We start from the raw sequence: 138300 nt of genomic DNA on the forward strand, positions 1-138300 counted from the left end.
CCAATTTTAAAATGGGCAAAAGATCTCAACTGACAATATACACACAGATGACCAATAAGCACATGGAAAGATGCTTAACTGATATGTCTTTAAGGAAATTGCAAATTAAAACAATCATGAGATACATATCTACTAGATGGGCTAACATTTAAAAAACTGACAGTACCAAATGCTGGCAAGAATGCAAAGCAATGAGGACTCTTGCTCCTTGCTGGTGGGAATGCAAATGGTACAGCTGCTATGCAATATAGTATAGTTTTTTTTTAAAATGCATTTTTATTTATTTTAGAGAGAGAGAAAGGGAGAGGGATAGAGAAATAGAAACATTGATAGGCTGCCTCCTGCACACCCCCTACCAGGGATGGAACCTGCAACCCAGGCATGTGCCCTGACTGGGAATCAAACCGGTGACCTCTTGGTTCATGGGCCAATGTTCAACCACTGAGCAACCTGGCCAGGCCAGTTTGGGTTTCTTGCGAAACTAAACATATTTCTACCATCAGATCCTGCAATCAAGCCACTAAAGACATGGAGGAACCCGAAAAGCTACCACTAAGTGAAAGAAGCCAGTCTTAAGAAGCTGTACTGTCTGATTTCAACTGTATGACATTCTAGAAAAAGCAAAACTCCAGAGACAATAAAAAGACCAGTGGTGTCCAGGATTCAGGGGGAGGAGGATGAGTAGGTGAAACCATGCTGACACTCTGACCACTTAGCCACACGGTCAGGGCTAAAATTAATTCTATTACTTCTTTAAAACCTGAAGGATAGGCTTAAAAACGAGTGAGTGTGTTGTGATGTAGTCTGAGCTGAGCTTGTACTGAGGCAACACTGGAAAGTCCCTGGATTGCAGGCCTGAGGTTTTATTATTTTGAGGCCTCCAGGCCTGACGCAGAGCAGCCCCTGATACAGTGTGGACAGCTTGGGCAGGGACTGTGTGTGAGATGACAGACTTCAGGATAATGCCCTGTTTTCTTTAACTCTTTGTTTTGACATAATTTCAGACTCACAGAAAAATTGCAAGGAAAGTACAAAGAATTCGTGTATCCCCTTACCCCAGCTTTCCCAAATGCCTTCACACCCGACCACACCGGCTCGATCCTTTCCTGTCTCTTCACAGCCCAGCAAACAGGCTGACAGGCAAGCTCTGACCTGGCTTCCTTCTCATCGTCAATCTGATGAGAACAACAGTGAACACTGATTGAGCGCCTCATTCGTGCCAGGCACTGTCCCGGCACTTTTCACATAGGTCATCCCTCCACCCCACACAGCCCTCTGAGTGGGCCCATCCCCACCCCACCCTGCAGATGTGAAAGCTGGGCTCGGGGACTGATGTGCTTGGCCCAAAGTCTCATAGTCAGCAAGAAGAGGAGCTGGCGTGCAGATGCAGGCCTGGGGCAAGGGAGGAAAGAGCAAAGAATGACTTAAAGATGCAGAAAACGGGCTGGGAGCCCAGTTTGGGGCAGTCAGCCCAGACCACACATTCCCAAAATGAGCCTTCTGCTGTCGTGTGCAGATGAGATTGGCGCAACTCAGAGACAGCAGGACTGGAGGAAAGAAGGTCTCTTCCTCGCAGAGGGAAGCCCGTGGCGTTCATTCTGAACGGCCTGGGCTCAAACACTGACTACGTGGGCACACGAGTATCAATGTGCGTGAGTGCGACTGTGGTGTGTGAGGGAGCATGAGTGTGTCAGGGATGGGGGTGTGGGTGAGTGTATGATTTTGAGTTCGTGTGTGGGTGTGAATGTGTGTGGATGTGTGAGTGTAAGTGTGAACATGTGGGATGTGTGGAAAAATGTGAGTGGCTATGAACATGTGTGGTATGTAAGGACCTGAGTGTGATAAATGTGAACATAGGGGTGAATAAGTGGAATGTGTAAGAGTGTGAATGTGTGTGGATATATGAGAATATGAGTGAAGTGTGTGTGATGTATGACTATGTGAGTGACTGTGCGAGTGTGAAGGTGTTTGGGCAGTGAGTCTGTGGGTGGGAGTGAGTGTATATGAGGGTGAGTGTGATTGTGTATGAGTGTGAGTATATGAGTGAATGTGTGAGTGTGACTGTGTGTGAATGTGAGTGTAAGAGTGAATGTGTGAGTGTGAAGGTGTGAGCATATTAGTGAATTTGTGAGTGTGAAGGTGTTTGGGCAGTGAGTCTGTAGGTGTGAGTGCGTGTATATGAGGGTGAGTGTGATTGTGTGTGTGTGAGCATATGAGTGAATGTGTGAGTGTGATTGTGTGTGAGCAGGAACAAACCCTTCTCAGGGAAGCAAACCACTGGAGCTGCCCAGGTGTGGCCTTGGTGAAAGTCATGTCCAATGTGGAATTCCCATCTGACCTGGTCTGGCCAGTTCACACCTGGTCTGGCCAGTTCCTACTCCCTCTGGAAGCCCAAGCTCTCTGGTCCTTCCTAAGGTCCCTCCTGTGCCCTCTGCTGCCCTATCACAGAGCTCATTACACTCGATTGCTTATGTCTGTTTACTTGTCAGGGCCCCAACCAGACCCCCAGGGCTCCGAAAGCAGGGGCTGGGTCTATTTCCCACTCTCCCCACCCCCAGCTCAGGACCCGGCACATGGAGGTGTCAACAAATAGATGGGAATAATCGTCATCCCGTCACTCCCCTTCATGCCACCGCTGACCTCCAAGTGTTGGCTCCTGCAGTCCCCTCTACCTGAATGCCTATCTCCTTTTCCTTCCCTTTTCTCCACTGACCCTTGGAGACATCTATCAGAGGCCACCTTCTCCAGGAAGCCACCCCTGACTACTCCTCGAGACTGGGTCCACTGTACTGTCACATACTTGGGAGTTGTCAGCTGTCTTGTCCACATGGTTGTAAGGTGTCAGAGGGCAGGAGCCGTGTCTCTTTCATATCTTTATATCTGAGTCCTCAGCATTTGTCACAGGTTAGGCATACCGTAGGGCCAAGAGAGAATGAGTGTGTGAATAATGAGGAAGGAGAACTGAAGTACTGCCCCCCCGCCCCCCCCCCCCCCCCCAGCAAGCCAGCCCTTCCTCACCAGAGGCTGTGCTGCTTCCCTGGCTCACCCTCCACCACAGAGCCCCTTGGGCTGCCCTTGGCTCCCAGGAGTTTGCCTCCACTCTCAGACCAGGAGCCACTTGAGGGCACGGTGGGGTCAGCATTCTCTCTGGGTTCCCAGCGCTGCTGGGCCTGAGTCTGCACATCTCCTACCTCGCCTCCTTCTGCGCTCCCCTCCTCAAGGCTCTCCAGCCAACCTGGCCTTCAGTCATCCCTACAACATGCTAAGTTGGTTCCCACCCCAGGGCCTTTGCACTTGCTGTTCTCTCTCCCTAACTAGTCTTCCCCCCTATCCTCTTCAGGTTCTCAGCTCAAATGCCTCCCCTTAAGGATACGTTCAAGCCACCAGCCCCACTGGCCTGATAGGACCCTCTTTTTGCTTTCTTCTTGGGGCCGCTTGTTACCTGAAATACTTTATCCATTTAGTGGTTTTCCTACCTTCTGGCTGCATCAGGGCTCTTATGTGGCCCAGTGGTTAGTGGTCTATAGAGCCTGGGTTCGAATGCCACACTTGCTGCGACTTTGAGCAAGCTTCCCTCAGAGGTTCTGTGCCTCCGTTTCCCCGTCTATAAAATGGGTGGAGTAACCCAGTTCCTCACAGGGCAGCTGTGAGCATTAAATGAGCACAGGGTGTCAGGGGTACCAGCTGTTGAGAGAACAGTGTTTTACTGTCTGAATTTTCCCGGAGCCTGACCTACAGTAGGGCTCAGTCAACATGTGGGAGGGATGAACACACACCGGCACTTAGCAGTCCTTGGGCTGCTGGGGAGGGGAGAAGATTAAAGCTGCCCAACCCTCGGCCCCAAACGCACTGCCCGGCAGGGTGAGGGGGTGGGGGGGCCGGGCAGGAAGGACAGCGGGAGGGGCGCAGGGACCGGCCGCAGCGAATGGGCCTGGTGGGAGACGGGGTTTCATTCTGAGAGCTCCGGGAACTACTGCGGGTTCCCCGAGGGCGCGACCTCGCTGCTGCGGGGGAGACCGCGAGCAGGGGCGCCCCCAGGAAAGGTCAGCCGCCCGGCTCGGCTCGAAGCTCGCGGGGGCGGAGGACAGCGACTCATAAACTGACTCGGCGCCCTGGATGGGCAGGGAGGTGCATGCAAATCTGGGGGCGGGCGCGGGGCGGTGGAGCGGTCGGTCCCGCCCCAGGAAAGCCCCGCACCGCGCCGCCATCCCGACCGCCGAGAAGTGGCACTTCCCGCTCGGGCGCCGGCTGGGGAATGGACCGGAGCGCGCAGGTAGGACTCGGGGCGCAGGCAGGGGTTCGCCGGGGCGTCGGGGAAGTGCGGGGCCAGGCGCGGGGACCCGGGCCCGACTCGCGCGAGGAGGAGCCAGCGCAGTGCACGATGCCCAGGGCCAGCCGCGGCGGGGAGCTGGGCAGGAAGGCTGGCCCGGGTGCTCGGAAGCCCAGTGCATCCGAACTTGTGCTGAGACATCGTTGGGGACGGCCTCTAGGGGGCTCGGGAATGTGGAGAGCGTGGGGTGACACGGGTCTTGGGCCACTCAGGCCCCTTCTCGGGCAGTCACCCCCTGGCCCGCGCACCGGGAGTTGGTGAGGATTGTGGGAGAGGAAAGTGGGGCAGTTCTGAAAGTGTATAGTTGGAGACGAGCTCGAAGAATCTGGGGACACACGGCCTTCCACCTTTGGCCTCCTTATTTGAATATTGTTGGGTGGACCCAGCACTAGGGACACCTTTGTGCAGGCTGTTCTGGGCGCTGACAGTATTCGGAGTTAAGTCAGAATACTTTCTCCTCGTGCTATGCATCACGGCCATTTTCCAGGTTAGGGCATGTTTGGCACAGGCAGCATAAATAACCCACTGGAAAGCGTGGGTCAGGATGGGAACCCGGGCAGTCTGCCGCCAGAGCCCGCTGCCTCCACCTGACCATGGCATTTGTCAAACTTCCCCATAAACGAATTCTCCAGGGATCTGATTAATTGCAGGCTCCCAGGCCCCTTCTGGGAGATAGGTTCAGTAAACTCAGGAATCTGGACTTTAAAAACAAAACCCCAAATCTATATTTTCCATAATTAGGAGGGAACCCCAGTGGCCGATGCTGGGGTTCACAGCTCGCCCTCAGACCAGCTCTAACCTGCTTGAGCCCCAGTCCTCTGTGAGCTGTGACCCTGCAGCTCCACCCCTATGGGTGGCCTCTTAGGAGCTGGAGCATTTGCTGGGACATCAGCGCCTTTATTAAAACCTTAAAGTCTGTTGGGGAAACTGAGGCTTGGGTGTCCATATGGCCAGGGTGTCCCCCACAGTCAGGGGGTTCCAGAGCCGTGCAGAGGGCCCTGAACTCGGCTAGTCCAACCTGTGATTAGAGGAGGATGCTGAGGATGGACGGGAGGGGCCAGCCCAGCCGTTCCCTCACTCACCAGTACTCACAGGGCTCCTGCTGGGCACTGCTCCAGGGCTGCCCTGGGCACTGGTGTTTGCCCTGAGGAGGCCTCCCTCTGGGGAGTGGGGAGCACAGGGCGGGTGATCAGCTCTTCACGGGGCATGAGACAGGCTTCACGGACCCTGAGCAGCCGCGGGAGAGGAGGAGAGGAGCTGGGCAGGGGAGCATGGGGGGAGGGTATGCTGGCAGTGGGAACAGCGTGGGAAAAGGTTGGGAAGTGTGAAAGGCGTGGCGTGGGGTGCTAGGGAGCAGGGAGAAGCCAGAGGGGATGGAAAGGCGGGCTTGGCCACGTTGTAGAAGGTCTCAAGTGCCCTGCTGAGGAGGGGGCCAGTGTGTCCTGCTTTGCCTGAGCCCTAAGAGCCGCCATGCAGATTCCTGGGCCCCACCCGGCCTTTGGAGTTGAATCTGGAGGGAGGCCCAGGGAAGGCAGCAGGGGGAACCCACTAGCGAGTTGCCCTGGTTACAACACACCCATTTCCCAGCATGTGTGGTGACCTCAGGATTTCCACATCAGAGCAGTGACTGAGTGCTGGTGCTTGTACAGCGGAGCCCGGGGCTGCAGAAAGCCCAGCAGGCAGGGAGGTTGTCCCCCAAGCGTTCCGTTTCCTGATGCTCAGATTCAGAAAGGAGCTGAAGTGAGGTGTCAGAGAAGTGGGAAGGGGACCTTTCCTGGACCCTCTCTCCTACCCCTACCCCCTGACCTGCCCCAGGATGGAGGCGTTTGGGATCAAACAGCTCACTGCCCTCAGCTGCTTCCCATGCACCTGGGAGGGGGCAGGGACCGAAGGCCCCTCGATGCTTCGTTTCCTCACATTTGTAAAATCGGGATCATGTTTTATAAGATACTGATCACAATTTCCAACACACAGTCCATCCATAATAAGGTTTTTGTCTATTGTTACTGTTGAGAATTACAGCCCAGAGGTTCAGAGCATGGGCTCTGGATCCCCATTGCCTGGTGCTGAGAGTGGCTTTGCTACTTACTACGTAGCTGACTTCTCAGGACCTCAGTTTCCCCATTTGTGAAAGTACAGTGACTATGCCATTGTAGTGATGATGAAGTTAATTAGTAAGTGTCAGGCATACAGAACAACGCCCGGTACAGAGTAAGCACCATGTATTTGTTAAATATTAAGAAATTAATCCCATTGGATGGGAGTCCACCCATTTTGCAGGTAAGGAAACTGGGAATCAGCGATGTGCAAGGTGGCCTTGCCTAAGGTCCCACGTGTAGGACTGACAGGGAGGGATTCGAACCTACTTCCCTCCCCAGCTTGTGTACTTCACTGTCCCGGTTTGCTGGGGTGACCAAGAGGGACATCTTTCCCAGCATTCCTCATGGCCGGCACTGTGGAGACATACCTGGCCATGTTAGACCAGACTTCCCTTGGCTGGTCTAGAAGACAGGCCGATGGCTTGCGAGGATGTTGTATGAACTTGCCCTTGCCAGAGTGGATGGGAGAACCCAGCGGTGGCTGCAGGGTCCTGCAGGAGCCAGCGTCAGATGGGCCGTATTCCCGTTGCTTGTTGTGTGACTTCCAGCAAGTCTTTCTGCTCCTCTGAGCTGGAGGCACAGAGATGGGCTTGAAGGCAGGGCCCCAGGTTCAGATGTGAGCTTGCTGCTTCCCATCTGTGATCTGGAGGCAGCTGCCTAACCTCTCTGAGCCTCGGTTTGCTTGCCAGTAAAATGAGTATGGGCCGGGGGATGTTCACAAGCTAATTTTTATAGGCACCTTGCCCTTGGCTCAGTGATTGCAGTTTCTGTCCCCATTTAGGACAGAGTCACCTCTCCATATCCAACACCTGGCTTCCTCGTTCATTTCTTCTTCGAATGTGTATTGGGCACGTACCTGTGCAGGCAGGTGCCAGGTGCTGCTGAAAAAGTCCCTGCCCTCCTGAGCTTAAATTCCACTTGAGAAGACAGGCCATACCAACAAACATGCTCACAGACCCCACCCTTATCTATAATTCCTAAAGCCATGGGCTCAGAAAACCGCATTTTTTTTCACAAAAACTTCAGTCGGGTGCACCACCTGACCCGAGCTCAGCTTGAGGCCACTGGGGCCTTTATTTCTCCTCCTCGCTGAGCGCGTCTGTCCTGCAGGGATGTCCCTGTGATGGGTCCTGGGTGCTGCTCTGGACGCGTGGAGGGGAGGGGGTGCTTCCGTCGGCTGGTATTTGTTCACGGTGACCTTTGTATAATCGGAGGGATTCTGGCCCCAGGATTTCGCTGAGGAAACGTGGACCTGCGATGTCCCGTTGCAGTGACAGCTCCTGAAGGGGAAGGGGAGCAGGGTGACGCGGGCCATGGCCTCCCTGAGGAGGACACTAAAGACGGGCAGAGGCTGGGAGTAGAGAAGGTCTCGTCCATCGCCCACCTGCTTCTGCCGCTGCTCGCCTGCTCCGCGTGGGCCGCTCGTCTCATGCGCGTCTGTGCCTTTCCAGGAAGCACTGATGCCTCAGGTGCAGCCTTGGCTCCGCAGACTCATCCTCACTCTGGGCCCCGGGGCCCCCACTCCTCCAGGTTGCTTAAGAAAGCCAGGGTCTCGGCTGAAGCGGCGTGGGTGCTGGGACTGCTGGGCCGGTCACCAGCCGGGTTTGTGGAGCAGGTTTCCTGAGGGGAGGCTGCGCAGTTCTGAGCAGAGGACGTATCGAGGGACTAGCAGCCTCCAGCCCGCAGAGCAGCTCACAAGCTAAGAGCGATGGGTCCTGAGTGCCAGCACCGGGCTCACGGCTCGCGTGCACTCAGCGAACATGCCAGGGGCTGGGGACACAGCAGCCAAGCGAGGGCCCTTGTGGAGCTGAGTCTAGTCGGGGAGGGGACTCCGAGGGAGTGACTTTTGGCCTGAGACTTGAAGTAAAGACATGCGGCTATCCGGGAAAGAGTGTTCCGGGCAGAGAACAGCAAGTGCAAAGGCCCCGAGGTGGGGACGGGCTCAGTGTGTTGGACCCACAACAAGGAAGCTGATGCGGTTGGCTGGAACTGAGCAAGGCGGAGAGGGGCGGGGACATAGGGAGTCAACAGCAGCCAGGTGCCTGCATGATCTCACTGGACTTGTAGAATAGCCCTTCAAAGCAGGATCCGCTCTTCTCCAGACGTCACAGACGAGGAAACAGGCACCGAACGGTCTAGTAACTCGTCCAGGGGCACAGCTGCAAGGTGGTGAGCAGGGCTGTGACCCGCCGCTCCAGGGTCCGCAGTCTTCACCACTGAGTTTAAACACATAATGGAAACGGGGCTCAAATGCCGAGGGCCGCCTGCTGCTGCTGCAATCATTGCTGGTGTGCCCGCCTGCTGTGGGTCAGCCAGCAGCCCCGTGGACGTGGTCAGGCCAGGAGTGGCATTACAGACGATCACTTACCAGTGGGCACCTTCCCCAGGGCCAGACAGTGAGGACACACCCAGGCAGAGGGGACGCGGGGGGAGGAGGCACACCAGTGGAGGCCTGACTTCACATCAGGCACTGTGCTGGTGGGAGGCAGGTAGACGTCTGGGTGCCCCCCTTCATTTCTCTGAGGAGAAAGCTGAGGCTCAGGGTAGAGACTTACCTGATGACACAACTCGGAAGGGGCAGAGTCTGGATCAAGCCCAGGGCCGCTGACCAGGAAGTCGTTCACTTGCTCGTAGCCGCTGTGCTGAGCCATTCCCACGAGGCGTGGAGGCAGAGACCAGGTTTCTTGGTGGGAGATAAGGGAGCGCAGGCACTGAGAGCATCTGGAGAGGGGAGGAAGGCCGCGGCTCCCGAGCAGCCAGGATGTGTGGTGCCTTTTCAGAAGGGGACAGGCCCTTCTCGGGAGGAGAGACACCAGGTCTCCGGCCGGCAGCCCTCCGAGCCCACGGAGCCGCAGCTCCGGCCAGCCTGCCTGCAGGGATGGAGCAGAGGCCTCCCGCGGTCCCGCCGCTGGGCAGCTCCGGCAGAAGATCTTTCCTGAGATGGAGCCAATTAGCTTTCCAGGAGCTTTCACGTTCTGGCTCCGGTTCTGCCCCTTGGAGGGATGACCATCGCCCTCCAACAACTACCCTATATTTCTCTTTCTCCGACGACACAGCCAGAGTTCTTTAATCATTCTTCTTGATGCAGGGAATGGCCAAGAGATCAGTCTGGCCTTGGACATGATCCAATTGGTCAAAGTCCCATATAAAACTTCCCAGTCAGAGAGGAAAGAGACTTTTTTTCATCCTGCAGAGCTTTATTTGAGGAATTCACATAGGGAACATCCACCTCACTTCCATAGCTTCTTGTTTCACCTCCTTGGATCTGGAGCCCATGCCTCTGTTGATGCAACCTGCACTTATACTTTGCAGCAGTCATGTTCCACTTGGGGCTCATATTGGGCTTGTCAGTTAAAACCTCCAGATTTCTCTTCTACATATGCTGCTATCAAAGTTTCTTCCATTCTGAGAGTCCTTGTTTGAGGCTAACAATCATTATCAGTCTTTCTTAATTTCTAATAAATGTACTTCAGGCTAAATGGCTATATTTTTTCCTCTTAGTACTGTTTTGGCTTTATTCCAAAGGTCTTGTTATACAATGTCATAGACTGCTAAAATAGTTTACAATTTCTCTTTTGTCTAAAAGTTTATGTGCTTTTAAAATGTTTTAAGGTAGATGGAATTTTTGAAAGTTTTCTTACTGCTGATTTCTAAATGTATTACATTACTAAGGGCCCAGTGCACGAATTCATGCACCTTGAAAGGAACTGTGGGCCATGAGACTGCGGTGGGCACAGGGGCGGGTCTCAACCCATCCTCCGTGGCCCCTCCTGCCATGGCCCTGGTCCCCTGTCTGCTGGCAGCCTCGCTCCTGCTGCTGCTGCTCCCATGCACTGACGGCACCAGCCCCACTCGCACCCACTGATGGCACAGAGCAATTGGGGCCGGCGCCAGCAGGGGTTGCAAGCAGCGGCTGCTGCCCTGATCACCCCTCAGGAGCAGGGGGAGGTGGAGAAGCCCTGAGGGGCGATCTGGGCCGGCAGCCACCACTCGCACCCACTGACAGTGCTGAGTGATTGGGGCCAGCACTGGGTGCAGGCAGCAGGTGCTACTGGGGTCGGCACTGGCAGCAGGTGCGAGTGCTGGGAGGGACCGCGGCATGTGGGAGCAAAGAATTTTCATTAACCAACAGAGGCTCGCCCTGATGATGCCCTGGCGCCCCACCTTGGTCTGGCGCTCCTGCTCATCTGCTCCACTATCCCGTCACGGCCGATGCCCGCCGTGTAGTGCGTGCACCCCCTGGTGGTCAGCGCACATCACAGCAACCAGTGGTTCAATTGTTCTGCCGTTTGATCTATTTGCATATTAGGGTTTTATATATATAAATGGTTAATATTTGTGGCTTTTATTATATAAAAATGAAGATTTTCTTTGTAAGATTTTCTGGTTAACTTTTCTGTATGATCCTCTTGCATTTGAAAGGAGGTATATTTTCTATTGGATAGAAAGTTCTAAAAATATATCTGTTAGCTCTCAAGCTTGCTAACTATAGCATTTATATTGTTTATGTTTTTGTGTGTTTTTGTCTACCTGGTTTATCTCCCCTTGTGATAGAGGGTCTGTTCTCCTGGCCTTCTCTTGGTTTTTTATTTTGTTTGTTTTTTTGTTTTTGCTTTCTTTTCAAGGTTGTTATCAGGTTCAATGAATAGAAGAAGGGTTCATGTGTTATACCTTCTTGGCCAATTGTTCCTATGTCAGTATAAAACAGCCACCTTTCTCTCATTTAATACTTGAATTCTGTTTTATTTGGTATTAATATCCCTATACCTCTTATCTTTATTTCCATTTTTCTTGGCTCATTTTCTGATTCTTTATTTTCTTTTCAACTCTAAAGCTGTAGGCTTTTTATTTGACGCCAGTCTGGTGGCCTGATGAATTTAAAAGAAAACAAAACTTGCATCTCGGTCTCAACTCCGCAACCCACTTGCTTAGTAATCTCAGACAAGTCATTTCCCTGTTGGACCTCAATTTCCTCGTCCATAGAATGGGGAAGGGCCTTCTGTGCCCTTCTGTCTGGGTTTTTGTGGAAATAACTACGATAGTGAATGTGAAAGGCATGGCACACACCCCTGTGCACATGCTGGTCATTGGGTGTAAGTATGGGCCGGTGTTCCAAGCAGCAAGAACACAAGTGCAAAGGCCTGGAGGTGGGAAAGCCCCACATGAGGTGGCCGATGACCTCACTTTGGCCACCTTCGGTTGGCCGCTGCCTCTGTTCACAAAGGCACATGAGTAAGACCCAGTCCCGGGCTGGCCTGGAGGGACTTTTTCTGCAGATGGAGAGAAGTGGTGGGCGCAGCTCACCGTTAGAGAATGGGAAGGATGTTGGGACAGGGACAGGCAGAGTGCGGAGGTGGCTGAGGAAGCGCAGGGTTTGACCAGGAAATCGAGAGGTGGAGGATGGGCCCCTGTGAAGTGCAAGTGAGGGAGTCTGGCACGTTTTGGGAGGGTGAGAGAGTGCAGATGGGTAAGGACTGCTCTGGGGCCCCTTGCCCTCCCCTACTGAGGAGGAAGGCAGTGGGGCTTGCAGAATTTTTGGAATCCTCACTGACACAAGTGCCCCCTTCTTTCTCATTACCATAGCAACCAGCATCCCATAATGGGCAAGAGGTAATAGGGACAAAAGGCAGGGAACATTTGAAAAGCAGCCTTTCACCTTTGGGCGTGCTGGAGCTTAGGGAAGGTGTGGGGGTCTCAACTGTTGTTCCTTTCCACTTGTTGGGGTCTCCTGGCATCTCAGGACACCCCCACCCTCCAGGAGGACACCAGCTGGTGATAGTAAGACAACAAGGGACCACAAACATGGGTGTGGTTTTTAAAACTTGAGCTCTTTCGACACTTAAACATTAGGATAACATTCCTAAAATCTGGATTTCTGGCTGCTTTTGTGAAAAATAAAAAGCCTTCACTCTCACAGGGCAGAAAGTGCTGAGGCAGTGTGCAGTGCCCTTTGGGACCGGGCGTGTGCTCCCCGCTTGGCCCCTCTCTACTCACTGAGGTCATGCGTCTGAGTTCTCTTAGGTGTTTGCGTTTCCTCTGGAGGAGTGACTCTATGGCCGTGAAGCGGGTGGCTGAGGGCTGGGAGCTGCCCCAGAGGCAGTGAGTGCCCTGTACCTGAGGCAGGTGCCAGAGGGTAGATGGCCCCTTGTAAAAGGCCGCCCTGCAGGCACTTGAAGTGGCATCGGGAGTGGACTCGGGGTCTTTGGGGATCCTTCCAGCCCTGAGGAAGGATGCTTCTGAGATCTTTGTTGACACACCCCAGTACTCTAGACTGCTCACTCCAGTCTCTTCCCTCGCATCCACCTTTTCTCTTTTCCTTTTTATTGCAACACAGAGGCCCAGTGCACAACATTCATGCACTGGGGCGAGGGAGGGGTCCCTCAGCCCAGCCTGTGCCCTTTAGCTGTCTGGGAGCCCTTGGGAATGTCCAACTGACATCCTTAGCTCTGCCGCAGAGGCGGGAGAGGCTCTTGCCACCACTGCTGTGCTCGCCAGCCGTCAGCCCAGCTTCTGGCTGAGCAGCACTCCCCTTGTGGGAGCGCACTGACCACCAGGGGGCAGCTCCTGCGTTGAGCGTCTGCCACCTGGTGGTCAGTGCGCATCACAGCAACTGGTTGTTCTGCAGTTCGGTCAATTTGCATATTAGCCTTTTATTATATAGGATGCGTGCAGAGTGTGTGCAGCTTCATTCGTTTTCTCAGTGAACATGTGCATGTGTAGCCCATTCAGGAAACAAAGTATGACCAGCCCCCGGAAGGCTTTCTCCTGCCCCCACCTGCAAGGACACTATCCTGATTTCTAACCCTGGGATCGCTTTGTGTCCTTTTGAACTTTTTATCAATAGAATCAGTGTTGCCCTTCGTTCACTCAGCTTGTACCCGTGAGACCTGTCTGTGTTGCCACACAGTCGTCATTTCCTTGGGGTCTCAGAGAGTTTACTTGGTGCTTAGAGATGAGCTTTGGCCACCTGCTCCATCAACACGGTCCGAGGCCTCTGCCACCAGCCATGGTCTCTTTGCCTCCCTGCAACCACCCCGTGAGCAAGTGGTTTTGCCCGCACTTCACAGATGATGAGACTGTGGCTCTGAGAGGACCCCAGCTTGCCAAGCTCTCCCAGGCAGTCAGGGTAGGGCCCCCACACTTAGGCCAGAATTATGCTCCGTGTCTTAGATGCCCTGGAGTCCTGCCAACATGAGTGACCCCACACGTCGGTGCATCCCTGACTGCCCGGAATGATCTGGGGTGAGACAACAGGAAGAACTTGAGGGAGAAGGCCTTCCCCTCCACCCCCACAGCCTATCTACAGACAGAAAATGAACAGGGAGTTCTTATCTGTACCCACGCATTACCAGCTTTGGGTTTGCCCAGGGGCAAAGTCCTGGTCACTGTGGAGACACGTTCACTGGTGAGGGCTGGGCAGACAGGATGAAGGCCAAGTTCTAGCCCGGTCACCTTCTACCTCATCACCTTGGGACTCTTTCTGAGCCCCTCTGAGCCTTGGTTTCCCCCTGTGTGCAGGGCGTGTGCGGCTGCATCTTTCACAGGGGGCTTGCCAGAGGAGCACACAGAGAAGTGTGGAACGGGACCAAGTTTATAGCTGCTTCCTCCGTGCCAGGCGCTGTGCTGTGGACTCCAGACCCAGAAGGTCTAGGATCAAATCACAGCCCCACTGCTTACAGCTGTGCATCCTTAGGCAGGTTTCTGAGCCTTCCTGGGCCCCAGGCTCCCCGTGTCTACCTTTAAAAGGGGATGAGAATAACAGCCAGCACCTGTCATGTTCCTTGGGTTAGGGAGGTGGAACCCACAGTCTAATGCAGCCTTGGGCAAACTACGGCCCGCGGGCCGGATCCGGCTGTTCTATCCGGTTCCCTTGCTCTCCCCTCCGCTCCTTTACTTTGAATTTATATTAGTTCACACAAACACTCCATCCATGCTTTTGTTCCGGCCCTCCGGTCCAGTTTAAGAACCCATTGTGGCCCTCGAGTCAAAAAGTTTGCCCCCCCCTGGTCTAATGGCTGGAGGGACTGGGGACAGGCTGGGCAGTTGTGGTGACATCTGCGGACCTCAGGGAGGAAGCCCACCAGGAGCCGTGGCTGTCGTGAGTGACTGTTGTGACTGTCGCTAACACAGCCAAAATCTAATCAGTGCCCCAAGGCCTGACATCATGTGTCTTGTCTCCAAGGAAATGAGTAATAACTGTGGTAATGCCCCAATTATCGGCTCCCCGGAGGTCAGCTCTCCGGGGTGGCCCATCGTGCCTGCATTAGGGTGTTAAGGGGACTCCGAGCCAGGAGTGGTCAGTGTTTATCCAGCAGTAAGAGGTGGAAAATGCCAGCTGACCAGGCGCCCTGCGCACGGCCAGAGGGGGTTTGTTCAATCATTATTCCATTCACAAGGATCTGTGGGCCCGCCCTGTGCTGGGCACTGGCCTGGGCTCTGGGGCCACAGCAGGAAGGTGGCAGGCACAGGCTCTGGCCCTGTGGGAGCTGGCATCTGGGGGGCATCTGCACAGTGACCGGGAAGGGTGCACGTGTGATGTGCTGCAGGAGTAAGTGCTGTGCGGAGAAATGAAACAGGAAGAGGGCTTGTAGGGCCGCTGGCTCAGCCTCCTTCCCGGCCTCCGGGGCCTCCTGTCGATGGCGTGGCTTCCAGAATCCTAGATGGAGTCTCCTGTGCCTCCCCAGGGGCCCCACTGGCTGCTTGGACTCCGCGTGTCCACAGCCGGCACAAGGGTACACACTGCCATAAAGTGGCCGTTGGCACAAGATACCAGCCTGTCCCTGAGATGGCGCCTCCCTCCAGGGCTCCGGCCCGCCCGTCCATGGGGGAGGCCCCAGCTCCAGCCTCTCCTGCTCCTCTCAGAGTCTGGCTCACTGCATAGCCGCCAGCCTTCAGCCACAGCTGGTGGCCTCACATCTGTCTCCAGCCCAAACTTCCTCCTGAGTCCAGCCACCAGGACCTGGGCCTCCCGGCCACTGGGACCTGGGCCTCCCGGCCACCAGGACCTGGGCCTCCAGTCACCAGGACATGGGCCTCCAGTCACCGGGACCTGGGCCTCCCAGCCCCTGGGACGTGTGGCCTCCCAGTCCGGGACCTGGGCCTCCCAGCCCCCGGGACGTGTGGCCTCCCAGTCACCGGGACCTGGGCCTCCCAGCCACCGGGACGTGTGGCCTCCCAGTCACCGGGACCTGGGCCTCCCGGCCACCGGGACCTGGGCCTCCCGGCCACCAGGACCTGGGCCTCCCAGCCACCGGCACATGGGCCTCCCGGCCACCAGGACCTGGGCCTCCCAGCCACCGGCACATGGGCCTCCCGGCCACCAGGACCTGGGCCTCCCGGCCACCAGGACATGGGCCTCCCAGATGGCTCCAGGGCCACCGCCCGTGTGAAGTCACACGTCTGCAGTGTGGCGGAGTGTGTGGTCTCCCCCAGCAAGCCGGCTCCCTTCCTAGCGCCACTGCCTGCCCAGGCCACCTCCACCCCCAGCTGCCGCCTGCAGCCACTGCCTCTGCCACGCCCACTCCCAGACAGGGTGGAGCCTGCCCCCTCCTCCAGCTCCAGCGCCGATCCTCCTGCCCATGGTTGTGTTCGGTCCTCCTGCCCATGGTTGTGTTCGGCACAGGTGGATGGGATTTCCGGACAGCAGCCTCTCCTGCTGAACCTCCCTCAGGGCCCCCGCTGCCTGGGGGCGCCTGCAGACAGGCTGTCTCTGGCCTTGCCAACCCCCTGCTCCATGCCGACCTCTCCTACCCAGTGCCTCAGCCAACGGGGCCGGCTTGTGTGGCAAGAACTGGCTGTGCCTCCTCCTGGCCCTTCGCTCCCTCTTCACTTGTCCCTCCCCTCCTTCTTGTCTCCCAGGAGCCTTCAGAATCTGTAAAATGGGTTTAATAATTGTACTCACCTCAGGGGGCGGGGGGCCTTAGAGCATCTGAACAGCGCACGGCATGGAGGGAGGCTGTGCACGGCCTCAGCAAGGACAGTGACGTGCACGTGGCCATGTACCGAGTGCCGCTGTGTGCCAGCCCCGGGCTTGGGTTCAGGTTCTGACTAGGAACGTTCCCTGCCCTCAGGGAGCCATGGTGCCCTCTGGGACATTCTCCTCCCTCTCCACACTCCCCGCCTCCCCTGGAGAATTCTGTTCGTCCTCCCCGGGTCACCTCCTAGAGGAGCAGCGTGCCCCTCACCCACGGCGCCTCCTGCTGCCTCTTACATTTTCCTAGGGTGCTGCCCCTACTCTCTGCAGCCTGCTTCTCACGCAGTTCCTCCAGGGTCCACGCCACCGGGTAAATGGCCACTCCACCCGCTCAGGGCTCCGGCCTCGTTCATCCCCTTTTCCTCTCACCCACCCCAAGTTCTACTCTGTCAGCAAAAGCTGTGGGCTCCACCTTCAGCCAGATCCGGGCCCCAGCCCCTCTCCCCAGTCCTTCCCCACAACCCAGTGCGAGCCCCGCACCTGCTGCCCGGACCAGTGCCGCGGCCTCCTCACTGGGCCCTGCGTCGCCCTGGGCCGCAGGCCTTTCACACCACACAGCCCGGGGGATGGTTTGAAAAGTCCCACGGTGTCACGTCCCTGCTCAGACCTTCCAGTAACTTCTCTTCTCACCCAAATATTTGTCAAAAGGAAGAAGGAAGAAAGGAATGAATGAGTGAATGGCCTTGTTTGCATCTCTAGTACCTGGCACATAGTAGGTGCTCAGAAAACACCTGCAACAAGGACACACAAGGACATGGGTGAATGGGTGAAGACCTGGAGCACACAGTAGGTACGCAGGAGCCTGGTGGGCTCTGTTGGCTGAGTTCCTGATTCTTGCTCCTGGTTCTTGCGCCAGCAGAGCCAGCATGCCGCCAGCCCTCCCGTCACTGGCTGGGCTGGAGGAGGGGCAGGCAGGCTGAGCCCACTGGCTGGGCTGGAGGAGGGGCAGGCAGGCTGCAGGCCTGGGCTGTCTCACTGTCCTGGGTGGGGCTGTTGACGTGCTGCTGGTTCTGGGAACCCTGGCCAGGCAGCAGTTCCGGGAAGGCTGCTGCCTCAGGGAGAAGTGTGTCCCTGGCCCCCTGCCATACCGCCCCGCTGTCCCCGAGGCCGGAGGAAGCTCCCGGCTGGCTAAGACTGTGGAGTTTTAGGGACCAGTGGCTCCCAAGGGAGGCCACCGCAGCCCCCGAGTGTCGCTGGCTTCCTCCACAGGCCTCTTGTCATGGGGCTGGCTGCCTCCTGTCTGCTGATCCAGCCCCTTCTCGCTGGTTTGTGGTCAGGAGGGAGGAGAGGAGCAAGAGGCCTGCACACCCTCTGGGCTCAGGACGAGCCTCCTCCGTCACTTCCGGATGGTGCTGGCCGCTGACATTTCAAGACTCGCCACTCACCTGTCCCAGATAAAGTGTGAGCTAGATGGGTTTCTCTGCCAGGGGCGCTTCCCTCTGAGCTGCTGTCTTCCCGGCTCAGGCTGGCGTTCAAACCCTAGCTCTGTGACCACAAGCCGGTGCTCTCACCTCTCTGTGCCTCAGTCTCCTCATCTGTAAAGTGGGGTTTTAATGGCACCAACTTCATAGAATTGTGAGAACCAAACTGAGTAATACATTGTAAGCACTGAGAACAATGCCGGGCACGTGATAAGCATTACGAATGCATAGCAATTATTATGCACAAAAGCTTGGTACATACCCATGTTTAAAGGTAGATGACTGAATTTGTTATTGCTGAAGTTTAGCCAACCACTCATTTCATAGCTGTTTATTGAGCACACACTGGGCACGGATCAGGCACTGTTTAGGCACCGGGGACAAGGCAATGCCCACGGCAGACCACAGCTCGGCCCTCCTGGGCTTGCACTCTCCTCTACATGTGAAGATAACGAAATCACTTAAACGTCACAGGCCATCTTTCACACCGCCACTTCAGGACCTTGCAGCAGAACGAGAGGGGCTGTTTCATATTGTGGCAACACAGGATACTTCTTTGGTGACCCATTTATGTCCTTTGCCTCTGTTTCTTTTTTCTTTTTTTTTTTAAATATATTTTTATTGGTTTCAGAGAGGAAGGAAGAGGGAGAGAGAGATAGAAACATCAATGATGAGAGAGAATCACTGATCAGCTGCCTCCTGCACGCCCCCCACTGGGGATCGAGCCCGCAACCCGGGTATGTGCCCTTGACCAGAATCAAACCCGGGACCCTTCAGTCTGCAGGCTGATGCTCTATCCACTGAGCCAAACCAGCTAGGGCTGCCTCTGTTTCTTAAAGGCTGTTTGTCTTGTTGATTTTGTAAGACCTTTTTATATATAATAGGCCATCAACCCTCCATTATGTAGATTACTACTTTTCACTCGTCTTTTGCTTGCTTTCTGTTTCTTTGGCGTGTTTTGATCTGAGGAAATTGAAAAATTTTTGCAGTCAGATCTTTCTATCTTTGCCATCTACCTCCTGAAATAAAACCAGCATTCACACGTGTAACCTCAGTGATATGATTAGAGACGGTGATAAGTACATGGCAGCTATAAGCAGGGTGCTGTGATGAGTACCAGGGGCAGCCCTGGTTAGGGGATGGGTTTCGGGGTGCAAAGGCTGCATGGGACAGAAGGGCTGGGAGTGTCAGAGGCCAGTGGGACGCAAGACTTGTGGGGAAGGGGGAGGGGGCAGTGGATGGGTGGCAGGGGCTTGAGGTTTCTTATTGCCTGAAACCTTTAATTTTAAGGCAGCTGTGGGCTCACATGCAGGGGTAAGAAATGATACGGAGACCCCCTGTACGCTCAGCTTCGCGCAGGTGACACCTTCCAGAACTGAGGTGCTTGGCCACAGCCAGGACCTGGTGCAGCTCACCCCACTTTCCTGCACTCCCTCGCGTGCAGGCCTTCAGTTCTGTGCAGTTCTATCACACGCACAGCTTGTGTCTCCTCCCCACAGGCAAGACGCAGAGCGGTCTGTCCTCACAGGGATCCCTCCCTGTGTTGCCTTTTATAGCCACACCGCCCTCCTCTCCTCCCCTCCTGCCTGCCCCACTTACCCCGCAGTAACCTGCTCTCCCTCTCCAGTGCTGCCATTCAGGAGTGTTACACATTGAAATGTTACACACATGGAATCAGGCAGAGCGTCTCTTTGGATTGGCCGCCTTCGCTCCCGGGCCTGGACTGTGTTCTGTGTTGGGGATGCTCCTCCTGGGTGGGCCGTGACCCCTGGGGAGCTGTGCCTCCGGGTGAAGACACCTTCAGAGCCGGAGGCCAGTGAAGGCCTGAGGGGCAGTTCGTGGCCTGGGTGCCAGCAGCATGGAGAAGGCTGGGGTGACCCAGGTCTGCAGCAACTGCTGACCGCCCTGTGGTCCCGTCCCATTTTCTCAGCCCCACTCTGGGCTGAGGAAAATCCTGCCACAACTCTGTTCAGACTCTCAAAATTGACCAGAGGAGGGGCCTCTGACCTGGAGTCCTCACTTGGGCTCAGGGGATCTGTGGACCCCTGAGGTGGAATGCAAAGTTAAATGTCTGCACTTGTCTAGAACGAGGGATTGGAGTTTGCACCCATGTTCAGATGGGCCTGTGGTTCCCAGGACATTAAGGACTCTGCTGGCAGACGGAGGGAGAGGCTGAGCACTGAGGCTCTGGGGCCTGAGCTCCCTGCTCACAGCCGAGCCTGCCACACTGCAGCCAGGGCCATCGCTAACACCGCTCTGTGCCTGGGTTTCCTCATCTGAAAATGGGGGAATAATAGCACCTACTTCATGGGGCTGTTTTGAGTATTCAGTGAATTAATATGATAAAATTATAGAGGGATGTGGTAAATATCGTATGTTAAGTGAATGATGAGGGTGCAGGATTTAGGAGGGCAGAGCCTTTAGGCACAGACCTGCCCTCTGGACTTGGGGCCTCTCTGTGCCCGTTGTCATCCTCTCAACAAGCTGCAAGTCAGCAGTTCTTCCCGAGGGAAGCACGGGTGCGTGTGGGCACCGTCACCTCCCTTGTCCTGGATCTCATATCTCTGTTAATATGGCGTTAGTTAGTGTGTGTGTTTGTTTAAGTTGCTGCTTCACCTCTGGCTCATGGGGGTTTGTAGACAACACAAATCTGCGGCTTTTTCTGCTGCTCAGTCAGCCTTTCTGGTCCTATGCGCAGGCAACCGATGTTTGAAATTGACAAGCAGGATGGCCAGCTCTTTCTGGCTCGTTTCATTCGTCTTGTTGGGTTCATTCGTCTGTGTTTCTGGGAGGAGAAGTTGAAGGCGTTGATACATTGGAAGGTGCTTTGGGCCCAGAAGCCAACAGACCTGGGTCCTGGCTCTAGCTCTGCCCTCTCATTAGCTGTGGGACCTGATGGGCAAGTTATTTGACCTCTGGCCTCGGTTCCCTTGGGTGGAAAGTGGGGATAACAACCCATCTTGCAGGGTCTTTGGCAGATTCCATAGGGTAATGCTTCTACTGCACTTAGCAAAGTGTCAAGCACAGTGCGAGGATTTTATTTGCACAGGTTCTTGGCCCCACGTAAGGCAGCTGTTTCCAATGGTCAGGCTCTGCTCAACCATGGCCTGTGGGTGAGTGCCCCATCCATTGAGGAGTGCAAGCAGACACTGGACTGCAGCATGTCGAAGATGGGATGTCTGCAGGGCTCCCCTGTCCAATTGGCAGTTGAGCTAGGCAGGCCACCCCTGAGACTCCACCCAACTCCCACAGGTCAGGGATCCCTGACGGAGGGTGCGAACTGGAAATCGTTTCCTCTTGCCACATGCTTGACTGGGATCACTTGGTGATTATTGTTTTAATTCCTTATTTATCTGCACCTGTGCCATGGTTTCCCTGAAATGCAACTCCCGCATCCAGTGAAGCCCGCTGGTGAGTGCCGCATGCATGTGTGCATGTGTGTGTGTGTGTGTGTGTGTGTGTGTGTGCGCGCGCGCACACAAGTCTAGAAGTGCCCTCCGAGTTGGATCGAAGATGACACCCTGACAGCCGTCAGTGTGCTGTTTTAGTCCACCCTTTTGGAGGACTTTCCCACGATAGCCCTTCTGCTGTGTGACCTTGGCCAGGCATCTTAGCCTCCCTGTTTCTCTTTATTCAAAGGCGGGGCTGGCTAGAGTGACACCCTTGCCATCTCTGCCACAGGATGCTGTGGGCATCTGTGAACTTGCGAGAGGGAAGTTACGGGACTTTGCAGAGGAAGCTGCGTCACAGACCCACCACCGCACGCCCTCCCCTGCTTCCTGATCTTCGCTGTGACTCTGCAAGGAAGGGGTATCCAGTCTCCCCCGAGGGAGAGCTTTCCAGCCCCATGCGGAGCCCGTTAGGGGCACCTGTCTCTCCAAAGTGACTTGATTCGACCGACCTTTACTGAACACATGCTACATGCCTGACACCGATGCTGGCCCTGGGACTCGGCAGTGAACGAGGCAACCGCGGCCCTCAGGGTGGACGGCAGACACTGGAGAGACAGTCTCTCCCCCACACGCTCCTTGCCCTTTGCCCCCAGGGGTGCAGGCCAGTTCCTTCCCAGGCCGCCCTCAGCACGGTCTGTCTGACCCTCTGCAGGATTGTGCATTCGGGCAGGAACACTGAGAGCACTGTCCTTTCCTCTGGGCGGAGCTTCAGAAAGCTCATGGCCTTGCTCGGTCTGTTCCTAGCGATGCTAACTCTGACCACGTGGTGAAGGTGGTGTCTTCCAGGCTTCTGTATGTAAAGTTATGCACAATTATAGATATAAATTATATAAAATTATAATGTTAGTTATTCTGACTCATTAATTAGTAAATAACTAACACGAGGCTGCGTGGCGACGAGAGCTGTCCCTGCTCCCCCCTTGTGACCTGTCCCTGCAGACTCCTGCATCCCTGCTCTAACTCCCAGGGTTACAGTGGTTTCTATAACGTCTGTTGTGATGCTTCAGTTGTGCCCATGTGGGCCAGTGGGCATCGTTTGAGCTGACTCCTGTCCTTTACCATGTCCCCAGCATTCCTGAGCACTTCCTTCCTTTCTGGCACAGCGACAATCCAGGCTGGCACCTCCCTGCTCCTGGAGCCAGAATTTCCCCAAGGGGCGCTGGTTCCTGTCAAAGCAGAAAAGGATTTAGAAGCCATGGCCTGGGCGCCAGGACGCATGGTGACCCGATGCCTGGCTGGGTCCTGGGCGGACAAAGGGCGCTGTGGAGGCCGTTAGCAAAATGGAAGTAGTGTCAATGGTTTAGATTGCGTCATGCATCCGTGTAATTTCCTGATTTTGCTGGTTGCACTGGGGCTATGCAGAGAATGTCCTTGTTTCCCTGAAATCTACACTGGAGTATTGAGGGGTAATTTATTCCTGTGAATAAATAAGTAAGAGAGAGAGGCTGAGGGAGGAAAATGAATGGAAAGGATGGGAGAGGAAAGGGTGGGGTGGGCATGAGTGGGGAGGAGCAGCAGGAGTGGAGGCGAGCAGGTGGCAGGAGCCAGGTGCACAGCTTCTGGGCTGGGGAGGGAGGCGGCCGCTGGCAGAGCCTTCACGTGGGATGAAGCCCCTGGAGAGCTTCCTGCAGGGGCTGGGGCTTCTGCTGTGGCTTCAGCCCCCACCGTGCTGTGCGTTAGGGCCGGCGCCTCCTCTGTGCAGGGCACCTGTGAGCTTCATGCCTGTCACTCTCTGTGCAGGCAGAGCCCAGAGACAGTGACTGTCTGAACAGCACATGGCTACTAAGCAGCAGGAGGAGGCCTGGCAGCTGCCTTTCTGAATATGACCCCAAGATAGAGACCCAAGTGGGAACGTGGGTGGGCGCTGTCAGCATTGCCCGGAACACACCCCAGGACAGTGCTTTGTAGGGGGCATTTGGCATGAGGTGCCAGGAGTGTGGGGAGTGACACTCCGTGGCACAATGGGATCTGCTTCTGAGCATCTTCCTAATGAGAACCACTGGCGACCTTCCCCCATCCCTTCCTGTGCCAGGTGGCTTGAGGCCTCCCGTGTGTCAGCTCATGTGATCCTCACAGCGCCCGGTGCGATGGAGACTGAGGTTGGAGGGCGAGCTGCTTGCTCAGGGGTCACAGGAGTGCGTGGCAGAGCAGGTGTGGACTTAAGGAGATAACAGGAGAAATGTGTGGTGGGGTCCCCCAGGGACGGGCAGACACCACCCTGTGCAGAACAAAGAAACAGAGTAAACAAGGCTCAACCAGTGCCAGACCCACCACACAGTGGGCACCACTGGCCCGAGGCTGTGGGTCTCAGTTTTGTTGTGTGGAGTGATGTTAATGATGCAGTGAGTTTAAAACCTAAGTTTTCATATGTAGAAGGTGCTGCTATTTTGGTAAATAGATTTCATATTTACCTCCCTATAATCATAGCAGCAGAGAAGGAATAGAGACTAACATGTGAGGGGTATTGCTGGCCTTGTGATTTGGGGGATTTGAATTGTGTTTTCTCTCTGGGTGTCTGTACCTTCCAATCTTTATTCCCAGTTACGTCTTGTGGGATGTCGTTAACACAACGAGGCTGGTACATGATTTCACTGATATAAACCACAGAACAGAAGGCCCTCTGTGGGGTCAGAAGTCGGGGAGGGGGTAATGTGCTCTGTCAGGAACAAGCACAAAGGCGCAGGGACTCTTAGCTCGAGCGTGTGGGCGCAGCCATCTGGGCTTGCCTGACCTCGTGGGTTCGCCCATGCACTGAGGTCAGCAAGGTCAGCTGCCAGCCCTGCGGAGGTGTGCGCTCACCACAGGACTGGAAAGCCGCCCCTTGCCAATGCGGAAGGAGACTTCTGGGACTTGCCTGTCACCATCCTCCAACAGGCGAGGCCAGGCACGTCCTCCAGGCAGTGGCTGTGCCAGAGCAGGCCTGCGCATGCCTCACTCTGGCTAATATTCTGCTGGCCAAAGCTAGTCACATGGCGAGCCCAGAGTCCAAATGCAGGGGATCGCCCTGCCCAGAGCGGTGGGTGGGGGGATTCAAGGCAAGATTACATGGACACAGGAGTGAAGAATTGAGGCCATTAATGTAGTCAGACTAACACATTCGACAGCATCATTTTTAGTGGCTGCCTAATACTTCATTGCATGGGTATACCATCATTTATTTAACCAGCTCTGTAAGGTTGGACAGTCAGGTTAGAATTTCCAAACTATTTAAAAGAATTGTAAGTCCTTCAGAGTATTAATTGGGGGTTTGACACACACACAAAAATGAAGGTTGGGTAAATAAATTTGGTGTTAAGTGAAAAAAAAATAAGTTTCCTTATTGCAGGACTTATGAGAACCTTTACATGCAGATGTGCATTATGGACTTCCAAAAACCTGAGGATGCTCAAACTTAGGGATTTTTTCCAAGAAGCATCTCTTGGGTGTTCCTGGCTCTCACTCAGGGCTTTGTGCATCTGGGTTGGGTTTTATGATATGAACAGATCTCTGATGAACATGGAGGGCTCACTGTTGCCAGAGACACAAATGGCCAGGGTGGGGGACGGTTGTGTCTGGAGTAAGGTGAGTTCTGAAGGCTGCACTCGGGATGACTGGGGTGGCAGGGACCACGAGTCAGCACTAACCGGGCTCACTTTCTCTCCGCAGGTGCCTTAGGACCTCCCGATGGGGCAGCTTGGCTCTGGGCTCACGTTCCCTGTGAGCTGCCTGATCCTGGTGTGGGTGGCAGGCTCTGGTAAGTCACCACCTCTCATTCATTCATTCATTCATTCATTCATTCAGTAAACATGTATTGACTGTCTACCTGCCAGGCTCAATCAGTGAACAAAACAAAGATCCCTGGCCTTAGAGATTACACTGTAGTGGGAGGAGACAGCCAGTGACAGATGGCCCTAATTATAAGTTAATTCTAGGGTTGTTAGAAGGTGATGGAAAAAGACGATACAGAGCAGAGCAGGGAGGACTGGGAAAGCGGGGTCAAGGGGAGGAGTGCAATTTAAAACACGTGCTCAGGGAAGTCCTCATGAGTGACAGGCACTCAAGCAAAGACTTGAAGGAGGGGGAGCATACAGATATCTGGGGGAGGACCTCAGTGGAGGCCGGAGCCGAGAGCCTGCCTAGAAAGTTGGAGGAACCAGAGGAGGCTGGGGTGGGGCCGGGAGGCAGGTGACCAAGTCAGGAAGGACCTTGAGGGTTTGAGCAGAGGATCGACATGACCTGTTACACTAAAAGGGATCCCTTTGTCTGTAAGCACAAGGGTGGAAGCGGGGAGGCCAGGGAGGAGGCGCTGCAGTAAGCCAGGACATCCTGCCAGTTCAAAGCCAGCTCTGCCACTGAGTGGCTGGACGAAGCACCCCAACCTCTCATCCCGCCCTTTGATATTGACCAAACCCAACATGGAGCCAGAGGCCACGGGCACCTGGGTGACAAGATGGTGGGGATCAGCCTCCTGAGCTCAGAGTGGGGAGGGGGAGGGGCAGGATTGGCAAGGGGATAACCGCCTCCCGCACGCCACTGTGGGGCAGGTGCCTGTTGGCGGGTCGCCCTCCTCACACTGCCACATATTTTCCCTTTAATTTGGCCAAAGGCAAGTAGGTGAGCTGCAGCACACAAAGGTCATTGGGGTGTCCCCTCAACGGGCCCTGCACCCCAGGGAACTTCTTCAGCTTCAGGAGCCACCTCAGTGCAGCTGGAGGCTCTGTGAAGACTGGCACATGGCGGTCCGGGGCGGTGGTTCCCTTGCTTCGTGATGGGCCCCTTGGTCCTGTTCGGGCTGGTTTCCGACCTGTCCCGGTGGCCCATGGCCCTCTTGCTTATTGAGCTGCGGCTGCTCAGGGTGCTCCTGTATCTCCCCAGGGAGTGTTCAGGTCCAGCATCGGCCCACCTGCTTCTCCGACTACCTCAGCACCTCCACCTGTGAGTGGAGGATGGGTGGCCCCATCAACTGCAGCTCGGAGCTCCGCCTGACCTACCAGCTAGTTTTTCTGAACGAGGAGTAAGCCTGTGCCGGGGGAGGTATGGGGGGAGGGGCAAGGGGAGGCCGGGAGCTTGACCTGAGTTCGCCTGGGCCCGGTGGTGCCTGGAGTGCCAGGTGCTGAATGCGATTCCCTGCGGTTGCGGTTCTTACTGGGCCCGGGGTGTCATGATGCTCCGAGCGCACTCACCCAGGCCTGTGGCATGTGGATGTGGGCAGAATATTGGACCAGGCAGTTCTCAAGCACTTAGTCTTAAGACTCTAAGCATGCTTAAAATTAGCGAGGACCCCAAAAGCGTTTGTGCAGGTAGCCTGTAGCGATCGCTCTGGACCCTGTTAGGAATTAAACCAGGACATTTAAATCACAACAGCACACAAGCCATCAGAGCAATGATACCATAACACACCACATGATCTCTAGAAAACTCCCTGGTACTCATGAGAGAGAAAGAGTTAAGTGGCAGATAGTTTGACTGCAGGCATGACCATTGTTAGGGCGCAGTGTCAGTGTGAAGTTCAGCATGGAACGTGGGGTGCATGTTCCTGTGATTTACTGGGACAGTCCATGTACATGACAGTCCGTGTACACGGGGTGCTGTCACGGGTGCCCAGGACACGATCAGGTACACAGGCACGCAGTCAGGCCCCATGGCGTAGCAGAATGTGGGTGCACGACAGAGGTGGTGTTCCACAATGCGCTAAGGTGGGCGCACTATGCTCCCGTGTGCGGTACACGGGCCTAGACCGGAGATAGAACACTGGCCCCTGAGCCACATTGGGCCACCACCTGTGTTGGCACATGGCCATGCCCATTCGTTCATGTGTTGTCTATGGCTACTTCTGTGCTTGATCAGCAGGGTGTGTAGTGGGGACAGAAATGGTCTGGCTCTCAGAGTCTGGCCCTTGACGGAAAACGTTTGCCACCCTCTGGATGAGACGCGGGTTGGCTGTTTGGGGCGGCACATTAGGATGACGTGTGGTGGCAGTGCGTGTGCCGCAGTGCCCCGCACAGGAGAGGCTGCGCCCTGAGGTATGCTAGCACACACACGTGCTGTTACAGATTCTTCAGTGCCATGGTTCTTCCCTTTCTCTGGCCTTCAGGGATGAGCTGAGCCCTGAGACCAAGACCGAAGCCAGGGGTGTGGTGTGGTGAGGGGCTGTGGCAGCAGGGAAGGCGGTCCTAGCCCACTGTCCCACCACACAGGCTGGCTGCTCTGCTTCCCAGTCCCCTGACCTGGTCCTTGAGGCAGGTGACCAGGAACTAGAAGAGCATGTGGTTCCTTAAGGCATGTACGGGGGACACCCATATGTGCATGACAGCCTAAAGCAGCCCATGTCCACAGAAACCGCACGTGTGTCCCTGCGAACAGAGAAAGCGCCGTGTGCCTGTGTGACATGCTGATGGACGTGGTCAGTGCGGACACCTTCCAGCTGGACCTGTGGGCTGGGAAGCAGCGGCTGTGGAGTGACTTCTTCAGGCCCAGCGAGCATGGTGAGCAGGGTGGGTACTCTAAGCCTTGGCCCTGGGGTGGGCCAGACAGGCTCTATCTGGGGGAGAGGCCCAAGCAGCCTTTCCTTAAACTCGATGGGGTTCTTGCCCTGCCTGGGCCTTAGACCTCCCATCTTTGAAATGGGGTTGGGCTCAGCAGCACCAGGCCCCTTCAGCTCAGACATCTCAACCCCCTGAATGTGAGCGCCCTGACTGGGTGTTGAGCAGGCTGCGTGGTGGAAGGCGTTCTTGCTGAAGAAACTGAGCTGGGAACCATCCTCCACCTCCCTCAACTGCTCAGCTGCTGCTGCTTCAGACAGTCCGGATCAAGCATGTCAAACTCACAGCCCGGGGGCTGCATGCCTCGTTTATTTGACCCGTGTTAGCCTTTGAGTTTGACATGCTTAGTCTAGACCAGTGGTCGGCAAACCGCAGCTCACGAGCCACATGCGGTTCTTTGGCCCCTTGAGTGTTCTAACGCCACTTCTTCAAAATAGACTCGCCCAGGCCAAAAACCGGCTTCTGCGCATGGGCCACGAAGTTTCAATCGCACTGTACGTGCGCACCCGCATGTGGTATTTTGTGGAAGAGCCACACTCAAGGGGCCAAAGAGCCGCATGTGGCTCGTGAGCCGCCGTTTGCCGACCACTGGTCTAGACCATGGAAGGCTGACCTTATCCTGCTGCCCGGAGTCCCTGCAGGCATTCCCCAGGAGCTGGCTGAGGGGTAGTGACAGGAGTTTCAAACACCATCTATTGCTGTGTGACCTTAGGCAAGTCACATTACCTCTCTGAGCCTCAGTTTCCAAAAGAGAGTTCCTATCCCCATTTTGCAATTGAATAAACTGTAGTACTGAGAAGGCAAGTAACCTGCCTAAGGTCACACAGTACAGAGAAGGCAAGTTACCTGCCTAAGGTCACACAGTACAGAAAAGGCAAGTTACCTGCCTAAGGTCACACAGTACAGAGAAGGCAAGTTACCTGCCTAAGGTCACACAGTACTGAGCAGGAGAGGCAGTCTCTCGCAGCCTCCACCACTCCATCAGCACTTCCTGAAGGGCCTGCTCACCCGCTGGTGGTAAATTGACCCATGAACAAACCTGTGAGTTAACATAATTCTCACACAGGTATGGTGACTTCAATGCATATTATATACTTACGATCTCACTGATACGATTGCTTAAAAAGAGCCTAAGTTTAAACACGTGAATCAAAATAAAGAAAAATACACAGTACATAATATAGCTCACAGATGTCTAAAGTGTGAAGGACGAAAGTGCAAACGCCCAAGTTTGGGTTATTTGGCGTACACGTGTTGGGTTCCCTGTGGCTCCAGGTAGAAGTGGAGCAACGCTAGAGTGAGTGCTAGGATTGTAACTGTTATGACTGTGAATCTACGTGGTGCCTACAAATGTGTGTGGAGGTGGTGTTGACTGAAAACCTCAATGGCCCGGGTTCCGAGGGCCCACAAGCCCTCACCAGGCCTCCCTTCTCCCCAGTGAAACCCAGGGCCCCCGGAAACCTCACGGTTAACGCCATGGACTCCCACATGTGGCAGCTGACCTGGAGCAACCCGTACCCACCTGAGAGTCTCCTGGACTCTGAACTCTACTACCTGGTCAACATTTCAAATGAAGACGACCCCACGGAGGTGAGTGGGCATGTGGGGGTTCTGCACCACCTCCTGGGACTCAGGGAGCGGAGACCCCACCCCAGGGTGGGAGACAGAGAGGAGCCTGGTCGCTCAGCAGCCCTGGGACCTAGAGTCCCGGCTTCTGTCCGTCCACCCCTCGCCTGGCGCCAGGTGTGCAGAGAAGGGACGTGATTTGTGGGCCCTGCTCCTCCCTGTAAAGGAGGCTCTGGGCACAGCTGTGTGTCCCAGGGGCCGGGAGGGACACTGAGATTTCGGGAACACTCTCAAATGACCGAGTCCCACCGCGAGACCCTCACTCAGCATCATCTCCCTCCTGATGCTGACTGGTCAAGGCAGGCGTTGCCAGGACTGCAGTCTGGCCTGAGGCTCACAGGGAAGGATGGCTCCCGGGCTCCTGTGAGGTTGGCAGCATCCGTGTGCCATGTGCCGTGGCTGTTGGGCCGAGAGCTTCAGGTCCTTGCGGGCCCTTGGCAGGAGGCCACCCTCCATTCTTCCCTCGTGGCCTTCTCCCAGCCAGCCAGGGGAAGAGAGGGCGTCCCGGGGAGTCGGAATGACGGTCTCACATGATGTAATCACACGCATGTGGTCCCACACACCCATCACCTTTGTACATCCTGTTGGTGAGAAACAAGTCACAGTCCTACCCACACTCGAGGAGGGACCGCACAAGGGCAAGATACAGGGGGGATCCTGGGCCCTCAGTCTGTCTGACACCATTTTTTTAACACTATAGGCAGCAGACAACACCTACTCATCATCATCTTACCTTGTCCACTCAGCTACAGTCCTGGAAGTCTTCCCAGTGGGGGCTGGGTGGGCGGGGCTGAGATTCGGTGCCATGTGACTGGGCTGGGTGGGCGGGGCTGAGATTGGGGCCATGTGCCTGAGCTGGGTGGGTGGGGCTGAGATTGGGGCCATGTGACTGGGCTGGATGTGAGGCTCTAGAGCAGTGGTTCTCAACCTTTCTAATGCCTTGACCCTTTAACACAGTTCCTCATGTTGTGGTGACCCCCAACCATAAGATTATTTTCGTTGCTATTTCATAACTGTGATTTTGCTACTGTCATGAATCGTAATGTAAATATCTGTGTTTTCCGATGGTCTTAGGCTCTACAGCAGCGGTTGATAACTGCTAGCAGAGTCGCCTAAGACCATCAGAAAACACAGATATTTACATTACGATTCATAACAGTAGCAAAATCACAGTTATGAAATAGCAACGAAAATAATTTTATGGTTGGGGGTCACCACAACATGAGGAACTGTATTAAAGGGTCAAGGCATTAGAAAGGTTGAGAACCACTGCTCTAGAGAGCCCATGAGGGAGCAAGGGGCATGGTGCCTCTGTGCTTCGGAAAGATCATCACGCTCCCTGCGTGCCAGGCCCTGTCCTGAGCACTTCCCTGCATCAGCCCATTTAATCCTCATAGCCACCCTGGGAGGCAGACACTTTTACCCTCATTGCAGAAGAGGACATTGAGGTCCAGAGAGGTTCTGTCACTAACCTAAGGTCGCACAGCCTGAACGTGACAGTAGGGACCCTTCCCCTCAACTTCAGATGAGGAAACTAAAGCTCAGAAAGGTTCCGACTCGCCCCAGTCATGTCATAGGGCTGGTCAGTGGGGGTAGGGTGGGGCGGGTTTCCTGACCCATCTCACTCGAGTCCGGTCACAGCTATGGAGGTGCCAAACAATGCCTGAGTTGGAGGAATGACCAAATACCAGACTGGTGGCTCTTACACACTGTGGGGTCAGCCAAGGACAGCAGCCCGAGTGGGAGTGGTACCCCCCGCCCCCAGCTGTGCAGTAATGTCTTCCTTTCCTCCCCCAGTTCCTAGTCCGTAATGTGACCTACATGGAGCCCACCCTCCGCTTCCCAGCCAGCACCCTGAAGCCTGGAGCCCGCTACAGCGCGCGGGTGCGGGCCTGGGCTCCGAGCTACAACAGCATGTGGAGCGAGTGGAGCCCCCGTGTCAAGTGGCTTCACGGTGAGTATCCGTGGTGAGTGCTGAGCAGTTAGAATCCTCCCCCCACTTCACGCTGTGCCCAGACACTGGCCCTGGCCGAGCATCCGGGTTTCCGTCCTAGGACACCTCCACAGGCAGGTAACAGAGGAACGACTGACATGGCGCACTGGCCCAGGCGGGCAGGCGAGGCTGCAGTAACAGGTGCCCACGAGGTCCGAGCTTTCACATGTGGAAATGTGCTTCTTGCTTGTGTAACAGTCCAACGTGAACTGTGCTGGTCTGTGGGTGGTCTTCCTCCCGTGGCTCCATCTCTCTCTAGGACAGAGATGATTAACCTTGTGTGTCATGGACCCTTTGGCAGTCAGGGAGGCCTGAGGACGCATTCAGAATAATGTTTTTAAATGTATAAATAAAGTACTAGGATTAATTTTATACAATTTTATACAATTATAAAAAATATCTTAAATATGTTTGTGATCTAGGAATATATGCTTCTCTATTAACACATTAGAAACAGGAGCGAGGGCAGTTCTCATAAATACTGTCATTGGAAAGCAGATGAGATAAGTGACGTTTTGTGGTCTGGCAGCTGCAATGTGGTAGGAGAACAGCTGTGATGTCTGTTGGCAGCTGAGTGACTGCTGATGCTCTCGCTGTGGTTTGCTCCCTCCATTCCTAATGGGAGGAAATGCGAGGTGTCAGAAGTGAGTGAAAATAAAGATGTCATTTCTTTCCCACCCAAGTCCCAGACCTCTGAATTCTGTCTGCAACCTGTTGGAGGTCTGTGGACCCCAAGTTAAGGATCTCTAAGGGCCCTGCCATTGTCTGCATCCAGCTAGCAGAAGGGGAAGGAGAACAGGGAGACCACACCTGCTTCTTAAAAGCCTTAGCCTGGAAGTGACACATCACTCCCTCTCAAGTTTATTGGTGAAACTGGCCACTTGGCCACACATAGCTGCAAGGGATTCTGGGAAATGTAGTCCTTCACTTGTAGCTGCATCCCCAAAACAACTCTTTGCAACTTTATCACATGGCTTTTACAATAGAAATGTTGAATTATCTCATATTCCCAGGTTCATGCAGCAGCTCAGTGATGTCACCCCAGAGTCTTGCCTTCTTTTCCTCTGACATCCTCAGCATGGCAGTATTTTATCTTTAGATTTGCCACCTCATGGCCCCAAGTTGGCTGCTGTACACAGCCTCAGACCCCAAGGACCAAAGGGAATGAAAGGTTCTGTCATTAACAGGAAGCAAAAAATCTTCCCAGAGCTTCCCTAGCAGACTTCCCCTTGCATCTCATTGGCCAGGACTATCACATGGCCTCGCTCAACTGCAGTGAATGCTGGGAACTCAAATGTCTGGAAAGGGGACTAGGATCATCATGATTGGTCTGAACCTCAGGGTGGGCACATTGCCACTAGGCAAAGAAGAGGGGAACATAGGGGAGGGAGGCTGCCTTAGGCATTGTCTGCAGTGTGGAGAGGAGGGGGCCGGTTAACATTCACTTAAAGAAGGATTCTTCAAAGTGCTGGGTACAGTGGGGCTTGGCAGGTACTCCAACCCCACCCACCACACATCCCTCTCACATCGCTCACCTGTTCTGTGAGTGTCTCTTCCCCACCTGTCTCCACCTGGGCTGTGAGCTCTATGGGTAGTATCTATCCTGTGCCTGTGTCCCCAGTGCCCAGAAAGGGGCCAGGCACACAGTAAGTCCTTGGGAAAGTTTTGTTGAATTGATTTGATTCTACCATTGGCCTGGGGAAGGGAAGGGAAGGGAAGGGAAGGGAAGGGAAGGGAAGGGGCACAGCTTGCATGGAACATGTACAGTGTGCTGGACACATTCATTATTTCCACATCTATTTATTGAGCTCCTACTATGCTTGGCCCCATGCTAGACACTGGGAAATCAGTGGTGAACAAAACAGACAGAAATCCTGCCCTTCTGGAACTGGCACTCGGGGGAGGGGGAGACAGAAAATAAACATACAGAAAAGAGGAAATCAGATCGACCCAGACCCAGACGGCAGCAGAGCAGGGAAAGGGGACGGAGTGATGAGAGGGGCAACGGTAGAGAGGGCTGGGGAGTTTTTGGAGCTGGCGAGGGTGAAGTGAACGAGGAGGAGGAGCCCGCTGTGTGAAGGTGATAGCAGCTATGGGCGTGCAGGCACTGTTCTGAGTGCGGTGGGTAGTAAGTCACGTGACCCTCACAACTCCCCGTGAGATGAGCACTATTGTTAACCCCGTTGTACCGGTGAGGAAACCGAGGCACCGAGAGTGTGAGGGATGTGTGCGGGGTCACCAGTGAGGATACGACAGAGCCAGGCTTTGAAATCAGGTCGTCCAGGGCCAGATTCACTGCCCTTGACTTCTGTGCTTCAGGAAAGAGCAGCAAGTTCAAGATCCTGAGCTGGCACTGAGCGTGGAGGAGCAGGGGGCAGCAAGGGGGCCGGTGTGGCAAGGGCTCAGGGTGCAAGGGGAGGGCAGCAGGGGCTGAGGCGGGAGGGCTTGGGGGTGGCCCGATCATGCGGGATCTGGGAGCCACTGTCCTGAGGCTCCGGTCTCCAGTCCTGGGAAATGGAGACCAGGCTGTACTTAGCACGATGCGGGCTCACGGCTTCCCTCCCACTTCCAGACTATGAGCAGCCCTGGGAGCAGCACCTCCCACTTGCCGTCGGCATCTCCTGCATCGTCATCATGGTCGTCTGCCTGTCCTGCTACTTCAGCATCCTCAAGTGAGTCCTGGGCCAGCCCCCTGGGGTGGGGAGTGGGCAGGAGTCCCTCCTCTCATCTGTCAGCTTGCAGTCCTCGTTCAACCATAAATGTTTATTGAGCAGCTACTGTGTGCGAGGCACTGGGGCAACAGCTGAAACAAAACCCACAGGACTCTGTGCTCCTGTGGGAGAGCGATGTCAGGCCTACGATTAGCCATGGGGTTTTCCGCAGCAACCCAAGCACTGAAGGAAATAAACCGGGCAGGGCACAGATGTCCCGGGTGGGCGCTGTGTGTGTGTATGTAGAGGGGGGAAGGAGGGGATATTTGAGCTGAGGCCTCCCTGGGGGAAGGAGCTGGCCAGGGTGGGGCTGGGAAGGGCCTTCCCTTGGGAAAGGGAGGTAGATCATGCCCGGGGTATGGTCCAGACAATTGGGGGCAGGTGACAATAGACGGAGGAATTCTAGCCAATTGCCCTGACAGGCGGGAGACCTGGGCTCGGGTTCTGGCCCTGGCGCTGGTAGCTGTGTGACTGGCTCCTCCTTTGTAGGCTGAGAAAGAGCAAGAACGTATTTCGTCAGTCCTAAGAGTCTAAGAGAGTCTTGGATCACAGTGGGGTGGAGGTAGAAGGAGCCTGGTTTTCAGGAAACATGGTGTCTCAGAGCCTCAGTCCTCCCATCTCTGAAATGGGACTAGCGAGCCCTGCCCTACCATGTGAGGATTAGTGATGGCCGAGGATTGAGCTAGTGTCCCGCACTCTGCTGGGCACACAGCAAGTGTGCAGGGGTTGCAAGCTTTCCTCGTCACTGTGGGCTGGTCTTTTCCTCTTCTCTGAGCCTCAGTTTCCCCATCGCCTGTCCTCCCAGCCCCACTCACTGTCCAGCACTCCAGCCTTCTTGCTGTTCTTTGAACGCACCAAGCAAGTTTCCTCCAAACCTTTGCACTCGCTGTGCCCCTACCTGGAAAGCCCTTTCCCCTGGCATCGCCATGACTCACTCCTCTTCCACTTTCAGTTGCCACTCAGAGGCCACCTCCTCAGGGAGGCCTTCCTGGATCACACCCTCCATTCCTCTCTATTCCTTTATCTTCTTCATTTTCATTCATGGCACTTGATGCCGTAATTAATGTCCTATAGTTATTTCTGTCTGTCTCCTCTTCTAGAAGTTCAGCTACGTGAGGGCGGGGCTTTTGTCTGTCTTGTTCACGGTTGTGTCCCCGAGGCCTGGCACAGTGAGTGGTACATAGTAGGTGCTCAGTACGGCATGTTGACTGACTGAGTGGAGTCAGCGGAGGCTGATCCAGGGGCAATCTGAGGACCTTCCCTCAGAGCTGACACTCCATGGCTCCAGGCCGACCAGGGGAGGGAAGGAACCTATTTCTCCCAGGGCCTCCACGGCTTCTCAGGCCTCCCCTGGCCTGGGTCTCAGCTGCTCCGTGGGGGACTGCTGATGGGCACACCCTGAATTCTCTGCAGCTTGAGTCCCTCCTGCTTCCCTGGGCTTGTTCCCACTGAGGACAGAGGCGGCGAGTCGGGAGCAGAATGCTAGGGCACAAACCGGCTCTTCTGCTGCCAGCTGTCCCTTCAGCCCTGTGAGCCTCGGTCTGCTCATCTGTGAATGGGGTTGGCAGTAGGACCTGTCCCATAGGCTTAGGGTGAGACATCCAAAACCAATCAACATGGTCCTGACCCCTAGGAAGAACTGGCGATGTGATCATTTTTATGGGAGGAGAGACCAACGCGTTTCCCTTTTCTTTTTCAGGATTAAGAAAGAATGGTGGGACCAAATCCCCAACCCGGCCCGCAGCCCCCTCGTGGCTGTTGTCTTCCGGGAGGCTCAGGTAGGAGAGTGGCTGGTCCGATGCTGTGGACTGCTCCTAGCAGGAACTAGGATTCAGGTGTCTGGGATGTTAAAGATACTCACTGGCTTTTGGATTAGCACCTGAGCCGTCAGGAAGGTCCCAGCGCAGGTTGCTTCTGCAGCCCAGTGTGGTCATGGGGGGCCCAGAGGCTGCCCGCCACCCCCGCAACTTGCCGCCTCGGCTTTCAGAGCCACTTTTCAGCCTTGGGTGGGTTCCCTCCCTTGGGAGGGGATGGCCCCTGAGGTCATCGGCATGTCGTCTCCTGGGGAGGTACCTGCACCCGGGCAGGAGGCCAAGAGGCCAGGGAGAGGGGAACACAGTTCCTGTGTGTTCCTCTTACGAGCAGGAAACCGCCGCCAAAGCGCCAGCAAATCCCCTCATTTCTCATTGGCCCGAGTTGCATCACATGCTGGTTCCTAAACCTTCACCTGCAAGGAGCGGGAATACCATGAGGCCAGCCAGGTGGCCAGCCCTGAGCGGTGGCCACGTGTGGTTTGCCTGAGCTCATCGGGGTTCTCTAGGAAGGAGGAGCGGGTGCAGGTCCTTCAGGTCTCCAGCGACCCTCTGACAGCCTCTGGAGTCGGTGGTGCTGACTTTGAACCCTGGCTCTGCCACTCACCTGCAGAGTGGACTGGGTTTGAGCAAGTGGCTTAACTTCTCTGAGCCTCGGTTTTCTCGTGTGGGTTGTGTAACGTTTATATAACGGTTGGAATTCACCGAGACAGTACATGTAAAGTGTGTATCACCGGGCCCTGCACAGTGTCAGCATCGTCATGTATCAATCAGCTTTTGCTGTGCAGCAAATTATCCCGAAACTTGGTTGAAACAAGCCATATCTGTAGCTCTTGCTTCTGCAGGTCGCTCAGCAGTGGGGTCGGGAGGGGGATCTGGGCCAGGCAGGGCAGCTCTCTGGGCTGGCTCATCCCCCGCGGCTTCACACACAGGTCCGGCAGTTGTCTCTCGCCTGGGCAATGCACTGACTAAGCTGTGTCATCCTCCCGCAGGCTGGCCCGTTGGCAGTGTCGCTTATACCACTTTCTGTTGCCAAAGCAAGTCACAGGGCCAGGCCAGATCCAAGGGGTGGAGGAGCTGCAGATGACAGTGGCCATTTTTACCTTCAGCCACAGCAACTTAATATTAGGGCGGCCTCACTCATTCCCAGGGACTGAGGCTCCGGGAGCTGCAGTGGCCTGGTCTGACCTCCGACCCAGGTGACGTCAGGGCCGACAGTCCTCCCACGGCGAACACGGAGCTCGCCGTGGCCAGGCTGGCGGGAGGCCTCTCCGCTCTGTTCATTGGCTGTCTCTGTGTTTCAGGTGCCACTGTGGGGGAATAGGTTCGGGGGCCAGGAACCAGCCAAGTGCCCGTATGTATATGAACTTCGGTCATAGCCCGTGTGGATTTGGAAGGGGGTGGAATTGGCACAGTGGGCCCCATCTTGAGAGCAAGGTCCCTCACCCCTCCATGTCTGCCTTCTCTTCCTTGGCATTCAGCACTGTTCCTTTGAAGGGTGGAAGGGGGAGGAGTGGTCTGGGAAGGTGGCTGCCGGCTGGGCCCCTGAATTTCCCTGGGTGGGTCAGGCAGGTGCTGAGCTCCCTTGGGGGTGCACTCTGGCCTGAGCAAGGCTGTAGAGTCAAGTACCCGGGCAGCAGTGCCTGTTATAAAGTGCTGACATAATTGCATACTGGTTGGCAAACACCACTATCCTAAACCCTGAGGATGCCACCAGCACATTAGCCTCCTTAGCGCCTCCCTCGGGGCCTCGGGGCCTCCCACGGTGCAGTAGCTAAAGTTTAGACCGTCAGCCGTCCTAAGTGGGCATTCCCTATGCTGCGTGTTGATATGTGTTTTAAATACCATCATCCCTGACAAAGACTTTGATTTATTCACTAGTCTGAGCTTGTAGTGGGTCCCAGGTTATGTGCTGAACTCCAGACATCCCAAAGGCAGTCAGGGCCCTGCCTTCCAGGAGCTCCCAGAGCTCCTTGGGTAGACTGAGAGGCAGTGATTGTAAAGCCAGGAGGCAGGTCTGTGATAGGTAGGCATCAGTCCAGGGTGGCTTCAAGCTGGGTTTCGAGGGATGAATAGGAGTTTTTCAAGTGGAGACACTGAACCCTGACCAAACTGCTTTTGCAGATACTGGAAGACTTGTCTGACTAAGCTCCTGCCCTGTTTACTGGAGCCTGGTGTGGAAAGGGGTGACAATTCCTCCAAGGCGGCCAGGAGCGAGCCTGCCCAGGACCCTGGACAACCAGCATGGCGCCCCGTGGAGGTCAGCAGCGCGGTCCTCTGGCCAGAGAGCATCAGCGTGGTGACGTGCGTGGAGCTGCTAGAGGCCCCGGTGGAGAGTGAGGAGGAGGAGCAGGAGGAGGAAGATGGAGGGAGCTTCTGCCCCTCCCCTGAGAGCAGCGGGGGCGGCTTCCAGGAGAGCAGGGCGGGCATCGCGGCCCGGCTGACAGAGAGCCTGCTCCTGGACCTCCTCGGGGGTGCGGAGTGGGGCTTCTGCCCGCCAGGCTCGAGGGAGTCCTGCCTTCTTCCTCCCTCAGCAGGTGTGAGTGCTCAGATGCCTTGGGCTGAGTTACCAGGTGAGGCGCCTCAGGAGGCCTCACTTCTGGGCAGGGAGCAGCCTTCTGACCCAGAGCGCCCCCCAGCCACTCGGACGCAGAGCCCAGCCGGCCTGGCTGTCACAGAGCTGCCTGCCACCATCATCACCGACAATCCCTCGTACCGCAGCTTCAGCAGCTTGCTGTGCCCGCCCTCGGGTCCTGGAGAGCTCGACTCAGACCCGCAGCTGGCCGAATACCAGGGAGACAGGGACCCCAACGTCCTCTCTGGGCCACCCGCTGCGCTCCAGCCTGAGCCAGAAACCTGGGAGCAGGGCCTCCGGCAGAGCGTCCTCCAGCACCGGGCAGCCACCCGCACCTCGGCCCCCGGGGGCTACCGGCAGTTCGCGCACGCGGTGAGGCAGGGCTGCGCCCAGGGCGGCGAGGCGGGCGGCCCTTCCGGAGAAGCCGGGTACAAGGCCTTCTCCAGCCTGCTGGCCAGCAGTGCCGTGTGCCCAGGGCCACCTGGGGTTGAGGCCAGCAGTGGGGAGGGGTGCTACAGGCCCTTCCAGGGCCTCACTTCTGGCAGCCCTGGGGTTCCTGCCCCTGTCCCCCTGTTCACCTTTGGGCTGGACATGGGGCCACCTCCCAGCCCTCAAAACTTGCTCCTCCCCAGCGGCTCCCCGGAGTGCCCCGGTCTGGAGCCAGTGGCACAGGGAAAGGACAGCCAGAAGCGCCTGCTCGCCCTGGAGCAGGCCACAGCCCCACTTGGGGACGACCTGGGCAGTGGCATCGTCTACTCAGCCCTCACCTGCCACCTGTGCGGCCACCTGAAGCAGTGTCATGGCCAGGAGGAGCAAGGCGAGGCCCACGGCGTGGCCCCCCGCTGCTGTGGCTGCCACTGTGGAGACAGCTCCGAGCCCCTGGGGAGCCCCCTGCCAGGCGGGATTCTGCTGGAGGCCAGCCTCCCTCAGGCCTCCCTGGCACCCTTGGGTGTCTCGGAGGAGGGCAAGGCCCCCCTGTTCTCCCAGCCTGGCCCCAGCAATGCTCAGAGCTCAAGCCAGACCCCCCAAATGGTGGCCATGCTCTCCACAGGGCCCATAGGCATGCGTGCGTCCTAGGTGTGCGCCCTCATTGCTGTGCGCACCTCAGCCCTGCCTGCGAAACGCCACCCCACCCCCACACCCCGAGGGAGCCCGGCTGGCGTGGCCGAGAGACTCGGAGAAGCCCGTGTGAAGTGAGGATGTCTGACCCCGAGCTACGGAGGCTGGACCCTGTTCTCAACACTGCCGGAGCTCAGCGCGTGCCGTGGGCGGGGCGGCGGGAGCGGGGCCCACAGAGCCCCCTGCAGGGACCCGGGGGCTCCGGGCACCTTGGCTTGTGGGCGAGCTCTTGGCCACTTGATCGGTCCACGCTTCTCCAGCGCACTGCCCTTGTCACGCCGCCCAAGGCCTGTTCGTCCACCTGATCACTTGGTTGCCCACGTCTTGCCCGGTCCTGGGCCTAGCTGCTGCCATGTCACTGGACTGGATGCTGAGCCTAGAAACTAACCAAGCAACGGGAACGCACTGGGAGGCTTTGGGGGACTGATGGGAAATCCCGGTCCTGGAAGCGTGGTGATTAGCCCAGAGGTGCCATTCATTCAACAGCTTCATTAGGCCGACACGGAGCAGGATCTGGGCTGTGGAGGGGGCTTAGTCAAGCGGGGGTAACGGCACATGAAAAACGGTGATTACCACGCAGTGACAGTTTGCTGGGGGCCCCTGGTAAGCATGGGATCCCCGGAATAAACACACCCAGCTACCTTGGGGCCAGTCTGTGCCCTCCAGACACCGTGGCTGGCAGCCACAGAGACCAGAGGGAGAGCTTCACCCTGAGATCTGGCTGAGCTGGGCGTTCCAGACGCCAACACCAGGCACATTTCGCCTGCACGCCGGCCTGGACCTCACACTGAGTAATGTGTGTTTGTGTGCATCTCAAAGATTGTTTAAACCTAATATTTGTATTTGCTGAGGAGGCTGGAACGGGACAGGGTGGAGTTTTATATAAGTAAAGGTTCTTTATCTCTTTTTTTATTTATGAAACAAGCATACTGCCATTGTGAGTACTTTATTAACTCATTGAATCCACACAGGGACTCAAGTGCCATGAGTTGATTTAGGAGGGGATCCCAGGAAGCCCTGCTTGGGGAGTGGGGCAGTGAGGCAGGGAAGGGCAGGAGGCAGTGGAGGGTGTGTTATCAGACAGCGTCAGCTGGGCAGCTGCTGCCTGATCCTGCCTGGAGCTTTGGAAAGCCATGCACTGTGTATGCCTAGAGGTGTCCCTGCAAAGTGGGGGTGGAGGGCTGGGGTGTTTGTCCACCCACTCCCCTCTGTCACTGGTAGAGGCCACTGGCAGGGGCACTGGCAGCAGCTCCACGCTTTGCCAAGGCACACAGCTCGTTGGTAGCTGACCCCAGGCTCTCTGTAGGTGATGGTTCTGCACATCCAGGTAGGTGGCGTGATGGACTGGGCCTCTGACGGGCAGGCAGGGGATCGTAAGCTCCTAGGTCTGTGTTACTCTGTCTCTGTCACACTTTCAAATGAGAGGCTTGGCTGTTTGAGGTTCCTTCCTGCTCTGGCGTTCTACACAGTGCACTAGAGGTGGCGGGGCGCTCACTGCCTTACATGCAGCCTGATGTTTGTCCAAGTGTCTCCTTTATTTTTTTGTTCATTGTTTTTAAAGTGTCTCCTTTGTACTGAGCCCAAAACTATCGCTTTAGCTGCCAGAGTCACCCTACCTCCCACCCCCAGACACCCAGTTTACAAGTGGGGACACAGCTTCAGGGAGGAAAAGGGATTTGCTAAGGTCAACAGTGAATGGCAGAGCCTGAACTAGCCCTCTGGACTTTGCCTTCAGGAGCCTTCATAACTAAATGTAAGAATTAAAAATAAAAATAGCTATTTAGTGCCAAGCAATATGCTAAGTGCTGTATATCCACTGTGTCAGCTCTAGTAGGCAGGTCCAGTTATCCCAGTTTTACAGCTGAGGAAGCAGGCCCAGAGAGGCTGAGGTTTGGCCTTGGGTCACACAGCGAGGAAGTCCTGGAGCCAGGTCTGACTGCAGAGCTCCAGCCCCATGGGATGCCATCTCATGTACAGCACGGCACCTACTCAAATGTCAGCTCTACTCCACTTTGTCTGAGCATCGTCTCAGAAAACCCAATTTAAAAATTAAGCAGCAAACAGAGAAAATTCATTTGTGTGAGTGGTGGAGGGGCAGTTGGGTTGAAGTGCAACACTGGAGGCAGGATGTTCTCTCCTCGGGATTTTATAAGAAGGAGACCCAGCTTGTCAGCTGAGGCTGATGTGACAGAAATAACTGGGCTTGGGGAGGCTGGGGGCTCCTGGTAAATATGGGATCCCCCGAATAAACACACCCAGTTACCTTGGGACCAGTCTGTGCCTCGCGGACACCGTGGCTGGCAGCCACAGAGACCAGAGGGAGGGCTTCACCCTGGGATGGGGAATTAGATAGAGAACCTCCCATCTCTACCCTGCATTTAAACCCACCCTCCCAGGCTCACAGAAGCTGGAGAAAGGCCACTGTTCTTGCTTCCCCAACCCCCTTCTCCAGCTTAACACGGGGGAGGAGGAAGCAGAGCAGAAAAGCAAGTAGCAGGAAAGCCCACACCCCACCCATATTTGCTGAGCACCTACTGTGCTGGGTGCTGAGGAAACAGTGAGATGAACTTTCGTCCCTCCTGGACCTTATAGTTCAGTCTGGGAGACAGACATGAAACAGACAAAAGGAAAAATTGCAAACACTGATGGGTGCTGTGCACACTGAGAAAGACACCTACTAAGAAGGGCTCCTGGTGGCTAACTGAACTCAAATTTTAAAAATAACAGAACCTAGCAGCAATTTCTACACAGGGATCTCTCATGTAAACTTCAAGGAAAACCTGCATTGGACTGCCTGCCTGCACTGTGCTGCTGCCATCTGAGCCCTGGAATCCCATTTCAACCAATAGGACTGAGGTTTTCCCCACCCGATTGGAGCTGGGCAGCTCCACACAGCTCTATCCTGACCAATCAGGACAGTGCCAATCAAACTTGAAGTCCTCATTTGCATGAGGACAAACCAATCAGGCACTAGGGGCAGGGATTTCTGTCCATATAAGCCAACTCTGAGAAGGCACTTTCCCTTTCCACTGAGGACTGAGTCTCCCTGGCTGAGCTGAAACACTGAAGATGCCTTGCTCAACTGGAGAGGAGCAGACCAGTACAGGCCAGAGCAGACTGGAACAAAGTGGAGCCGATCAGCACAGCAGGGAGCAGAGCAGCAGGGAGCAGAGCACAGCTGTCCAGCCAGAGAGGGGCCTGGCTCCGGGGCTGCCTCACAGTTACGCTGTTTTCACAGCCGTGCTGCACCATAACTGAGCTGTTTGCACTGAATAAAGTCTCCTTCTTCACCACACCCGAAACTGGGGATTCCTGATGCTGTTGAAGGGGTGCCAACAACCATCAGTTGACAGTGTTCTGCAGAAAACAGGGTCTGAGACACGGGGAGCTAAAGGCAGGTCTTTAAGGAGGCGTGTTCACAGCGCAGAAAGACCAGCCACAGCAGTGAACCAGGGACAGTGGTGGCAGGAAGGTGGGCACAATGGGGGATGGAGTGAGGAATTTATATTTGGCTAAAATGAACCTTAGCCCAACCCCCTGAGAAACATGGCCCAATAAACACCCGTCTCTCTTTAACCTCCCCAATCCCCAAATGTAACCCGCCCACAAGCAGGAGCCAATGAGAGGACACGGAGCCCCTGGACGTCCTCCAATAGCGTTCCCTCTCACCTTGCAGAAGTGGAGGACTAAGGCTCCCCCGACAGCAGCGCTGGCTAACGTCCTTGTTGCTGGTATTCTCACGCAGGAATAAAGGCACTCCCACCAGGAATGAGTTGATTTGCACAGAGGAGTGGCTGGCTGCCAGGGCCTTTCTTGGAATTTCTTTGACAAAAGACTTTTTAAAAACCCCTTAAAATCTGGTCCTTGCCCATCTGCAGATGAGTGGATTAGAAAACTATGGTACATCTACACAAAGGAATACTACGCTGCTATAAAAAGAAGGAATTCCTACCATTTGCAGCAGCATGGATGGAACTGGAGAGCATTATGCTAAGTGAAATAAGCCAGGCAATGAAAGAAAAATACCACATGATCTCATTTATGGAAAATAAAGAATATTATAACCTGATGAACAAAAAGATAGATACAGATGCAGTAAAGCATCGAACAGACTGTCAAATTACAGCAGGAAGGCTGGGGAGGGTGGGAAAGAGATCAACCAAAGGACTTGTATGCATGCATATAAGCACACCAACGGACACAAGACACTCGGCGGGGGGGGGGGGGGGGGGGGAATGAGGGCATGCGACAGGGTGGGGGAGGCTGGGGGAAGGTCAATGGGGAAAAAAAAGGAGGTATATGCACTACTCTGTGTAATACTTTAAACAATAAGATAAAATTTAAAAAAATGAAATAAAATCTGGGGTCTTTGGCTTCCCAAGCCCTGGTCTCCAAATTAGGCAGGACACCCCAAGGCTCTTTGGGGCGTAAAGCCCTAGACCCCTTCTCTGCTTTCTATGACCCCTTTAATCCTGCCTGTGCCTTCGCTTTCTCATTGGGAAACAGAAAGGATAATAAAACCCGTGTTGGGGAGTTTTCCTGAAGGTAGTCTCCACATAATCGTCTTCACCATGTCTCAGATTTGCTCCAGCCTGGCTGGGGCACAGGTGACAAGAATTAAAGGTACAAACAGCTTAGAAATCTAGACTTTTCAGCCCTGGCCACTGCTCCAGGTTTCCTCAGAACTTCCCTGTGAGTCTCTGCGGGCTCCCACTTCTGCTGCCACTGCCAGTGGTTAAGCCTGACAGGGGAGCCCTAGCTTCTGCCCCCCCGGGCCCCCCACGCTCTCTGGCTTATGCCCACCCTTCCTGGGTCAGGACTGCCCCACACCAGGCCTGGGATCCACTCCTTCATTCAAATATTACTCCCTGACAGGCAATTGTTAAACCAAAAATATATTTCTCAAGTTATCAGCATGGATCAAAGTTTTATTTTAAATTTACAGGAAGAAAATCAGGGGAAAAAAGAGAGAACTTAGGTTCCATGAACGACCTTAGGAAGTGGTCTTATAGCAAGACAACGGAGTGTGTGGGACAGTGCTGTCCCACAGAACTTCTTACGGTGGGAATGCTCACGGGCCGATACAGAGGCCACTTGCCACGTTGGGCTAGTAGGCATTTGGAATGTGGCTGTGTGACTGAGGACATGATTTTTAAATGTTATTAGACTAGCCGGTAAATTTAAATAGCCACCTGTGGCTGGCGAGTCCCGTATTGGATAGAGCAGGGCTAGCAGGTCATTTTAGTCCACGTACAACTCAATTTTCTCAGCCTGGAGAGGAGATAGAGACCCAGAGAGACGGAGGGAGAGAGAAGAGGGACAGCCGACTGCACCAAATGTGACTCAGGAGTCACGAGGGGGGGCACACCAACGGACACAAGAGGGTCAGGTGCTCCCAGCCCATGCCCTCGTCCCCCCCCGCCCGCCCCCACCTCCAGCGGAGCTGGAAGTAGGCAGTAGGCGGCGGGTGTGGGCTGAGCGATGCTGGCTGCGGAATTTCCCAGCGCCCCCTGGAGGCTGGACCGGAGGTGGAGCGGCCCAGGGGGGGTGGGCGTGGCGGGGGTAGGGGGTCGGGGCCCGGGGCCCTGAGGCTTAAGCTGACCTCTGGAGGCCTCCAGAGCCTTTGATTTCGGGGTCCCCATGGCCCGACTCCGCACACCCTCAGCCTCGATTTTACAAAGATTTTTCCTGGGAGGTGGCGTACTTTGGTTTTGTTTCTTTTTTTTTTTTAATATAAAACCTACTTATTGCTTTTTTCTAATTACTAAATTGGCACGTGCCAACCTTCTCTGTTTCAGAGAAAACCTGAAGGTATAAATAGGAAAGAAAAAACCACCGGAAATCCCATCCCCCGCCCTAGCACCCGGCACCATGTGGGTGTCACAAATGAATGTTTCTGAAGATGTATCTCTGTGTACATCCTGTAGAATAGCCTCTGATACATGATTTTCTCATAAAAGCTATTAATTAAAAAAAAAAAACAGCAAGGGAGGCATGACCTCACCGGCTCCTCACAGCAGCGGAGACCGCGTGTGGGACTTGCCCATGATGCACCCTGACTCCTAACCACCCCTCCCCCCATAGTCTTACACCCTTTTTTCAGATGAGAACAAACACTGAGACTCAGAGAAGGAAGCCTCTACCTCATCCTGCCTCTGTTTGAACCTGCCTTTGCCAGTGGAGCTGTGTGACCATGGGCAAAGTACTTGACCACTCTGGGCCTCCATTTCGTCCCCATCAAACACAGATAAGAGAAGCACCTGCAGCCACCGTGGTGGGGTGATGACAGATGTCACGATGGGTGAAGGCCAGGGGATGCCAGTGCTCTCCTGATTAACTTGCCTGAGGCCCCTGACAGCAGCAGGACCATGCCAGGCTTCCTCAAAACCCCACCTTTCCCACCACATCATAGGCAGCTGGCCAGGGGAGAGAGGCGGGCTTGGCTGGAGGCCAGCTCCTTGGTCCCTGCTGCCCCCTGGTGGCCCACTCTGGCCCCAGCGCCTGCCTCTGTTCCAGTAGGTCCTGTCCTAGGGGGTGCCAAGCCCAGAAAACTAGGCCTGGAATCCCCACCCATGCGACCCACCCTCTCTTTGGTGTCTGTGTTTTCCCCACCCTCTCCAGCACCTGGTTAAAGGGCTTAGCTGACATGCATTAGGAACTCCCGGTGCTCCAAGGACCAGCTGTGTGACCAGGGCCCAGTCATGTAGCCTCTCTGAGCTTGTTTCCTCATGGCGGTAGATTAACAAAGCAGGAGAAAGCAAAGCAGGGAAGTCTCAGGGATTGGATAAAAAGCAAAATTAAGAGACACTTATTTTACATTGGTAGGTGCAGGATGGCTACATTTGACATTTACAGTAAACAGAGCTGGTATAGCACAACAAGATAAAATGAATTTTGGCTCATGAGGGTGGTTGCGTCTCTGAGACAAAGATTACTACTCTGCTATATCCCAGGTGTGTTAACCTAGACACACAAGAACAATGGACAAGGCTTACTTAAGGCAAAGATTAACCTTTTACTAAGGATGCCATAGGCCTGGCGTGTTACTACCCACCATGACCTTCCCAGTTACAAATTTATAATTAGATCATCCTGTGTGTTTAATTTCAGTCACTGAGTTTGTCATGCCTGCCACGGAGCCCCCTAAACTTGCCAGGCTTGCTCCCTTGCCCCCTTTTCACTCACAGCAGAGACTCGGGGAGGTGCCCAATGCCCCGATGAAAAGCTAAACCCAAGAAGGTAGTTAGCCTTGCTTGCATGTCTGTATAATGAACACAGAAAAGCTACAGCGGTATGGTAGGGTGGAAAGCATTGACTGCCTCGCCCATGTCCCAGAGGGGGCTCACCACCTCCCCCGTCTCCCAGAGAAGACGAGGTTCTTGATTTCATCAGATTTAAAACACTCCACACCTGACTGCTTTTACATATCCTTTATTACTCTCACTATAAGACATTAACATGAGTTACCATGTTCATATAACCTTGAAAGTTTTCTTTAAAATGCATGGAATTTGGTCACAAACACTGCTGGTACCAGTTAGCACTTCGTGGCAGGCAGGAGGTGCAGCATCCTGTTGGCTGAACTCCTGCTCTTGAAGACAGAGCACAGAGCAGGCTCTGTCTTGCCGATTGTGGACGTCTCTAACTATAATTGCACCCTTAGCATGGACGGCCTTAGCAGGCTCCAGAGAAGACAAGGCAGACTGCACTTGCCACCTGATTGTAGCGTTTGAATCTGCAGATGGCAGAGCAGAGCCCAAACCCATCGTCAGATGATGAGACAGGCTCTGTGCTACTTTCAGAGGCAGCCTGACCCTCTCCATTGAAGAATGTGCTGGACCAGCCTCTGTAACAAGCTGTGTCTTGATTAAGTGGTGGCTTGAGATAGAGAGGAAAGGCAGAGAGATAGAGATGGAGATGGAGGTGGAGGAGGTGGAGGTGGAGGTGGAGGTGGAGGTAGAGGTGGAGATGGAGAGAGAGAGAGATGTGAGAAGCATCGATCCACTGCCTCCTGCACACTCCTTACCGGGGATGGAACCTGCAACCTGGGCATGTGCCCTGAGTGGGAATCCAACAGGTAATCTTTTGATGCAGGGGATGACACTCCAATCTACTGAGCTACCCTGCCAGGACAATCTAGTACTTTTTACATATACACTGAGTGGCCAGATTATGTTCTCTGAACCATAATAATCTGACCACTCAGTGTATGTGTGTGTGTGTGTGTGTGTGTGTGTGTGTGTATGTATATACATACACACACACACACATACACATGAGGCATGGTGCATGAATTCGTGCATGGGTGGGGTCTGACCAGCCTGGCCAGGGGGAGGGTACATGGGAGATTGGCTGGCCTGCCTGCTGGTTGAACTCCTGGTCGAAGAGACAATTTGCATATTAGCCTTTTATTATATAGGATATACACTTGAGTGGCCAGATTATTATGTGTTCAGAGATCATAATAATCTGGCCACTCAGTGTAGTTCCTTGGTCTCTCTGCTCCACCCATGCACAGTAGTCCAGGCCTTTTTGCAAAGATGTTATTGACTACTGACCCACCAAAACAGGCCCGGGATCACCATTAGTGGGCTAGGTTAGGGGGGGAGGGGTCAGGGGAGGGGACACCTGGCCTCCTCCCAAGCCACCGACCACGCTTCATAGGAGCTCGCTTCCTGCTTCCCTGGAAGGCCGCTGTTCTCTGCTGGGTCTGGGGTCTCCTCACACCCCAAGATTGGAAGGATGGTTGGGGGCACTGAGCTAGTTCCCTCTGGACCTTGAACCAGGCTACAGAGACCCAAAAGCCAAAAGTCAGAGGTGAGAGGGCACAGATCCAAAATGAAGGCTTGCAGTTAGTGGGGATGAGAACAAACCCCTCTCAGCGCCAGACCTCTCCCGCTTTGGAGACAACACGCACAGCATCTGATTGATGTGTCCTGCCTTCTGGTCCCGCCCCTCCCGCCAGCCTTGCTCCATCCCCATCCCCACCCCGCCCGGCGCCTCCCCTGCTCCCTCCCCTGCGCGGCGTGGCTTTCCTTAGACCTTGAACAGCCAGGCGGTACCTCCTCGTTCTAGCAGTTTTGTTACCTTTTTTAAAACCCGTGAGCCTGAGCTGGCCCCGGTTCCACCCCAGAGCCCTACATAAGGAAGCTTAGGGTCTGCGGGTCAAATAGAAAAGGTGTCTAGTCTGGGGAATGACCGGAGAAGGTTGGGGCTGCAGGGAAGGGGGCAGGAATATCTGCCTCCAATCCCCGGCTCTGGGCTGAGGAAGGATGGAGCCAAATGTTTTCCCATCTGAAAAACAATGGGTGTATTAAACACTTTCCAAGATCCCTTCCAACTCTAAGTAACAGCAAGACTCCAGAGAAGGGTTGTGCGGTCTTTAGGGGCAGATGATCCTAGAACTTTGCTTGAGCTGGGATTAAGGGCAGGAGAATGGACAGGTGAGGCGGCCGGACTCCTGCTTGATTCCACCTAGCACCGAATGAACAAGACTGGGAGACCTCCAGCATCTGTCTTCTAGGCAAGCACGTCACCAGGCCACCATTTCCCGAGAATTTCTAGCTCCCTCTTTTTTCAACCACCCCTTCCCCAGCACTTTCTCTTTAGTGTCTGTCTCCCTGTCCCCTCTTTTAGGCGATTTTAGTACTTGCCAGTGGTAACTTTGTTAAATCTCCAAGATCATATCTAAGAAGCAGGACTGAAGGAAAAGAGACCAACTGTTTCCACAAGTCAAGGACAGACCACGGAAGAAGAGTCGGGGAGACCAGCAAAGCCAGTGTCATCTTTATTGAGGTGTCCAGGTAGAGGGACACCCAGAAGGAGCAGACCTGAGGACTGAAGAGCGCAGGCAGGAACAAGGTTTTCCTGGCGACGCAGGCCCCGGTCTCTGAGCTAGGAGAAAGGCAGTGGGTGATGTGGGTGCTCACAAGGACTTCAGGAAGTCCCTATATTTGGCCAGGAAAGGGACGGACAGAGTGTTCAGCTCTTGCCGAAGTTCCTCCAGGGCCTGGTCCTGCTCTTGCTGCTCTCCGGTCATCTGCTGCCTGTAGTAGTTGATGTAGAAGTTCACCCAGTCGTTCACCATAGTCACCATGGCTTCCTCAGAGACAGGAGGGTCAGTGAAGACCTGGGGGTGGGGTGGAGTGGGGTGGGGAGAGGGGTTAGCAATGTGAGTCAGGAACAACCCACAAACTCTGACATCCTCTTTTCTCAGATTTGCATTCCCTGTCTCTGGTTGTTTCCATCAACTCCACCGCTACTCTCCCAGCTCCAAATTATTCTCCCTTCCCTGCCCTCCCCAAACCCTCAACACACCAGGCCTGTCCTTTGAAACAATACTTGGGCTTACTTACCTGCTGATTCAGTAGAGCATTAAATTCCTTCATTCCTGTGGAAATGAGATCTTTATTAGCCTGAAGAAGCGCCATCTGCCTGTTTAGAGAAAGAAATTGTAAGTATCCTTTTTCCTCATCCCTGGGTATTGCCCCCAATTCCCTCACTTCTTAAAGATTCCTGGTGCCCTGCAGGGTCGCCTCCCCTCCGGTACCTTTCAAATCCTGCCCTGCTCTGAAGTCACGTTTCTCCCAGGTTGGCTCACTTGAGGTCCAGGAGTGCTATTATGTGTCACCCACACTTTCAGGCTACGTGTGTCCCTCTGCGCCAAGCTAGGTGCAGGCAAGGAGTCCAGTGTCAGCCTAAGAAGGGAACGCCCTGCATCTAGACCCTGAGGGAGGGTGATAGGTCGGCCTGGGGAGGGGAAGGAGGGTGAGGCTTCCCTGAAGTTAGAAAGATAGCAAGGCCACAGACACAGATAAGGGAGACCCAGAAAACCAAGCCGGGCCAGGGCCTTGCCTTCTGCCCACATCCCAGTGTCCAGGCTCCCAATGCTAACAACACTAACATCAACTGACCGGCACCCTGGTACAGGGCAGGCCTTTCAAATCATCGCAACAACGTGATGGCAGTTTTCCCCTGATTCATAGATGATACATGAACAGCAGCTTACGTTATATTTCTCACTGATGCCAGGCACTGTTTCAAGCATCTGTTAAAGGTTTGTCCGTAGGTAGGCAGGTATCAGTAATGTCACAATTGGCAGGTGAGCCATATGTAAGATGTGGGGACTGGACTCCACCGGGCTGTGCTCTGTAAGAGTGGAGACACAATTGTCCTGTTCTCTGACATGTCACTAGGTACTCAAAGTAGAAATACTCTTTTCATCTTTTTAAATATTTTCCTAATGTTTTCCATTTTTACTAGCCATTTTCAAATTTCAAACAACCACATACTACTTGAGATTAAGTGAAACCTTACCAAAAAGTACCCTGAAAAAGGTGATTATTTTTGCTCCCTCCCTCTACAAAGTAACCAGCATTAAAGACGTGTGCGTTTCCTGTGACATCTTTCTGCATTCCAAATCCAGCATGCATACTTCCTACGTACCTATTCTCTCATAGACATTTGTCGATTTTCTTTTCTGTTTATAGCACTTTCTTAACATTCAGCAAAATGGACCTCTTTTTGGTGTGCAATTTATGAATTTGAATACATAGATTTATGTAACTACTACCACAATCAGAACACAGAACATTTCCTTCACCCCCAAAAACTCCTTCATGCTACCCCTTTGTAGTCATCTCCCGTCCCACCCCTACAGCCTACCAAGCACGGATCTGTTCTCCACCACAGCAGTTCTGTGTTTAAATATTTGCATACAGGTTTTTGTGCCAATATGTTTTCATTTATCTAGGGTACAATGGAATAGAATAGAGAACCCAGAAATCGACCCAAATCACTATGCTCAATTAATATTTGACAAAGAAGGCATGAACATACAATGGAGTCAAGACAGTCTCTTCAATAAATGGTGTTGGGAAAATTGGACAGATACATGCAAAAATTGCATAGTAACCTTTAAGACTGGCTTCCTTCTCTCAGAATAATGCCTTTAAAAGTCATCCAAGTTGTTGCAAGTAGCAGGAAGTTGTTCCTTTCCACTGCAGAGTGTCAGAGTGTCGCCTGGACACACTGCAGTTCCTGTTCACCCACTGACAGCTGGATAGTATGCAGCTTGGGGCAAGCTTGAGTGCTGCTGCTATAAATATTTGCACACAGGTTTTTGTGCCAATATGTTTTCATTTATCTAGGGTACAAACTATTGTTACCACTAGGAGAAATAGCTGCAATACAACCTGACCAAGCTTTTTAGAGGAATAATTTGACAACACTTGTTCAAATTAAAATATGCCTTTCAACCCAATTATCCTGCTTTGGTCTCTATTTTAAAGAAATGTTCATATTCAGTGCACAAAAAGGCCTGTACAAGGAATTTACCAGACAAGGAATTTGCCATTTGTGATCATCAAGAGACAGATTCAAACTGAAGGTCCTTTACTATGGGGAATCTAAAGAAATTATGGCACATTCATACTAAGGCATGACATACAGCTATTAAATGAGGTAGATAAGCATGTGCTGATATGAAAAGCTCTCTAAGGCAATGTTAAGTGAACTATAAATAGAGCAGGCTGTCCCAGGCTGCAAGTATGGAAGTGGGAGTGGGATTAAATGTAAAACTCTCTCTCTTTCTCTCTCTCTCTCTCTCTCTCTCTCACTCTCTCTCTCTCTCTTTCCCTCCTCCTTTCTCTCTCCTCTCTCCCCCTTCTCTCTCATTCTCTATGTCTGCCCCTCCCCGCCGTGTGTGTGTGTGTGTGTGTGTGTGTGTGTGTGTGTGTGTGTGTAGAATGGTAAACAATATTTACTTCTGGGGATTGATGGGCATTTGTTGGGAAATGTAAAGAGGGATAAATGTCATTAAGATACCTAGGAATAAACTTAACTAAGGAGGTAAAAGACCTATAAACGGAAAACTACACAACACTGAAAAAAGAGATAGAGGAAGACATAATCAGATGGAAGAACATACCATGTTCATGGATTGGTAGAATCAACATCATCAAAATGTCCATACTACCCAAATCAATCTATAAATTCAATACACTTCCCATTAAAATATCAACGGCATATTTCACAGACCTAGAACAAACTTTCCAAAAATTCATCTGGAATAAAAAAAGACCCCGAATAGCCACAGCAATCCTGAGAAAGAAGAACAAAGTAGGTGGGATCTCAATAGCAGATATCAAGCTTTATTACAAAGCCACTGTTCTCAAAACTGCCTGGTATTGGCACAAGAACAGACACATAGATCAATGGACTAGAATAGAGAACTCAGAAATCGACCCAAATCACTATGCTCAATTAATATTTGACAAAGGAGGCATGAACATACAATGGAGTCAAGACAGTCTCTTCAATAAATGGTGTTGGGAAAATGGGACAGATACATGCAAAAAAATGAAACTAGACCACCAACTTACACCATACACAAAAATAAACTCAAAATGGATCAAGGACTTAAACATACAACGGGAAACCATAAAAATACTAGAGGAATCCATAGACAGAAAAATCTCTGACATATGCCAAAGCAATTTCTTCACTGATACTGCTCCTAGGGCAATGGAAACTAAAGAGAAAATAAACAAATGGGACTACATCAAAATAAAAAGCTTTTGCACAGCAAAGGAAACCATCAATAAAACAACAAGAAAGCCCACTGCATGGGAGAACATATTTGCCAATGATATCAACGATAAGGGTTTAATCTCCAACATTTACAGGGAACTCGTGCAGCTTAACAAAAAGAAGATAAACAACCCAATCAAAAAATGGGCAACTGGCCCTAACTGGTTTGGCTCAGTGGATAGAGCGTCAGCCTGTGGACTCAAGGGTCCCAGGTTCGATTCCGGTCAAGGGCATGTACCTGGGTTGCGGGCACATCCCCAATAGGGGGCGTGCAGGAGGCAGCTGATCGATGTCTCTCTTTCATCGATGTTTCTAACTTTCTATCCCTCTCTCTTCCTCTCTGTAAAAAATCAATAAAATTAAAAAAAAAATGGGCAACTGATCTAAATAGACACTTTTCGAAAGAAGACAGAAGGAAGGCCAAGAGACATATGAAAACCTGCTCAAAGTCACTAATCATCAGAGAGATGCAAATCAAAACAACAATGTGGTACCATCTCACACCTGTCAGAATGGCTATTATCAACAAGTCAACAAATGACAAGTTCTGGCAAGGATGCGGAGAAAAAGGAACCCTCGTGAACTGCTGGTGGGAATGCAAACTGGTGCAGCCACTGTGGAGAACAGTATGGAGTTTCCTCAAAAAACTAAAAATGGGCCAAAACCGGTTTGGCTCAGTGGATAGAGCATCGGCCTGCGGACTGAAGGGTCCTGGGTTTGATTCCGGTCAAGGGCATGTACCTTGGTTGCGGGCACATCCCCAGTGGGAGGGGTGCAGGAGGCAGCTGATCGATGTCTCTCTCTCATCGATGTTTCTAGCTCTCTATCCCTCTCCCTTCCTCTCTGTAAAATATCAATAAAATATATTTAAAAAAAAAACACTAAAAATGGAACTTCTATTTGACCCAGTGATCCCACTTCTAGGAATATATCCCAAGAAACTAGAAACACGAATCAGAAAGGATATATGCACCCCTATGTTCATAGCAGCACAATTCACCATAGCTAAGATTTGGAAACAGCCTAAGTGCACATCAGCAGATGAGTGGATTAAAAAACTGTGGTACATCTACACAAGGGAATACTACGCTGCAGTAAAAAAGAAGGAGTTCTTACCATCTGCAACATCATGGATGGAGATGGAGAGCATTATGCTAAGTGAAATAAGCCAGGCAGAGAAAGATAAATATCACATGATCGCACTCATTTGTGGAATATAATGAACAACATAAACTGATGAACAAAAATAGATCCAGAGACAGAGAAACATCATTCAGAACGTCAAACCTCAGGGAAGGTAGGGGACAGTGGGGGTAAAGGGGAGAGATCAACCAAAGGACTTATATGCATGCATATAAGCCTCATCAGTGGACACAGACAACAGGGGGTTGGGGCCATGAATGGGAGGTGGGGGATAATGGGGGAATAAGGACACATATGTAATACCTTAATCAATAAAGAAATTTTTTTTTAAAAAAAGAGGGATAAATGTCAGGGAGAACTTGACCTTATCCCTATGGTGTTGTTTGAATTATTTTACAGCATGAATGTATCCTATTATTCTTTGTAATTTTTAAAAAGAAAAAATAGTGTAGTTCTAAAATCATTAGCCTCAGATCTAAATCATGCCTCAGTGCCTACAAGAGTAGCAGCTGCTCACGAAATCTTGGTTGAATGAATAAATGAATGAATGCTTTTGCCATTTTCAGTTCTGTAATTTCAAGTCACTTCATATATGTAAGCCTCAGTTTTGTCTGTAAAGGAGGAATAAAATAATAACTGCCTTACAAAGGCTATTGGGAAAATAAATGTATTCATTCCACAAATAGTATTGGGTACCTGCCTTTGTGCCAGGCACTGGTACAAGGCACTGGGAATATACCACTGCCAAAGACAGTGCCCTTCCCCCTATCAACTCCAAGCACACACTCCTGTCCCCTGGAGTTTATGTCCTAGTGGGGGAGTGAGAGGGTGAGAGGCAAAGTCTGAGAGGTGGGCAGGGCCCATCCACAGAACTTCGTGGGCCACAACAAAAAGTTTGTGTTTTATTTCCAAGTGTGAAGAAAAGCCATTGAAAATAGTGGCTCCAGCAGGAAGGGGAAGCAGTGGGATAGGACCAGATTATGGGAAGAAATCCCTTAAATTAATTTATTATCATTATGGCTAATGAGGGCTGTCCCAAGGCTGGGGATAGTCTTTTTTCATCAGCTAGACATGCCCAAGTCATCTTGGCCCAGATCAGTAAAATGAGGAACGGACAGCATTTCTGTGATGTGCAGCTACAAGTTGGGAAGGAAACTTTTAAAGTTCATCAGCTGGTTCTGGCAGCCAGACGTCCTTTCTTTGCAGCTCTGTTCGCTGGAGGAATGAAAGAGTCCTCAAAAGGTGATGTACAGATTCTAGGAGTTGAAGCTGGAATAGTTCGAATACTTGTAAATTTCATTTATAAGACCACAGTGTTGGCGTTTACCTAGATGATGGCATATGGAAGATTCTTATTTTTCCCCTTTTTTCTGTGTTTTTGTTTTCCCTCTCAAAATGTCATACTCAACATGTATTGTTTTAACCAAAACTTTTACTTCTAAAATTTTTTGAAGAGTTTTAATGATATTAGAAAATCCACATAAAAACTATATAAAAGGTTTTAATCTTATTTGTATAACAAATATACCTAGGAAAGTTTTAAAAGAAATAGAATAAAGTGTTAATAGTGTGTGTATATGGAAAATGGGTGATTTTCATATTCATTTTTATCCTTTTCTACCTAAAGTTTTTTCTGTAGTGAATACATATTACTCTTATAATCAGGAAAAAAAGTTTGGAAACAGTGACTGTTTGGTCTCATTTTGAGAATACACCATGCTCTTCTTAAAGGAGATAATTATGTGGCCTGATAAAGTGTTGCTCATTTAATGTATAATATTTACAAATGCAAAATAACAAAGGTAATTTTTCTTTGTGTAGTTTCATATTCCTTTTTGGGAAATTTCAAAAAATAACTCTTAATTGGAGGATTGTAAAATGACTTTTTTATCTACTGAAAGTGATGCAGCTCTGCCTATTGGCTAATGTACAAGTTAACACTGAGAGGTTCTTTTTTTTTAAATTTCTTTATTGATTAAGGTATTACATATGTGTTCTTATTCCCCCATTACCTCCCACCTCCCATTCATGCCCCCACCCCCCTGATGTCTGTGTCCATTGATTAGGCTTATAACTCTGAGAGGTTCTTGACCTCACTTTTCTAAATGACTGTGTGAGTTGAAAACTGCTTCGTAAATACCCCTGCTTCTCATATTTGCAAAATAGAAATGAACAGATTAATCCAATGGAATTAGTTGAATTACATAAAAACAGAAGAAATGAAAAAAAAAAGCCATTGAGGCTATTATCAATAAGACAAGAAATAGGAGAGAAACCAAGATGGCGGCATAGGTAAGCACCTAAACTGCTGCCTCGCACAACAATTTCAAAACTACAACTAAAAGACAGAACGAACACCATCCAGAACCACAGGAAAGCTGGCTGAGTGGAAATTCTACAACTAGAAGGAAAGAGAAAAGCTCACGGAGAATTGGAGGTACGGCAAAGGGTCTTTGTGCGCGCAGAGGGAAGGGTGGCTGAGAGCCTGGCTGACTTTCTCTGGCGGAAGGGGGAAGGAAGCCCCCGACCGCACTGAACCCCAGTTCTGACTGCACTGAACCCCAGTCCCGGGCGAAACCCCGTGGACCCAGGCTCATACAGGGGGAGTCTGGACTGTCAGGTAGAGAGAAAGGCACCCGAGACTCGGAGACCCGGGGGGAGACCCGGGAGAGCCCCGGCAGGCAGGGTTCCGGAGGTGCGCGCACCAGTGTGCACAAAGGCTGCAGAGGTTGCCACAGGCTTTCCCTAGCAGAAGGGAGTCCGAAGCTCCTGACTGCACTGAACCCCAATTCTGACTGCACTGAACCCCAGTTCCAGGCGAGCCCCTGGGGACCCGCGCTCTTACGGGGGGGAATCTGGACTCTCAGGCGGAGACTTGGGAGCCGGGAAAGGCAAAGGTCTGCAGGTGCACGCATGCCAGTGCGCACAAAGGCTGCGGAGGTTGCCACAGGCTTTCCCTAGTGGAAGGGAGTCAGAAGCCGGGGAAGGCAGAGGTCTGCAGGCGCGCACGCACACAAGGGCAAGGCTGACTAGAAGCCAAGACTGTCTGCTCCGCCCTGAGACTCCACCCCATCCAAGCTGAGCACAGAGGCTATTGCAATTTGGCAAGTCTAATCCTATAAGGCTGTCTCCAACACCGAACTTCTCCCAGCGTAGACACAGCTGATCCTTACAGCCAACTGGCCTGGAGGTCAATTCCTCCCAGTGATACCAACAACAATCAAGACTTATCTACAACAAGGCTGTACACACAGTCCACAAAGGGGTGCACCAAGAGTGTCCACCTCAGGTTAACTGGGGAGGCCGACCCACTGGGCCATATAAGAAACCTAGCACACAAATCTACCCTACCAACTCAGGGAAGTAGTGAAAATGCGGCATCAAAGAAACAGATCACAAATGAAAGAAATGGAGGAAAACAAACGACTGGATATAGAATTCAAAACCACAGTTATAAGGCTTTTCAAGAATATCCTAGAAAAGGCCTATAAATATAACGAGACCCTCGAAGATATGAAAAAGAACCAACTAGAAATTAAACATACACTGACTGAAATAAAAAATATTATACAGAGACCCAACAACAGACTAAAGGAACACAAGAATCAAGTCAAAGAATTGAAATACAAAGAAGCAAAAAACACTCAACCTAAAAAGCAAAAAGAAAAAAAAATCCAAAAAGTTGAAGATAGTGTAAGAAGACTCTGGGACAACTTCAAGCGTACCAACATCAGAATTATGGGAGTGCCAGAAGAAGAGAGAGAGCAAGATACTGAAAACCTATTTGAAGAAATAATGACCGAAAACTTCCCCTACCTGGTGAAAGAAATAGACTTACAAGTCCAGGAAGCGCACAGAACCCCAAACAAAAGGAATCCAAAGAGGACCACACCAAGACACATCATAATTAAAATGCCAAGAGCAAAAGACAAAGAGAGAATATTAAAAGCAGCAAGAGGAAAACAGTTAGTTACCTACAAGGGAGTACCCATACGATTGTCAGCTGATTTCTCAACAGAAACTATGCAGGCCAGATGGGAGTGGCAAGAAATTTTCAAAGTGATGAATAGCAAGAACCTACAACCAAGATTACTCTACCCAGCAAAGCTATCATTCAGAATTGAAGGGCAGATAAAGAGCTTCACAGATAAGAAAAAGCTAAAGGAGTTCATCACCACCAAACCAGTATTATATGAAATGCTGAAAGGTATTCTTAAAGAAGAGGAAGAAGAAAAAAGTAAAGAGAAAAATTATGAACAACAAATACATATCTACCAACAAGTGAACCTAAAAATCAAGTGAATTAAAAACCTGAGGAACAGAATAATCTGGTGAATATAATAGAATCAGGGGCATAGAAAGGGAGTGGACTGATAATTCTCAGGGGGAAAGGGGTATGGGGGGGTTCAGGAAGAGACTGGACAAAAATCATACACCCATGGATGAGGACAGTGGGGGGGAGGTAAGGGCAGAAGGTGGGGTGGGAACCGGGTGGAGGGGAGCTATGGGGGGAAAAAGGAGAAACAATTGTAATAATCTGAATAAAGATTTTTTTAAAAAAATAAAAAAAAGACAAGAAATAGCAAGTGTTGGAGAGGATTAGAGAAAAAGGAACCCTCATACACTGCTGATGAGAATGTCAACTGGCACAGCCACTGTGGAGAGCAGTGTGGAGGGTCCTCAGAGAGTTAAGAATAGAACCATCTATGACACAGCAATCCCTCTTCTGGGTTCCTACCCTAGATGTTGGAAAACACATATTTGTAAAGATATATGCACCCTATGTTCATTCCAGCATTATTCATGGTAGCCAAGACATGGAGACAACCATGGTCTGCCTTTTAAATGTGTTTCTTTTTATAGCACTGCTTTTCTTCTTGCAACTCATCCTCCCGTTTCCCAGGGTCTGTAAGAAAACCTCTCATCTGTAGTTAGTAAGGTGAGGAATTATTAAACGACTGTGGCTCCATGCTTACTACGTGCCCTTCCCCCATCAACTCCAGGCATAGAACAGGTTTACCTTCGCCCTAAAGCAAGCCCTGCCCATTCTCTCTGTGCATCTAGCACACCTTTGGGAAAGACTCTTGCATCCTGTAATACAATTCCCATCCTGCTTTCTCCCACCTGCATGTAATATTCCTTATGTTCCCTCCTTTTTTCTTTGAGACTATGTTTACTTTTATTTTATTTTATTTTTTTGTTAATCCTCATCTGAGGGTATTTTTTTCCATTTCTTTTCAGAGGAGAGAGGGAAGGAGAGAGAGAAATGTTGGTGTGACAGAGACACATTGACTGGTTGCCTTCCGCACACACTCGGAAGGGAAAGTGGGTGGGGGGGGGGGGCGCGGGGAGGCAGGACCTGAAACCCAGGCACATGCTCTTGACCGGGAATTGAACCTGAGACCCTTCAATGCGAGGGCCAATGCTCTACCCACTGAGAAACCGACCAGGGCGAGTGTATGCTATTAAAGCTGGGAAGACAGTGAAACAAGGGCGTACTTAGGCCAGAAGAAGCAACAGGAAAGAGACTAGCTGGGCTGCTGTCAGCTCGTTGGGGAATCAGAGAAAAGGGGGCCTTGGACACAGGTTGAGGGGTCAGTGCGGGAGAAGCTGCTGCTGCCCATTTCTTCCCTGGTTGCAAGTCTCGTGGGTCCCTTAGAGTTTAGGAGAAAGAAAATTCACTTGAAAAAGAGGTTTGAGAGGTTGTGCTTGAGGAGGGCACTCGCCCTATGTTCCCCCTTAATTCCAAATGTATAAAAGAAGCTGCAAACTGCCTTCTGAGGAGCATTTTTCTCAGTCTGTTGAGACCTTGCTTCTAGGAGTGTCCTCTGTTTGGCATATATATGTATTAGTATATGTGCTGCTGAAGTGAGCACTGATATAAATTCTTATAAAAATTCTGTACAGGTTTGGATGTTCCTACGTTTACACTCATTCACTGCTCATCCCAACCCTATGTGGTAGGTACTAATATTATTCCTATTTTACAGATGAAGAAATTGAAAGGCAGAAGGGAATTTGCTGAGATCTCACAGATATTAAGTGACCCCTGGATTCAAACCGAGGCCCTCTGATGGGATTCATTCACAGAGGTGGGCCTCAGAGTTCCGTACACTCACAGAAGCTAAGTTTTAAAACATCACAGGTTTGTAACCCTTCAATTTTTCACTCCAAGGAGCAACCCAAATTTTAAAAAAGGAAACATGAAGTCCCCTGGGTCTACCTGGGCCTCAGAGAGACTCTGTTTAGTTCTGAGGTAAGATGAGGGGGTGGCAGGGCTTGCCAGGATGAGGTCCCAGGGGAAGGTGATAGTTTGGGAGAATCAGAAGTTTTAAGCAGGGAGTCCAACTGGGAGGGGGTGGGTGTCCAAGGCCAGCGTGAGGGCAGAACAAACTCTCCTCTACCCTCAAGATTCTCCTGGCTGGTCTAATCATCAAATAGACATGAAACAGGTTAGCAAGGGAAAATAACCAAATTTAATACATATATAGGAATGGAAACCCCACATACATGAGAGGTTCAGAGACTCCCCCCCCCGCCGCCCACACACACACACATGCAGAAGAGGTTCAGACATAGAAAGAGGGATCTAGGCATATAAAACATTCTGAGCTAGGGATGAGGGAAGGTGCCTTGGGGCTTCAAAGGGTCATTGCAGGATGACAAGAAGAGCAGATGTTTATTAAGTAAAAGTTTTCCCTGCCATATAGTTAGGTCAAAAAGGTTATTGCTAATAATCTCTTATTATGGACAAGGCCCCCAATTCAAGATCTAGGTAGTTAAGAGAGGGGCAGAAGGTTCTCTTGAGCCTGAAGCTAAAATTGCCTTTAGCTCAAAACAATCTATATTCCACAGAAGCACATCTTTGGGTGACTCCTTTTGAATCCCCACAGTAGGCTAAGGAACCAGGGTACTTTTCTGATAACAAGAGGGTGCTTTTGGCACATTTCTATGTTAGAGTCAGTACATTGCAATGAATGGGAAGGAGAAAAAAGGAAGGGAGGAGAAAGAGGGAAAAAAGGTGAGTTGGGAGAGAAACACTGTCTTTAGACTCTCCCCCAATAAACACACAAGAATTTTTGCCTATTTCTCTTGTTTTCTGACACTGATTTTTCTGACACTATTCTGCAATCCTTTGATTTTCTCATTTCTCAGATGTCCCTAGGGTCCTTCCAGAAACAATACTCTTCCTGCCTTGGGGAAGTTGAAGGGCCAAGAATTTCTAGTGGAGTGCCAGAGCAGCCCAGAAGAAAAACAACAAACAAAAAGGGAAGTTTAACAGGGCCTCCTCTGGGATCATCTGGTCTAGCTTCTCACCATGCATTCATTCATTTATAAGTATCTTTTAAGCACCTACTATGTGTTAGTTACTGGGGATCAAATAGGCGTAAAATGTAGCCCCCTGGCCTCACAAAAAAGAAGGCACCTGAAGCCCAGAGGCACTGAGATGCCCAAAGTCACACAGTGGAAAATTCTGTGGCCGCCCTGGCTGGTGCGGCTCAGTTGGTTGGGCATCATCTCTTGCACCAAAAGGTTCTATTACCAGTCAGGGCACATGCCCTGGTTGTGGGCTTAATCAGTAGGGGGCGAGCAGGAGGCATGTTCCGCTCCCACATGGCTGTTTCTCTTTCTCCCTCGCCCTCCTCTCTCTCAATAAAAAGATATTTTTAAATAATAAAAACTAAAAATTCTGCCCGTCAGGTGTGACTCAGTGGTTGAGTATGGACCCATGAACCAGGAGGTCACGGGTGGTTCAGGTCGGGGCACATGCCTGAGTTGCAGGCTCGATCCCCAGTAGGAGGCGTGCAGGAGGCAGCCGATGGATGATTCACATCCTTGATGTTTCTCTCTCCTTCTCCCTCTCCCTTCACCTCTCTGAAAATCAATAAAGACATTTTTATTTTAAAAAATATTCTGTGGCTACAGCAGGTCTGGAATGCAACGGTTCCGGGCGCTTTCTCTGCTCCTGGTAACTGAAAGTAGCGGGTCACAGGGATGCGGGTCCCTCCTGGACTCCTCGGGCCCGAGGGACCCCGTCGCTCCCGGGGCCCAACTACAAAGAACAGGGCGGGCATCACACCTGGAGGGTCGGTGGGAGGCGGGGCCGCAGGTCCGGCAGGAATTGTCACGTGGCCGGCTCCACCAAACACCCCGCGGAGGCCCACGGCGCCTTGCGAAGCAAGATTGCCCCTCCGCCGCCGCCGTAGCCGAGCCGGGAGCAGGCTCCGCCCACGTGTCTGTCCCGCGGGGCGGAGGGGCGTGACCAGGATGGCGGGCCAGGCTGGTGTTGGGGCTGCGCTATGCTCCGAGCGGTTCGGCTCCCAGGCGGCCCGGGGCTGCAGCGCCTCCTCCGACGGGAGCCTGCGGTGGGAGACCTGGGGGCGGCGCTGGTGGGGGGGCGCAAGGGGAGCTCCCGGGCCCGCTGCACCCCCTCTCCCGCGCCTGCTGACCGTGTTCCTGCCTCAGGGCTTCCCCGACAGCGTTAGCCCGGACTACTTGCCCTACCAGCTGTGGGACTCCGTGCAGGTCAGCGTGGCGGCAGCTGGCGGGCTGGGAGGCAGCGCGCCGCCTCTCCCTCCCCTTAGCGGGCTGGAGACAGGCTCAGCGGAGCTGTGACGAGTCCCAGGTCGCACTCCAAGGAGAGCTACTAGACCTCCCTGCTCCCGAGCCCACTCCTCTCCCGTTTCCTCTCTTCTCCAGGCCTTTGCTTCCAGCCTCTCGGGCTCCCTGGCGACCCACGCAGTCTTGCTGGGCATAGGAGTGGGAAATGCAAACGCCTCCGTGTCAGCCGCCACGGCCACTTGGCTGCTGAAAGGTAAGCTGGCCCCTGGAGCCTGACCCGTCGCTGCTCTCAGCCCTGCCGTCTGTGGCCTTTTTCCTCGACCAAGAAGCCCAGCTCTCCCTCCCCTCTCTCCCACATTCTGGCCTCCAGCTCCGGGCTGTGATGTGTGATTTCTAGACCCATGCCTGATTAGGTCCGGGAGCCAAGTCTCCCTGGTGCCTAGAACAGTGCCTTGCATCCTGCTAAAGAAAGAACAAAATTCAGCTGAGTAAGTGTTCAAGTTCTTCATTGGCTTTATTCAGTGATGAACTGGGTGGCCGCCCACTGCTGGAATACCCTCATCCCCATCAGCCGCAGACACTACCCTGTCCAGAGTCCCCAAGTTGGAGCCCAGATCCCCAGCTAACAGCCCACCCCCCCTTTATTCCCAGGCTCCTGTGGAGGACTGCTGAGGTAACTGAAAGTGCCAGTTGCCTGCCGCGTGGAGAATTGGGTGGTACTGGAAAAAAAAATGTGTAGTTGGTCCTGAGTAGGAGACAGGAGATTCCGGGAAGAATGAAAGGCATTTTAGATGTTCTGGGGTACTAGATGGTGTTATAAATAGTAAATGTAGTAATCATCTGTTAAGTGTGCACAGCCTTTTGAAAAACCACTAAGAAATGAAAGATACAGTTTGGTACCCTGCCACCCAGAGAGAGAAGGAGAGAAGAATAAAGACACTGCCGTGTGCTCCACATCAGGACCCCTGACGCTCTGCACTGTCCTTGGGATTGCATTACCGTTCCCAGGGAGGATTTATTTTTATGTTTTAATATGTTTTTATTGATTTCAGAGAGGAAGGGAAAGGGAGAGAGAGAATCATTGATCGGCTGCCTCCTGCATACCCCTCACTGGGGATCGAGCCTGCAACCCCGGGCATGTGCCCCGACCAGGGATCAAACCATCCTGGTTCATAGGTCAATGCTCAACCACTGAGCCACATTGGCCAGGATTTAAATTAGAGCCGAAGTGAGGCTCGTTCTGCTCCAGCATCAGCCTGGCCACATCTCTGAGGAGCCTCCCTGGACCTTTGGGAAAGTCAGGAGGCTCCTGCTCACATTCTTACCTTTAAGATGGAGCCAGTTTGGCCGGATGGAGTTTTCTCTAGAAAGAAGCCCTCTGATAGTGCGTGTCAGTGGAGAGGTGCTGATCTGTGGCTTGTCACACAAACAGTGCTTATTATATGCCAGTCTTTAAATATACTGACTCAGCCCTAGCTGGTTTGGCTCAGTGGATAGAGCGTCGGCCTGCGGACTGAAGGGTCCCAGGTTCAATTCCGGCCAAGGACACATGCCTGGGTTGCAGGCTCGATCCCCAGTAGGGCGTGTGCAGGAGGCAGCCAGTCATTGATTCTCTCCTATTGTTGATGTTTCTCTCTCCCTCTCTCTTCCTCTCTGAAATCAATAAATATATATTTTTTTTTAAAAAAAAGAGTTGGCCTTAATTTTAAAAATTAATCCTATCTAATAAAGAGGGAGTATGCTAATTGACCCTCATGTCCCAAAGATGGCTGCGCCCACAGCCAATAAGGAGGGGATATGCTAATTGGCCGCCCCGCACTCAAAGATGGCAGCATCCACAGGCCCCATCGGGATGCCTGCCTCCAGAGTCCCCTGTCCCCTCAGCCCCCCAGCCACCCAGAGCCGGCCTGCGGCGCAGGCAAGCCTTGGATGGCGGCTGCCTGGCCACCTAGGGCTGCCCGAGGCTCAGGTAACCAGGGCCAGCCGAGGCTTGCGCTGCTGGCAGTGGCAGCAGCAGAGGTGTGATGGGGGCATCACCTTCCCCTGATCGCTGGGTCGCCTCCCGCCCCTGAGGGCTCCCGGACTGTGAAAGGGGGCAGGCTGTGCTGAGGGACCTCCCCTCCAGTACATGAATTTTCATGCACTGGGCCTCTAGTAAATAAATAAATAAACAAACTGACTCACCTTCCACAGTTGCTCTGTGATAGGTATTGTCCTTACCTTCATGTTGTAGATGAGGAAACTGAGGCACAGGAAAGTAACTTGCCAATGGTCATAGCCAGTAAGTACTAGGGCATGGATTTGAACCCAGGAGGTATAGTTCAGAGTCCATTTTCATACCACTGAACTGCTTAATTTGGATCTTTTCCTTTGCTCTCCTGTTGGCTAACTGTCTGGAGCGCAGTAGGCGCCTGTGTCAGCAGTTTCAAGTCATTTCTGAGCACCCTAAAATTATCGCCAGCATGCTGCCTACATATGTCTTTAGATTAATCTTAAAAAGACCATTTTAAGATGTGAAAGAACCATTTCCTTTAGTCTGTTGTTGGTATTTTTAAAAAGCCTTCATAATTAGAAAGGATTTTACAGACACATCTCCATCAAACATGGGAAATTTTTATGTAGAGCTTTATATAAGAAAGTCTTTTGGAATTTTTTTATGTGGTCATTTTCAGTTACAGATCTCTTAATGGAACATCATATTAATTGTCATACCTAACAATGGTAATGTTATTAGCAATTAATATTTTGACAGCATACTGTATGCCAGGCATTGTGCACACTTCCATAGTACGTCACTTAATCTTTGCAGCAGCCATATTAGGTGGATGCCGTTGTTAATACACTTTCTGGAGGGGAAAGCTGAGACACAGCAAGGTTAGTGACTTGCCTGAGATAAGGCAGGGCCAGGATTTGGACCCAGACAGACTGACTCCTGTGTCCCACTGTTAGCACCAGGTTTTTAGAGTGGAGCTACGTGCAATTTGTGCACAGCTGATCCCTTACTAGGACTCAGATGTTTCTAGATCTTATGGCTCAACTAATTGTAAATGAGGCAGAGACGGGCAGATAGAAATTGTTTCCTAGTCTCGTAGACAGTGCTGACTTTTAGATAATAGGGAGGATATGGGTCATTATTGCATCCTAGTGCCAACCTCCAGTTCTGACAGGGGCCTTGCAGACTGCCTCTGACGAAAGACAGAGTAGGCCCCCTTCCTGCCACGTTACCCTTTTATGCAGGACATACACCTGAGTGGTTATGAGTGTGCAGTCCAGAGAAGAAAAATAAGAGTCTGGCCCAGTGAGCTATCTCTCAACCAGTGAAAGTAATCTTGCTATCTCAGAGCCACTAAGTTGATCCGGTACAAGAATCTTAAATGGATTAGTGAAAATTTTGTGTTGAATCAAGTGTGCTTGAAGGGAAGAGGGTAAGGTAGTGACAAAAGGAGGATGCCGCTACAGCCATTCTGCTGGGTACCACTTGCAGGGACATACAGGAGACGGAAATGGAGAAGCAGAGCAGGCTGGATGGGAATTGTGGCGGACACGTGCCTGAGACAGCCGCTGCTCAGCCCAGCCAGTTGTGGCGGTAAGGGAAGGCAGGTCCAGGGTAGTCATGAATTTAGGTTCTTTCAGAAAAACTGGGAATTCAGCTTTTCTGTAAAATATCCCATTTTTGTTCACCTATCTTCTTCAAGCTTCAGTTGCTTCGTCTGTGAAAGGAAATGATTCCTCTCAAACTCAGGACTGTTGTGAAGAATGAAAGGGATTTATATTTCAGGAGTCTGCCAGGGTGCTTAGAAGTCTCCGTCAAGTCCAGCAGTGGGTAAAAGATGTCTAGTTAGAAGGAAGGCCTCAGTGCCTAAAGAGCGAGGCTGTGGAAGGAGGAGGACATTTGGTTCCATTGGAGAATGGGGAAGGCCGATATATATCACCACCTTATACGTTGTGAGAAGCTCTCAACCCTCCTTTCCACACCAGCTTCCTCCTTGCCTCTCCACTTGAGGATCCATGTCCTTCAGCTCAAACAAGTGGGGAATCCTCTGCCTGCTGTATCTGTCCCTTCCAGCGCCCGCTATATGAGGCCTTTCCTGTTGTGGATTCTCAGATGGTCCTTTGAACGTAATGAGTGCTAATGTCAGTGTAAGGTGTAGTGTAAACCGATAGGCACACTGTCTGTGAAGGACCAGATGGCAGATATTGTACACTTTGTATGCTGTATAGTTTCAGTCACAACAACCGGATTCTGCCATTGTGTCACAAAAACATCCATAGACAATCTGTTGCTAACCTAAAAGTAAAGGGCCTTTCAAAGATAGAGGCAACAAGCATTTATTGAGATCAATAAGAATAGCTATTTGGGATTCCTGCCTCCCTCCCTGACCTTGGCGGATCGAGCCTGTTAGGTGGGGAGCAGCTCATGGCTCCCACTTGGCCTTGGGCTGGCTGCAGTCTTAGTCTGAGTGTGGTTGAAGTGCTGGCTCCAATAAGATGAGACTTTTGCTACTGCTCCAGGTGGTGGCTTGGCGTTGGTCCAGAGCGATGCCTTCAGCCAACCTGGGCGGCATGCCTAGCAAGAGATTAAATGTGTAGTAGGCCATGGGGCCGCTGCTCAAGTTCCAGATTTGTATTCCCTGAGGTCATAGGCAAGTGTTTGAGGAGTATCTGCTGGTTATTAGCCAGCAGTACCCCTAGACATCCACACTGAAGTCGAGAATTACCTCCCTCAACCAATATATAGACACATAGCATCTTTCTTGTCATCTTCAAACTAGTATTAATAGGCTGAATAGTTGTTGGCAAGGATCCTTTGCTTTCTTTGGCATGCAAGCTCCTAGTATCTGGCAGTGAGATTAAGAAAATAAGGTCTATGCATGTATGATGGTTTTCTTCTTAAGCAACATGATAGAGAAACAGTGCATGTTGAGATAACTTTGTATGATGTGCCTGTGTGGTCTAAGCTGGAATCTGGTCACCTTCCATCCATGCAACAGCGTGTTCAAATTCTTGACAATGAAATGAAGCCCAGTGTGCATATGGATTCAATCCCACATCGTTGATCATAGCCCACCTATCAGCACTGAAAACTCTTACATTAAGGGATTTTTGCAAGAGCCGTGTGACTGACATTATGAAGACCTGTACTGAAGACAGTAAGCTGTTACTACAGACCAGATGCTTTCATAGAGAAATGTCTATTGGCTGCCTCCTGCACTACCAGGAATCGAGCCCACAACCTGCGCATATGCCCTGATGGGGACTCAAACTGGCAGTCTTTCAGTGCACGGAATGGTGTCCAACCAACTGAGCCACACCAGGGCAGACCAGATGGTAGGCTCAGTGTACCTCTTGGAAAACCTCAATGCAAGACAGGTTTTCAGTGCTGGCACACTTTGGAATTCTGGCACATTTGTGGAGTGCAATAATACGGTATAGTTATTTTTCTCCCCCCCTACCCCCATCCACTCAGTTAATGTTTTTTTTTAAATGCAAGCATTACTACTTGTACCTTTTTTCCTTAGTCATATTTGAAATAGTAGCAAAATGAGTTAGAATTTGATTTATTTTTTCAAAGGTATCTGTTGTGATTTTATATGAATTTTCCTTTTTCACAGCTTAGAATTTATCTTTTTGAGAATACAGCTGAAGTTCTCAAATACTTTATGAGTTTATCAGGCATCTCTAATTTGGTCATGTCCAACTTAAATAGGTTTCAAAATATTGCAGAGCATTATACAAGTTTATGGGGAGAGATCCTTTTAATTATTTTGGAGGGAGAGAGAAAAAATCAATCAGCTGCCTCTGGCATGCACCCCAATAGGATTGAACCCACAACTTGGGCAAGTGCTCCAACTGGGAATCAAACTGATGACGACCTGGTGCAAAGGATGATGCTCAACCAACTGAGCCACACTGGCCAGGGCAAAAGACCAACTGTTTTCTTTCTTTTTTTAATGTTTTTGTGATTTGAGAGAGAGAGAGAGAGAGAGAGAGAGAGAAACATCGATTGGATGGAACCCACAGCCTGAGTATGTGCCCTGATTGGAAATTGAACCTGCAACCTTTTGGTGCACAGTGTGATGCTCAACCAACTGAGCCACACTGGCCAGGGTCCAGCTGCTTTTTGAGTCCTGTTATAGTTCAAGTGTGTTGCCTTGACCAATCTATTGAGTTGATTAACGGGGTCTTTATACTTAACTCAATAAAAAACTAAGCAGATATGTTAAATAAAACTTAGAATTTATTGTCCAGCATACCTGTTAACAATATATTTAAGTCATCTGCTTACATTTTTGTTTTTGACTTACAGACTTCATAAGGCATATACTTTAAATTCACACACAAATAATAGATCATTTACCATTTTTAGGATAATTGAAACTGACCTCACCAGAAAATTTAGGTGAATTTCTTTACAACTTTAATATTAGATGACCGGGAGAAACCAAGATGGCGGCATAGGTAAACACCTAAACTGCTGCCTCGCACAACAATTTCAAAACTACAACTAAAAGACAGAACGGACACCATCCAGAACCGCAGGAAAGCTGACTGAGTGAAAATTCTACAACTAGAAGGAAGGAGAAAAGCTCACAGAGAATTGGAGGTACGGCAAAGGGTCTTGGTGCGCGCAGAGAGGAAGGGCGGCGGAGTGCCTGGCTGGCTTTCTCTGGCGGAAGGGGGAAGGGAGCCCCCGACCGCATTGAACCCCAGTTCTGACTGCACTGAACACCTATTCCGGGCGAGCCCCTGGGGACCCACGCTCTTGTGGGGGGAGTCTGGACTCTCGGGCGGAGACTCGGGAGCCGGGGAAGGCGGAAGACTGAAAGTCCGCTCGCGCCAGTGCGCACAAAGGCTGCGGGAGGCTGCCACAGGCTTTCCCTAGCGGAAGGGAGTGAGAGGCTCCTGACGGCAAAAAACCCCAGTTCTGACTGAAGTGAGCCCCAGTTCTGACTGCAGTGAACCCCAGTTCCAGGCGAGCCCCCGGGGACCCACGCTCTTGTGGGGGGAGTCTGGACTCTCGGGCGGAGAATCGGGAGCCGGGAAGGCAGAGGACTGAAGGCACACACGTGCTAGCAAGGGCAAGGCTGATGGGAAGCCAAGACTGAGACTCCACCCCATCCAAGCTGAGCACAGAGGCTATTGCAATTTGGCAAGTCTAATCCTATAAGGCTGTCTCCAGCACCGGACTTCTCCCAGCATAGACACAGCTGATCCTTACAGCCAACTGGCCTGGAGGTCAATTCTTCCCAGTGATACCAACAACAATAAAGACTTAATTACAACAAGGCTGTACACACAGTCCACAAAGGTGTGCACCAAGAGTGTCCACCTCAGGTTAACTGGGGAGGCAGACCCACTGGGCCAAATTGGAAACCTAGCACACAAATCTAACAACTCAGGGAAGCAGTGAAAATGCGGCGTCTAAGAATCAGATCACAAACGAAAGAAATGGAGGAAAACAAACGACTGGATATAGAATTCAAAACCACGGTTATAAGGCTTTTTAAGAATATCCTAGAAAAGGCCGATAAATATAACGAGACCCTCGAAGAGATGAAAAAGGACCAACTAGAAATTAAACATACACTGACTGAAATAAAAAATATTATACAGAGACCCAAAAACAGACAAGGGGAACACAAAAATCAAGTCAAAGAATTGAAATACAAAGAAGCAAAAAACACTCAACCGAAAAAGCAAAAAGCAAAAAAAAAAATCCAAAAAGTTGAAGATAATGTAAGAAGACTCTGGGACAACTTCAAGCGTACCAACATCAGAATTATGGGGGTGCCAGAAGAAGAGAGAGAGCAAAATACTGAAAACCTATTTGAAGAAATAATGACCGAAAACTTCCCCCACCTGGTGAAAGAAATAGACTTACAAGTCCAGGAAGCCCACAGAACCCCAAACAAAAGGAATCCAAAGAGGACTACACCAAGACACATCATAATTAAAATGCCAAGAGCAAAAGACAAAGAGAGAATATTAAAAGCAGCAAGAGAAAAACAGTTAGTTACCTACAAGGGAGCACCCATACGACTGTCAGCTGACTTTTCAACAGAAACTATGCAGGCCAGACGGGAGTGGCAAGAAATTTTCAATGTGATGAATAGCAAGAACCTACAACCAAGATTACTCTACCCAGCAAAGCTATCATTCAGAATTGAAGGGCAGATAAAGAGTTTCACAGACAAGAAAAAGCTAAAGGAGTTCATCACCACCAAACCAGTATTATATGAAATGCTGAAAGGCATTCTTAAAGAAGAGGAAGAAGAAAAAAGGAAAGATAAAAATTATGAACAACAAATACATATCTATCAACAAGTGAACCTAAAAATCAAGTGAATTAAAAACCTGAGGAACAGAATAATCTGGTGAATACAATAGAATCAGGGGCATAGAAAGGGAGTGGACTGATAATTCTCAGGGGGAAAGGGGTATGGGGGGGTTCATAAAGAGACTGGACAAAAATCATACACCTATGGATGAGGACAGTGGGGGGTAGGTAAGGGCAGAAGGTGGGGTGGGAAATGGCTGGAGGGGAACTATGGGGGAAAAAAGGAGAAATAATTGTAATAATCTGAATAAAGATTTATTAAAATAAATAAATAAATAAATAAATAAATAAATAAATAAATAAATAAATAAAATAATATTAGATGACCGGAGATCACTTGTCTAATTTAACTTGCCTAACGTATATCAGAATTTTATTATATTTGAGGAACAAAATTGAAATTTTTTATTCAGTGAATTTAATATCTTTTCAGCATACTAAGAAGACTCTAAGAATAATTTAGCAGAAATCCTATATAATAAAGAGAGAATATGCAAATTGACCATCACTCTATCACGAAGATGGCTGCACCCACAGCTGAGACCAAGTTCCCATAAGGAGCCTTAACGAGCAATCAGCAGGGAACTGAGGCTACGCCCTCCCCTGGCCCCCTACCCCCCCCTCCACCCCCGTGGGGCTTGACAGGGGACCTCAGGCCACACACCCCGCCCCAGTGCCAGGCCAGGGGATCTGAGGCCATGCCCCCTGCCTGGCGGAGCTTGACGGGGTACCTCAAGGTGCGCTTCTGGTCCTGGTGCGGGCCTAGGGGACCTCAGGCTGCTCCTCCCGCCCCAGCACCAGGCCAGGGGACCTCAGGCCATGCCCCCCGCCCGGTGGGGCTTGACAGGGGACCTCAGGCCACACCCCCTGCCCCAGCACCAGGCCAGGGGACCTGAGGCTGCACACCCCTGCCTGGCTGGGCTTAACAGGGGACCTCAGGCCGTGCCCCCCACCCAGCGGGGCTTCACGGGGGACCTCAAGGTGCACACCAGTGCTGAGTCGGGGTAACTCAGGCTGCGTGCCCACCCAGCAGGGCTTGACGAGGGACCTGAGGCTGTGCCCCCCTCCTGGTGCTGGGCCAGGAGACCTGAGGCTGCAACCCCCCACCTGGCAGGGCTTGACGGGGGACCTCAGGCCATGCCCCCCACCCAGTGGGGTTTGACAGGGGATCTCAGGCTGTGTCCCCTACCTGCCGGGGCTTGACGGAGGACCTCAAGGCACACCCCCCGCTCCAGACTGGGCTATGGGACCTCAGGCCATGCCCCCCATCGTGGCACCGGGCCGGTGGACCTGAGGCTACGCCCCCTGTCCAGCAGGGCTTGACAAGGGTGGGACTGGCCGGGTCTGCATCTGGCCCAATGTGGGGGGCTGGCTGGGTCTGGGTCTCAGGCGATTTTGAGGTGCATGTGGGTGGGCGGGGACTTGACTCTGGGTCCCATGGTGAGCCCCAGACTCTGACAGGAGGAAGGTTTTCATATACATTTTACTAATTTTCTTTCATCTCTGAAACTTCTATTATAAAGAAAGGGCAAATAGCAATATTAAATTATTTCCTCTCATTAATCCCCTTTTAATGTGCACAAATTTCGTGCACTGGGTCACTAGTATGACCATAATGTAGAAAAATAGTCACCTAGCAACAGTCATAACAAACTTAGGCCTCCATATAGGAGTAGATCCAGATTTGTTAGTGGAAGTAATGAGATTTATGGAAAAGTTAGGAGATAAGTCAACATCGGGTCCACCAAACACTTAGCACAGCGGTATACATACTTTGTGTTGAATGTGTCTGGGAATGATCACCATTGTGACAACCTCCAGGTGGAACATGCTATAATCTCTGGCCGATAGGAGGTTAGTTGGCAGAAAATGGATTAAAATGCCTTATCCTTCTTAATAAGTCTGCAGAGCTGTTAACCTAAGTTCATATAGTGCAAGAATCAATACAGTTTAAGCTGGGAACTTACTTCCAGGTTATTAGTATTCAGGTGTAATAACATTTTGCTCTCTCGGATTAGGGCTAAAACCTTGTCAACTTGATTTGTACCAGCTCAGACTTCCTATCTTCTGCAAGTTGCACACACTGTCGAGTGTGTCCAGGGTCTTTCTTCCTCTAGTGACAGTTAACCTTTTGGCATTTAGACCTTGAATTCCCATGTATCTGACAGGTCAATCATGAAGAACCTAAGATTTGATTCTAACTTTTCCATGTTTGCCTTAGGTGAATAAATAGTCTTTTAGAGAATAGCTTTCAGTAGCTTAGAGTGTGATAAAACTCAGCTATTTTGTTGATACTTACCTCAATATTGTTGTTTTATCTTTAGCTGTATTTAAATCTAGGATTTAATGGAGTTTAGTGAAAAATTAGTGGGAAGCATAAATATAAAAAATATTAAGGGAAAGGGGAACGTTTAAATGAAGCTATTTAAATATAGCTTTATTCTTAACATTTCAGAATTTATTCGTTGCTTACAAATTTGTGTGGCTCTGTAGTTTATAAATGTCTTTGTACTATATATTTTTTTTTTAATGTATTTTTATTGATTTCAGAGATGAAGGGAGAGAGAGATAGAAGCATCAATGATGAGAGAGAATCATCGATCGGCTGCCTCCTGCATGCCCCACACGAGGGATCAAGCCCACAACCCGGGCATGTGCCCTGACCGGGAATCGAACCATGACCTCCTAGTTCATAGGTCAGGGCTCAACCACTAAGCCATGCTGGCCGGGCTCTTTGTATTATATTAATTAGAAGAACATAGAACATGACACCAGGTTGACTAATGTTATTGGGGTTTTTACCATAGTTGGTATTGTGGAAGAAATTATTTGTTAGATTAATTTTTTAAATGTTAAAAAATAGAAAAACTTTATGGGAAGCATTGATCCAGGCAGAAGCCCAAATCCAGTTAGGAGGCAAATGCAATGGATGTGAGAAAGGGAAGGGAACAATTACATCCATAGAAGGAAGGCATTTCTATTAGTGCAGATAGCAATATAGTGGTGCTGATTCTCAGCAATGTTTAATTTTCAGTCACAGTCATATCTGCTTTCTGTTTTCTTTGCAAACAGTTCCTTAGGCACAAGGTTGCTTTAGTTCCAGTCTAAAGATTATTTTCCTTTGTTTTAACTTTCTAAAGGTTTGAGGCTTAAGACATGCAAGGCAGTTCCTCTGGGATGGCAGCTCCAGGTCCATTTTTTTTTTCTGTTTTTTTGTTTTGTTTTGTTTTGTTTTTTATGCTGTAAATGAATGGGCACAGCTGTGTTCCAGTAAGATTTTATTTACAAAGACAAGGATTGGAAGCTCATACCACAGTTAATGATCCTTGGGCTAAATCTGTGTTTTTCATACTGACTACTGTTTTTTGCTTTTGCACTGGATTTGGAGCCATCATTTTCTGGGTCACTGTGGTATCCCCCATGTCTCTGTGTCTGGCACAGAGTAGGTAGCCAGTAAGCATCTGTTGTGCAAATGAAGGTCTGGCTAATTCCAGAGACTTCTCTGACTCTTTCTAGCCTGAGGAGGCCTCTCCCTCTGCCCTCACCTCCAGTTCTCTGTCACCAACCTGCAGCTCAAATCCTTTTTATTTATTTGCATTCTAATGACCACCTGTGAACCTGCTGCCCAGCCTGAGAGCCAGAGTATCAGTATCACCTCTGAACTTTGCACACAGCATTTCCTGCTCTTTGTAGTGGTTTTACCATATAGATATAAACCTAAACACTACATTGTTTAGTTTCCTTTGTTTTAGAGCTTTATGAAAAGTATACTGTGCTATATACAGTCTTCATGGCTGACTTTCACGTCAGGTTTTACCAGGAGTCAGCCATGTTGATGTGAGTAGCTGCAGTCCATTGGCTTTTCATGAAAAGCTGTCTAATGTGCCACTGAGTGAATGTGCCAGAATTCACCTGTGCATTCCATCGATGAGCATTTGTGTTTCTCAGCTTTTGTTATGAACAATGCCGCAAAGACTCTTTCTGGTCCATGATGTACATGGTACAGAGTTCTCTGGGTGTGACTGAGTCTAGGCCAGGGGTGGGCAAACTTTTTGATTCGAGGGCCACAATGGGTTCTTAAACTGGACCGGAGGGCCGGAACAAAAGCATGGATGGAGTGTTTGTGTGAACTAATATAAATTCAAAGTAAAGGAGCGGAGGGGAGAGCAAGAGAACCGGATAGAACAGCCGGATCCGGCCCGCGGGCCGTAGTTTGCCCAAGGCTGGCTAGGCGCTTCTGGCCCATCCTACAGCTATGTCTGTCTAGAACTTACTGTGCCAGACTACACTTCCAAGGACAGTGATGAAAGGCGCCAGGGTCTGCCAGGCCCCACGGGCCCAAGGCTGTTTCTCATTCCTTACCAATGCCTCTCTCCCCCAGATTCAACTGGCATGCTGGGTCGCATCATCTTTGCCTGGTGGAAAGGGTGAGTTTGTCTTCCAGGTCAGAGACTTCTGGCCACTCTCCCCACAGTGGTCATATCTGTCTCAGCCCTGGCTGTATTTTCAGCTCCTCCTCTCTCCTACCAGTTTCCAGGGTAGAAGAGGGTTAGCAATTATTTCCTTAGAGCTAAGGAGTCTTTATAGAGTGCCCAGTGCAGGTGGCTTGCCCAGGGTCCCCTAGCAATGAAGCCACAAAGCCACTGCCCTGATGAGATCTACCTTCAAGAGAACTGATCTGCCACTTGCTGCCCATCGCGAAACAGCACAGAATGGCAGGCTCTGACAGTGCTTTGTCTGCTTGCTGGAAGAGGAGCCTGAATGGGACAGTGCTTAGCCCAAAAGGAGTGACTCTACTCCAGACGCTACCACGGTGGTTCACACGCTTAGTTAAACCTTGCTGAGCTGAGTGAGCAAGTCATCAGGATCCCTGTCTGACATGGGATCCATGTCACCATTTATCTAGAAGGGATTAAAGGTCTTGTGCTGCCTGCTTTCTCCTCAGGTCAGTACTGGGCAACCTCAGGAGTGATTGAGTGTCTTCTGTTAATTGTGATTGTGGGGTACAGTGAGGTAGTTTATGCTAAGTGCTTAGCACATTGCGTGGCACATAATATGTGTCAGTGAACACTGGCTGCTATTAACTCTAACTGTGCCTCACAAGCTCCTATATGTCATCTCTAACCCTCATAACTCTTTAGAGTAGGGTTGAATGTGTACATTTCACAGATGTGAAGCAAACCTAGAGAGGGAAGTTACCCATGTCACACAGCGTGTAACAGTGAGGTGGGACGTGAACCTAAAGTCTGTACTCTTTCTGTGGCAGCAACAGGCTGCTTCATTGGGCAGAGCCTTAGTCCAGGCCCATGTGTTCCAGTCCTGCCTTTGCCATATATTCCTTCAGGAGTTCCCCATGAGTGTCCATTCCCCACCCAGGAATGCTCTCTTTCCCTCTGGGAGATTTCAAGTTAAGGGTCAGGGCTAATGCTGCCGATTCTGAGCTGTGCTGGGGGCTGCAACATCTGCACTGGGGAGTGGTCCCAGGTGTTTGTGCATGGGCCAGGGATCACTGCCTGGCAGAAGAGGTGGACGTTGTGGTGCTGTGTAACAGAAATACCCTGGCCTGGATGTCAGAACTTGGCTCTCTCTCTTGGCCTGTCCCCCACTCTCCATGTGATCCCAGGGGAGTCATCGCCCTTCTATGGGCTGAATAGCTGTGAAATCCAGGGGCTACACTAAATACAGTGTTTACCAGTCCAAAATATGTGCACTTCTTGCTGGGTATCCTCAAAGCAGGAGGAAGGGGGAGGAGACGGCAAGGGACCCAGAGGTAGCCTCTCTCAGCAGAGGCCCAGAGGGTGGGGCGCAGCCATAAGACAGTTTTACACCTTTGTGTGTCCTGCGTTAGTAAGGGGGAACACTTAAGTGACCACCGGAGATCCTCCCAGCTAATGGTGGCATTTCAGGCAGCAGTGACAGGGTGTTGGGACAGGTGTCTGTTGAGGTGTGGGTTTTCCTGAGCCCTTCAGACCTTACCATGGCCTGAGGAGGACCTGTACTGCTCACAGGACGTGTTTTCTTCTTGAATCCAAATCGCAAACCAACCTCTCCTCCCCAACAGGAGCAAACTGGACTGTAATGCCAAGCAGTGGAGGTGAGGAGCTGGGACTAAGGGAAGGGGAGTCTTCTATTGTGAAGGTCTCTCACCTCTGACCTCTAACCTCTGACCCTTTCCCCAGGCTTTTTGCTGACATCCTCAACGATATCGCCATGTTCCTTGAGATTATGGCTCCCATATTACCAATCTGTTTCACCATGACCATCTGCATCAGCAATCTGGCCAAGGTACTCACCTGGGGCATCCTGGTGCCATGTGGGCTTATTTGGGGCCCACAGGTGAACCCAGCCTGGACCCTTTGTTCCGGGCACTTCTAGAAAAGTGAAAAGGTTCAGATGCTCCTACCCAGACCCAGCTGTGCTCTGATCCTTCTTCAGCCACAGCCTCTGGTGGCTCCCAGTCTGCAGTGGTACCTGGAGCCACAGTACCGGTGAGGGAGCTCTGAGCTGAGAGAGGAAGGGCGCTCCTGTGCAGCATCTTGGGACCAGCTCCCTGGCTACCTTTCACTCTCTCAGGAACATATTTATTGAATGCCTGCTGCATGTTTGGCACGGAGTGTGGGCCCTCCTGTCTTTGGAAGAAAGCCACAAAATTAAACAAATTTATAGAATTATAGCTCCAGATAGTCCAGATGAGAAGTGGGGGGGGGGGGGGGGGCAAGAGGGCTCAGCAGTGAATGGGGCCCAGTGAGTGATGGAGGAGGTCCCCAGGGACTGGGGCCTGAAGAATGAGTTGAAGGTGCAGGGTGGCAGTTCTGAGCAGAAGGAAGTGTGGGTCAAGGTCCAGCGGTAGGTCAGACAGCACAGACTGGTGGTGAGGCGAGGGCCAGTGGGGTGAATGCGAGCTCTTGGTCCCAGCCTGGCCACTCCCCCTCACAGGTCCTGTAGGCCGCTTCATCCAGATGAGGAAGCGGAAGCCCAGCAAGGTTCTGAAAGAGCTTGGCCAGTCTTCACTCAGGATAAAGACCAGGCCCAGACCAAAGATTCCTAAGAAGACTGAGACCCATCTCAAAGCCCCTCCCTCATTCAGTCACTATGGAGCCGTGCCACTTCCACACTGCTGCCAGTTTCAGGCACGCACTTCATGGTGGCGACTCCGCCTCCCTGGCCCATTCACTAAATGCCTCGAGCATCCCTCAGCCCCAGGGGGAGACCCCAGAGACCATCTCTATGGTGGCTGTGGACCATGCTTCAGATTCCTCCCTGAACTCCCCCCTCTTCCGCTCCCTCCCTCCACCCTTCTCAGTGACCAGCACCTCTGTCCCTCGGGGACACTAAGTAGAAGCCTGGCTGTCATCCATGCCCTCTCCCCCCTCCCATCACCCTCAGCTAAATCTACATTCAGTTCTGTTCTTTTCCCTCCTGAACCTCTCCATCCATTCACTCCATCTCCATGCCACCCGATGGCTCATCACTGCTTAAAAAGCACAGTTGCTTCCTAGGTGGGTTTCCTCATTTCCGTTCTCACCCTCTTCGTCCTCAGAGCAGCCCAGTCATCCTTCTAAGAGTGGAAATCAAATCAGTTCACTTCCTTCCCATTGCTCTTAGGATAAAGACTTGTACAAGGTTGCAAGATTCTGCATGATTGGGGCCCCTCCAGTCACTCCAGCTCGTTTTGCTCCACATTCCTCTTACCTTTGAGCAAGTGATTTCCTCTGCCCACATAACAGCGTGTTTGTTTACCATCTGCTGATGCATAAGCTTCCTGAGGGCAGGGGTTGAGCCTGAATCATACCATACCATTCAGTCTTGCCTGACAGCAAAGAGAGATTTGATCAGTAGTAGAGGAATGAAGGTGATCACTGACCCTCATCAGTTAATTAGCTTTAGATCTCAGAGGGAGAGCTCCAGGTCCCCTTTGGAGGTCAGGGCCACCTGTGTGGGTTCTGAACTGGCCTGGAAAGCTGGCTAGGCCTTCACTGGGGCAGGGAGAGAGTGGAGTTGGTTCCTGGCAGGCAGGATGCAGGCATGAAGTTGGACGGCAGATGGCCTGGGTACTCGGCCAGGGCAGGGTGCAGCCAGAGCAAAAGCTGGAGGGCAGAAGCTCTGGGCCAAGGATGGTTTGGGGCCTCTGCCTTGGAGAGAGAAATTGAGTTTTCCTGGGTGGGGTCCACAGGGTGGTGTGGTAGGAGAATGGGAGTTTTCTCCTGGAACAAGATGGGAGGTGGGCCTGGTAGAAGTGCAGAGCGAGAACCAATACACGGGCAGCATTCAGGGTTTTGCTCTAGGGTCACCTGAGCCTGCTTTTCTCAAGCTGGTTTGAGCCATTTACTTGGCTCACCCACAGAAGTGTCTGTGTTCTCACAGCTCAGGGCCACTCTGACCTTCACTCCTCCCTGTCCCCACCAGTGCATTGTGAGTGTGGCTGGCGGGGCCACTCGAGCTGCACTGACCATGCACCAGGCCCGGAGAAACAACATGGCCGACGTGTCAGCCAAGGACGGCAGCCAGGTGAGCGGCTGGGCTGGAGGGATGGCATGAGGGAGCGGGGTGTGGGGTGGTGCAGGCCAGGTCACAATTTGGGAGTGTGGAGAAAAGCACCTGAGCGCTCCTGGCAGGAAGAAATGTGGGTGCTCCCTGCTCTGACTTTCAGGACGGGTGGTCCAGTGTGAGGGCACAGGCTCTGGGGGCAGTAAGTCCAAGCTGATCACCCCAGCCTCTGCCCATCGCCCATGTGGCAAGAATGAGCCCTGGCCCTGGCCCTCTTTAGGCCATGGCCCCCACTCTGGGAGGAGGACCTTCTGATCATGTGAGACCCACAGGTTAAAGCTCATGGCAAGTCAAAAAGTGCTCAGCATGCAAGGTGGCTGGGGTCACTGACTGGCCAGAGGCATCCACTCAGCAGTTTAGCAGGCCTTCTGGCCCAGCCCCTCACCTGACCAAGGGAGCCTGGAGTAGGGGTGTCGCCACCCCCACAGGCTGAACACTGCCGTCCCCCTTGGTCCTCATGGTAAGTGCTTAAGTACATTGCATCATTTAACTCTCACACCGACCCTATGAGGTCGATGTTGTTACTATCCCTGAACACATCCCAGGTTGCCCTGTGTTGTGTTACTGCCTCTGTGGATGGAGGAAGCCCAGGAGCCTTGGAAAATACAGCTTGTGGGTGGGGGATGCTGAGGGGTTAGGAAGAGAGTAGATGAGAGAGAAAAGTGAGGTCCAGGGAGGTCAGAAGTGTGACATGTTCTCTTTGACACTGAAGCAGTCTAGAAGCCTCTCCAGTTCTACTTTCTGGCCTTCTCAAGTTGTTTTGTTCAATTTCTAAATTGAACTTTTTTTTTTAACACATTTTTATTGATTTCAGAGAGGAAAGGAGAGGGAGAGAGAAACATCAATGATAAGAGATAATCATTGATCAGCTGCCTCCTGCACGCCCCCTACTGGGGATCGAGCCCACAACCCGAGCATGTGCCCTGACCATGAGGTCGATACTCAACCACTGAGCCACACCAGCTGGGCAAATGTGCCCTTTTTTAACCACCAAGAAAACACTTCCCCATACTGTGGACATTTACTTGCCTAAGCATAGAACTACTCAGCTGACTCCTGTAAAACAAAGAAAATGTTTCAAGGGCATTGTATCTGCCAGAGAAGCATCTGGCATCTTTTTTTGATTGTTTATTAATCCTCACCTGAGGATATTTTTTTCACTGATTTTTAGAGAGAGTGGAAATGGGGGAGGAGGATTGATGAGAGAGAGACATATCCATGGGTTGCCTCCCATACACCGACCAGGGCTGGGGATTGAACCTGGAACCCAGGTACTGCAACCCAGGTACGTGATTGACCAACAATCGAACCAGTGACCCGACAGTCTAACCACTGGGCAACACGGCTAGGGTGCAGCTGGTATCTTTTAAATGACAGTACACTCACTAAAGATGTTAAAAATTGCCAAAACCGGTTTGGCTCAGTGGATAGAGCGTCGGCCTGCGGACTGCAGGGTCCCAGGTTCGATTCCGGTCAGGGGCATGTACCTGGGTTGCGGGCACATCCCCAGTAGGGGTCGTGCAGGAGGCAGCTGATCGATGTCTCTCTCTCATCGATGTTTCTAACTTTCTATCCCTCTCTCTTCCTCTCTGTAAAAAATCAATAAAATATATTTAAAAAAAAATAAATAAATAAAGATGTTAAAAATTTACCAGGCACCCTCTGTGTATAGAGCCCTGGGTGGTTCTGGGACAGGGAGGGATGTGAAAGGCACTCAGGGTTACTCAGTCTGGCCTGGAGGGGAGCCCTCCAACTCCCAACCCGTCTGCCATTTTCCAGGAGACACTGGTAAACCTGGCAGGGCTCCTGGTCAGCCTCTTGATGCTTCCCCTGGTGTCAGATTGCCCTAGGTAAGCGAGGACAAGCGAGGGACGGAGGTGCCTGGCTGGGCCTCTGTCCCTGCCGACTGCCTCATACTCTCGTTCCAGCTTCAGCCTTGGTTGTTTCTTCCTCCTCACTGCCCTCCACGTCTACGCCAACTACCGGGCCGTTCGAGCCCTTGTCATAGAGACCTTGAACGAAGGCCGGCTCTGGCTGGTCCTGAAGCACTTCCTTCAGAGGGGAGAGGTGCTTGACCCCACCTCAGCCAATCAGATGGAGCCACTGTGGACAGGTGACCCAACCCCTTGGTCTCAAGTTTTATGTCTCTCAGTCTGTCCTCCTGCCTGGGACTCCTGACTCCAACTTCCCACAGGTTTCTGGCCGTCTCTGTCTCTGTCCTTGGGGGTCCCCCTACATTGCTTGGTTTCCAGGTAAGTAGCCCAGTGTCCCACTCACCACTATTGGCCCCACACTCCCCACACATGCGCCTCATTCCAATTACACACTGGCCTTCCTTGACCAGACCCACCTCTGCTCTATGGTTCTTATTTCCATTGAACAGACTTGGGGTCAGCATGGGTGCTTGAGTGCAGTGGGTGTGTAACAGAGAGGAGATATAAAGGGTATATTTGTGCCCTAGCAGGTTGTTCAGTGGTCAAGTGGTCAGAGCATTGACCCTTGGATTGAGGGTCACTGGTTCGATTCCAGTCAAGGGCTCATACCTCTGTTGCAGGCTAGATCCCTGGCCCCAGTTGGGCATGTGCGGGAGGTAACCAATCAATATATCTCTCACACATCGATGTTTTTCTCTCTGTCTCTCCCCCTCCCTTCCACTCCCTAAAAAATCAATGAAAAAAAAAAAATACCCTGGGGTAAGGATTAACAACAACAACAAAAAGGTTATATTTGTTGGATAAAGGCATAATGGGTGGATGGGGCAAATGGATAGCTAGACGCAGAAAGGAGGGTGGCTGTGGGGTGCGTGAGGAATGGCTAAGGGATGGTGGGAAGTGGGTGAAGGACATGAAGTATAGGCAGTTATGGCTCAGGTGGCTGTTCATTTGACTGGGTGGCTACCCTGCCTTTGCTTTCTCCTCCCCACTGCACTCCCTTTCCTTCAGTGTCGTTGAGCTGCAGCAACTGGCTGAGGGACACCAGGAACCTTACCTTCTTCGCTGGGACCAGTCTCAAAGTAAGTGTTCTCCCACAAGCTCTACACAGTTTGGAGTCCACCTGGTGCCCTGCAGCGAGCTCTTGACTAAGACTTGATGTGTTCAAATTATAGCTGCATGCCCCATGGCGTTCCCTTTACCATTCTGTAAAACGGAGCCAACGTGCCTGCCTTATTTCCTGCAGTGTTTTTTGAGGATCAAATAAGGTGATATGTAAAAGCGCTTTGTACATTGCAACACACTCAGATAAGGTTGTTCCCTTTGGATATCTCAGGGGAACCACTTTTCTCTCTCATCTGGAGTCACTTCTTGAGGAAAAAAGTACTAGAGTTTACTGGTCTGCTGGTCGTATGTTAAAAGGTGCTTATTCTCACGAGCCATTAAAAACATGCAAAATAAACCCACCTCAGTGAGCCGCAGTGAAGTTGAATTTGGAAAGTGGGCATTTCAGTTGGGCCAGAGCATTGGGGGCAGCAGGAGGTGATGTTGGGGAGGAAAGGAGAGATGGCCTTGCATGCCAGCCAAGGCCTCGGGGCAGACAGGGATGAAGCGAGGTGATGGGATCAAGAGTGTTTGGGGAGGTGGCCTTCCCTGGTACCAGTCTGTCCCTGGGTCTCCAGATCAGGTACAGGTCGTTCTGAGCCAGTTGGCAGGCCCGGAGACCATCCTAAGGGCCGCCACACATGGGCTGGTGCTTGGAGCCCTGCGGGAAGACGGGCCCCTTCCAAGAGAGCTGGACAAGCTGAGGAACCAGGTGCAGGCAGGTAAGAGCCTCACAACCTAGGCTGGTGATGACTCGAGGTTGGGTGGAGAGAGGCTGTTCGGCCTGGGGACCCAAGAACTCCTCTTCTGCACCCCCATCCAGACCCTAACAAAGAGAGCTGGGTCATCGTCAAGGAGACACACCAGGTGCTGGACAAGCTTTTCCCAGAGTTCTTGAAAGGTAACATCCTGTAGGCTCCTCAGCCTTTGAGGCCTTTTCCCCAGGGCCCTGCCTGCCTCCATCCCCTCCATCTGGGATGTGGTAGATCTGGTTCTCTCTGTGGGTGTGTGGGCCTCAGTTTCTGCAGGATGGAGATTAGGATGGTCCCTGCGGCTGTCAGTGTTGTCTCTGTATGTAATCCCAGTTGGCATTGAAGAACCAGGAGTGAAGAGAGGCTCACAAATGACTGGTGCTGATCTTTTACTTAGCCCCTATTCCAACCCTTTTCCATGGGCTAGCTCAGTGAGTTCCTGCTGCACCAGATGAGGTGTTAGCCTCATTTTTTGCCAGAAGTCACCCAGCAGAGGCCAGGGAAGCCAGAGCAGGGCATAAGGCCTGTACCCAACCTATGCCACTCCTTACCGCTCTCTCCAGGGTCAGCCCAGCCTCCCCAGCGGTCCCCTAGTACCAATACCCCCATGACCTCTCCCCAGGGCTGCAGGATGCGGGCTGGGAGACTGAGAAACACCAGCTGGAGGTGGATGAGTGGAGGGCCTCATGGCTCCTGTCTCCAGAAAAGAAGGTCTTGTAAGCAGCCCAGATGGAGGCCAGACCCCAGGCTCGGAGCCTGAAGAAACAACACTGGCTACAGCAGGATGTGGGAAAGGCAGCTTTATTTTGCACGGGGAACTGCTGTGGCGGGTTGGCCAGGGCCTCAGCAGGTAACTGCCTATCAGATGGCTTGGGCCCCAGGCAGAGACAAGGTAGAGAGAAGGGAGATCACGGCCTTCCTCTGCCCTGCCTGTGGCTCAGGGTGCCCAACACAGTCGGCCTCAGGCATAAAAGCCCCAGAGGAAGGTGGCCACGGCCATCATGACCAAGGCATTGACGTTGACCACACGGGCCCAGCGCCGGTCCTCACTGATGTCCTCCAGCCGCCTGGCTGCTGCATCCACCTCCTCCTGGGTGGGGGGTGGGGAACTGCCCGCCCCATCCCTGCTCATGCCACAGAACCAGAGCAGGCACCTGCGGAGCAGGCCTGGTGCTGGGGGTTGGGGTTCTGGGAGAAATTGAAGCCCTACAGTTAGTTTAAGGGAACTTGGCCCCACTCCGCTCTGCAGCCCCACCTCCTGGGCCGTGCCTCACCCTCCATCTCCACCGCGTGCTCTGGACGCCCGTTCTGTACAGGGGCTGAGGCCTGACCTTCCAGCTCCTCAGCATCCAGGTCCTCCCGCTCCTCCTTGCTGTGCCGGAGACTGAAAACCAGGCGGTGGAGCTGGGGAAAGGTGGGAGCAGGGACCAAATGGGAGTTCTGTTCCCCACCTCAGGCCCTGATGTCTCTTGTCCACACTGGCACGTCCTATCCTCCCCCTGACTTGCGTGTACATGGCCCAGGCTCAGCTCACTCAAACATGACCTTTGGCTGAAACAAGCTCCAACTGGGTGTTGAAAACTCTTGGCCCTGCTTCATCACCCAGAGGCTCCTGTCCACTCAAAGTTGTAATACTTAGACTCCGGGCTTAGTCCTGCTCACTGTCCCTTCCTGTGGGTATTTGCTCTGATTTCCTCCTGTGCCCTCCCCCCCCCCCACTTCTCTGCCCATGGAATGCTGTTCATCCTTCTGGCCCTGCTTTTTTGTCTGGCCCTCAATCAGCCCTGTCCTGGGGCCCTTGCCCTGCAGCAGAACAAGACCAAACCCTTTTGTGGGCTTTTAGGAAAGTGTCCTGTCCCTCTCAGCCATCAGCCTGTTTTCAGTCCCAAAGGCCAGGCCAAGGACTTTGGGAACTTGAATCACCCCACAATCTTCAAGCCATCTCCCCCAAACTACCTCAAATAAATGTCATTAAATAAAAACATTGTGATTGCTTTTCAAATGCGACTTCAAACTGGACTGCCAGCCTGCCCTCACCAGCCCTCAATATAGGGAATCAGGTCCTCTCCACTGGGTGTTCCTGGGAGCTACTGGCAAACAGCGGAGAGGGCCACACTGCCCTCGTGGTACATGTTGGGTGGCCGTCCAGAGACTGACACCTACGTGCTTGCGCGGGATGGGTGCTGTGCACAGTGAGATTACGATGGTGAGGAGGCCCGAGCAGACGAAGAGCACGATGGCAAAGTAGAGGTAATGCACCCCGCAGAGGAGTGCCGGGCATGCGGAGGGCCGAACGCAGCTGCCGGAGCCAAAGGAAAACTCGGGAATAAGGCGCGCCAGACCCATCAGCAGGCCCCCAATCAGTCCCCAGAAGGCACCCTGCGGAGGAGACGAGCGTCAGCCTTCTCCGAGGCCAGCTCTGCGCCAAGCGTCCAGCGGACGCGCATGCTCACCTTCTCATTGACGCGGGGCACGAAGAGCGCCAGCACAAAGACCGCAGACACCGGGGGCGCCAGGTAGCTGGAGACGGCCTGGATGTAGTCAAAGAGCTGCCCGCCCTGGGCCGCCTGCACCACCGGGAGCCAGGCTACCGACACCGCCACGATGAACACCACCCAGAGCCTGCGGGGGGCGGCCATCAGACTTCACCGGGACCCCTCTCCCCAACCCTGCCCGCGCTCCGTCCCCTTCCCGGGCAGATTCGTGGGACAGGAGATGGAGGGGTGACTCGGGCCGCACCGTCCTACTAGCAGCAGCTCACGGTCACCCGCGCGAGGCCGCAGCCGCGTGTAGATGTCCATGGTGAAAAGTGTGCTGCTGCTGTTAAAGATGGAGGCCAGCGAGGACATCAGCGCGGCCAGCATGACCGCCAGCATGAGTCCTCGCAGACCTGTGGGCCGACGGGAGCAGTGAGTCCCCGGACACCAGGGCGTCCGGGAGGGTGGGGGCTGGGCAGCCGGTGATTCCTCCCCCGTCAGTCTCCGGTGCGCGCCCACACCTGTGGGCAGGGGCCACCTGTGTGCTCGCCCTCACCGTTGGGCATGAGCTTGACGACGAGCCGCGGGTAGGCGATGTTGGAGCAGCCCACCTCAGTGCCGCACACACGCTTACACACCTCTGGCACCACGCACGCCACTTCGTCTGGGGAAAGGGCACGACACACCTAGGACAGGACCTGGTCTGGGAACTCGGATCCCTGAAGTGGGAGCTGGTAATTCTAATGGAGATGAGGTGGGAGGCCTAGTGGGAGGTGGGACTGGATGACCAGGTTCCCAAATCTATTGGAGGCGGACACCCGGTCCTTCTACAGGAAAGGGTCTGGATGGGGCACTGGACTCTTGCAGCGGGCAGGGGTGCACACATTACCTGGATAAAGAATGCGGCTGATCATGCCTGGCATGACCATGAGGAACATGGGCATCAGCTTCAAGTAGCCGCACAGGATGCAGCCCGCCTTGATGTGGGTCAGGTTCTTCCCCGCCAGGCAGCGCTGCACGATGACCTGTGACAAGGGGCGTTCACACACCTGTGGCCATTCCTGGACACCCCGCCTCCTCAGGCCTTGCCTCAACTTGCAGTTCTAACTCAGGCCCTGCCTGGCTTAGCGCTGCAGCAATTCCGCTCCCTACACAGCCCCTGCGGGTTGGATCCAGCTTCCTCTGGTTTAGCTCCACCCTGGCAGGCTTCCCACCCCCTCAGACCACGCCCTCAAACCAGCTCCCCAAGATGGTTTCAGGCTCCACCCATCTCAGCCCCACCCACATTAGTTCTGGTTCTGCACCAGCCTTTGCTCCCCAACCCCCCACCCCGACCTCGCACCTGGTCACTGCACCAGTACCAGCCGGAGACGATGGTCAGCCCCAGGAGCAGCGCAGGCCACGGTAGGTCCCCCGTGACAGGGTCCCGCAGAAGATGGTAGGAGTCGGGCCGGGGTTGATAGCAGGAGCTGGAGATGTTGCCCACGGCCGGATCCTCCGACACCGTCAGCGACGTCATTGCCCCCAAGTATTTGTCGAAAAGCCCAGAATACCCGCCCACCTCATGGAAGGCTGTGTGGGCAAAACCGTCAGGGGACCAGGCACCCGCGCCAAGGCCCTCCCTAGAACCCACGCCTGGGACTCATGATGTCCCAGCTTCCAGAGTGAGCCCTGCCCTCAGCCTCCGAGCCCCTCCCCACGGGGCATACCGTAACCCATGAGGATGAAGGCCCCCCCGAGAATGACGAAGGTCTGCACGGTATCCGTATACATCAGCGCCGCCAGCCCTCCTGCAAGGGGCCTGGGTCAGTGGGGACAGCCCGGACAGGCTGCTCCTAGTACAGACCGCGTCGTTGCTCGAATATGAAAGGGTGGCCCTTCTTGGAGAACAAATTTCAAAGCGATGGCCCACTCCCTGGCTCATGCACTCGAAGCAGGAGGCGGGACTGTGAGCAGAGTCGGGCTGCGTGGCTCCTATCACACCCGAGCCCCTCCCTCCCCTAAGCCCCGCCACGGCCACCTGTCACAGTGTAGACCATGGTGATGCCCAGGAGCGCGATGACGGAGGCGTAGATGTTCCAGCCGAGAGCCTGTTGAATGAACACCGCCCCCGAGAACATGTCCACCTGGGGGAGGAGCGAGCGGGCAGGTCAGGACCAGAGGCCAGGGCAGGGGCGCAGTTCCACCTCCTGCCCAGACCACAGCTCTGTTTGGCCACGCCTTAAAGGCTCCCTCATTTTTCCACGCCCTGACCTTCCCAGGTCTCACCCACGGTGGCCGTGGCCCCAGAAATCCATGACTCCCTACCTCCATCAGGACCTCACGTCTCCTTGGTCCCGCCCCCTCCAAGACTTTCCAAAGCCCTTCAGTTCGTGGCCCCGCCCTTCCAGGGCCCCTCCCGCCCGCCTCGCGTGCGCACCGAAATCTTGGTGAAGATGTACAGAAAGAGCGAGAGCACGGACAGGTAGAGGCGGATGCGATGGCCGCCGAAGCGCTTGCGTAGGTACTGCGGCATGGTAATGACGCCCGCGGTCAGGTACACGGGCACGAAGAGCCAGCCGAGGAGCAGCACCACAAACAGCGCCTGCGGGCACAGGGACAGCTGGGCGACTGCCCGTCCCAGACCCTGCCTGCAGCTCCTCCTACCCCGGAAGGGCATGAGACCTCTCACCTTCTTAGGCTTTTAACTAGAACCCTCCTGACCTCCCAGGCCACCACCCCTGTCCAGTCCTTCCCAAGACGGTCCCTGTCCCTTACCCCCAAGCACTTGAGTCCAAGCACAGACTCCTCAGCCTGACCCCAGCCTCTGCCAGGAAGGGCTGCTTCCCCTCTCCTCCCAACCCAGGAAACCATCAAGGCTCAGCTCAGAGGCCTCCTTCTCCAGGAAGCCCCAGCTTTCCAAGGCCAGCCTCAGTCCCAGAGCCTTGTCTCCCTCCCACTTCTGCAAGGGGCTTTAACTCGGCCCAGGGAGCCTCATAGGCCACAACTTCAGAGAGCATCGGAACAAGCACTTCACTATCTTTAAGGCTGTTCACCCCACTTCCGAGAGGAGTAAATCAAGGCCACAGAAGGTAGGGGCTGGTCCAGGCTCACATCGGAGGTCAGCAGCAGGACCGCTACCCTGAAAGTGGTCATTTCCTACATCCCTCTGCTTCCATGCTGGACCTGTGACCCTCACCTGAAGCCAACCGCACCCCACAATCAGTCTCACACCCCCTCTGCCAGAGCCTCACTAGGCGTGACCCTTCCAGGGGTTCCCACTGGGGGTGGGAGTTATTGGCAAAAAGGGGGCTCACATTCCACTCAAATCCAGCCACAGCCAAGCCGCTTGCAGCACCAGTCCCCGCCAGGCCCACAAAGTGGCCACTGCCGATGTTGCTGGCAAAGAGAGAGGCCCCAACCTGGTGGCCAGGGGCATGGGTGAGCAGGATGCTTCTCTAGCCCCCGCCCACTCCACAGCTCGCCTCTCTCACCGGCCACCACACCATGCTTCGTCCTGCCAGGAAGTAGCCGCCCACAGTGCCTCTGTTGGTTCTGCACATGGACTGGGGGACAGGAGTTGGGGGAGACCTGGGTTCAGGGCATGTCTTTGGACCTCATTAGCCTTCTCAACACATTCCTCAGCCTTGTTTCAGGCTGAAGATTAACCCGCGCTCTGCTCCCCGATGGTTCACACCCCACCCCCACAACCTCTTCCCAGGCCCCCAGAGCCACCCATGCCCTAAGCTGTTGTCCAACTCCCCAAGCCTGAGTGTAGCTAGATTTGGCCTGACTTTCCTGGGGCCCTGGTTCAGGCCATGGGCTTCTGTCAGCCATAACATAGATGACGAACAGAGGCCTCATTTAGAATACTGTCCCTGAGGACAGCCCAACCCAAGGGTGGGAGACAAAGAATGAGTGTTGATTAGGCCTCCCTATGGCTATCAAAAGACTTATTTGGGGGAATAAGTCTCCCCCCTCTTCCCCCCAACACCTGGTTTCTCCCTCAAGGATCTAGGCATCCTGCCCCTACTGCCACCTGCTGTTCCCTGCGCCAGGCCCCAGAAACCTGGCCCCAGCAGCACCCCCTCAACTTCTCACCCACAAGCCGACACCAATGACCAGCAGGAAATAAGCAGCAATGACCAGGATGTCAGCAGGGTTGTCAATTAAGACCCTCTGCTCCCCCAGCTCTGGCGCCAAGCTTGCCTCTGTGTGTTCCTCCATTCTGTCCAGGATCTGCGCCTCAAGACACCAGCCCCTGGGTTCTCCCAGTGGAGGGGTTAATGGTTACCTCAGGTGCAATGAGCTGACAAATCGCCCAGGCCTTGTCCCCACTCCCCGCCTTTGTTTAGCTGAATCAGGTCACATCAAGACCGAAGGCTGGTCCTGGGGAGGTGGACCCTTTCAAATTCGGGAACACTCCTTCCTGGGCCTCAGCCCCTACCACTTCCCTAGTGCCTCAGGCTCAAAATCACTTCACCCCCTAAAAAACGTCAACTTTTCAGCCTTGACCTAGGGAGTCTGCCTGAGTCAGCCCCCTGGTTCTGACCAATCCAGAGGGATCATCTTCAAACCCTAACCTGACATTGTCAGTCCCCTCTCAGAAACACTCCATAGCTCTCCATCACAGTCAGGAGGGAGTGGAAGCTTCTCACCTGATGTTCAGGGCCTGCCAGGCCACAACTCCACCCAATCTAGTTTCCTTCCTACTCCTTTGCCCTGCCCAACTTGTGTATGTTCATACCCCCAAACTTGTTAAGTTGTGCCTTCTGCTTAGAGTGCCTCCCTGCCTCCCAAACAGCCAACTCCTGCTCGGCCTTCAGTACCCAGCCCTGTTACTGCTTTAGCAAAAACTTCTCTGACTTTTCTGATACAGTTCCCAGCACACTGAGTGGCCTTTATCTGGGCCATCTCTGTCTCCCCAACAGGCTGGAGCCTCCCCAAGAGCTGATGTGATCTGGTTCCCGGAGATGGGGAAGAGCTGTGTCTCTGCCTTTCTTCTAGAATTGACCAGCCTTGGACGTCTGACCATGGCAGTTGGGTTCATGCCTGAGATGGGGCATTTTAGGGGAATTTAATGAATTATGTTTAGGGAATGCCTTAAAAGCAGACCCCCAAAATGAGAATTGGAGTGCAAGGACTTTACCAGGGAGGTGATCCCAATAGGGACTGTGAAGGAGTGAGAAAGAAGACAAAGAAAGGCGAAAAGCCAATGAAGGGTGTGTCCACAGACAGGTTACCGCTGTGCACAATTAGAATCCAACCCCAATGGGGATCCTCTGAGACTGTGGAGAACAACCTCAGAACTGACTCTCAAGCAGCCAGGAAGCTCCGGTGTCTCTTTGCCAATTCCTGTCTCTAACTAGTTAGAGGTTACAGGAAACCCCCCCCCCCACTTCAGCCCTGTGGGGTACAATAGCACATTCCTCCCCCAGAGAGCACCCTCAGACAGATACCCGGGAAGCAGCTGGGAGACTGTCTACATATGACTTCCCAGGTGAGCCGAGTAGCTGTGGGTAGGGCAGCCACAGTGTCTGCTCCAGGGGTGATGAATCTGAAGTGCCTGAGAGAATGCAGGCCAGTATCAGAGGGGGCATGGGCGCTATTGGCCTCACTGTGGCCTTCAAAGCACTTCAGGATGTGGCACCTGTTTCCTCTTTGACCTCATCGCCTGCTACTCTCCCCTTTGCTCGCTCTAATCCAGCCACACTCGCCTTCCCTTTCTTCCAACGTGCCAAGCTCTCTCTACCTCCTGGCCTTTGCACCTGCTGCTTCCTGCACCCGGAATGCCCCCCTCAGGCTCTTCGCCTGGTTGGCTCTTTCTCAACCAAGTTGCAGCTTAGACATGACATTTTCACAGAGGTCTTCTCTGACTAGCTGGTTAAAGTAATCCCTCCTCACCTTCACTGAGTTCTCTATTTTTTCCTTCTCATTTTCCCACCTTTCCTTCATTCATAAACATTTACTGAGCACTTACCACATACCGGATACCATTCTAGACACTGAAGAGACCATGCCATCTGACAAATAAATATGTCATCTGACAGGCTCTCAGGAGCTTGCATTCCAGTTGCAGAAACAGACATAAACGAGCAACAAATAAACATGTATTTGTGATAGCGATATGAAGGACTAGGGAGGTGCTGTGGGTAGGAACAAGGGGGATGAACCAACTTCAGTTCATCACACTTGTCATTTGTCATCTCCCCCCCACACAAACACACTAGATTTCAGCTCCATAAGGGCAAGGAGCATGTTCCCTATGATCTCCCCAGCACCTGGTGTGGACCTGACACAGCAAGTATTCAGTAGACGCAAAGGAATGAATGGAGACTGGAGATGGCCGATTTGAGCATACTCAATTCAGGAGGTCTTTACCCACCAGGGGATGGACGCACTGTCCAGGGAGAATATGTGGAAGGGGAAGAGTAGGAGGCCAGGAAGAGCAGGGAGAGGAGCCCCAGAGGGGAATCTGAGGCCAGGGCAGATAACACCTTGCCTGTCTCTTCCCACACATGCTCTCTTTGGCTGCTAGCTCCTCCTTGAGCTGGAAGGGCTCTGAGGGTCCATCTTTTCCATCCTCCAAGCTCCCTATAATTCAGACTCCGGAGTCCATGCCCCCTCCCTAGGGAACTGCAGGGTCCAAGGTAAAGGTTCTCGGGCTCAGAAAGGCCCCTGGGGCTTGGGGATTAAGATGGAGCCTGACCCTCTCCTCACCTAAAACCTGGCCCACCTTCCTCTGCCGGGCTTAGCTGGGGTGTCACCTCCTCCAGGAAGCCTTCTTTGACTCCCAGTTAGAAGCCTCCCTCTGGCTCCTCCAGCCCCAGTGCTCCCCTCAGCCACTGCCCTGACCACACCAAGTGTCACCCTCTGCCCAGGGATGAGTCAACACCAGTAAGAGGGAAGCTGTGCCTTAGTGCCCAGGCCCAAATGGTGGGCATGCACTGACACTCTGGAGGAGGGGGAACATCTGGAAACCAGACAAGATGGCAGGGGGCGGGAGAATTGGAAAGGGAACAGCCTAAGTGCTCATTTCAAAAATATAGAGGGCTTGGGGGGGGGGGGTGTGTGGGTGGCGGCGGGAAGGTTCTCAGGGCCCAGCTTGAGCTGTGCAGGCTCTGCCCTGTCTATAATCCCGCAGGTCCGCTCCAGCCAGCGCGGCTCCTGGAACCTGCTGCGGAAAGAACCGGCACAAAGAGCGGGGCGTGGAGACGCGGCTCCACTGCAGACACAGCACCAGTGCGACGTGGACCGTGTGTTTATGTAGAAAAAGTGCACAGAGCAGTGAGGGAGCGGGGAGCGGAGCGCCCGGCCTGGGACCTCCTGTAGTCGGGGCTCCCTCGGGGTGGGAATCAAGTGAAGGGCTCAGGAGGGGTGCTAGTCGGCGTACGGCCCACTCTGGGGGCGCGTGGCTTGGGGATTGGCCGGGCCTTTCCTGAACTTGCCCACGGAGAACGCAGAGTAAGGTACCTTGGGGCGGTCTCTCCAGCGGGCGGTGCTCACAGGGTGGGGTTGGGGAAGCCCCCAGCTCCTAGAGCGCGGCCTTGGGGTGGGCGCAGCACCGTGAGGGGAGGACGGCGTTTGGGAAGGGTCAGCCGAAGAGCTTGAGGAAGCAGGGCTGGCAGTAGGGCTTGCCGGCGCGCTCCTGGAAGGAGCCCTTGGTGAGCGCGCGCAGGCAGAAGGTGCAGGTGAAGTGGTCCGGGTGGAAGCGCCGGCCCAGGGCCGACACGCAGCGGCCGGTCACAGGGAGGCCACACGTGGCGCACAGCGAGCCGCGCCGCGCGTGGAAATGGTTCTCGCACAGCGGGCGGCCCTCGTGCTCGAAGAAGCTGCCCGCAGAGAAGGGCGCGAAGCACTCCTGGGGAAGGGTCAGGCAGAACCTCGCACGATATAATTCGCTCTAGGAACCCAACAACCCCGCCCCGCCCACCCCGCTGAGTCCCACCGAGGGGAAGCCCCGCCTCCGAGCCGCCCGCCCAGACGTCGCCCCGCCCCGCTGCCCAGGCCCCGCCTCCAGCGCGCACCCTGCAGACGAAGCAGTCGGGGTGCCAGAGCGCGCTGAGCGCCGAGATGTAGTTGTCCAGGATGGGGCCTTGGCAGCCCTGGCAGCGCGGGGCGAACAGCTGCAGGAAGTCCCGGCGGCAGTAGGGGCGGCCCTCGCGCTCGTGAAAACCTAGGGGCGGGACCGAGCGGGCTGAAGGAAAATGGTGCGGGGCGCGCCAAGACCTACGCAGTGTGAAACGGTGGGGCCGGCGGAAGGCTGTCCGTGTGAGCAGTAGGGAGAAAGGGACCAGGTCTGGGGCGGGCAGAGCGGAAGGGGATGGATGGGAATCCCCGGGTTCAGGGGTTGGGACCCGACGAGAGCAGGGAAAAACTTATGGCCCCTAGGGTTCAGGGGCTGGGCCAAAGGCTGCGAGGCGGGATGTCAAGCAGACCCATGGCTTCCAGGTGGGAGGCAAGCTCACCCTCGTCTCCGAAGGGCTCCCCGCAACTGACGCAGCAGAAATGCTCTGGGTGCCAGTGGGTGCCCAAGGCAGTGACCATCTTCTGTAGGAAATGAAAGTGGACACTCTGTGACCCTCCATCCCTTCTTCCCTCCCGCTCCCACCCCGGACCTCGGTGAGTGGGTTGAAGTATGAGTTAAGGCAAGGGAGACCTAAGGAGGAACTTGGGAGCCAAAGAGAGGGGGGAAGAAGCCAAGGGGCCGGGCTAAGGGGTGGGGGTGTAGGGGCTGGGGGAAGGGGGGGCTGGAGGGAGGGGACAGGAGTGGATGAAGCCCATCTCCCGGCTCCTTGGGTGAGAAGTGCCTAGCTTGTAGGCCAGGCAGGGCTCACATGTCGAATGGGTTGATTGCAGAGGCCGCATCGTGGGGAGAAGCGCTCGAAGTAGCACTCAGGGCAGAAGGGGGCTCCATCCTTTTCGAAAAAGCTGCTGCCTCCCAGGGCAGTGGAACAGCCACTACAAACGAAGTGCTCAGGGTGCCAAGCTCGCCCCAGCGCAGTCACCACCTGCGAGTTGGGGTTGAGGCCAGGGTCAGAGTGGCCCTTAGGCCACCATGTCCCCAATGAGCCAAGGTTCACGTTGCACTTTTCAAGTCACTCAGTCTGTAAGTGATGGAAAGACTGGGGCCCACAATACTTTTTAGGAGCCCACGAAAATGTAATTTCTTTTAAAATCAGAAGGGAAAAAATGAGCTACAAGAAAATTATTTCATAGATAATATTAATATATTCATCTTTATACTAACATAGTCATAAAATACAAATTTTAATATTTTTTAATGGAGGAAGGGACCCATGAAGGCAAAAGTGCTTAAGGCCCACAAAAGTCATAATGCCACCTGCTTTGCTGGCATCGGGAATTCTGGGATGGAAGCAGGGCACTTTATCAGAAGGATCTACGTCAACAACTTGGCACAGTTAAGAACCAGAGTTCCCGAACTAGACTGGTGGAGGAAAAACAGTCTATGGTGGGTGGAGCCCCCCAGGCTTTCATGAAGATGAGGTGAGATGGGGTTTGTAAAGGAGCACATAGGAGGACCACAGTAAGTGGTAACTGGGTTGGGATCCTCACCCTGCCACTTACTTGCTGTGTGATTCAGAGCTTCAGTTTCCTCCTTCATAATATATGAATAACAGTAATACCCACTTTCCAGAGTTCTTTATTAAAAGGGGACAGCACAAGGCTGGTGCTCAGTGAAGATGGGTCTGTGGGATTCCACCTCACTACTCGCAGAGCTCCACTTACTTGCCCAGCAATGGCTTTATTGCAGGAGCCACAGAGGCCCTTGGCCTGGGTGGGAATGCCACGGCGGCTGAGGTCGGACTGCAGCAGCCCCAGCATGGTGTCTAGGCTGCCCTTGCTTGTGGGCCCTGGTGGGGATGGGGAGCCCTCATTCACGGAGCTTGGCACCGGTGTCTGGGTGGGCCCAGAAGCTGGAAGCTACAACAGGGAGGATGTGAGTTGAGTCAGCAAGGCAACAGATGTGGAAAGGTCTCAAATGGGTTAGGGAGCCACAACACCACATTGGCCCACCCTCCTGCTGACTCACATGGTTCTGGACTCGGAAGTCAGAGAGCGAGGCCATCAATCTGTCCAGCTCCAGGGTGGCCGAGGTGGCCGAAGGTTTTGGGAGAACAGGGGATGGGCTGGGAGGGCTATGAAGAACAACGTGTGTTGGCTCAGGGCCTCCCAGAGTAACGCTCCCTCCCAGTCACCTCTCTCCGAGACCTGGCAACTGTGCCAAACTCACAGGCTGGGCCTTTTCTTGTCCTCAGACTGGTCCTCCTTCTGCTCTCCGGCGGTCTCCTTGCTAGATGGGAACTGAGACATTATTTCATCTGCAGAGAGGAGAGAAGGGCACTGGACACAGGGCCTGCTCCACACACCCTCCCACTTAAGGCTTTGCGTCCTTGTAGCTGCTACTCTGGGAAATCTCTACCCCTTAATCTCTGCCCTTCCCTGCCCTGCCTGCCCCATCCCATCAAGGCCTGTTTTAGTAACCATGGTACCTGTGATGTTGAACTGAGTAGCATTAAGTTCCTGAAGCAACCGGTCTAGCTCACAGAGTCCTGTGCCCAGGACACCGCTGGAAGAGGAGAATGGAGGAGCCGCAGGGGCCGCAGGCTTTGGGGACTGAGGCTTGCATACCGTACTGGGAAACAGGGTGGGAGCTTGGGTTCAGGGTGGGGAATCTAAGACTCCTCACCTGAGTCTCAATTGGCTCCCCCATCCCCCAGTTCTCAGACCTCTTACCTGTATAGATGGTCCTTGTCCCCAGAGGCTCCAGAAGACTCCCCAGTCCCCATCTACAGAGAGATGGACACATGTGTGGGGTGATAGACCAGTACTTTGCCTCACTCAGGCCCAGATTCCCCTAGCCTTGGCCAGACTGGCCTTAGTGGTTGCCCAGTCCACAGCATCTGATCTCACCTGTGGCTGGTGGCCATAGGGCAGGGGAGACGTGAGGGGCTCTGGGGGTCGCTCTTTTGGAGCCCCGGACCTTGGCATGTGTGACGTGGTCGTCTCCAGGTCAGAGAGCAGGGCATCTGCAGGGAGGCCCTCAAAGTGAGAAGTTGAGAGGTCAAGGTTAGGGCAGAGATAGGGCCTTTAGATATCAAAGGATAAGGCTTCCAAGTGGGCAGTATTTGAGGACAGAAGCCAGTATTAAGAAGGAAACACAAGGCCAGACCAAGGCAGAGAAGTGGAAGGGTAGTAAGGAATATATTTGACCAGAATATCCCAATTGGCTTATCCTGGGAGTCATGCACAAACCCAGACATCTGATTTTTTTTTTTATTCTTAAAATCTTCCCTAATGCAGTCAAAATTGGCTCTTTACTGAAGCCAAAGTTGACTCCACCCCAAATTGCTCAATTGGCTACATGCCTGGTACCCAGCCTTCTGATTGGACGCTCTTTGCCACGCCCATAATTCCTCCGGACCTGGCCAGGCCCACACAGCTCTGGCTCACCTCCAGGCCCCACTGGGTCCCACCCTATGCAGCACATTGGTGAGTCTGCAGGGACCTGCTTTCTGATTGGCTTATTCTCCACAGTACCAGTGCCCGCTACCCCTACTGAGCAGCACCCCCTATTGCAGGGTGCTGGAACCCCTTCTGTCTCACAGTTGGAGAGCACAGCCTTCCAGCCCCAGTTCCAACAGATAGGGAGTACAAAATGCCTCCTCCTTCTTACCCGGACACCACTACCACCCCACCCCACCCCCATCCCCTTTCCCTTCCAGAACCTAGAAATCCCTGCCCCCTCACTCTTCATCTAGAGCACCACGGTGGGACCCTTAACCTCTCCGCGGCACCTACCAAACTTAGGGACCCTTAACTCTTTCCTCCCCCAACCCCCGGGGCAGGCCCCTTTCTTTTCCAGAACTTGATGTCAAAGCCTCCCTTTCCTGTCTACTTTCCCAGTCCCAGACCCAAGACCCCTCCAACCCCTCCCATCCTAGAGCCCCTGATCCCCGGCGGGCGCCCGCGGGCAGGCACGCATCTCCCGGCGCATCCGCAGCTGGGGGTGAAGGGGCCAGCAGAGGAAAGGAGGGAGGGAGCGGCTGGCCCGGGAAAGGCAGGAAGGGAGAGGCAGGAAGGGGGACGTGGAGTCGGAAAGGAGGCGCGGGCTGAGAGCAGAAGCGAGAAGACAGGAGGCAGGATGAGGAGATGCCGGGGAGGGCCAGGGGGCTCCAGGATGGGGAAGCGGGTCCAGAGGTTGATGAAGGGCTGGGCACAAGGGGACCCGGGCCCTACTCACCCAGGTCCTCCATGGTGGGGCACAGGCGGACCACGCTGGGCTTGCAGGGCGGGGGCCGTGTCCGGTGGGGGCGGAGGGCGGTTGGGGGGTGGGGAGGACGTCCGGGAGCTGGAGGCCCAGCCGTGACCATGTAAGGAAGCCGGGATCCGTTGGGATGGGGCTGGAGGGAAAGGTGGGGGGCAATGAAGGGGAGAATCCAGGGTGGGGGCGTGTAAGGGAGGGAGGGCTGCGGTCCACGCAGGCCCAGCCCGCCTGCCTGCTTGCGGGGAGGCAGCCACACCCCAGCCTTGGCCTCAGCTGCAGGGAGCCCCAGGCGGCCACAGCCAGAGTCAGAGAAGTGGCTCTTCCAGACCGTGCCCGGGATCTTCCGCCCAGTGCCACTCTCAGACACAAACCGAGGCCCCCAAGCAGACACCTCTCAAAGTCAGCTCCGTGAGTCTCAGACAGAGCCCCCTCCCACCCAGGCCTTTCCTGTGAGACTTACTCCAGGCAGAATTTTGGGGCTGGAGCAGAAATGATGTTCTAAAATTCAGGCAGATCCCACGTTCAGAGACTTTCCCTTAGAGACCCAGACAAACAATGACATAAACAGAGATCCCAAAAGGCACAATACTAAACACAAAGAAATCTCTCAGAGACAGAGACAGCCACAATGGTCCCTCCTCAGACGATAAAGCAGGACCTTTTCTCCAAGACTTGAAAACAGACATAGAGTTCAACTGAAACCCAGGCCCATGCAGACTGAGAAAACACTCCCAGGCAGCCAGACCCCAGCCTGTTTTCAAGACAAAGCCCTTCCCCAACAGGGCGGCCCAGACCTGTACCAAAACATACCGATGAACACAGCAAAGAAAGCAAGACGCAAACTCCAGCCAGCCACAAAGGAATAAGAAGCCTTCCTTGGACTGAGACCCTGAGAAATCAAGATTGAAACGAGCCCGGCCAGCGTGGCTCAGTGGTTGAGCATTGACCTATGAACCCGGAGACCACAGTTCAATTCCTGGTCAGGGCATATGCCTGGGTTGTGGGTTTGATCTCCAGTAGGGGGCGTGCAGGAGGCAGCTGATCAATGATGCTCTCTCATCATTGATGTTCTCTCTCTCTCTCTCTCTCTCTCTCTCTCTCTCTCTCTCTCTCTCTCTCTCCTTCCTCTCTAAAATCAATAAAAAAATTTTTTTTAAAAAGATTGAAATGAGACACTCTATAGTTGGTATGGACAGACACAATGGTGCTGCAGCCACTGGACTGTGGGTCTCAATCCAGACCTGAGCACTTTAGTCTTCAAAATTTAGCAGGCCACATGAGCTGATGTGCTCACCACCATGCCATGAAAGAATGGGTTTCCTCTCATTGCATTTACAAGATATAATAATAGCATCATTGCAAATTATTCCATACAAAACGGTGGTTTTGTTGAGTGGAGAGAGTATTTAATATTTCACATAGGCTTTGATTTATATGTGTAATTTTAATTATTATTTATTTTTTAAAATTTTATTTTTATTGATTTCAAGAAGGGAGAGGGAGAGAGAAACATCAATGATGATAGAGAATCACTGATCGGCTGCCCCCTGCATACCCCCTACTGGGGATCGAGCCCACAACCTGGGCATATGGCCTGACCAGGAATCGAACCATGACCTCCTGGTCCATAGGTCACCGCTCAACCACTGAGCCACGCCGGCCGGCCTATTATTTATTTATTGAGTGAGTGAGTTAGTTAATCCTTACCTGAAGATATTTTTTCCATTGATCTTTTTAGAGAGAGTGGAAGGGAGAGAGGGAGGGAAGGGAAGAGAGAGAGAGAAACATTGGTGTGAGAGAGACACATTGATTTGTTGCCTCCTCGCATGTGCCCCAACCAGGGCCAGGTATCAAATCTGCAACCCTTCAATGTGTGGGCCAATGCTCTCACCACTGATTACACCAGACAGGGCTGTCATTTTTACTTAAAATGTAACTTCTTACAGTGCACACCTTTTTGAATGTGGAATTGAGGTATACAATGCTGTTGTAGATGGAGTAAATGCTTAAAACAAGACTTACAAGGGTAGAATAGGGTACAATCCTTATTTTAAACTGTAATTCGGAAAAAATATAAGAATCATAGTGTCATAGATAGTTCTCAATGGTGTAGTTATATTTGGTAATATTATCTCTTATAATATAACCCTGATATTGAGCTGAGATCTGTACGAGAACTGATCTTCAATTCATGTTTTTTTCTGCAAGGCAATAGGCCATGTCAATTAAACTGAAGGAGAAAAAAAACAGAACAAAAAAACCAGCAGCAAATCAGAACAATCTGGTGCCCAGGGCACCCTCCCCTCAGTCCAATTCAATCAGACAGGGCTCAGGCATCAATATGTGTAAATATCTTTAATAAGTTCCCTGGGTGGTTCTAATGCACAGCCTAACCAGACACCTGGACAGACACTCATGGAGACAGCAGTGCCAGCCTTAGCTCCCCTGAGGCCAACTGGCAGACTCAGTCCAGGCATGCTCCTCAGTTAGGCTGCCACCTGAGTGCTCAGTGACCTGGGATCCAGGTGATGGAGGTTCTGCATTGGAGACCAAAATAACACAAGCTCCTCCCTCACCTCAATGCCAGCCCAGGGCTTTGGCTCCTCTGGGCATGACTAAGACAGGAACACAGCAGGAGGACACTTGGCCCAAGAGATGAAAATAGACCCAGAGATGGAAGACCCAAGGTGGGTGATGGCCACTCAGAAAACATCAATGCCAAGGCCTTGGCCATACCTCGCCAAATGCACAGCATTCCCTCAGCACAGCCCGCTAAGCCTGAGCAAGGTCTGTGTCAGCTGAATGGCTGTCTGAGTAATGAAGTCACGTGAGCAGGAAGCAGGCTTCCCTTGGGCCCATAACCACATCCTAGGAAGAAGCCTCCAACTCTACCCTATCCCAGGGCTCCAGAAACCACTGCCTATTACTACTCAACTCCTACATGCCAAAGGCGGCCTATATTGAGACACAGAGACCTAGACAAGACCCTCTTGATGGGTGAAGGGTAATGAGATGCCCACAGGAAAGTAAGCAGAGTCACACACAACAGGAATATCCAACTCCAAAGTTTTAATCCCACGCCCGAAGTCTGGGCTTGTCTCCATCTCATGGGCCCCATGCCCAGGCCTTGGCCTCGGCTTCTCACTCCCGAGTCTTCAGCCCATTGTCCTGGGGCCCAGTTCCATCCTCTTGTCGGTCCTCAGTGGTGACTCCTGCTTAGCCTCCTCCCTGTGCCACTCTGAGGGAGGCCTTCTTCTTGCCAATTCATTCTTGGGTCCCCTCCGAGGGGATATCAAGAGTCTAGGCTGGGACCCTTGTTCCCCACTTCAACTCCCATCACCACAGCCAGTAAAGCCTCCGTCAGGGGACCTGCTTCCTCACCTGCTGCCTCCACAAGCCCCACTAATGCCAGAGCCCGCTTCCGTGGGCACTGCCCTGGCCCCAGGGTCCAGCGTGCACAGTGGGCAGCCAGCCGGGGCCGGCCCAGACGGAACACCTCACCCACTGACTCTGGGCCACCTTGGGATCCCAGATGGATACGGCCCACAGCCTCTTCCAGTTCCTCCTCCAGCCCAGGCAGCAGGAAACGGCCAGCAGCCTCCAGTGCCTCCTCAGCCTCTGAGCCCAGCAGGGGCTGTCCTGGCGGGGGAATGGGCCCCAGGGCTGCCCCACAGCCCCGGCAGCCATGCAGGTGATGCAGGATAGGCCAGGCTGCACTGGGTGATAGGCCTCGAAGAGGTACCAGGTCCATCTGGGCTTCAGCAAAGCTGCCAGCTAGCAGGGCCCAGAAGAAAGGGGAGGCAGTAGATGAGGCAGCTCGCTGGGCAGGGAGCCGTAGGCCTGAGTCCAGTAGGAAGTGTAGATCCGGGGCTGGGATGGGAGCTGGGCCCAGCAGAGGTTCATAGTGGCAATGGGAGGGTGGGTCTAGGTCCAAGGGGGTTGCAGGTGGGAGGGCTGGGCTCACAATGGGAGACACCAGGCCTTGGAGGCAGGAGAGGGAGTCTGCAGCAAAGAAGAGGAAGAGTGGATGCGGAGCTGGCCGCGTCAGGGCCGAGAGGAGGAGTCTGAGGCCGCCCTGGTCCAGAAGTAGCCGGCGCCACAGAGAGGGCTTCCTATGGGGAGAAAGAGAATCTTTCAGAAGGTGGAAAAGGTGCGACTGGGCAATAGCAACCTCGCTCCCCTGACCCCTGCAAGGCACCCCTATCCCCCTTACCGACAAATGAAGGGCAAGGTCAGTGCACAGGCCACACGGTCCTCAGGACTCCCAGAGAGCAGCAGGTGAGTGAGGGCACCCACTCCAAAGGGCGACTCAGCCTGCACCGTCAGGTTCTGCAGCAGCATCTCACCTGCAGGGATGGGCAGAGTGGGTCGGTTGGGAGTTGGTGTCGGAGATTGGGGAAGGATGGGTAACACAGGCTTCCGCCCCCAAAAGGAAGGTGGGTAAAACCTCAGGGCAGGAAACCAGGGCGCGGGAAAGGAGGCTGACGCAGGCCCTGGAGGGATGGGACCCAGAGACTAGGAATTGGAAGTGGAGGGCAGGAACAGGAAGTGGGATGTCAGGGAGTAAGTCAGGGCCCTCAGGGCTGAAACAGGACCCAGGAGACAGCAGTCCCTGGTAGTGTTGGATATGGGGATTGGGCCTGAAAGGACATGGCGCCTGAGCCTTGCTTCACAAGTCAGTGACACCACAGAACCCAGAGTAGATTAGGGAAGGAAATGCCAACAGGTACAATTCTAAATTGCTGGGGCCCCAAAGCTTGGGCCAGGGATGGAGCCGAACTCTGCAGGCTGGGATGGTGGAGCAGGAGGGGGCGGGATGGAACCCTCCATCCCTGGTGGCTGGGTTGTTTGAATGGTGGGCTGAGGGCAGTGAGAGGAGGAGGAGTGGTAAGGCGAGGTTCTGGGCTCACTGAGGGATAAGTGGAAGACAGAGCGGGAAGGGGCAGGGACACACCTAGCTCCCGGTGCTGGCTGCGCAGACTGGGGGGCCGGGCACGCAGCGTGGGCCAGTCATCCGGGGCGACACCCAGCACCAGCCAGGCTCGCAGCAGCGCAGCACCGTAGCTGCGCACGAAGGCCTCGAGGCAGGCCGGGTTGCAGGTGAGGCGCGCCAGGATGCGCAGTGCGCGCGGGCTCGGTGGGCCCGGCGCCCCCGTCACATAGGCCAGCAGGCCGCACAGGGCCGGGCCTGTCACCAGCGCCCCGCTTGGGTCTGGAGCCTGGGAGAAGCGCGAAAGCAGCAGCAGCGCTGGCCCCTCACGGCCCCAAGGCTCCTCGGTGGCAGGGCTGCGGCCTCGAGGCGTCCGTACCAAGGCTGGGCCCCGGGCGGGACTGGCTGCCTGGGCCTGCTGAGGGGGCGCAGGCGGTGGAGGAGGCAGCGGACAGTGCTCTGGAGACCGGTCCGGAGAGATGTCTCCTGGGCCAGCGGCGTAGCCCTCAGATATGAGCCACGACCTGTGGAGGAGAGAAAGAGGAGGCTGAACTCAGAGCCAAGGCGAGGGAGCAGGTCCAAAAGGAGGTGACAGAAGCCCGGAAGAGGAGGTGGCCAGAGAGGAGATAGGGGAGAAAGGGAGGGGGAAAACCCCAAATCATTCAGCAATGACTGATGCCTGTTTGTGCCAAGCCCCATTTTAAGTGTGGAGTTTGAGAAGCGATGCATACAGAGAAGAGTGAAAAGGAATAGAAAAGAGCTGAGGGAGGGAAAGTTGACATTAAAAAACAGTGGGGATGGTAGCCCCCTTAGAAGGTGAGGCCTGATCAAGGAGTCCAGGAGGAAGAGGGCTCTAGGCGGACAGAACGCAGCCAAAGAGGCCCCGAGAGGACTGCCTGTCATGTGGAGGAACTAGCCAGGAGGCCAGTGTGTGAGAGTGGAGCGGACACCAGGGGGAGCCTTAGGTGATGAAGTCAGAGAGTTCACAAGACAGCTGACAGGTGCAAAGTACCCTCATTTATTCTTTACAACTGTATGGGGAAGGCATGCGTTATTATCCTCCATTTTTCATGCAAGGAATTAGAAGCTCAAAGAAGTTAACTTTCCCGTGATAACTGGTGGCACCAAAATAAGAAGTTGGGCTCCAGAGCATACCATCACAACCAGAGCACATTCTACCTTCCAGGGAACCTTTCTGGACCCCAAAGTTCAGAGGTCCTGGGGTAGAGCCAAGGTCAAGGGTGGACACAGGGGAGAGAAGGTGCATTTAATGGGGACTAGAAAGTGGTCATGTGTGGGGAAAACAAGGGATCAGGAGTCAATAAAAGTCTTACTGAGACAGAGGGGGTGAGGGTAGTGGAGAGAGCCAGAGCAGACACAAACCCCATCCCAAAGCTCAGGGAGGGACCCACCTGAGGCTTCGGAAGCTTCCAGCTTCTACTCGCTCAGGGGTCCGCTCCTCAGGAAAGTCCCAGGAAGCAGCTTCTTTTCCCTCTTCTTCCTCATCACCAAGCTCACCACACAGCTGCCCAGCCAAGAGAGGTACAAGTCCCAGAGCCTGCAGCCGGCCCAGGGCCCCTGTATCATAGAGGAAGCCCACAAGGGCAGCCACAACACGAGGGTGCCAGGCGCTGGCATGAGGATCCCGCAACAGGCCCATCAGCAGCTCCAAACCACCAGCATCCCGCAGCCGGGCTCGGTTGATGGCCTCCCGGCAAAGTAGGCACACAGCCCGCACCAGGGGCTGCTGGGAGGCTGGACCAGCTCCATTGGGACCTCGGCGTTGCTGGAGCTCACCCAGTAGCACCTCCACACCACCAGCATTGCCCAGTGCAGGCCGTACTAGGCCCTGGGCACACAGATTGGCAAGGATCAGGATAGCTGACTCGCGGACCGTCCTTTTGGGATGGGAGGCTAGACTGACCAATGGGCCTAGTCCTCCACCCAGACTTAGCTGCTCAGCACAGGCACGGGAGCAGCCTCGACTCAGCTCCAGGAGGGCACGGACTAGGGCCAAGGTCAGCGCAGGGTCTGGGGCAGCAGCCAGAAGCTCAGCCAGTGGGCGCACTGCTCCCTGCTGTGCCAGGGCCAGGCGGTGCTGAGGAGAGTCCGCCAGGTTGCGGAGGGCACGAACCACACTCTGCAGGCAGTGTGAGTCCTGGCAGGTCGTCAGGCTCTCAATGAGGAGGGGAACAGCACCTGGAGAGGGAAGGGGAGGACATAGAGTGAGCAAAGACAGAAACCGAAGCCCCTGTCCCACCCCAAGCTAACTCCACCCTCACAGCCTTCTCACCAGCAGAATGGATGTCCCCACAGCTCTCAGGTTCCATGGCTAAGTTGCCCAGAGCACGGGCTGCTCGGTTCTGGATGCTGTCTGTCTTCACACACTGAAGAATAGTCACTGCAAGAGAGTTTGGCCTCTTGAGGGTTCTATCCCTTCTTGTCTCTCACATTAACCACCTCAAGAATGTGGCCTGAGAGGATCAGAAAAGGCCTCCAGAAGAAACTAACATTGGGTCTAGACAGCCATAAGCAAACTACGGCCCGCGGGCCGGATCCGGCCCGTTCGGCTGTTCTATCCGGCCAGCGGAGCTGAAAGAGCGGAGGGTTCTCTTGCTCTCCCCTCTGCTCCTTTACTTTGAATTTATATTAGTTCACACAAACACTCCATCCATGCTTTTGTTCCAGCCCTCCGGTCCAGTTTAAGAACCCATTGTGGCCCTCGAGTCAAAAAGTTTGCCCACCCCTGGTCTAGAAGGTTAAATAGGTAGGGATTTAGTAGAAGGATGATGGATGGGGCTGTAACAGGGTATTTCAGGTTTGGAATCAGCCTTTGCAAGGGTCCAGAGGTGAGACCCAGTGTCTGCTATGACCTCATGAAGGGCTTGAATGCCAGGCCAAAGAATCAGGGCTTGAATGTGTGGGCACTGGGAGCCACATCAGGCTTTAAGAATGGGAATGGTGTGATAGAATCTGGCAGCCAGGAGAGAGAATGGAACGGGGGGGCGGGGGGTGGGGTGGGGGGGGAAATAAGGCAGGGGAAGCATGAAGGAAGTTGGTGCAATAGTCCAGGTAAGAAAGGACAGTGGCTTGAACCAAGTCAGTTACCAGCACAGCCCAGGACATGGGAACAGGGCTCTGGGCACACGATGGAAGAGGGAGAGAAGTGGATGGATTCTGGAGATATTTAAAAGGCAGAACAGTGACTGAATGATGGGGGTTGTACACTAATAATAAAATATTTAATTTATTGAAGACTAATTAATGTGCCAGACCTCCTGTCAAACACATTTTGGTCCAGATGCATTTTATGCACATTTAAAATATATTGATGTTTCATTACCCCCAAATTTTAAGATTTTGTCAAAATTGGTATATCACCTGGCTGGTGTTCAATTTCCTGTCACAGCAGGCTCAAAACCCAGTAGGGGGCACTTAGGAGGCAACTGATCGATGATTCTCTCTCATCACTGATGTTTCTATCTCTCTGAAATCAATAAAACACTTTTTTAACCATTATAATTTCATACAAGCTATAAGTAAACTGTATTCACAACGTTGCCACTAGGGGGCGCCAACTTAGATGGGAAACAGAAAAGCTTGCTGTCTTGTTAGGATTTGTTAACTGCTTGTTTTTAGCTCGAAGTACCCAGTTCATGTTTAGAGTATCTGTGTTCTACATCTGTATTTCATTTTCTCCCATCTCCAGTTATGCGAGGTAGCTATTATTATCCCATTGTGCAACAAGGAATCCTAGCCTCTAGGGGTCTAGCTGACCGCAGAGCCCACTTTTCTGACCACTACATCTTCTTGAACTCTAGCTCATCAGATGACAGCCCTACACAGGGCCGAACATTCAGGAGACACTGTCTGCCATGAACCTCATAAATGAAGGATAAAGGTCATCTAAAAGTCACCAAATAATCCCTTTAGCCTCACCAGCCCAGAGGCGAGGGAGAAATGGCTGTAATTATTGATCTGAGAGGGCTCGAGTATAATGTGTAACAGAGCTGTAACCTAACGAGGCGTGAAAGCTTGAGAAGTGTGGGCACCGCGCTGTCATAACGCATGTTCTTCCAGGATACAACACAAAGAACTCAAGACACCGCCAAAGCCCAGACCAGGAGGGGGAGTGCGTGGAATCCTTCTAGGACATGGGGGCGGGGCACTTACCCAAAGACAGAATGCCTCCGAGTCTGCGCACTTCAGTCCGGCACGCCCCTTCCGTACAGCAGTTGGCTAGGATGCTAAGCGCCAAGTCCAGGGTCTTGCGCAGGCGCACAGGCGGCGAGGGCGTCGACAAGGACGCAGAGGGGGCGGGGCCAGCCGAAGGGGCGGGGCCAGCCGAAGCCGCAGACTCGATCGACGAAGGGGAGGAGCCGGGGCCAGCCAGGCACGGGGCGGGATCCACTGCAGACGCTCGCCGTAGCAGCGCCAGAAGGGGGAGGAGCCCGCCGCGTGCCCGGAAGCGCTCGATTCCCCCCGTTGCCTTGACGTGGCGCGTGCGGAGAGCTAAGAGCGCACGGCCCAAAGGTGTCTCGTTGGTAGCTGTATCCTTTGTCCCACCTAGACCCTCCCCGGCCGCCGCCGTGAGCTGCGCGAGGCAGAAAGAGAGCGAGTCCGTAGGGGTTGGTTTCGCAGCCGCCATCTTGGCTCAGGCCTAAGGCTCCGCCCCCCTCTAGCCTCTGATCTGAGGGAGCGGAACTGGAAGAGAGGGACGTAGCCAGGCACCTCCTCTCTGACGCTTTTTAAATAGCGCCACCGCAGTTATTAAGCAAGTCGGAAGTTGTAGTTCTTGATCCCGGTATTCTGACTCTTGCACAGCCGCAGAAAGCACTTCGAGGGCAGTAGTTATCTAATTGTTGCGCGAGCCCAGGCGGCGCGTGCGGTGCATGCTGGGATATGTAGTTCACGCCCAGCTTACATGCCCGGTCTAGTAGGGATGAGAAACTCTCCCAGGGGACCCGAAGTGTGCTGGTGCATGTGGAGATCCCATACATGCGACCATGGAGTCTCAGTATCGTGCTGCACCAGATGACGTGGCTAGTCCGCCCCCAGTGTGTCCTCGGCAGCGACCTAATTTTCCTTAAGGCTCGTTTCGCCGCCCCCCAGCGAAGCGGGTACGAAAGTCCGCTCTGAGGTGTTGAGAATCCCGACCAAGGACGAAAGTGTCAAATACTTGACAGCGGCCGCAGATAGGAGCTCCTTGAATGAGAGGGTTAAACTTATAGAAAACACTCGCTGCCAATTCCTAGAGCATCTCAGGCTAGTAGATATTTGCATTTTCGTCCACACTCGCCTCTGGATTTGGGGAGAAAGAAGCCCCTGCCAAAACCAACTGTCCCGCAATCTCCAAAGCCTTTGAGTGCCAGGAGTGTGGACTGACCGAAGCGAAGGTTCCTGACCTCATTCACCAAAGCAGCTACTTGGGTGGCAAACCTACTGCTGTCTGGAGGGTGGCAAGAGCTTCCAACAAGGCTTCAGATCTGATTAAGCATCACTGAGGGCGGAGCTAATAAATAAAAAGAGGAACAACTACATCATTCCCAGGAAATGGGGGGAGGAAAGCAAGGTGAGTCATGACCTCCAGAAAGGGTGCCATTAAGAAGGCTGTGTTTTGCAGGCCTAACCTCCAGAAAGTGTGCCATAGAGAAGGCTGTATTCTGGAGTCCTAACCTCCAGAAGGTGCCATAGAGAAGGCTGTGTTTTGCAATCCAAACCTCCAGAAGTTGCTATAGGAAAGACTGTGTTCTGGAGTCCTAACCTTAATAAGATGCCAAAGAGAAGGCTGTGATTTGAAATCCTAACCTCCAGAAGTTGCTATAGAGAAGGTTGTGTTCTGGAGTGTTATCCTCCAGAAGGTGCCATAGAGAAGGATGTGTTTTGCAATCCTAACCCCCAGACGGTGCTATAGGGAAGGCTGTGTTTTGCAATCCTAACCTCCAGAAATTGCTATAGAGAAGGCTGTGTTCTAGAGACCTAACCTCCAGAAGGTGCCATAGAGAAAGCTGTGTTTTGGATTCCCATCCTCCAGAAGGTGCCAGAGAGAAGGCTGTATTCTGGATTCCTATCCTCCAGAAGGTGCCATAGAGAAGGCTGTGTTCTGGAGTCCTAACCTCGAGATGGTGCCATAGAGACGGCTGTGTTCTGGAGTCCTAACCTCCAGAAGGTGCCATAGAGAAGCCTGTGTTCTGGAGTCCTAACCTCCAGAAGGTGCCATAGAGAAGGCTGTGTTCTGGAGTCCTAACCTCCAGAAGGTGCCATAGAGAAGCTTGTGTTCTGGAGTCCTAACCTCAGAAGATTCCATAGAGAAGGCTGTGTTCTTGATTCCTAACCTCCAGAAGGTGCCATAGAGAATGTTATGTTCTGGATTCCTAAACTCCAGAATGTGCTATAGAGAAGGCTGTGTTTTGCAGTCCTAACCTCCAGAAAGTGCTATAGAGGAGGCTTTTTTTTGCAGTCCTAACCTCCAGAAGTTGCCATAGAGAAGGCAGTGTTCTGGAGTACTAACTTCGCAAAGGTGCCATAGAGAAGGCTATGTTCTGGAGTCCTAACATCCAGAAGAATCCATAGAGAAGGCTGTGTTCTGGATTCCTAACCTCCAAAAGGTTCCATAGAGAAGGCTGTGTTCTGGAGTCCTAACCTCCAGAAGGTGCCATAGAGAAGGCTGTGTTTTGCAGTTCTAACATCCAGAAGGTGCCATGCACAAGGCTGTGTGCTGGAGTCCTAACAACCAGAAGGTACCATAGATAAGTCTGTGTTCTGGATTCCTAACCTCTAGAAGGTGCCATAGAGAAGGCTGTGTTCCGGAGTCCTAACCACCAGAGGTGTCATAGAGAAGGCTGTGTTCTGGCGTCCTAACCTCCAGAAGGTGTCATAGATAAGGTATTTTCTGGAGTCCTCACCTCAAGAAGTTGTCATAAATAAGGTTGCATTCTGGAAGCCTAACCTTCAGAAGATTCCATAGAGAAGGCTCTGTTCTGGAGTCCTAACCTCCAGAAGGTGCCATAGAAAAGGCTGTGTTCTGGAGTCCTAACCTTAATAAGATGCCAAAGAGAAGGCTGTGATTTGAAATCCTAACCTCCAGAAGTTGCTATAGAGAAGGTTGTGTTCTGGAGTGTTATCCTCCAGAAGGTGCCATAGAGAAGGATGTGTTTTGCAATCCTAACCCCCAGATGGTGCTATAGGGAAGGCTGTGTTTTGCAATCCTAACCTCCAGAAATTGCTATAGAGAAGACTGTGTTCTAGAGACCTAACCTCCAGAAGGTGCCATAGAGAAAGCTGTGTTTTGGATTCCCATCCTCCAGAAGGTGCCAGAGAGAAGACTGTATTCTGGATTCCTATGCTCCAGAAGGTGCCATAGAGAAGCCTGTGTTCTGGAGTCCTAACCTCCAGAAGGTGCCATAGAGAAGGCTATGTTCTGGAGTCCTAACCTCCAGAAGGTGCCATAGAGAAGCTTGTGTTCTGGAGTCCTAACCTCAGAAGATTCCATAGAGAAGGCTGTGTTCTTGATTCCTAACCTCCAGAAGGTGCCATAGAGAATGTTATGTTCTGGATTCCTAAACTCCAGAATGTGCTATAGAGAAGGCTGTGTTTTGCAGTCCTAACCTGAGAAAGTGCCATAGAGGAGGCTTTTTTTTGCAGTCCTAACCTCCAGAAGTTCCCATAGAGAAGGCAGTGTTCTGGAGTACTAACTTCGCAAGGTGCCATAGAGAAGGCTGTATTCAGGATTCCTATGCTCCAGACGGTGCCATAGAGAAGGCTGTGTTCTGGAGTCCTAACATCCAGAAGAATCCATAGAGAAGACTGTGTTCTGGATTCCGAACCTCCAAAAGGTTCCATAGAGAAGGCTGTTTTCTGGAGTCCTAACCTCCAGAAGGTGCCATAGAGAAGCTTGTGTTCTGGAGTCCTAACCTCCAGAGGGTGCCATAGAGGCGGCTGTGTTCTGCAGTCCTAACCTCCAGAAGGTGCCATAGAGAAGCCTGTGCTCTGGAGTCCTAACCTCCAGAAGGTGCCATAGAGAAGGCTGTGTTCTGGAGTCCTAACCTCCAGAAGGTGCCATAGAGAAGGCTGTGTTCTGGAGTCCTAACCTCCAGAAGGTGCCATAGAGAAGCTTGTGTTCTGGAGACCTAATTCAGAAGATTCCATAGAGAAGGCTGTGTACTTGAGTCCTAACCTCCAGAAGGTGTCATAGAGATGCCTGTGTTCTGGAGTCCTATCGTCCAGAAGGTGCCATAGAGAAGGATTTGTTTTGGAGTCCTAACCTCCAAAAGAGCCATAAGGAATTCTGTGTTTTGCAATACTAACCTCCAGATGTTTCCATAGAGAAGGCTGTGTTCTGGAGTTCTAACCTCCAGAAGGTGCAATAGTGAAGGCTTTATTTTGCAGTCCTAACATCCAAAAGGTTCCATAGAGAATGCTCTGTTCTGGATTCCTAACCTCCAGAATGTGCTATAGAGAAGGCTGTGTTTTGCAGTCCTAACCTCCAGAATGTTCAATAGAGAGGGCAGTGTTCTGGAGTTCTAACCTCAAGAAGGTTCCACAAGAAGGCTGTGTTCTGTAGTCCTAACCTCCAGAAGGTGCCATAGGGAATGCTCTGTTCTGGAGTCCTAACCTCCATAAGGGTCCATAGGGAAGGCTTTGTTTTGCAATCCTAAGCTCCAGAATTTGCCGCGGAGAAGGCTGTTTTGTGGAGTCCTAACATGCAGAAGGTTCCATAGAGAATGCTGTGTTCTGGAGTCCTAACATCCAGAAGGTGCCATAGTGAAAGCTTTGTTTTGCAGTCCTAACCTCCAGAAGGTGCTATAGTGAAGGCTGTGTTTTGTAGTCCTAAACTCCAAAAGGTTCCATAGAGAAGGCTGTGTTCTGGATCCCTAACCTCCAGAAGGTGCCATAAAGAAGGCTGTGTTCTGGATTCCTAACCTCCAGAAGGTGCCATAGAGGAGGCTGTGTTCTGGAGTCCTAACCTCCAAAAGGTTCCATAGAGAAGGCTGTGTTCTGGAGTCCTAACCTCCAGAAGGTGCCATAGAGAAGGCTGTGTTTTGCAGTTCTAACATCCAGAGGGTGCCATGCACAAGGCTGTGTGCTGGAGTCCTAACAACCAGAAGGTTCCATAGAGAAGGATGTGTTATGGATTCCTATCCTCTAGAAAATGCCATAGAGAAGGCTGTGTTCCGGAGTCCTAACCTCCAGAGGTGTCATAGAGAAGGCTGTGTTCTGGCATCCTAACCTCCAGAAGGTGTCATAGATAAGGTATTTTCTGGAGTCCTCACTTCAAGAAGTTGTCATAAATATGGTTGCGTTCTGGAAGCCTAACTTTCAGAAGATTCCATAGAGAAGGCTCTGTTCTGGAGTCCTAACCTCCAGAAGGTGCCATAGGAAAGACTGTGTTCTGGAGTCCTAACCTTAATAAGATGCCAAAGAGAAGGCTGTGATTTGAAATCCTAACCTCCAGAAGTTGCTATAGAGAAGGTTGTGTTCTGGAGTCTTATCCTCCAGAAGATGCCATAGAGAAGGATGTGTTTTGCAATCCTAACCCCCAGATGGTGCTGTAGGGAAGGCTGTGTTTTGCAATCCTAACCTCCGGAAATTGCTATAGAGAAGGCTGTGTTCTAGAGACCTAACCTCCAGAAGGTGCCATAGAGAAAGCTGTGTTTTGGATTCCCATCCTCCAGAAGGTGCCAGAGAGAAGGCTGTATTCTGGATTCCTATGCTCCAGAAGGTGCCATAGAGAAGGCTGTGTTCTGGAGTCCTAACCTCCAGATGGTGCCTTAGAGACGGCTGTGTTCTGGAGTCCTAACCTCCAGAAGGTGCCATAGAGAAGCCTGTGTTCTGGAGTCCTAACCTCCAGAAGGTGCCATAGAGAAGCTTGTGTTCTGGAGTCCTAACCTCAGAAGATTCCATAGAGAAGTCTGTGTTCTTGATTCCTAACCTCCAGAAGGTGCCATAGAGAATGTTATGTTCTGGATTCCTAAACTCCAGAATGTGCTATAGAGAAGGCTGTGTTTTGCAGTCCTAACCTCCAGAAAGTGCCATAGAGGAGGCTTTTTTTTGCAGTCCTAACCTCCAGAAGTTGCCATAGAGAAGGCAGTGTTCTGGAGTACTAACTTCGCAAAGGTGCCATAGACAAGGCTATATTCTGGAGTCCTAACATCCAGAAGAATCCATAGAGAAGACTGTGTTCTGGATTCCTAACCTCCAAAAGGTTCCATCGAGAAGGCTGTGTTCTGGAGTCCTAACCTCCAAAAGGTGCCATAGAGAAGCTTGTGTTCTGGAGTCCTAACCTCCAGAGGGTGCCATAGAGGCGGCTGTGTTCTGCAGTCCTAACCTCCAGAAGGTGCCATAGAGAAGCCTGTGCTCTGGAGTACTAACCTCCAGAAGGTGCCATAGAGAAGGCTGTGTTCTGGAGTCCTAACCTCCAGAAGGTGCCATAGAGAAGGCTGTGTTCTGGAGTCCTAACCTCCAGAAGGTGCCATAGAGAAGCTTGTGTTCTGGAGTCCTAATTCAGAAGATTCCATAGAGAAGGCTGTGTTCTTGAGTCCTAACCTCCAGAAGGTGTCATAGAGATGCCTGTGTTCTGGAGTCCTATCGTCCAGAAGGTGCCATAGAGAAGGATTTGTTTTGGAGTCCTAACCTCCAAAAGAGCCATAAGGAATTCTGTGTTTTGCAATACTAACCTCCAGATGTTTCCATAGAGAAGTCTGTGTTCTGGAGTTCTAACCTCCAGAAGGTGCAATAGTGAAGGCTTTGTTTTGCAGTCCTAACATCCAAAAGGTTCCATAGAGAAAGCTCTGTTCTGGATTCCTAACCTCCAGAATGTGCTATAGAGAAGGCTGTGTTTTGCAGTCCTAACCTCCAGAATGTTCAATAGAGAGGGCAGTGTTCTGGAGTTCTAACCTCAAGAAGGTTCCACAGAGAAGGCTGTGTTCTGTAGTCCTAACCTCCAGAAGGTGCCATAGGGAATGCTCTGTTCTGGAGTCCTAACCTCCATAAGGGTCCATAGGGAAGGCTTTGTTTTGCAATCCTAAGCTCCAGAATTTGCCGCGGAGAAGGCTGTTTAGTGGAGTCCTAACATGCAGAAGGTTCCATAGAGAATGCTGTGTTCTGGAGTCCTAACATCCAGAAGGTGCCATAGTGAAAGCTTTGTTTTGCAGTCCTAACCTCCAGAAGGTGCTATAGTGAAGGCTGTGTTTTGTAGTCCTAACCTCCAAAAGGTTCCATAGAGAAGGCTGTGTTCTGGATTCCTAACCTCCAGAAGGTGCCATAAAGAAGGCTGTGTTCTGGATTCCTAACCTCCAGAAGGTGCCATAGAGGAGGCTGTGTTCTGGAGTCCTAACCTCCAAAAGGTTCCATAGAGAAGGCTCTGTTCTGGAGTCCTAACCTCCAGAAGGTGCCATAGGAAAGACTGTGTTCTGGAGTCCTAACCTTAATAAGATGCCAAAGAGAAGGCTGTGATTTGAAATCCTAACCTCCAGAAGTTGCTATAGAGAAGGTTGTGTTCTGGAGTCTTATCCTCTAGAAGATGCCATAGAGAAGGATGTGTTTTGCAATCCTAACCCCCAGACGGTGCTATAGGGAAGGCTGTGTTTTGGAATCCTAACCTCCGGAAATTGCTATAGAGAAGGCTGTGTTCTAGAGACCTAACCTCCAGAAGGTGCCATAGAGAAAGCTGTGTTTTGGATTCCCATCCTCCAGAAGGTGCCAGAGAGAAGGCTGTATTCTGGATTCCTATGCTCCAGAAGGTGCCATAGAGAAGGCTGTGTTCTGGAGTCCTAACCTCCAGATGGTGCCTTAGAGACGGCTGTGTTCTGGAGTCCTAACCTCCAGAAGGTGCCATAGAGAAGCCTGTGTTCTGGAGTCCTAACCTCCAGAAGGTGCCATAGAGAAGCTTGTGTTCTGGAGTCCTAACCTCAGAAGATTCCATAGAGAAGTCTGTGTTCTTGATTCCTAACCTCCAGAAGGTGCCATAGAGAATGTTATGTTCTGGATTCCTAAACTCCAGAATGTGCTATAGAGAAGGCTGTGTTTTGCAGTCCTAACCTCCAGAAAGTGCCATAGAGGAGGCTTTTTTTTGCAGTCCTAACCTCCAGAAGTTGCCATAGAGAAGGCAGTGTTCTGGAGTACTAACTTCGCAAAGGTGCCATAGAGAAGGCTATGTTCTGGAGTCCTAACATCCAGAAGAATCCATAGAGAAGACTGTTCTGGATTCCTAACCTCCAAAAGGTTCCATCGAGAAGGCTGTGTTCTGGAGTCCTAACCTCCAAAAGGTGCCATAGAGAAGCTTGTGTTCTGGAGTCCTACCCTCCAGAGGGTGCCATAGAGGCGGCTGTGTTCTGCAGTCCTAACCTCCAGAAGGTGCCATAGAGAAGCCTGTGCTCTGGAGTACTAACCTCCAGAAGGTGCCATAGAGAAGGCTGTGTTCTGGAGTCCTAACCTCCAGAAGGTGCCATAGAGAAGGCTGTGTTCTGGAGTCCTAACCTCCAGAAGGTGCCATAGAGAAGCTTGTGTTCTAGAGTCCTAATTCAGAAGATTCCATAGAGAAGGCTGTGTTCTTGAGTCCTAACCTCCAGAAGGTGTCATAGAGATGCCTGTGTTCTGGAGTCCTATCGTCCAGAAGGTGCCATAGAGAAGGATTTGTTTTGGAGTCCTAACCTCCAAAAGAGCAATAAGGAATTCTGTGTTTTGCAATACTAACCTCCAGATGTTTCCATAGAGAAGGCTGTGTTCTGGAGTTCTAACCTCCAGAAGGTGCAATAGTGAAGGCTTTGTTTTGCAGTCCTAACATCCAAAAGGTTCCATAGAGAAAGCTCTGTTCTGGATTCCTAACCTCCAGAATGTGCTATAGAGAAGGCTGTGTTTTGCAGTCCTAACCTCCAGAATGTTCATTAGAGAGGGCAGTGTTCTGGAGTTCTAACCTCAAGAAGGTTCCACAGAGAAGGCTGTGTTCTGTAGTCCTAACCTCAAGAAGGTGCCATAGGGAATGCTCTGTTCTGGAGTCCTAACCTCCATAAGGGTCCATAGGGAAGGCTTTGTTTTGCAATCCTAAGCTCCAGAATTTGCCGCGGAGAAGGCTGTTTAGTGGAGTCCTAACATGCAGAAGGTGCCATAGTGAAAGCTTTGTTTTGCAGTCCTAACCTCCAGAAGGTGCTATAGTGAAGGCTGTGTTTTGTAGTCCTAACCTCCAAAAGGTTCCATAGAGAAGGCTGTGTTCTGGATTCCTAACCTCCAGAAGGTGCCATAAAGAAGGCTGTGTTCTGGATTCCTAACCTCCAGAAGGTGCCATAGAGGAGGCTGTGTTCTGGAGTCCTAACCTCCAAAAGGTTCCATAGAGAAGGCTGTGTTCTGGAGTCCTAACCTCCAGAAGGTGCCATAGAGAAGGCTGTGTTTTGCAGTTCTAACATCCAGAGGGTGCCATGCACAAGGCTGTGTGCTGGAGTCCTAACAACCAGAAGGTTCCATAGAGAAGGCTGTGTTATGGATTCCTATCCTCTAGAAAATGCCATAGAGAAGGCTGTGTTCCGGAGTCCTAACCTCCAGAGGTGTCATAGAGAAGGCTGTGTTCTGGCATCCTAACCTCCAGAAGGTGTCATAGATAAGGTATTTTCTGGAGTCCTCACCTCAAGAAGTTGTCATAAATAAGGTTGCGTTCTGGAAGCCTAACCTTCAGAAGATTCCATAGAGAAGGCTCTGTTCTGGAGTCCTAACCTCCAGAAGGTTCCATAGGAAAGACTGTGTTCTGGAGTCCTAACCTTAATAAGATGCCAAAGAGAAGGCTGTGATTTGAAATCCTAACCTCCAGAAGTTGCTATAGAGAAGGTTGTGTTCTGGAGTCTTATCCTCCAGAAGATGCCATAGAGAAGGATGTGTTTTGCAATCTTAACCCCAAGACGGTGCTATAGGGAAGGCTGTGTTTTGCAATCCTAACCTCCAGAAATTGCTATAGAGAAGGCTGTGTTCTAGAGACCTAACCTCCAGAAGGTGCCATAGAGAAAGCTGTGTTTTGGATTCCCATCCTCCAGAAGGTGTCAGAGAGAAGGCTGTATTCTGGATTCCTATGCTCCAGAAGGTGCCATAGAGAAGGCTGTGTTCTGGAGTCCTAACCTCCAGATGGTGCCATAGAGACGGCTGTGTTCTGCAGTCCTAACCTCCAGAAGGTGCCATAGAGAAGCCTGTGCTCTGGAGTCCTAACCTCCAGACGGTGCCATAGAGAAGGCTGTGTTCTTGAGTCCTAACCTCCAGAAGGTGCCATAGAGAAGGCTGTGTTCTGGAGTCCTAACCTCCAGAAGGTGCCATAGAGAAGCTTGTGTTCTGGAGTCCTAATTCAGAAGATTCCATAGAGAAGGCTGTGTTCTTGATTCCTAACCTCCAGAAGGTGCCATAGAGAATGTTATGTTCTGGATTCCTAAACTCCAGAATGTGCTATAGAGAAGTCTGTGTTTTGCAGTCCTAACATCCAGAAAGTGCCATAGAGGAGGCAGTGTTCTGGAGTACTAACTTCGCAAAGGTGCCATATAGAAGGCTATGTTCTGAAGTCCTAACATCCAGAAGAATCCATAGAGAAGGCTGTGTTCTGGATTCCTAAACTCCAAAAGGTTCCATAGAGAAGGCTGTGTTCTGGAGTCCTAATCTCCAGAAGGTGCCATAGAGAAGGCTGTGTTTTGCAGTTCTAACATCCAGAAGGTGCCATGCACAAGGCTGTGTGCTTGAGTCCTAACAACCAGAAGGTACCATAGATAAGTCTGTGTTCTGGATTCCTGACCTCTAGAAGGTGCCATAGAGAAGGCTGTGTTCTGGAGTCCTAACCTCCAGAAGGTGTCATAGGTAAGGTATTTTCTGGAGTCCTCACCTCAAGAAGTTGTCATAAATAAGGTTGCTTTCTGGAAGCCTAACCTTCAGAAGATTCCATAGAGAAGGCTCTGTTCTGGAGTCCTAACCTCTAGAAGGTGCCATAGGAAAGACTGTGTTCTGGAGTCCTAACCTTAATAAGATGCCAAAGAGAAGGCTGTGATTTGAAATCCTAACCTCCAGAAGTTGCTATAGAGAATGTTGTGTTCTGGAGTCTTATCCTCCAGAAGATGCCATAGAGAAGGATGTGTTTTGCAATCCTAACCCCCAGACGGTGCTATAGGGAAGGCTGTGTTTTGCAATCCTAACCTCCAGAAATTGCTATAGAGAAGGCTGTGTTCTAGAGACCTAACCTCCAGAAGGTGCCATAGAGAAAGCTGTGTTTTGGATTCCCATCCTCCAGAAGGTGCCAGAGAGAAGGCTGTATTCTGGATTCCTATGCTCCAGAAGGTGCCATAGAGAAGGCTTGTGTTCTGGAGTCCTAACCTCCAGAAGGTGCCATAGAGAAGGCTGTGTTTTGCAGTCCTAAACTCCAGAAGGTGCCATGCAGAAGGCTGTGTGCTGGAGTCCTAACAACCAGAAGGTACCATAGATAAGTCTGTGTTCTGGATTCCTAACCTCTAGAAGGTGCCATAGAGAAGGCTGTGTTCCGGAGTCCTAACCTCCAGAGGTGTCATAGAGAAGGCTGTGTTCTGGCGTCCTAACCTCCAGAAGGTGTCATAGATAAGGTATTTTCTGGAGTCCTCACCTCAAGAAGTTGTCATAAATAAGGTTGCGTTCTGGAAGCCTAACCTTCAGAAGATTCCATAGAGAAGGCTGTGTTCTGGAATCCTAACCTACGGAAGGTGCTATAGAGAAGTCTGTGTTTTGCAATCCTAACCTCAAGAAGGTTCAATAGAGAGGGCAGTGTTCTGGAGTTCTAACCTCCACAAGGATCGACAGAGAAGGCTGTGTTCTGGAGTCCTAACCTAGAGATGGTGCCATAGAGACGGCTTTGTTCTGGAGTCCTAACCTCCAGAAGGTGCCATAGAGAAGGCTGTGTTCTGGAGTCCTAACCTCAGAAGATTTTATAGAGAAGGCTGTGTTCTTGATTCCTAGCCTCTAGAAGGTGCCATAGAGAATGTTATGTTCTGGATTCCTAAACTCCAGAATGTGCTATAGAGAAGGCTGTGTTTTGCAGTCCTAACCTCCAGAAAGTGCCATAGAGGAGGCTTTTTTTGCAGTCCTAACCTCCAGAAGTTGCCATTGAGAAGGCAGTGTTCTGGAGTACTAACTTCGCAAAGGTGCCATAGAGAAGGCTATGTTCTGGAGTCCTAACATCCAGAAGAATCCATAGAGAAGGCTGTGTTCTGGATTCCTAACCTCCAAAAGGTTCCATAGAGAAGGCTGTGTTCTGGAATCCTAACCTCCAGAAGGTGCTATAGAAAAGGCTGTGTTTTGCAGTCCTAAACTCCAGAAGGTGCCATGCAGAAGCCTGTGTGCTGGAGTCCTAACAACCAGAAGGTACCATAGATAAGTTTGTGTTCTGGATTCCTAACCTCTAGAAGGTGCCATAGAGAAGGCTGTGTTCCGGAGTCCTAACCTCCAGAAGGTGTCATAGATAAGGTGTTTTCTGGAGTACTCACCTCAAAAAGTTGTCATAAATACGGTTGCGTTCTGGAAGCCTAACGTTCAGAAGATTCCATAGAGAAGGCTGTGTTCTGGAGTCCTAACTTACGGAAGGTGCTATAGAGAAGTCTGTGTTTTGCAATCATAACCTCAAGAAGGTTCAATAGAGAGGGTAGTGTTCTGGAGTTCTAACCTCCACAAGGATCCACAGAGAAGGCTGTGTTCTGGAGTCCTAACCACCATAAAGTCCATAGGGAAGGCTTTGTTCTGGAGTCCTATCCTCCAGAAGGTGCCATAGAGAAGGCTGTGTTTTGGAGTCCTATCCTCCAGAAGGACCCATAGAGAAGGCTGTGTTTTTCAGTTCTAACCCCCATACGGAATGCTGTGCTCTGGAGTCTTAACCTCAGAAGGCACCATAGAGAAGGCTGTGTTCTTGAGTCCTAACCTCCAGAAGGTGTCATAGAGATGCCTGTGTTCTGGAGTCCTATCTTCCAGAAGGTGCCATAGAGAAGGATTTGTTTTGGAGTCCTAACCTCCAAAAGAGCCATAAGGAATTCTGTGTTTTGCAATACTAACCTCCAGATGTTTCCATAGAGAAGGCTGTGTTCTGGAGTTCTAACCTCCAGAAGGTGCAATAGTGAAGGCTTTGTTTTGCAGTCCTAACATCCAAAAGGTTCCATAGAGAATGCTCTGTTCTGGATTCCTAACCTCCAGAATGTGCTATAGAGAAGGCTGTGTTTTGCAGTCCTAACCTCCAGAATGTTCAATAGAGAGGGCAGTGTTCTGGAGTTCTGACCTCAAGAAGGTTCCACAGAGAAGGCTGTGTTCTGTAGTCCTAACCTCCAGAAGGTGCCATAGGGAATGCTCTGTTCTGGAGTCCTAACCTCCATAAGGGTCCATAGGGAAGGCTTTGTTTTGCAATCCTAAGCTCCAGAATTTGCCGCGGAGAAGGCTGTTTAGTGAGTCCTAACATGCAGAAGGTTCCATAGAGAATGCTGTGTTCTGGAGTCCTAACATCCAGAAGGTGCCATAGTGAAAGCTTTGTTTTGCAGTCCTAACCTCCAGAAGGTGCTATAGTGAAGGCTGTGTTTTGTAGTCCTAACCTCCAAAAGGTTCCATAGAGAAGGCTGTGTTCTGGATTCCTAACCTCCAGAAGGTGCCATAAAGAAGGCTGTGTTCTGGAGTCCAAACCTCCAGAAGGTGCCATAGAGAAGGCTGTTTTCTGGAGTCCTCACCTAAAGAAGTTGTCATAAAGCAGGCTGCGTTCTGGAGGCCTAACCTTCAGAAGATTCCATAGGGAATTATGTGTTCTGGAGTCCTAACCTCCAGAAGTAGGTATAGAGAAGTTTGTGTTTCTCAATCCTAACCTCCAAAAGGTTCAATAGAGAAGGGAAGTGTTCTGGAGTTCTAACCTCAAGAAGGTTCCACAGAGAAGGCTGTGTTCTGGAGTCCTAACCTCCAGATGGTGCCATAGGGAAGGCTAGGTTCTGGAATCCTAACCTCCAGAATGTGCTATAGGGAATGCTGTGTTTTGCAGTCCTAACCTCCATAAAGTGCCATAGAGGAGGCTTTGTTTTGCAGTCCTAACCTACAGAAGGTGCAATGCAGAAGGCTGAGTGATGGAGTCCTAACAACCAGAAGGTGCCATAAAGAAGGCTGTGGAGAGAGAAAAATGGCGGCGGAATAGACAGACGTGTTCCGAGCCTTTTCCCGGAGCAGAAAGAAAGAACAGCTGAGGGTCGCACTAGGAGTGTTTGTTGGCAAGTTGGGGGACAGCTGAACTCCAGAAGAAGGTGGGAGACTGCTAGACGGGGTTCCCCTGACCTGGCAGCTCCCACTGCGGCTGGGTCCCCTCGCGGAGCTGCGGGCTTGGACGCGGAGTCTGCGCCATCTGGAACCGGAAAGTGGAGCTTATCGGAAGCCTGAGAATCCACAACTGCGGCACCCACGGAACAGCTGCGAGCCCCAGAACAACGCTCCCCAATTGGCGCATACACACGGGTTCAGAGGAGCTCTACACTCCACCACGGAAAGGTCAGATTTCGCCTAGGATAAAGTGAGGTCTCTGGTCCGGGCGGCGCGAGAGAGGAACGCGCGTTTTGCGGGAGCTAGAGGACCAGGGAAGTCTGTGCCTAGAAAAATCCGTGGCTGTTGGGGCTGGCGTGTTCTGTGAATGTGGAAGGGGGTCCTCAGAGCTGCTAACAGAAGGGCTCTCTAAAAAGCAACCCATTTTGATCTGACATGCAGGGACACCCTAAGAATTTCAGGGGTGTGCTAGACTTACGCGCAGCCACAGAGTGCGCACACTTGGGCTTTTTCCTCTTGAAATTCTTGCTTCTGATTACTAAGTCCAATACATAGGATCACCCAGTTGGGGACACCCTGGGAGACTGCAGGGGAAAGTTGTTTTTCTGGAACCTGGGGATCGGAGCGGGGAGTGACAATCTGAGAGCCAGCTCTGAGGCAGCCCACTCCCACAAACCGGTAGTGAGTGCCACAGGGAAAGAAGGCTCTAACACTTCCTAGAGAGGCCATAGATAAACCCGGAAGTCAATCCAGAAACACTGCCACCCAGGGGCTGAATCACAAATTGACTCTTGTGTAATCAAAAATAAAGGAATACGAATTAAGACACACCGCCTGCTTAAAATCAGGACTGGCTTACAACACTGAAGAGCAGTGGAATGCAGGGAACTGCAATACTGTCCGGACTGAGAAACAGGCGCGCCAAACAGAACAACAGAGGAAATGAATGACCTTCACTACTCCACATTTTATTTTTATTTTTTATTTTTTTTATTTTCATTTTTTGCATCTTTTACTCAAGAAACTATTTTTTTTCTTTTTTCCTCACTTGATTTTACCTTTTTAATTATTACATTTTTATTTTCAATCCGTATTATTACTACTGCTATTTTATCTTTTTTTTTTAAGTGTCATTTTATTTTATTTTCATTTTGTTTTGGGATTAATGTTCTACATTCTATTTTTATCTTTCCTTTAGCATCATTTTACTCTATCTCAACTGTACCTTTATGCCATCACTCTCTTCCTCACTTTTCCCTTTTCGGTGTCCTGTTTATCTTACCCCTTTCCTGCTTTAGATTTTCCCTATTCTTTCTGTTTACCCCCGTTAAAATTTCACCCTACTTATATATCTAATCTCCAATCCCCTGCTCCAAGTCCATACACACCTCTCTCTTCGCTGTCTTAACTATCCAAAAAATTGTTTTTCTCTCTGTCCTTTTGTTGTTGTTCGCTTGAATGTAGATTATATCGAATTTTTATGCTTTTTTGGTTGATTGTTTTGCTTATTCTTCTTTTGTTTATTTTTTTGTTTGTTTAGTGCTTCTGTCTTCCCTTGCCTCACTCAATATTAGTTGGTGTTGTAGTTTGTATTAATCCCCAGGTACTTGTTGCTGGCATTAGCTGGGATAAGTGATTGCTCTATTGGAGTTTTATCCCCAATATATATAGTCTGTTTCCCTTTCTCTCTTAGTCTCTTTCTTGTCTCTCTTATTTTTTTATCTTCTTTTTTTCCCTTTTCGCAATTTCATTTTGACACTTCTTTTTTTTTCTTCTTCTTTCTTTCTTTTTCTTCTTCTTCTTTCTCTCCTATCCCCTAATTTGCCTTTCTCTGGTGGTCACCTTTATTGGAGGTTATTAATATCATGAATACATTTCTGTTCAGTGCCTTGTGTGTTGTACCGGTAGTGCTGTATTTTGTGCCTTTAAATCAACGCAGGAGAGAGAGAACTACATAACCAGACACCCAGAGAAGAGAGACCATGGGGAGACAAAGACACAGCCCGCATATGAAAGAAAAGCAGGCATCACCAGAAAAGGAAGTAAACGAAATGGAGGCAAGCAACCTTCCAGAAAAAGAATTCAGAGAAATGGTCATAAGGTGGCTGAAAAGAATGGAAGACAAATTCGACAATATGAGCAAGAACCAAGAAGAAATGAAAAATGACATCGCTGCTGTAAAGAACTCAATAGAAACCATCAAGAGTAGACTAGAAGAAGTAGAGGACCGCATCAGTGAGCTAGAAGACAAGATGGGAAAAAATACCCAAGTAGAGCAACTTCTAGAAAAAAAAATTAAAAGGCAGGAGGAGAGCCTAAGGGAACTTTGGGACAACACGAAACAAAACAACATCCGCATAATAGGGGTTCCAGAAGGAAAGGAAGCTGAGCAAGGAATAGAAAACCTGTTTGAAGAAATAATGACAGAAAATTTCCCTGATATAGAGAAGAAAAAACCCACACAAATCCAAGAAGCTCACAGAGTCCCAAGCAAAATGAACCCCAAAAGACCAACGCCAAGGCACATTATAATTAAATTGGTAAACACCAACGACAAAGTAAGAATCTTAAAAGCGGCAAGAGACAGAAAGTTACATACAAAGGAACTCCCATCAGACTAGCAACTGATTTCTCAACAGAAACTCATCAGGCCAGAAGGGAATGGAATGAAATATACAAAGTCATGCAAAGGAAGGGTCTGAATCCAAGAATACTGTACCCAGCCGAAACCGGTTTGGCTCAGTGGATAGAGCGTCGGCCTGCGGACTGAAGGGTCCCGGGTTCGATTCCGGTCAAGGGCAGGTACCTTGGTTGCGGGCACATCCCCAGTGGGAGGTGTGCAGGAGGCAGCTGATCGATGTTTCTCTCTCATCGATGTTTCTAGCTCTCTATCCCTCTCCCTTCCTCTCTGTAAAATATCAATAAAATATATTTTAAAAAAAAGAATTAAAAAAAATAAGAATACTGTACCCAGCAAGGCTATCAATCAAAATTGAAGGTGAAATCAGGAGCTTCACCGACAAAAAAGGACTAAGGGAATTTATTACCACCAAACCAGCAATGCAAGAAATGCTAAAGGGTCTACTGTAAAAAAAAAAAAAAGAAATAGGAAGCGAAGAAGGAACACAGGTGTAAAGAATAGGAATGGCGACAAATAAGTACCTATCAATAATAACTTTAAATGTAAACGGATTAAATGCCCCAATCAAAAGACATAGGGTAATGGATTGGATAAGAAAACATGACCCATATATCTGCTGTCTACAAGAAACCCACCTCAGAAAAAAAGATGCACACAGACTGAGGGTGAAGGGATGGAAAAAGGTTTTCCAGGCAAATGGAACTGAAAAAAAAGCTGGGGTAGCAATACTTATATCTGACAAATTAGATCTCAAGCTGAAGGACATAACAAGAGATAAGGAAGGCCACTTCATAATACTAAAGGGAGCAATCCAACAAGAAGAAATAACTCTGGTAAACATATATGCACCCAATACAGGAGCACCCAAATACATAAAAAAACTCCTGGAGGATATCAAGGGAGAGATTGACAGCAATACAATCATAGTAGGAGACTTTAATACCCCACTATCACCATTGGACAAATCCTCTAAACAAAAAATCAGCAAAGAAACATCAATCCTAAATGACTCACTAGACCAGATGGAATCAATTGACATATTCAGAACATTTCACCCCAAAGCCACAGAATATACATTCTTCTCAAGTGCACATGGGTCATTTTCAAAGATAGACCATATGTTGGGACATAGGCAAAGTCTCTTCAAATTCAAGAAGATAGAAATCATATCAAGCATCTTCTCCGACCACAGTGGCATAAAACTGGAAATCAACTACAGTAAAAACAACCCAAAGAAATCAAACACATGGAGGCTAAACAACATGCTATTAAACCATGACTGGGTTACCAGAGAGATCAAAGAAGAAATAAAAAAGATCATGGCAACAAATGACAATGAAAACACTACAATCCAAAATCTATGGGACACAGCGAAAGCATTCTTGAGAGGGAAGTTCATAGCTCTACAAGCCTACTGCAACAAACAAGAAACAATGGTAATAAATTACCTAACCCAACAACTCAAAGAGTTAGAAAAAGAGCAACAAGAAAAGCCCAGTGTAAGGAGAAGGAAGGAAATAATAAAGATCAGAGCAGAGATAAATGACATAGAGACCAAAGAAACAATACAAAAGATCAACAAAACCAAGAGCTGGTTCTTTGAAAGGATAAACAAGATTGATGAACCTCTAGCCAGGCTCACCAAGAAGCAAAGAGAGAGGACCCAAATAAACAAAATCAGAAATGAAAGAGGTGAAATAACAACAGATCCCGCCGAAATACAAAAGGATTGTTAAAAAATACTATGAACAACTCTATTCCAACAAACTGGACAACCTGGAGGAAATGGACATATTCCTAGAAAAATATAACCTTCCAAAACTCAATCAAGAAGAATCTAAACAGCTCAATATGCCAGTAACTATGGAAGAAATTGAAGCAGTCATCAAAGAGCTTCCGGCAAACAAAAGCCCGGGGCCAGACGGCTTCACAGGAGAGTTTTACCAAACATTCAAGGAAGAACTGAAACCTATCCTCCTCAGACTATTCCAAAACATTCAAGAGCAAGGAACACTTCCAAGCTCCTTCTATGAAGCCAGCATCACCCTAATACCAAAACCAGATAAAGACAACACAATGAAGGAGAATTCCAGGCCAATATCCCTCATGAATGTAGATGCCAAAATCCTCAACAAAATTCTAGCAAATCGGATCCAGCAGTACATCAGAAAGATCATACACCATGACCAAGTAGTGTTTATCCCAGGAATGCAAGGATGGTACAATATCCAAAAATCAATAAATGTGATACATCACATAAACAAATTGAAAGATAAAAATCACACAGTCATATCAATTGATGCAGAAAAAGCATTTGACATAATCCAACACCCTTTCTTGATAAAAACTCTTAACAAGGTGGGACTAGAAGGATCATACCTCAACATAATAAAAGCTATATATGATAAACCCACAGCTAACATCATACTCAATGGGCAAAAACTAAAACCATTTCCCCTAAGAACAGGAACAAGACAAGGATGCCCACTCTCACCACTCCTGTTTGACATAGTACTGGAAGTATTAGCCATTGCAATTAGACAAGAAGAAGAAATAAAAGGCATCCAAATTGGAAAAGAAGAAGTAAAGCTGTCCATATTTGCAGATGACATGATATTGTACATAAAAAACCCGAAAGACTCCATCAAAAAACTAACAGACTTAATAAATGAATTCGGCAATGTAGCAGGATACAAAATTAATGCCAAGAAATCTATGGCATTTCTATACACCAACAGTGAACTTACAGAAAGAGAGACTAAAAAAGCAATCCCATTTTCCATTGCACCAAAAAAATTAAGATACTTAGGAATAAACCTAACCAAGGTGGTAAAAGACCTATATGCAGAAAACTACAGGACACTGAAAAAAGAGATAGAGGAAGATGTAAACAGATGGAAGAACATACCATGTTCATGGATTGGTAGAATCAACATCATCAAAATGTCCATACTACCCAAAGCAATCTATAGATTCAATGCATTCCCCATTAAAATACCAACAGCATATTTCACAGACCTAGAAAGAACTCTCCAAAAATTCATCTGGAATAAAAAAAGACCCCAAATAGCCACAGCAATCCTGAGAAAGAAGAATAAAGTAGGAGGGATCTCAATACCAGATTTCAAGCTGTATTACAAAGCCACTGTCCTCAAAACAGCCTGGTAGTGGCACAAGAACAGACATATAGATCAGTGGAATAGAATAGAGAATCCAGATATCGACCCAAACCAATATGCGCAATTAATATTTGACAAAGGAGGCATGAGCATACAATGGAGTCAAGACAGTCTCTTCAATAAATGGTGTTGGGAATATTGGACAGATACATGCAAAAAAATGAAACTAGATCACCAACTTACACCATACACAAAAATAAGCTCAAAATGGATACAGGACTTAAATATAAGACGGGAAACCATAAAAATACTAGAGGAATCCACAGGCAGAGAAATCTCAGACATATGCCAAAAGAACTTTTTCACTGATACTGCCCCTAGGGCAATGGAAGCCAAAGAGAAAATAAACAAATGGGACTACATCAAATTAAAAAGCTTTTTCACAGCAAAAGAAACCATCAACAAAACAACAAGAAACCCCACTGTATGGGAGAACATATTTGCAAATGGTATCACTGATAAAGGTTTAATTTCCAACATCTACAGGCAGCTTATACAACTTAATAAAAGGAAGATAAATGATCCAATAAAAAAATGGGCAACAGACCTAAATAGAATCTTTTCGAAAGAAGACAGAAGGAAGGCCAAGAGACACATGAAAACATGCTCAAAGTCACTAATTATCCGAGAGATGCAAATCAAAACGACAATGCGATACCATCTCACACCTATCAGAATGGCTATCATCAACAAATCAACAAACGACAAGTGTTGGCGAGGATGCGGAGAAAAAGGAACCCTTGTGCACTGCTGGTGGGAATGCAGACTGGTGCAGCCACTGTGGAGAACAGTATGGAGTTTCCTCAAAAAACTGAAAATGGAACTCCCATTTGACCCAGTAATCCCACTCCTAGGAATATATCCTAAGAAACCAGAAACACCAATCAGAAAGGATATATGCACCCCTATGTTCATAGCAGCACAATTTACAATAGCTAAGATGTGGAAACAGCCTAGGTGCCCGTCAGCAGATGACTGGATCAGAAAATTATGGTACATCTACACAATGGAATACTATGCTGCCACAAAAAAGAAGGAATTACTACCATTTGTAGGCACCTGGATGGAATTAGAGAACATTATGCTAAGTGAAATAAGCCAGTCAATGAAAGAAAAATACCACATGATCTCACTCATTTGGTGATAATGAAAAACATTATAAACTGATGAACCAAAAGATAGTTACAGAGGCAGTAAAGCATCAAACAGACTGTCTAATTACAGCGGTAAGGTTAGGGAGAGGTGGGGGAAATAAGAGATCAACTGAAGGACTTGTATGCATGCATATAAGAGTAACCAAGAGATGCAAAACATTGGGGTGGGGGAGGGCATGTATGGGAGTGGGGTGGGGGGGCAATGGTAAGATATGTACACATATAATACCTTAATAAAAATTTGAAAAAAAAAAAAAAGAAGGCTGTGTTCTGGAGTCCTAACCTCCAGAAGGTCCATAGGGAAGGCTGTGTTCTGGAGTCCTAACCTCCAGAAGTTGCTATAGAGGAGTATGTGTTTTGCATTCCTAACCTCCAGAAGGTTCAATAGAGAGGGCAATGTTCTGGAGTTCTAACCTCAAGAAGGTTCCACAGAGATGGCTGTGTTTTGGAGTCCTAACTCCAGAAGGTGCCATAGGAATGCTGTGTTCTGGAGTCATAAACTCTAGAGAGGTCCATAGGGAAGGCTGTGTTTTGTAATCCTAAGCTCCAGAATTTGCCATGGAGAAGGCAGTTCAGTGGAGTCCTAACATCCAGAAGTTTCTATAGAGAATGCTGTGTTCTGGGTCCTAACCTCCAGAAGGTGCCATAGTGAAGGCTTTGTTTTGCAGTCCAAACCTCCAGAAGGTGCTATAGAGAAGGCTGTGTTTTGCAGTCCTAACCTCCAGAAGGTTCCATAGAGAAGGCTGTGTTCTGGATTCCTAACCTCCAGAAGGTTCCATAGAGAATGCTGTGTTCTGGATTCCTAACCTCCAGAATGTGCTATTGAGAAGGATGTGTTTTGCAGTCCTAACCTCCAGAATGTTCAATAGAGAGGGCAGTTTTCTGGAGTTCTAACCTCAAGAAAGTTCCACAGAGAAGGCTGTGTTCTGGAGTCCTAACCTCCAGAAGGTGCCATAGGGAATGCTGTGTTCTGGAGTCCTAACCTCTGTAAGGGTCCATAGGGAAGGCTTTGTTTTGCAATCCTAAGTTCCAGAATTTGCCACGGAGAAGGCTGTTTAGTGGAGTCCTAACATGCAGAAGGTTCCATAGAGAATGCTGTGTTCTGGAGTCCTAACATCCAGAAGGTGCCATAGTGAAAGCTTTGTTTTGCAGTTCTAACCTCCAGAAGGTGCCATACAGAAGGCTGTGGTCTGGAATCCTAACCACCAGAAGGTACCATAGAGAAGGCTGTGTTCTTGAGTCCTAACATCCAGAAGGTGTCATAGAGATGCCTGTGTTCTGGATTCCTATCCTCCAGAAGGTGCCATAGAGAAGGATGTGTTTTGCAGTCCTAACCTCCAAAAGGGCCAAAAGGAATTCTGTGTTTTGCAATCCTAACCTCCAGATGTTTCCATAGAGAAGGCTGTTTTCTGGAGTCCTAACCTCCAGAAGGTGCCATAGGGAAGGCTGTGTTTTGCAATCCTAAGTTTCAGAATTTGCAACGGAGAAGGCTGTGTAGTGGAGTCCTAACATCCAGAAGGTGCCATAGGGAATGCTGTGTTCTGGAGTCCTAACCTCCAGAAGGGTCCATAGGGAAGGCTTTGTTTTGCAATCCTAAGCTCCAGTATTTGCCACGGAGAAGGCTGTTTAGTGGAGTCCTAACATGCAGAAGGTTCCATAGAGAATGTTGTGTTCTGGATTCCTAAACTCCAGAATGTGCTATAGAGAAGGCTGTGTTTTGCAGTCCTAACCTCCAGAAAGTGCCATAGAGGCGGCTTTGTTTTGCAGTTCTAACCTCCAGAAGGTGCCATGCAGAAGGCTGTGTGCTGGAGTCCTAACAACCAGAAGGTACCATAGAGAAGGCTGTGTTCTGGATTCCTAACCTCCAGAAGGTGCCATAAAGAAGGCTGTGTTCTGGAGTCCTAACCTCCAGAAGGTGCTATAGAGAAGGCTGTGTTCTGGAGTCCTAACCTCCAGAAGGTGTCATAGATAAGGCTGTTTTCTGGAGTCCTCACCTAAAGAAGTTGTCATAAAGCAGGCTGCGTTCTGGAGGCCTAACCTTCAGAACATTCCATAGAGAAGGCTGTGTTCTGGAGTCCTAACTTCCAGAAGTTGCTATAGAGACGTCTGTGTTTTGCAATCCTAACCTCCAGAAGGTTCAATAGAGAGGGCAATGTTCTGGAGTTCTAACCTCAAGAAGGTTCTACAGAGAAGGCTGTGTTCTGGAGTCCTAACCTCCTGAAGGTGCTGTAGGGAAGGCTAGGTTCTGGAATCCTAAACTGCAGAAGGTGCCATAGAGAAGGCTGAGTTCTGGATTCCTAACCTCCAGAAGGTGCCACAGAGAAGGCTGTGTTCTGGATTCCAAACCACCAGAAGGTCTCATAGAGAAGGCTATGTTCTAGTGTCCTAAAATTTGGAAGGTGCTAAAGAGAAGGCTGTGTTTTGCAATCCTAACCTCTAGAAGTTGCCATAGAGAAGGCTGTGTTCTGGAGTCCTAACCTCCAGAAGGTGCCATAGAGAAGGCTGTGTTCTGGATTCTTACCCTCCAGAATGTGTATAGAGAAGGCTGTGTTTTGTAGTCCTAATCCAGAAAGTGCCATAGTGAAGGCTTTGTTTTGCAGTCCTAATCTCCAGAAGATGCCATAGAGAAGGCTGTGTTTTGCAGTCCTAACATCCAGAAGAATCCATAGAGAAGGCTGTGTTCTGGATTCATAACCTCCAGAATGTTCCATAGAGAAGGCTGTGTTCTGGAGTCCTAACCTCCAGAAGGTGCCATCGAAAAGGCTGTGTTCTGGATTGCTAACCTCCAGAAGGTGTCATAGAGAAGGCTGTGTTCTGGAGTACTAATCTCCAGAAGGTGCAATAGAGATGGCTGTGTGATGGAGTCACAACCACCCGAAGGTGTCATAAGAGAAGGCTGTGTTCTGGAGTCCTAACCTCCAAAAGGTGCTATAGAGAAGGCAGTGTTTTGCAATCCTAACCTCCAGAAGTTACCTTAGAGAAGGCTGTGTTCTGGATTCCTAAATTCCAGAAGGTGCCATACAGAAGGCTGTGGTCTGGAGTCCTAACCTCCAGAACGTTCCATAGAGAAGGCTGTGTTTTGCAATCCTAAGCTCCAGAATTTGCCATCGAGAATGCTGTTTAGTGGAGTCCTAACATCCAGAAGGTTCCATAGAGAATGCCGTGTTCTGGGGTCCTAACCTCCAGATGTTTTCATAGAGAAGGCTGTGTTCTGGAGCCTTAACCTCCAGAAAGTGCCATAGAGAAGGCTGTGTTCTGGAGTCCTAACCTCCAGAAGATGCCATAGAGAAAGCTGTGTTCTGGTCTCCTAACCTCCAGAAGGTTCCATAGAGAAGGCTGTGTTCTGGAATCCTAACCTCCAGTAGGTGACTTAGAGAAGGCTGTGCTCTGGAGTCCTAACCTCCAAAATGTGCCATAGGAAAGCTGTGTCTGGATTCCTAACCTCCGACGATGCCATACAGAAGGCTGTGTTCTGAAATCCTAACCTCCTGAAGGTGTCATAGCAATGCTGTGTTCTGAAGTTTTAACATCCAAAAGGTGCCATAGAGAAGGTTGTGTTCTGGAGTCCTAACTTCCAGAAGGTGCCATAGAGAAGCCTGTGTTCTGGAGTCCTATCCTCCCAAAGGTGCCACAGAGAAGGATATGTTCTGGAAGGTGCCATAGGCAAGGCTGTTTTTTGCAATCCTAAGCTCCAGAAGTTGCCATCGAGAAGGCTGTATAGTTGAGTCCTAACATCCAGAAGGTTTCATAGAGAATGCTGTATTCTGGGGTCCTAACCTCCAGAAGGTGCCATGGAGAAGGCTGATTTCTGGAGTCCTAACCTCCAGAAGGTGTCATGGAGAAGGCTGTGTTTTGGAGTCCAAACCTTCAGAAGGTTCCATAAAGAGGGCTGTGTTTTACAATCCTAACCTCCAGAATGTGCCATAGAGAAGGCTTTGTTCTGGATTCCTAACCCCCAGAAGGTGCCATAGAGAAGGCTGTTCTGGAGTCCTAAACGCCAGAAGGTGCCATAGAGAAGGCTGTGTTCTGGAGTCCTAACCTGCAGAAGGTGCCATAGAGAAGGCTGTGTTCTGGAGTCCTAACCTCCAGAAGGTGACATCGAGAAGGCTGTGTTCTGGATTGCTAACCTCCAGAAGGTGCCATAGAGAAGGCTGTGTTCTGGAGTCCTAACCTCCAGAAGGTGCAATAGAGATGGTTGTGTGATGGAGTCACAACCACCCGAAGGTGTTATAGAGAAGGCTGTGTTCTGGAGTCCTAACCTCCAAAAGGTGCTATAGAGAAAGCTGTGTTTTGCAATCCTAACCTCCAGAAGTTGCCCTAGAGAAGGCTGTGTTCTGGAGTCCTAAATTCCAGAAGGTGCCATAGAGAAGGCTGTGTTCTGGAGTCCTAACCTCCAGAAGGTGCCATAGAGAAGGCTGTGTTCTGGAGTCTAACCTCCAGAATGTTCCTTAGGGAAGGCTGTGTCCTGGAGTCCTTACCTCCAAAATGTGGTATAAAGAAGGTTGTGTTCTGGCAGAATTTAAACTTGGGACCACTATGTGAGTTCTGGGGGGGTATTACCCCTTTGAAGGTGAACTGTCTTTGTGGGATAAACTAGAATTGATGGGGCCTGAAGTGGCCAATGTGAAGGACCAGGAGACTTGTTTGTTGAGTTCAGGGGGTGCTTTGTGGCATTTCTAGGCAGGGCCAAAAAGCTCAGCTTTTTTCTTCTTCCCCATTTCCTGTAGTTCCTTCCCTCACAGGTTCCCCAGGCTCTTTCTCTGCTTTCTCAATAAAGGACAATATGGTGAAGATTCACTTGTGCCCAGACTCTGGGGCCTGAACATGGCTCTTTTCCTGGGAATGGGGGAGGGCTGCCCAAAGAAACACTTCTATTGCTAAAAATTATGAGTATGTGGGAGCTAGATGGAGGTCTTCCCAAAGCACTACATGATCTGTGCTCTGAGCAGAGTCTGCGCTGAGAGGCCCTTCTCTTTCTTCCTCATAGCTGCCCGTGTTCCTGAGGTTGACCAGATACAATGTCAACTCTGCTGGACTGTCCTTCCACTGTTAGCCCCATGCATCTGGTGCTCTCTCTCCAGATTTTGCCTTCTATTTTTTTAAATCCTCACTCCAGGTTATTTTTCCATGCACCCAATCTCATGCTCTCCGCTCCCAAGAAAGGCCTCACTCAGAACCAGGACCTCTCAGTGTACTCAGTAATAAGACAATAAAAACAATGGTAACAACAAACTTTATATCATGAAGGAGTAAAGGAGTGAAGAAGTGGATCTAGTTTCTAAGCCAATGGCTTGCTAAAAAGAGCTAATTAGAAGAAGGAAAGAATGTTGTTAGAATTATGCAAACTAAAGGGACAAGCAAGAAGGAAAAGAAGAAAGAAAAAAAAATACCTCAAAAGAGATCTGCTCTTTCCTGCCCCTTACCCCTTCCCTTCCTGAATTATCAAGTCTTTAAGCCTTTAGGGGCAGACAGAGCAAAATAGACATCTGCAGGCGGTTAGGGGAGAAGCAGCGGGCAGAGCGGCGTGTCAGAGCTCCGCAGGGTGAGGAGGGCTTCATGGAAGGGAAGAAGATGGCAGGGAGACAGGAGACTCAAAACACCAGGTATTGATCAAATTATTAGATGTGTTAAGGATAATGAGAGTTAGGTTTCTTGGTGTCAGAGAGGCACAAATAGGGAAAGGGAGAAGACTCCAGTGACTAATGGTGCTGTGATGGAATTGGAGGTATATTGAAGTGGATGTATGATTTTCAATAACTGTATAGATAGATGTAGAAATATGTATGCGCACACATGTGTGTATAGTTCCTTCCCTCAGAGGAACTATAAGAAAAAATTTAAGATAATGCTGAGAAAAGGCTGAGGTATTGTTCTAATAATGGAGACTAAAGAGACCTAATAGCTGAATGAAATGTGTGGCTCTGAAGTGGATCCATTTGCTGTAAAGGACATTTTGTGTTAACCAGCAAAACTTGAGCAGTGTTTGAGGTTCCCATGGCAATTCCCTGATTTTGATGGCTGTACTATAGTTCTATAGGAGAACGGTCTTAATAGATAGGAAGTACGGTTTAGGAGGGAACATTTGGGAATGGGAGGCCCAGAGACAGTGCAGTAGTTACCACGGTGCAAGCTGAGAGCTGGACTTGGGAAACTTGAGACCCACTCTTCCATACATAGTTATTGCTGCTTATTGGGTCTTCAGGGCCCCTTTCAGAGCGACCCCTCAATGAAGGGCCAGAGTCAAGCGTCTTAGTCACCTCAGAAAGATGAAGGTGGAGGACTAGGGACTGGGGCAGGTATTATGAGAAAGACCAGGAGGTGCATGGGAAAGGCTAGCCTCACATGAATGGTTTGCAACGCTTTGAAAATCTCAATCTAGCCCAACTCCAGAGAGCCAGCCTTCTTTCCAACTTCAGCTGCTGAGGCCTCAACATGGAAAGAAAAATATGGTTCAATTGCATATAATAAATAAATAGATTCTGTTCTACCTTTATTAGTTACCCATCACTGCCACATTGCCACAGGAAACCCCATGTCTTTTTATCTTACTGGCCATCAAAAAGAGCCAGCAGTAAGGAACTGGCCCCTGTCTCACTTCCTCAAGAGATTTAAAACAACAAACGGTTTTTGTGGGCCAGGAATTTTGGCTCAGCTTAACTAGGTTCCTCTGGTTGTGATCAGGTGTCACCAGGGCTATAGTCATATCAAGGCTCGAGTGGGGAAGGATCCACTCCTAAGGTCACTGTCATACCTGTTAGCAGGCTTCAGGTCCTCCATGGCTGTTGACCAGAGACATCAATTCTCTGACATTTGGGTCAAACCTTAAGGCATCTTACAGCTTGGCAGTTGGCATCAACAGGCCAAACAACCAAGAGAGTGACAGAGGACACCCACGTGGAAGCTGCAGTCTTTTTGTAACATTATTTTGGAAGTAGCATTTCTGCTACATTCTATTGCTAAAGGGAGTCACGAATCTAGTGCACACTAAGGGGCGGGGATTGCACAAAGGCATGACTCCCGGGAGGTAGGAATCATTGGGGCCATCTTGGAGGTTGCTTCCCACACTCCCAGAAAACTGTCATTGACCATGCACATGCCTTGTGAACTGTCTCTGTCACATGTAGCCTTCCCTAATTTCCACCCTATTGTCAGGGTGTGGCTACCTAAGGTGGTGATAGCATTTTTCTGGGCTAATAACCCCAAAGAGTTGTGAGGAAAGGCTTGGCAAGGATGAGGAGGTGGGGACGTGAAAAAAGTCAGAGGCAGACAAGAGCAGAGCACGGAGAACAGCTTCCAGAGGCTTCATCCTCACACTTATTGGTCACTCTGTACCAGTAGCTGCTCATATTTTCCAAGAAGTTGGGTATAAGTAACTAGATTCTCAGAAATAAGCAGATGTGAAAGTGTTTGCAACCTAGAAACTGTGAGATTTTTCAGCACCCTGGACAGTATATATTTTAAAAGTAAGAATATCACTGTATTTATATTCCTACAGGTAATTTTTCTATTTCTTCAGCATTTCCTCCTCAAAACTAAAAACAAAAAAGTCCTGAAGCTTTGAATGAGATCACTTGGCTCTTTCTCTTTTATCCTCTCCCAGTTCTAAAGGCTTGCATCTCTTCATGGCCAGTGTCCTCTTGGATCTGAGTTAGGCACAACACATTCAAGCCTCAGCACAAATCTTTGTAAAGTCAGAAACTCTTTGGATACCAAGAAGTTCCCTGCATATTTTTCTTCCACCCCACCCATGCCAACCTCTTTATGCCACTCTTTACCCCTCCCCCAATCACTTCTTCTCTCTGGGATTCAGTTTCTTCATCTGTAAAATGAGCAGATAGGATAAAATGGTCTTCAGGGCCCCTTCCAGAGCAACCCCTCAATGAGTATATGATTCTCCTATGTGTAGGGTGCACACTTATGACATGGGTTCACGCCTGCATTAAAACTTGCCTTTCCTGCAGTTTGGATGTCATTTGACTCTATTGTCTCCTTCATCTAATGAGCCTCTCTAGGCTGTAGATGTTGGAAAAGTAAACACCACATTTCCTGCTTTCCCTTGCATATTAGGTTCTTCCATTTAGCCTTGAGAGCGGATACCACCTCTGTCTTGTTCACTGCTGTATTAGCACAAAATCTAGCATTTGGAAAGTGTCCAATGAGTGATTTTGAATGAATGAAGTTACTCAGTATATCACAAGGAAGCTGAGGAATGTCACAGCCAACAGAACCTGGAAGAGGTGAGGAAGGATTCTCATCTAGGGCCTCCAGAGGGAGTGCAGCCCTGCCCACACCTTGATGTCAGATTCTGGGCTCCAGAACTGTGACCAATAAAGTTCTGTTGTTTTAAATCACCCAATATAGGGGAATTTATTACAATAGCCCTAGGAAACCAGTGTAACTCCCAAATCCCTAAACTTCCTGCTAAGCTGGGAATTCCTTGGTTCTCCTGCCATTTCTGACACACTCCCCAGCTGTATGCTGGAGGGTGACGAGGTAGAAAAGGGGCAGGATACAAGCACCCTTTTCAGGAAGGGGAGGTTGTGGAGGTAGTGAGGAGTTATTGTCAACACTTCAGAAAGCCAAACAGAAGTCATACTTTTTCTTACACACACCCAGTTAGTAGTTACCTTGGCCTGAGGTAACTATTGTCACCCCATTAACTTGATGTAACCACTGACCAAAGCAAAGAAACTAAGCAGGCCACCCTGTCAACTGGCCAAGGGTTCTCTTCCCTGCAGAAGCAGATGTCACAGAATCACAGGATTTTAGAGGTGGAAGGAACCTCAGAGTTTTGAGAAGTTTCACACATTGATGACTATTGTTATGACAGATACTGTGTTGATTATCTATTGCTGTATAACAAATTATCCCCAAATTTAGCAACTTACAACAACAAGTATTTATTATGTCACAGTTTCTGAGAGTCAGAAATCTAGGAGCAACTTAGCTGGTAATGCTGGCTCGGCGTCTCTCCTGGGAGTGTAGTCAAGTTATCCTCCAGGGCTGTGGATGTCTGGAGGCCTGACTGGAACTAGAGGACCCACTGCCAACATGTCTGTTGTCAGAAAGCCTCAGCTCCTCTTTGGCTGTTGGTTGAAGGCCTCAGTTCCTCCCCATGTGGGCTTCTCCACAGGGCTGACCATGACCAGATGCTGGCTTTCCCCAGAGTGAGTGATGGGGGTGGGAGAGCAGAGAAGCTGTAGTGTCTTTTTCTTTTTTTTTTTACTTTCTTAGACTGTTTATTGGGTAAGCATTTTACATACATTGCTTTTATGGGAATGGTGGAGCTGGAGAGTATTGCGCCTTCTCCAAGCTGCAGGTGAGAACCACAATAGTGTGGCTCTTTCCAAGGCCATGGCTCTTGCAGCCTGCAGATGTCAGCCCTCGTATCTTCCTGTGCTTGTGGACCGGTTTGGTGATCCACTGGGGTCAGGATTCCATCTGATGGCTTCATGGATTGGATCAATGAGGATAACATCAGAGAATCTGAACATGAAATCTTCACCAACCTAGTAAGAATTCAGGACTCTCAGAGCCCCATAGTGGCACCCAGCTCACTCTTCGGCAACAGACTGAAGACTTGGAGAAAACTTAGCTGGTTACCACCATAATGGACAGACTTGCCTTAGGTCTCACCCTTAGAAGCTGGGTATTTGCAACCATGGCACACATGAATCTGATACCCTATATAACAGTGGTTCTCAATCTTTCTAATGCTGCGACCCTTTAACACAGTTCCTCATGTTGTGGTGACCCCCAACCATAAAATTATTTTTGTTGCTACTTCATAACTGT

The 138300-nt window shown here is 51.2% G+C and overlaps 6 protein-coding genes and 1 pseudogene across 13 annotated transcripts; 3 read left to right on the forward strand and 4 right to left on the reverse strand.

The window, feature by feature from the left end:
* The first annotated feature begins 4052 nt into the window (after positions 1-4052).
* LOC308253247 (interleukin-4 receptor subunit alpha-like) lies at positions 4053-40555 on the forward strand. Of its 3 annotated transcripts, XM_080678585.1 has the most exons (11): positions 4053-4273; positions 24921-25008; positions 26130-26268; positions 27591-27739; positions 29235-29386; positions 31220-31376; positions 33988-34087; positions 35826-35904; positions 37242-37291; positions 38062-38884; positions 39145-40555. In XM_080678585.1, exons 2-11 carry the CDS (start codon positions 24939-24941, stop codon positions 39934-39936), a joined length of 2511 nt encoding a protein of 836 aa, XP_080534711.1. In that variant the 5' UTR covers positions 4053-4273; positions 24921-24938; the 3' UTR covers positions 39937-40555. The 3 variants fall into 3 exon arrangements, with proteins under 3 accessions (XP_080534711.1, XP_080534712.1, XP_080534713.1); XM_080678586.1 differs by having other exon boundaries at positions 4055-4273; positions 27591-27748; positions 38062-40555; XM_080678587.1 differs by having other exon boundaries at positions 4060-4273; positions 38062-40555.
* Positions 40556-49395: 8840 nt separating this feature from the next.
* AHSP (alpha hemoglobin stabilizing protein) lies at positions 49396-62573 on the reverse strand. 3 transcript variants are annotated; one of them, XM_080679413.1, is made up of 4 exons: positions 51546-51676; positions 50640-50779; positions 49987-50065; positions 49396-49760 (listed from the first exon to the last, which is right to left on the reverse strand). In XM_080679413.1, the coding sequence occupies exons 3-4, from the start codon at positions 50059-50061 to the stop codon at positions 49557-49559; spliced, it is 279 nt and encodes a 92-aa protein (XP_080535539.1). In that variant the 5' UTR covers positions 50062-50065; positions 50640-50779; positions 51546-51676; the 3' UTR covers positions 49396-49556. The 3 variants fall into 3 exon arrangements, with proteins under 3 accessions (XP_080535539.1, XP_080535538.1, XP_080535540.1); XM_080679414.1 differs by lacking the exon at positions 51546-51676 and adding an exon at positions 62445-62573 and having other exon boundaries at positions 49406-49760; XM_080679412.1 differs by lacking the exons at positions 50640-50779; positions 51546-51676 and adding an exon at positions 50181-50302 and having other exon boundaries at positions 49404-49760.
* Positions 62574-62614: 41 nt separating this feature from the next.
* On the forward strand, positions 62615-85571 carry RUSF1 (RUS family member 1). Its single transcript, XM_080679418.1, has 13 exons — positions 62615-62890; positions 63065-63179; positions 75646-75691; positions 77326-77358; positions 77444-77549; positions 79671-79772; positions 81591-81661; positions 81740-81924; positions 82006-82063; positions 82754-82824; positions 83425-83568; positions 83670-83747; positions 84221-85571. Exons 1-13 carry the CDS (start codon positions 62633-62635, stop codon positions 84316-84318), a joined length of 1365 nt encoding a protein of 454 aa, XP_080535544.1. The 5' UTR covers positions 62615-62632; the 3' UTR covers positions 84319-85571.
* Positions 67415-67983, forward strand: LOC308254459 (thioredoxin reductase-like selenoprotein T; annotated as a pseudogene). Its single transcript has one exon. The product of its transcript is annotated as a thioredoxin reductase-like selenoprotein T (transcript).
* On the reverse strand, positions 84385-90410 carry SLC5A2 (solute carrier family 5 member 2). The gene is made up of 14 exons (XM_080679415.1): positions 90156-90410; positions 89549-89620; positions 89372-89476; positions 88495-88659; positions 88096-88201; positions 87785-87865; positions 87418-87647; positions 86965-87100; positions 86632-86739; positions 86338-86488; positions 86052-86220; positions 85762-85977; positions 84873-85002; positions 84385-84786 (listed from the first exon to the last, which is right to left on the reverse strand). Exons 1-14 carry the CDS (start codon positions 90279-90281, stop codon positions 84560-84562), a joined length of 2022 nt encoding a protein of 673 aa, XP_080535541.1. The 5' UTR covers positions 90282-90410; the 3' UTR covers positions 84385-84559.
* On the reverse strand, positions 89589-98480 carry TGFB1I1 (transforming growth factor beta 1 induced transcript 1). 3 transcript variants are annotated; one of them, XR_013961152.1, is made up of 12 exons: positions 98320-98480; positions 96990-97105; positions 96813-96865; positions 96569-96711; positions 96310-96397; positions 96109-96214; positions 95805-95999; positions 94892-95065; positions 94523-94604; positions 94082-94230; positions 93528-93915; positions 89589-89620 (listed from the first exon to the last, which is right to left on the reverse strand). XR_013961152.1 is itself a non-coding variant. In XM_080679416.1 (11 exons), exons 1-11 carry the CDS (start codon positions 98447-98449, stop codon positions 93649-93651), a joined length of 1503 nt encoding a protein of 500 aa, XP_080535542.1. In that variant the 5' UTR covers positions 98450-98480; the 3' UTR covers positions 93299-93648. The 3 variants fall into 3 exon arrangements, 2 of the variants coding, with proteins under 2 accessions (XP_080535542.1, XP_080535543.1); XM_080679416.1 differs by lacking the exon at positions 89589-89620 and having other exon boundaries at positions 93299-93915; XM_080679417.1 differs by lacking the exon at positions 89589-89620 and having other exon boundaries at positions 93299-93915; positions 96990-97118; positions 98320-98360.
* Positions 98481-101397: 2917 nt separating this feature from the next.
* On the reverse strand, positions 101398-107936 carry ARMC5 (armadillo repeat containing 5). The gene is made up of 6 exons (XM_080678149.1): positions 107447-107936; positions 105567-105674; positions 104686-105472; positions 103298-103797; positions 102557-102689; positions 101398-102455 (listed from the first exon to the last, which is right to left on the reverse strand). Exons 1-6 carry the CDS (start codon positions 107919-107921, stop codon positions 101636-101638), a joined length of 2823 nt encoding a protein of 940 aa, XP_080534275.1. The 5' UTR covers positions 107922-107936; the 3' UTR covers positions 101398-101635.
* Between the last annotated feature and the right edge of the window lie 30364 nt (positions 107937-138300).

The sequence above is a fragment of the Plecotus auritus genome (assembly GCF_963455305.1).
Source record: "Plecotus auritus genome assembly, chromosome: 7".
Lineage (NCBI taxonomy): Eukaryota > Metazoa > Chordata > Mammalia > Chiroptera > Vespertilionidae > Plecotus > Plecotus auritus.

Coding starts and splice junctions, on each gene's coding strand:
- LOC308253247 (XM_080678585.1), top strand. CDS start 24,939: ATGGGGCAGCTTGGCTCTGGGCTCACGTTCCCTGTGAGCTGCCTGATC. Junction 34,088..35,825: donor TGCTACTTCAGCATCCTCAA/GTGAGTCCTGGG, acceptor TTTCTTTTTCAG/GATTAAGAAAGAATGGTGGG. Junction 35,905..37,241: donor TTGTCTTCCGGGAGGCTCAG/GTAGGAGAGTGG, acceptor TCTGTGTTTCAG/GTGCCACTGTGGGGGAATAG.
- AHSP (XM_080679413.1), bottom strand. CDS start 50,061: ATGGCGCTTCTTCAGGCTAATAAAGATCTCATTTCCACAGGAATGAAG. Junction 49,761..49,986: donor ATGCTCTACTGAATCAGCAG/GTAAGTAAGCCC, acceptor CCCCACCCCCAG/GTCTTCACTGACCCTCCTGT.
- RUSF1 (XM_080679418.1), top strand. CDS start 62,633: ATGGCGGGCCAGGCTGGTGTTGGGGCTGCGCTATGCTCCGAGCGGTTC. Junction 77,550..79,670: donor GCATCAGCAATCTGGCCAAG/GTACTCACCTGG, acceptor TGTCCCCACCAG/TGCATTGTGAGTGTGGCTGG. Junction 83,748..84,220: donor TTTCCCAGAGTTCTTGAAAG/GTAACATCCTGT, acceptor ACCTCTCCCCAG/GGCTGCAGGATGCGGGCTGG.
- TGFB1I1 (XM_080679416.1), bottom strand. CDS start 98,449: ATGGTCACGGCTGGGCCTCCAGCTCCCGGACGTCCTCCCCACCCCCCA. Junction 96,398..96,568: donor TACTCAGTTCAACATCACAG/GTACCATGGTTA, acceptor TCCTCTCTGCAG/ATGAAATAATGTCTCAGTTC. Junction 94,605..94,891: donor GCAATCAACCCATTCGACAT/GTGAGCCCTGCC, acceptor CATTTCCTACAG/AAGATGGTCACTGCCTTGGG.
- ARMC5 (XM_080678149.1), bottom strand. CDS start 107,921: ATGGCGGCTGCGAAACCAACCCCTACGGACTCGCTCTCTTTCTGCCTC. Junction 105,675..107,446: donor CGGAGGCATTCTGTCTTTGG/GTAAGTGCCCCG, acceptor ACTCTCTTGCAG/TGACTATTCTTCAGTGTGTG. Junction 103,798..104,685: donor GGAAGCTTCCGAAGCCTCAG/GTGGGTCCCTCC, acceptor TCTCCTCCACAG/GTCGTGGCTCATATCTGAGG.
- SLC5A2 (XM_080679415.1), bottom strand. CDS start 90,281: ATGGAGGAACACACAGAGGCAAGCTTGGCGCCAGAGCTGGGGGAGCAG. Junction 89,477..89,548: donor GAAGCATGGTGTGGTGGCCG/GTGAGAGAGGCG, acceptor CCTGGCCACCAG/GTTGGGGCCTCTCTCTTTGC. Junction 87,866..88,095: donor CATGGTCTACACTGTGACAG/GTGGCCGTGGCG, acceptor GGCCCCTTGCAG/GAGGGCTGGCGGCGCTGATG.